The sequence below is a fragment of the Harpia harpyja genome, chromosome 2, assembly GCF_026419915.1.
Source record: "Harpia harpyja isolate bHarHar1 chromosome 2, bHarHar1 primary haplotype, whole genome shotgun sequence".
Lineage (NCBI taxonomy): Eukaryota > Metazoa > Chordata > Aves > Accipitriformes > Accipitridae > Harpia > Harpia harpyja.
This window is the reverse complement of record NC_068941.1, coordinates 62,775,624-62,904,456: the sequence shown is the minus strand read 5'-3', so window position 1 is coordinate 62,904,456 and position 128,833 is coordinate 62,775,624. Positions and strand designations below refer to the sequence as shown.

General features: G+C 39.5%; 2 protein-coding genes and 1 long non-coding RNA gene across 3 annotated transcripts in view; 1 reads left to right on the top strand and 2 right to left on the bottom strand.

Moving 5' to 3' along the window:
- Positions 1 to 28,287: 28,287 nt before the first annotated feature.
- GRXCR1 (glutaredoxin and cysteine rich domain containing 1) lies at positions 28,288 to 69,122 on the top strand. The gene is made up of 4 exons (XM_052810968.1): positions 28,288 to 28,768; positions 57,748 to 57,987; positions 65,537 to 65,602; positions 68,872 to 69,122. Exons 1-4 carry the CDS (start codon positions 28,322 to 28,324, stop codon positions 69,049 to 69,051), a joined length of 933 nt encoding a protein of 310 aa, XP_052666928.1. The 5' UTR covers positions 28,288 to 28,321; the 3' UTR covers positions 69,052 to 69,122.
- On the bottom strand, positions 29,734 to 52,581 carry LOC128152582 (uncharacterized). The gene is made up of 3 exons (XR_008238701.1): positions 52,512 to 52,581; positions 51,675 to 51,754; positions 29,734 to 30,457 (listed from the first exon to the last, which is right to left on the bottom strand). It is a non-coding gene; the product is annotated as an uncharacterized LOC128152582 (long non-coding RNA).
- Positions 69,123 to 128,618: 59,496 nt separating the features above from the next.
- Positions 128,619 to 128,833, bottom strand: part of LOC128139080 (uncharacterized) — an 8,289-nt gene continuing 8,074 nt past the window's right edge. The window contains exon 2 of the mRNA XM_052781017.1: positions 128,619 to 128,833. This exon is cut by the window's right edge and continues 825 nt beyond it. Within this exon, the coding sequence (XP_052636977.1) occupies positions 128,619 to 128,833 (215 nt within the window).

The window sequence follows — 128,833 nt, the reverse complement described above, 5'->3', positions numbered from 1 at the left end:
GTAACTTAGATACACATTTTTAACTTGAAAGTAACATTTAGATTGGCTGTTTCAATATACAGAATATGAATTAAACCCAGAAAAGATACTCAGTCATTTGTGGACTCATAGAGCTGAACAAGTATTGAAGGACACAGTAAAAAATTCTGGTAAACATTATAACCCTATAGTCTATAAAGGTATTGCTCATAAAACCAGAGGTGGCCTCTGTACACCAGTTCCCATCCTGCAGTCTGCCAGCCCTGCCAGTGGAACATCAACTGTCATATTAATGTTCTCAGACAAGAAGATTTACATTAGAAATGATTGCATGATTCACAAATCCCATGGTAATGGGGTTTACTTAGAAGAAGCAGGGGTCCATCTTGTTAAAACAAGAGGGAGACCTTGTGCCGTGGCTGGCTTGCTGCTTAGCATTGTGGCAGATCCCATCTTCATCAGCTCATTTGTTAAACACCTTATTTGTGGATATGTGGAAGTTTTAATTCATTTGCCTGCTAGACCTTCCTCCGTGCCTCCTTCAGCAATAAGAGCCGTACTCTTGTGTGGGTCTATTCAGCATATCCTCTGGAAACCCTACTGTACTTTGGAATATGCACGGGATTTTTGTGCTCCTTTTACGCCATTTATAAAACACCTGCTGATGAGAGAAAGGCTCTGTAAAGACTGCCGGGTAGACCACAGCTCACTTGGCTGTCATCAGTAGGGGACTCTTCTCTCCATGGCCAGGTGACAAGAGTACGATCTGACTGAAATGCCATAGGGCACACGCAGCCTCTTCAGCTCCATCATACTGATGTTACTCTGCCTTCTCCTAATGGAGACATTTTGAAAAAACTACGGTGGAATCTCTCAAGGGAAAAATGATACATTTTAGACAGTAAACTAATGTCAGGAGAACTAAACTAGGATTAATCTGGCTGGTATTGAAGATGATGGCATTCAATATTTGTTGAATAGTGAATGTAATATTCAATACACTGTAACATTATTGAATCAGTGAGGTGCTTTCCATTGACTGCCGTGGATTTGGCTCAGAGCTTTGTTATCTCTTTTTGCTGGATCATTCCACTTGGCCTCAAAACAGGCAGAACAGTTTTTATCAAGTAAAACAGAGAAAAGTATTAAAACACTGCTTTATCCATTTTCCCTGGACTTATTTTCTGCTTCTTGGGAAATAGATTGTTTTTCAATGAAGAAAACGTTATTAAGGAATACATGGACTTTGATATTTTTGTTCATATTACTAAAAAAATGTCACTATTGGTATTTTTTTTTTGTCAAGATGAAGGAAAATAAGAGAGTTCCACCTTGAGCTATGCCCAGGTATTGCGGATAACTGATAGCCTCCTTAATGCTGTGTGAGCACATTTGAAAATTAAAAAACCCTATTTCTAAGTTTGTGTTTGTGTGTAACTAGAGATGGCAAGGTATATACTCGCTGAAAGGGAAGGAAAGAAAGGTACAATATTTATTGCAATTTCATGCCAGAGAAGTGTGCTGCATGATTTATCATTTCTTCCAGCTGCCATATAAATCTTTTTTCTTCTACATCAACGGGAACTTCCAGCCTTGATTCTACAAAGACAGATGCAAATGTCATTAGCTTTCTTGCAGACCAACATTATGCTTGTACTTACAGGTCTGAGCAAGTAGGCACTTGTATGCTATCGAGGTTTTTATTTTCTGCTCCAGATAAAAAGATATGTTTCTGACAATACATACAATTCACAGTAGTGAAAAAACATAACTATGGGGTGATCAGTGTCTCCTATGGCAGTGGCTACTGCAGTGCTGTGAAAATACAAAATAGGCAAATATCCTGTTGGAAGAATGTTGTCATAAAATCTGAGACTTTTGTTTACAGGTTTGATTTTTTTTAAATTTTACTTGTGTTCCCATTTTTCAAGTTCTGGTTTCTTGGTAGGCATCTATTCAAATTCCTGTTAATTTAAATATTGCTATCATCAAAAATTGAAAACTTATAAAAAATAGGAAAAATGTTGAGGAATTACTTCTCCTATAGTTGCATTACTACCTTCATATTTTTTTTTTATGGGCATTGGTTTTACATGTTTTTTTCTTCACAGACTTGGCAATTTAATTTTTTTTGAATCATCCTTAATGTTCTTGATGCATTTTTTTGAAATTACTTCTTACATTTGCTGCTATTGCCTTTTGTAATTAGGGTTTTTCTCTAAAAATTATATTATGTAGTCTGACTTATACTTTCTCCATTTTATTCACATTGGATGTAACAGTGAAAACCTGCTTTTATTATCTCATATCCCAAGCACATTAAGACCTGGATCCTTAACTAAATTCTAAATGTCTAAGCTACTGCAAAAGTTGCTGTCTCTCATGGCTTTATATGGAGTCTCAGGATACTTGGAGAATCTCAATAAAGCTTTCCTTCCTGGAGTTAGGTTATTATTCCCTTTCTGGAAAAAAAAAAAGTAAAATTGTCACTATGAAAACAGCAGAATTCACAAGTCAAAGACAAAAACTTCAGCAGCATTCTAACTCATAAATCTTAAGCCAGCCTGTCTAAAGGCTCAGCATTTATCAAAGAGATAGTGGCCCAGCCACTGCTCCTCCATGCGTTATCTCCTCGCCTGTAACATTGCCAGAATTCTTTGTGTGTTCTGGTTCCCTCTCTTGTGCAGGGTGTGAGCACTTGGGTTTAAGGAGAACTTTGTCCAGTTGACATAGATAATGGGGATATATATATTTAGGCTTTGAGTTAATATGGATCCTATGTTAATATTTATAGTTTCTTTCATTATGGTTCTATATGTAATCACAACCATATTTATTACATTGATTTTGCCATTAGTTTTCAAATATGCATAAATTTTTTCAGAATTTACTAACAGAGCCTGAACAATTCAGGGGTATCTGATGCCAGAATTAGGTATAATGTGCCACCTTATTAATCCAAAAGTTTGAATTATATGCAGTAGGTGTCATGACAGTCCAGAGAACGTAAAGCTCTCCAAAATAGACTTTCTGTGTCTACTATCTTTGGCTCAGCACTTTCTAGAAAAATTTTCCTCATCACTTTTCTTAATAGAGAAAGCCAGCGACATTCTGTCTATAGCCTATCTTTCTTCTTCTTTTCCTTATTCTTCCTACTGTTGTACTTACTGCTTCACTCCTATTTTTCAAATAATGCTGCAGTAAGAATGAGTCATTGGCCAAGGACAACTACCGCCTAATATTGCAAGAGCAAATAAGGAAAACAAAGGCAGAGGAGAAATTTTCCAATTTGTTTCTTAGCAGTGACACAAATCTTTAATAATGTTTTCATTGATTACACTCTCTTGCTCAGCATTTACGCTAACAGGAAAATTATTACAGTCTGTAATGTGCAGGGCTCAAGCACTGATGAATGATTTACTGTGTCTATCAGCTACTTAATTAGAATTAATTATTCATAGACTTCCCTGATGAAAGACCTCATTATTACAATAATCATATAATGTAGGTTGTCAGTGTTTCCTGAACTACCTTGCCTAATGGGGTTATGGAAATTGCTTGTGATTTTAGTCTAGCAAAACCAAAGATTAGAACGAAGCCCTGAAATGTGGTCTGACAGAACCTTCTCGTTGCTCTACATGAAGGCAATCCAGCAGATTGCACAGCCCGGTGCCTGGCCCAGACCAACCCCTCCACAGGAGCACGGGGCAAGGACATGCTGTTGTCCAAGTAGGCTGTGAGAGATGCAGTATGCTCCTGGGGAGGCTGTGGCAGGACCTCAGCAAGCGCGAAGCAGGACTGAAATCTGGCGAGGATGGAAGCAGGTCAGCGGCGGTTCTGTCTGCAGGCAGACCTCTGCAGACTGCTGAGGTGCTGGGCTGAAACTTTTCAAGAAGCTACTGCTTCTCTAGAGAATGTCAGCTATTGCTAACTGGCGTTAACTAATGCTAGCAGATGTTAGCTTGTGGGAGGCAGGAGGAGGAGAGCAAGGGTAGCACGTTCTTTGGGGGAGCTGGAGAGCCAAGGCTGTCTCGAGCGTGAGAGTCCTCAGGGTGAAAGCTGTGAAAATTCCTGGCACTGTATACTTCCCTTGCAGATCCAGATGAGACGTTGTCTTTGTCAGAACACCTCTGCCTTAATCATCCCTGAACATCTTTCCCTTTTTGAGGTGTTCCTTAGAGTTTTCGGTTAACTTTGAAGAGCACCCACTCATTTTAGGGTTGAGTTCCTTCTATTCCAGATGAGAAGAAATGGCAGAAACATGGTAGGACAAAGTTAAGCTCACTTGAAAGGAGTATTTTCTCTACCATGTGCTGCCTTTGTCTTCATCAACTACATTGTAGCATGACAGCAGCCCCGAGAAGAGGTCAATGCTTAGCAAATGAAATGCATGGCACAGAGAACACCAAGTTGTAACAGCTACACGGCTGCATATATCATAGGAATTCCAGGGCCATTAGTTTTAATTCAGTAATTTATTAAAAAGATATTGTTCACATAACATATTCAAGCCTTTACTCTCCGATTACTGGGAGGACACTAAATTAGCAAAGGTTGTATAAATGAGGCTTGAGGGCTTTCACTTTGGCAGTGTGCTTATACCCAAACGGGAGGGAAAATGACCTGTTTACAACTAGAAATGAAATTATTGATATGTCATTGCTTTCTTGCTCATGGCATAAACTGTAGTTCCTTATATTTACTTTGTGACCAACAAAAAGCTTTCGAAATTCCTCTTTTGCATCTTTTAGATAGCATTTCCCAATGGCGCTAGCTATGGTATCTCGTGTGTCATAGGAGAAAGAAGCAAACAGGATTAGTTTGTTAGTGTTTTATCTAGATCAGAAAGAGAGAGAGAGAATGAAAGCAGCCTGGGAATGTGGCATGTGAATTTCTGCCATGAAGCATAAGGTCTAACACCTTATTCTATCTTGATGGTCTTTGGGCAGCAGTGTCTGTGGTGGGAGATTTCCCAACAAAATTGGATCTGAAGTTTTAGATATTCTAGATCTATTTTTAAGTTGCCTGGAAAGATATCTAAACCAGGGCAACTAGCATCTATCCATCTATTCTTGGAAATGAGGCTAAGTTTACCTAAGTGACGCTGTGGATTTAGAGTCATGGAGGAAGATCTCAACCTGTCTAAGCAGTAAACGATGTGAACTGCTTTCTGTATTGTGATTGATGATGGCTGTCAACACAAGCTGCTGAAGTATCTCACTTAGGCTTATTAGTAGGGGTGAGATCCATTGAATTGTTCAGGCTGGGTTTCATCTGGAACAAACTTTTAGTGTTCAGCACATATCCATAAATGTCTAGTAAGGACAAAGCCCCAGCTGACTGCTCTGGTGATCGCTAGATAGCTGGCTATTAGCTTAGTGCTATTGAGGTTGTGAAGCTAAGAGTTACTTCTAACATGAAAATGCAAGTTGCAGAAACGTGGGGAAGGAGGAAGGAAAGGAGAAGGTTGGGAAAGAAGGGGAAAGGAAGGGAAATGGAGCAATCCCCTCCTTCTGCAAAGAACATGAGATACTTTGTGCAGTTAGTATTGCTCATCTGACAAAAGGCATTTAAACAATTTTGAACTTTCTGTGAAGTTAGTATAAAATAGCAGTGCTTAGAATAGCACACCGTTATTAATTCTGAAATTGTTTCAAAGTCCCCCTTTTCCTCCCACTCCACACATTACATAGACACTGTTACTGTTATTTTTATGCTTAACTCTCAGTATATCTGAAAATGAACGATGAATTATGCTCATATCATGGAACCAGGAAAAAATACATACATCATTGAATTCTGCCTCAGTTACACAGGCTTATAGCATGTATGGGGAAGCCTGTTCCTCAGCTCTGAGCTGAAACTGGTTCAACTGAAGGTAATAGTAGCCCTTTAGCTTTTTCAGTATTTGAAAAGATAGAAATCAATTTAACAAATTTCTATTGACTTGCTTGCATGAAATTATTACACTATCATCTGCTTTTCACAGAAGTAGATGTAAAGCTATAGATTTTTGTCTGAGCCTGTCAAATAATTGTGGTCATCTTGTAAGTGGCGAAAAGTTGTTTTTGCCCAAGATTTCTTGCTGTGATGTTGCTGTGTGTCCTGCTGACACAGAGCTGGCGGGAGTGAGATATTGCTGCCCTCAGAAAATACCCCAGGCTCGTAGTGCCATCCAGTTTCTTCTGGTCAGGGCAAGGTATAAATGATGGAGTAGCCACTTCGGTGTGTTTATTTACTGGGACGCATACCCTCCTGTGGCAGACTGCATGTATTGCATCGACGCGCAAAAGGAGAGGCTTGGAAATCTTCAAAAGACCTTTGCCACCACTGTGGCAAAAATCAACATAAATAGATGTTATGACATATATCTAAAGGAAGGCTCGGCTGCCAGAGAAAGGGAAGAAACTGCTCAATCACTTTCCTGTTTCTTTCTGTGAGCCTGAATGGGCATGAGTTCAGCAGAATTAGGCCTCGTGGGATTTTGTTTTTCCCTAGATATTTGGGAATGGCCATCTGGGACAGTACTAACAATGAGTCAAAACAACTCTTAGCTTCCCACAGGAAAAAGTATTTGCACTTATGCCTGTGACTCAAATTAATTTCACTTACTGTATGAGTCAAATATGAATCATGATGGGTAGAAGCATAATTCCTGAATGTTTTGTGATTATTTGCTCTTTCTGAAAGCCCTGTGTATATGTTTGGCTAAATTTTTTTTTGTGGTGTATCAATATATTTTAACCTGTCATCACATTTTTGAACCACAAATATTTTTCTTTACTGTATATGATAGTATCTTCAATATCTTTGTTTTACAGCTGTTCATAACTCACCATTTATACTGCCATAAAATCACGCTAGATCTATTGTGAGGGATCGAGGCACAGTTTAGGCCTAAGCTAGCATGGGACTGGGCATTGTAATAATAAGGTTATAAAATATTTCCGTCACCACTTTGAATACAAGTGTATTTACTCGCACTGGATTTCATAATGTGCATTCTTTCTTAGGGAGCTGGGAAAACAACACAGTCATATCTGCATTAGGAAAAAAAAGTGGGTCAAAACTAACATGACCGACAGGCCTGGGGAGAGGATAAGAGAAGTATAAACATGATGTTTTGTGCCGATGTTTTACAAAATGAATATGGTTGTCACTAAGGAGAGATTTGTCTTGCCATTCTTAATGCATGGCAATGGCACTCTTACTTAACTCTTACTAAACAGTGTTCTGTTGGATAAATTTCTCTTTTTTCCTATACAAATTTCAGAATTCAGTTTGCTATTATTGATGAATCTGGGTTTTACTGGAGCTATTTTGCTGACAAATACCTGATTTTAAAATATGTCTGACTAATTAAATTCAGACTCAACGAAAACACAATATTTACTAATTTTGTACTGTGCCAGGACTGGATCATCACACTGCTGGTTTTCCACAGTGTAACAGTGTCATGGTGGTAATCACAGACTGGGAATGGGGTGACTGTATATTTTTATGAAATCATAGGTTCATCTTCACTGATTGGGGCCATGTGATCATTTCTTGTAACATCCTCAATGTATCACAGGCCACTGTATTTCTTCTATCTACTCCTGGATTGAGCCCAGTCCCTTGGGTGTTCCTGAAAGGTATTCTACTTGAATTGAGGACATTAATGTGCATTTGGCTTCAGTTTCTCATATTCCGTGGTGTCTGAATGGAGTTGGACACAAACTCAGCAGAGTATTGCCACGTCTAGATAACGTGATGCTGTACTTGGTTAGAGATCCCTGGGCTAGTTTTGAGCAAGCTGGCATGTGTTCACAATGTAGGGCAGCCTTATGCTGAAGTACTAGCACAAATTGTGGAAGCAATCGAGGAGGAGATGACACTAGGCTTGTTTGCACTGCACTGCTGTGGCTGTACGACATTCCGCTGCTAGCTTGACAAACAGTATCTTGGCCAGTGCTGCAGCATGTCCACATTTTTATGCTCTAGAGTACTTCCTCCAATCTTGAATAATTTCTTTCACTCTTGCCTGCACTGCATGCAAGCATGCACCCGAACTTTATTACCATATTCTGACACTGGGTTTATCAATACTGGTTCCAATAGCTTGTATTCTTTTTCCAACATTCTAGATGAATTTCTGAATCTAGTGTTACTTAGAGATATTTTTCAGATTCACTACTTTTCTGATTCATTTGTTTTGGCTGTATAGCTTTTATTCATTGTTTCTAGATGTAAAAACCTACATTTTGCTGAGTTGAACTGTGGTTTTGAGGTTTAGCTTTCCCCTCTCTGATTTGTTAGCTGTTTCTTTATCTTTTTTAACATGCACTTTATTGATACTGTGTAACACTGATTTGTAGTCATGTTGCAGTACATCAAATACTTCACAGAGATGTGTGGATTACATCTGCTTAGTTATTTTAAAACAACAAAACTTATGCTCTTAAAGAATGCAATTAGATTTGTTTGACAAAATGGATCTATTTCCCATAAAACCATGTTGACTGACATTAATTATATTGCTGCAATTGTTAATCAATTAAATCACGTACCAGCTTCTCCTTGCTTTTATCCAGGACTGATGTCATGCAAAATTATGCTCTTTTTGAATCCTTTTCTTTTTCTGTTTTGCAAACACTTCTTACCAAGAAACCCATAATAGACAGTGCATTTGTATACAGCAGCTGGGCAGTTGAGAATGCATTAATTAGTATATTACAGCAGTGGCACTTATTATTTATTATGCCATCATCAGAGAACACAATTAAGTTATTGTAGAGTTGCTATGGTTTCCAAAGGAGGTACAGTGCAGACTAATTACCTCAAGGTGCCAGATGGTGCTGAATAATTCCTGAGCAAATGCCCCATCACCTCTGCGTCTCCTACGTTTGTATAGTAAACAAAACATTGATAAAATGGAGGCTGAGAATGTAGTGATTTCCCTTTATAGGTCTCCACAGGTTTCTGTTTGCCCTGAGCATATTTACATTCTTCAGACTTTATTGTTTAATTTTCTGCCATCTGTGCAAAGGTCCTCATGAATGAACTGCAAACAAGCATGTAAGAAAACTCTGCTGCTGGACATCTTGACTGCAAATGCTTCATCTGCACTATACCAGCAATTTTTGTATCATCTGTCATGGCTATCCTGAGGATATGTTGGGTGGAAAGATGCCTGATCCTGTCCATAGGACAAGGAAGCTGTAAGAGACACTTTAAACGCCGTCTATACCCAAGATTTCCCTTTAGCCTGAAAACTCACCAGTTTGCGGATCATGGGGACATCCTACAGTGCAGCAATGTAAAGGAACATCTATTTGGACTTCAAGTTTGACGTATAGTATGCTCCACATAGCAGTGTACATGCAATCACTGGGATTTTAAAAAATTGCAAAGCTTAAAGACGGTGAAGTTTGAGGCCACTCAGTCTTAGAGAAAAGGCTTTCTTGTAGATCTGTGCCTGATCTCATGGCTGCTTTCTCCTTCTTCTCTTTTAGTGGTCAATAGGTTAGTTGGGTGTCTGCAAAATCTTCCATTATACAGCCTGAGAGGCAAATAAATAGATGAACTCCAGGTCTGCACATGTAGTAAGTACCAAACTATAACTTTACCATCAGGGGATACAACAAAGTATGAGGCCACAAAGAAAAGTCTTTGTGATGGTGTGTCACAGAGATGCATGCTGTAGTCCAAAAATTCTGACTGTCCTGAGTGTCAGTCCACAACCAGATAACCTGCAGCATCAGGTCAATACAAGTAGGTCAGGCTTTGGGCAAGGGCTTTTGTGCCCTACTTCTGCTACCAGTATCATAGGATTGCCAACAGACTGCCCTAAGAAACAGCCTTTTAATTTAGTATATCCCCCATTCACAGTTTAAATTCAGATTTGCATTGTGGTTGGTCTAGGAAAACAACCATGAAAAACCAGAACAGCAAATGTTTCCCCTCCGAATTCAGAGCTTGCCTATACAGAGATTGCTTAGGCTTTTCCAGGTGTTTGGGGTTATCTAACTGATATCTCCCTTCTACGCAACTTCAGGGGGCTTGCTTATCTCTGAGCTGGTCCAAGCTGGTGGGGGTCCAGTTTTTTTTACCTTCTCTGTGGTGTTTCAGTAATTCCTGTTATGGGGACCCTCATGAGCACAGCTAACCGAGGCAGCCACAGATGGAACAGTTTGTGTGTCACTCTCTGGGTTCTGCTTCGGGAGCTTCTGGACCTTCTGGGGACAAAGTCCAGTATCACTGGCAAATGCCTGGGAAACCTCTGAGAAACCTAAGGGTGCCTGCTACTCCTGGGTAAGGACAAGGTAAGGGGAGATACAAGGGTGCAATCCCAAGGAAGCTCTAGCAGCTTCTAACAAGCATGATCAGCTACTCTTGACTCAAATTGAGTGAAGCCTTTGTGGCAGCTGCCCCCAGTTAGGAAGGATCAAACACCTTTTTAGCCAGTGCTTGGGACGGGCTTATGTCAGAGCTGGGCGCTTAGTTGTAGTGGTGATACGTGGTAGGGCAGTTTCTCCAGGAGGTGTTTGGGCAGCTGTCCCTGCTAGGGCAGAGGCTTTGGCACAGACTGATCTTCAGATGGCAGATGCAGTCCTACAACTCCCAAACTGCAGGAGTGCCTGGAGCCTCTCTCTGATGCCAGGAGAGGTGGCCTTTTGTCCTGCAGGAGCTGTGTCACCTTGGAGGAGATGTGCCACCAAGTGGAAGAGTTAAAGAAGGAAGAGAGCAGGCTCTGCAGTACTGGAAAAGATGGGATCTTCTCTGAGATGCAGCAGCTTGAATAGCCCTGGACCCTAACTGCAGTAGAGAACTAGGCAGTGTCCGCACCTAGTTTTATGGTAAGTGCAACCTCTGGAGAAGAGGAAGGATGGAAGCTGGTGACTCCTAGCACCAAGAGGAAGGAACCTGCCCCATCGAAGGACTTACAAGTACAAAATAGGTCCACTACACTCAAAGGTGAGGAGGATCCAGATATGTCTTCAAGCAAAGGATCTGGTCCACCTCTGGCCCATAGGAAGAGTTTGGTCAGAGGAAAGGAGGTGCAAGAATGGCAAAAAGGTGGCTCTGGAAATTCAGTAATTTGGAATAAGGTATAAAATCAGGTAAGGAACACAGGAGGGGGTGAATCTTCTGATGCTTGGAGCACATGTCTTTACAAACACTAGTGAAGGTGACCTGTGGACTGGGATGCTGGCCCATCTTCTGGGATGCTGGAGGGAGCTCTCGTAGACAACCCACTGAATTTTCCATCAGCTCTATGTCTGAAAGACTTGGTGTGGGGTATGGTAAAGGCAGATGGATTTGCAGCCAAGTACTAAGTGGTGGGGGGAGGAAAGGGTGATAGAGTTGTAATTCAGTAGTAGTTGTGTGTGTTTCATAATACTTGAGTGATAATAGCTTTATAATGGTACGCAATAATTATGCAAAATGATATAACTAAATCAGTAGTAGTGACATGCTTATTATTTAATTATATTATTAGGCAATTACTTTGTTAGTAGCGCACTGCTTAATTGGTAAATGCTTAATCATTGTAGTCTCTTACATCAGTAATATTTCAAGCCTGCAGGTTAGAGGGTGTAAGTTAGACCCATGAAGCAACAATGTCCAAAAAAGAATATACTTAAACCAGCAAAGATGTAAATACCAACTCTTATTTTGCAGTGTTGGACCTTAGGTACAAAAATGGCTGTCTGCCTTGTCAGACTGTTTAAATATTTAAACAAGAAATCAGTTTAATCAATGGGAATTACAGTAATTGCCTCAGTTCAAGCTCCATTTGAAAAGATCTTTTAATTTCTTATTCCTACGTAAATTCTGGTTCTTTCTTGTTTCCAGCAAAGGAAATAATAATTGAAATGCCCAGATCAAATGAAATACTACACTTCTTCCCTTAAAGCACTAGCTTCTTAGAAACATTGAAGACGGATTGCTTTCTCAGGCCAACAAGTTGGAAAAGAAAGCACTGTTAAAGCATCAGCCAGTTCACTCTGGGGATATGTATGTTTCCCGAGATAACACATTCAGCTGTACAGTTAGTTTGAGGATAATACATATAATTCTGGTATAATAAAATTATTTCATTACAGGAGCCAGAGAGGTATGAAATTACTTCTTGCATTACACCATCTATTGATCATGAAACAGCAGATTCCATAGTTTGATAATTTGTTGGGAAATGACTTGGCTGTAATCTATCTTGTTCCGGTCAGAGGAACTATGTATTTCTTGTATATAGCTAATAAACCAGGACTTTACTGAATACAAATACTTATACTCCTGAAAGTTTACAAGCTAGACATTCTAAATAATAATTTTATTTTACTGTGAAAAGTAGTGTAGAGATTTAACTCCTCCAAGGAAAGTTCCAAGAAGGAGGTCAGACATAGAAGGCAGGCAAAGTGGTGAGGCTGAGGGATGGGGGAAGCAGACTGAGCAGGGGATCAGAGCAATGGAGAAAATAAAAACCGGGACTGTGGAAGCTTTGCTCAATATGCAAACATTTCTGCTCTGACTACTCTATTTGCCATGAATTTTGAATTTGATTAAAAGGCTTTCAAAAAATTGGTCATAACAAAATATTTGCTCATAATGAAATCATTACATATGAAACTAAATGAAATTATTATACAAACTAATATCTTTCTCAATTATTGTGTTAATCTTTTCCACTCTGCTTTATTTTCTAGTTAATGGTGCCTGAAAGTTAGAGGAAAATGTTTGAAGTTGGGAGAAGTTTGGACAGAGAAAGGGAGGTACAAGGACAGCAAATATGACACTGGAACAGGAGCACTAACATGTGTACAAATAGTGTGTCAAACTGAACAACATATGCCGAAGAAATTGTGATATACACATGAAATACATCAATAAGTGTTTTTTAAAAAAGAAAGGTCACCAGCATTTTTAATTTACTCTGAGGTAAAGTGAGACTCTTCTGACTCCAGCTGCTGACACCAAATTCAATTACTGTGCACCAAGGAAACCTACCAGCTCTTGAAATCAGTTATCTCATGTATGATGGCTAGTGCGGTCTTAAGAAATAAATAAAGGTTACAACTACGCACCGACAGGGAGGAAGCGATTTTCCTTTTCTTCCAAAAAGGAGAATAACAAGACACATTCAGGCGTTTCATTCCAGTGAGTGTGCATGTGTGTACATCTACGCCAGCTGTAGTCATGGACAACAAAAACTTGGACTTAAACTTCAGGTTTGTCCTAATCAAGTATTTATCAGTATATGTACTGTAAAATTACCGCTTTATATGTTTTCAGTAATACAATCATGGTATTCTTGTAAGCTATATCATCACACTATATGCCTACTTTTATACCTCGTTGAGCATTTTTTCAGACCCATGAACCACGATAAGTAATGTCATAAGTAACAAATATAGTAATCAAAGGTGTACAAATTTCTTATTTTTTCAGCTACAGTATTTGCTTAAAGTATTCTCTGTATAATTGTGGGCACCATCTACATGAAAAATGATATCCTTGGGTCTCAGAAAAATAATCAATCTGTATTACATGGACAAATAATGGTAATACAGAGCTTGTAAAAACATGGAAAGGCATTCTGTGAGAATTTCTTCATTTTTGCTCCAAACTTGACAAATTAATGTTTTTTAAAAAGCAGTATTTTAATGTTACCTTTACGCAAATACAGTGTTAAAGCTGTAGCTGAGTTTCCAAAGTGAAAAAACACTGCCCTTAGTGTTCCTGAAGTGAACTTTATCCTATTTGCTTATGTGAATGATAACTCTGTTCCCTGCTGCACTCTGTGTTGCCCTCCACTGTCAAGCTGCCTGAGGGAGAGAGCAGAAAAAGCCCCCGCTTTAGCACTTGACCCTCTCTTGTTTCAGTGTGGCTTTAACCTTGTGGCTTACTGCGTGCTTCTGATATTTTTAAAGGAAAGAAGGACTGAAACAACAAAAATAAAATTTGACAGGTGGTCTAGAGTTCAATTTTTTCACCAAGAAAGACTGGGACAGCCATTTGAGTGCTAACAGTGGGCCAGTTCAGGTCAATGCTGTAGGTTACCGCACTTGCTGTGTAATCTGTCTTTGAGCTGCTCAGAAACTCTAGCTCCTATTCTGAGTCTTAGGTCTGTCCAGTAGGAGTGAAGTGCCTAAATATTATTGAGAGTCTGGGTAATGGCATGACATATATGGTTACTTTGAAGATCAGAGTGCGGCTGCTATTAGCTGCTGGCATCCCTATTCTGTTTACACCAACCTTTGTAAGTCTCAACTGCCCTTGTAGCAGGCAACATGGGCAACCCTCTGGGAAAGGTCTGTATTGACCTGGTCTGTAATGAAATATCAAAATGCTATCACTAAAATGCCAGGAAGGACAACTAAGGCCATGTGAACTATAGATGGTGCTGTATCCAGCATCTCTAAAGAAGTTCACCCCTGAGGTCACTCTAGATCACAAGTCCTCCCACAGCAAGGGGTGATGACTTGCTTCCCAGCTGTTCCCAGGTTAAGCAATGTGGATGACTGATGAATGCTTTTGCACCTCATTGTGAAGATACTCCGCAAAAAGCTTAGGTGCTTACACACTGCAGTAATTGGGACCTGGTAAGAGCTGCCGGTAGAAATCTACGTAAGCAGGTGGCTGGTGGATTAGCAGATGGCAGGTTTTGAGGTGGTCTCTTGCTGAAGAGAATAACTTTTGATGTGTGACTTAATGACTGAATATTTTGCTAGCCTATACCTTACACGATAGACTGTACTGAGGATATTCAAGAGAGATGCAAGGTGCTGTATGCACCCTGTTGCACCTCACCCTGAGAGACTAAATTTGGCAATCCTTACAATTTTGCTGTGAGTTTCACAATAACTGGTGATCTTTAGCAAAAGAGTGAAAAATGTGGAGATACTTAAGACCTGACTGGACATGGTCCTGGGCAAGTGCATAACTACTGATGATGACTACTAAGGATTGCATGAAGATCTCGGCTTCCATGAAAAATGTGATTGCTCTGTATGTTGTTACAGGGGAAGGTTTGAAAATATAAAAGGAGTGCAATAACAGGATCAAAATCAAAGAGAAAAGAAATATGCACATTTTAAAATTGTACAATGTTTACCCAGTCTGAAGATTTTAGGGGACCTGACTCATGATTTTTGAACATTTAGGAAATATCATTGGTGACTAAGATTCATTCAGGTCACTCGCTGGGATATCCTTATATAATCTGATATCTGTGCTAGAGCTAAACAACCAAAATGCTTCACCTATTTAAAAGGAGTCTTCACCTGCCCAGCTGATTTAGCTTTCATCTGGGTTTTTGTTGCTGAAAATAAATGAAGCCTGCTGCAGAAAAATGAGAATCTGCCCCACAAAATGTAAGATGCAGAAAAATTTGTGAGGGAAACATCACAAATTACTTGGCCTGGAACTGAAACGCCAGCAGAAGGGAGATTTTGAGTCCAATAAATGGTCCAAGTCTTTGGAGACCACAAAAAAATGGGATTCTAGTGACAGTGCATGTCTATGAAAATTCACTGCAGTATCAGATATCCCAGGTGCCTATTTTATCAGGAATCATTATGCTGCTCTGTTTCAGGAACAGTTTTGGACAATGAAATAGCTTTTGCATTCAAAGAGGTGACATTTAGTTATCAGGCATTTAGCTGCTGGGCATAAAGGCCACTGCTTGTGAAAAGGGTTTGTTTGAAGGAAGAGAGTGCATGTGTGTATTATTAACTGGAGACTAAAGGTAAACTTTTAAATTAAATGTGCTGCAGCTCAGTCAATATCTTGGGCTCAGTAACATTGATGGGGGGTGATGGAGAGGTCTGAGCTCCTGCTGAGCTTACTTAAGAGTTAGGACTGCCACTGAACCTTGCCAAAGATGTGGTTTGAAATCTTGCCTTTGTGAATACATATTTCAAATGTAAGAATAATAAAATGAGAGCATACATTTGAATTTGCCTCTCATGAATATGCACCACAGAGGAAATAGTCATTTATATCCGAGCCTTCAGCTGAAAGGTTGCATCCTCTGGGAACTGATGTAATTCAACAGTCTCCTCAGCTCCAGGGAGCAAAGAAATAAGAAATAGAAAGCAAACAGTTACAGTAAAACTAATCAAACCAAACCAAATCAATACAAAACAAAAAGCCCCTCCAAAAGGTGTTCTTAGCAGAAAACCATTTTATAAATTAAGGAATCTTGCATTCATGGGATGAATCTTTTAACTTAAAGGTGGAGTTAGCACATGGTCAGTAGTAACGTTATGGCGCTGGGTGCACTGAAAAGCTCTGACAGGCAGGCTCAGGGCACAGCCCTCAGACATGCCTTCTGGAAACAGCGTTGAATACTGTTACTGTCCCTCAGCTGTGACAGAGGTAGAGCTAGAAAGAGATACAGAGAGAGAAAGAAATATTTCTTTTGTTTTGAAACAGCTTTAAGATGAATCAGAAAAAAAACGTGATTTACCATAAAAGCCTGTTGGCAAGTCAGTCATTATTTGTAAAGGTTTGACCAGGAAGCTTATAGAGAAATTCACACACAATTGAATATTTACTGGAGGAAAAAACATTACAATTTTCCTTTCAGTTTCTTTGCCACTTTCTTTACCTATTGGATCCTATTTTGAATCGCAGGTATGAGAAAACAGACTGATGCTGCACCAGGAGCTCCAGAGGTTTTAAAACCCAGGGACTATTCTGACATTGATGATTCCTGTGGAGACACAGTGTCTTCCCCTTTCATTTGCAGCCTGGTTAATGAGCCTGTAAATTGAATTAGCTGAGTCTAAGTGCTCAAAATCCAAGCTGAAATGAAAAGAAAACAAGGTTAGAATAGTGTATGGAGGCTATACTTGTTTTGGTGCCTTTGGTTTCCTGAGGAATGCAGTAAGACTGAAATAATAACAACAACAACAACAACAAAAGAATATGTGACTGAAGACATATGATTCATTATAAAGTACAAACCAACCTATTAAACAGTGTTCAAATATCAGAGTGCTGGGCACTCAGCCGGTGAGTCAGTGTTTCCTGGTTCTAAAGAGATTAAGGGTAGCTAAAGGAGAAGGCATCGTATTTTTCTTTTTTTCCCCAGTGCTATGGTATGTGCATATCCTTCTGGACAATGTTTGGCATCTCTTTTTTTAAACAGCTGATGAGTGGCCCAGGGAAGTGACTGCAAATTGGAGTCATGAATAACTGGATTTATGATAACAACAGTGCACTGAAATGCGGGGAAAAAGCTGGGCAGCACTGCACCATTTGTTCCCAATGATTTTGAAGCAATAGGTGTTAAAAGAAGAAAGCATAATCTGTTCTCCCAAGCTTTTCCTTCCTCTGTAGATCAAAAAGTACCTGTTTTTCTGTTAGCAAACAGAAAAGGAAGGCCTCTCTCCTCTGTTGGTGGTGCCTCTCCAGCCCCCTCTGCACCTGCCTGTGGCTCCTGTGTGCCAGCCTTACCCAGAGACCGGCTGGACAGGACCTGACATCCCTGTGCCAACGGGTGCATCACCAGTCCAGGCTCCTCTGTTTGCACTGACTAGGCTCTGAATTTCTGTTGGTATAAGGCAGCAATTTCATCCAGCGTCAGCGTGGTTTCATCAGTCAGGCCAAACAAGCATTTGCTGACATTATTTCTCTGCTCATAGTAAGGATTTGTCTAAATCAAACTGAGTGAGGCGATTCCTGGATTGGTGGCTGAGAACCACAGAGCCTAAATGACTTAATGATTTATCCCTCTTGCAATTAGCTCAGCCATTAAACAGACCAATACCCTAATTCCCTGCCCTCCACCTGGTCTTTCTCTGTTCACTTCTAGACTTGGTTATGGGTTACTGTCATGCGGAAAAGTCAAACCAGTCTCATCTCTTCTGTGTCCACGGATGGATGGCTCTTCTGCCTCCAGGTCTCATAAAGATTTACCTTTGGGAAGTGTATTGGCTTTGTATGGCAAGGTTTTGGTAGTGGAGGGGGGGGGTTACAGGGGTGGCTTCTGTGAGAAGCTGCTGGAAGCTTCCCCTGTGTCCGACAGAGCCAGTGCCAGCCGGCTCTAAGATGGACCTGCCGCCGGCCAAGGCCGAGCCAATCAGCGATAGTGGTAACGCCTCTGGGATAACAGATTTAAGAAGGAAAAAAAGTTGCGGGGACAGACAGAAAGGGCAGCCGGAGAGAGGAGTGAGAACGTGTAAGAGAAACCACTCTGCAGCCCCCAAGGTCAGTGAAGCAGGAGGGGGAGGAGGTGCTCCAGGCGTCGGAGCAGAGATTCCCCTGCAGCCCGTGGTGAAGACCATGGTGAGGCAGGCTGTCGCCCTGCAGCCCATGGAGGTCCTTGGTGGAGCAGATATCCACCTGCAGCCCATGGAGGACCCCACGCCGGAGCAGGTGGGTGCCCAAAGGAGGCTGTGACCCCATGGGAAGCCCACGCTGGAGCAGGCTCCTGGCAGGACCTGTGACCCCGTGGGGGACCCACGCTGGAGTAGAGTGCTCCTGAAGGACTGCACGCTGTGGAAGGGACCCACGCTGGAGCAGTTTGTGAAGAACTGCAGCCCGTGGGAAGGACCCACGATGGAGAAGTTCATGGAAGACTGTTTCCTGTGGGAGGGACCCCACCCTGGAGCAGGGGAAGAGTGTGATGGGTCCTGCCCCTGAGGAGGATGAAGCGGCAGAAATAACGTGTGATGAACTGACCATAAACCCCATTCCCCGTCCCCCTGCGCCACTGGGGGGGGTAGGTAGAGAATCCGGGAGTGAAGTTGTGCCCGGGAAGAAGGGAGGGATGGAGGGAAGGTGTTCTGAGATTTGGTTTTACTTCTCATTACCCTACTCTGGTTGATTTGTAATAAATTGAGTTAATTTTCCCCAAGTTGAGTCTGTTTTGCCTGTGACAGTAATTGGTGAGTGATCTCTTCTGTCCTTATCTTGACCCACGAGCCCTTTGTTATATTTTCTCTCCCCTGTCCAGCTGAGGAGGGGGAGTGATAGAATGGCTTTGGTGGGCACCTAGCGTTCAGCCAGGGTCAACCCACCACAGGGAAGTCATGGCTATTAAAGTCTCCTCAGGGGCACACAAGACAAAGCTGATATGTTTCTGTTATCCTGCACGCTGTATGAAATGCTATCTTTCCCTTTCAATCTAGGATTTAATACATTTGTATATACACAAATATTTCCTTCACCAAAACTGATATCCGCCCTGTCTTAAATTAAAAATAGCACAACAATCCAGGGATTGGATGACTTTTCTTATCAGCTAGTGGCCATATGGGAAATCACAGTATATGCAGATCATCTTCCTCATACAGGAGTCAGTCTGCTGTTACATACATGAACAGCTGTTGGAAAAAACCCAACAAGATTTTGGAGTCTTTCTTTTCTCAGCAATGATCTGAAGACATGGAGAACAAAGAGCATCTAAGGATTTTTCAAGTTTTGAATAAAAGAAACCCACAGAAAGAATACTAGTGGTAACATTAGCCAGTAACAATGGAACTAAATGAAAGTCCTTTATCTTATATTTTCATCACTTTTATTCCCATGTCTGAAATGAGAGCTAAGCTGCATTATTATATGTTATTGTCTCTAGAGTATCTACTGTCTACAATAATGATGTGGTTTTCTAAGGAGAAAAAAAATGATAGGAAGAAAACACTGAATATGATTTTCTTCTGTGAAAGCCAGAGATGCAAAAAAAAAAAAATTTCTATATCACTAGTAGTCATATTTTTGGCTCAAAAATATATGTCAAAAATACTACATAGTGGAAAGTTTGAGAGATGCATGCAAGATCTGTGCTTCAAGTCAGATATAGGGTTTTGGTAGACATTTGCATGCTCAGCAGCAGAATATCCATATAGTCTGCAAGCAGTAACTTGTATGTACTCCCACAAAAGAATAAATCTGACCAAAAAAGGGCTGCTTACATGTTGTTAGCATTGATTCCCTCAGAGCTAAAGTCCCAAAATAAATATCACCCATTCAAACCCCCAGGTTGGATATAAACAGACCTGAAAAACATTTTCATAATCTGAGAATAAAATTTAAAAAACATAAGCCTACTCACAGTACTTATAAATTCTTTCTGTTTCTTTATAAGAGTCTCAGAGTAATTCCAGTAAAACTATATAATTAAATCTTTCTTGTCTCCAAGGAACATTTAAGAGATGTGTTTAAATAAGGTCACTTGCTAATGAAGTGTTGACAGCTCAGAAGTAGGACTCAGCAGCTGTTTAACAGAACATAGCAACGTGAGGGGAAGACCACCACATCCAAAATTTAACAATGCAGCATTCAATGATCTAGTTGGAATTTGTCCAAAATATTGAAAGCAACGTGCAGGCCTAACATACCTACCTTTTAAAAAGGGCTGTCAGGATTGTGTGTCTGGTATACATATGAATATATGTGTTTATGAGTCAGAAGATGACAGTAGTTTGATAGAATTTGTTTTAAACTTTATTTAGCTGATACTATCCAGAGATGCTATCCGTGAACATGGATTGGCTTGAAAGTGTACTTGGGGTACTTAACAAATCGTAATGAATCACATGAGGAAGAGCAGTACTAAAGTGAATTTCACTAGAGTGTTAGCTATTTCCACCCATTTTATTCCAATGTAACTGAATGCCAGATCCTTTTAATCCCTATACTTGTGTTATTTTCATTTTTCAACAACAGGCCTGTCGTGGTTTAACCCCAGCCAGCAACTAAGCACCACGCAGCCGCTCACTCACTCCCCCCCCACCCAGTGGGATGGGGGAGAAAATCGGGAAAAGAAGCAAAACCCGTGGGTTGAGATAAGAACGGTTTAATAGAACAGAAAAGAAGAAACTAATAATGATAATGATAACACTAATAAAATGACAACAGTAATAATGAAAGGATTGGAATGTACAAATGATGCGCAGTGCAATTGCTCACCACCCGCCGACCGACACCCAGCCAGTCCCCTGAGCGGTGATTCCCCGCCCCCACTCCCCAGTTCCTATACTAGATGGGACGTCACATGGTATGGAATACCCCGTTGGCCAGTTTGGGTCAGGTGCCCTGGCTGTGTCCTGTGCCAACTTCTTGTGCCCCTCCAGCTTTCTCGCTGGCTGGGCATGAGAAGCTGAAAAATCCTTGACTTTAGTCTAAACACTACTGAGCAACAACTGAAAACATCAGTGTGTTATCAACATTCTTCGCATACTGAACTCAAAACATAGCACTGTACCAGCTACTAGGAAGACAGTTAACTCTATCCCAGCTGAAACCAAGACAAGGCCCAACACAGAAAGATGGCCTGTGTGTCTAGTGGGAGCTAAGAGAAATAGATGCATGAGGAATCTCAGGACAGGGTTCAGGTATCGCTGCTGCTGCTGAGGCTGTTCCATGTGGAACTCTGAGAATGGAAATGACTTTCCGAAACTTTCATGTTGATTTTGTTATCTTTATTCACAGTGAAGAGGGACTGTTTGCAGTCCCTGAAAATTAGCCTTGAAAACTATCATGAGTCTAAGTATCATTTTTCTTTCCAAGTAAAGAACAAATCTCTTTTAAAAGTTCCTGGTTGTTCCTTTGTCACTGAAACAATGATAAATGAAGTATGGGTACAGGAAAGGATATTTTTCCTAGTGAATCAATGCTTACTGTAGCAGGTTCTTTTTCCAAATCTTCGGTAATATTTGGATTGTGACATTTGATGGAGAAGGACTATCAGATTTTAGACCAGATTTCAAACAAAGGTGTTACAAACCACACCAAAAAAGATGGGAGCACATTTTCACATTTAGGAAGTTTAAGCAGAACTTACAAGAAATGTGTACAAATATTTTCCTCTACCATTAATGTCTTCTAATCTCCAGTTTTCTCTTTAGCAACACGGCCTCACATAGAGTTTCCAGTATTAATGACAGTAAACCCGATCTGAGATGGGCTCAAGCAGAGCCATTGTGGAATCATCAGACAGAAAACAACATTTTTGTCATATTTTTTCATGGTTTCTCCACAGTGTAGCAGCCCTTTAGTTGACAGTGACCCTCAAATGTGTTCTATGCTAGATTCTGGCATCCAGACCTCCTTCCCTGGCACTTGTTTGTCGTGTTCAGTTGGGAGGTGGCTTGGTGAAGAGGTGCACACTCTGTTCTTAATCCTACACCAAGTAGGACATGTCTGGACTGTATATGTGGCTCCCCAAACTGGTAGGTTCACAATTCACTGTGGTGTTACTTGGGTAGAGAGAACTTAATGTCTAGCTTAATATCTAGCCAGTACATTAAATGAGGGAACACTCTGGCTGAGCAACTACCTCTTATGACATGCTGCTTTGTTCTCTGCTGAATTTGAGATTTTTTTTTTCCTGATGCATAGTATCTATAAAACAATTTTTTTTCATAACACAGTTGTTCTTTCCTCTACAAATTGCTGCTATAATGGCAATATTTTTCTCTCACTACTTTTACCTGTTAAACTAGAACATGGGAGAAAATATACCAAAGCTCTTAATGGAGATCAGCATATAAATTCAATCCTATTCTGGACTCTAAAATTTGTAGCCACCACAAATTTTGGTGGCCAACTACCACCTAAATCTTCTGTAGAGACAGCTAACACACACATCCTATGATGACCACCTACATGACTAGAAAAATTGGAGCTACAGAGAATGAATTTTGAGACTGGCTATGTAAGAGACGAAATAAACAATTATGCCTGTTATCAGCCATCTGACATGGATCAAAGTTTCCAGCCACTATTCTTACTACTGTAGTCAGTAGGCTAGAAGTATTTGACAGGCTCTTCTGAAGAAGGAAAACTCGTCTGTGCCTCGTGTAACTCAGATATTTAACACATTTAAGAGCTGACCTTTTACTTTGTTGAGAGTAAATAAACAAAATAAGTTTTCAGCAGAGGCTGAACTACCACATAAAGACAGAAGCTCTTCATGAACCACTGCTTCTGTGTTCAGCTCAGCAGCTTGGCTCCTACAGAAACCTACTGTGAAAAAGCAGAAATGAAAGAACTATGCTGAAATGGCTGTGAATTTCAAGTTAAAGATAATCGTTGACTACCTTTCCAGATACAGTGTAGAGCATTTCTCCCTGAAGAGTTTGGAAATGGAGGCTTTCTGCTACCCCTGGCAAAAAGGGTAGCAGAAAGATCCCATATGTCCTCTTACCTCCTTGTGCGCTTGTGTGCATGGCCTAGATACATGTGTTGATTTCCTCATTCATTTACCCCCTTCATTAAATAAATTGAAGAAACAATGCATTCAACTCACTAATGTAAGCAGAAACATAGGCACAGAAACCCTGCCATTCTGTCTAACAGTTGTTTAACAGAAGTTAAATGAAATCTACAAATGAAATGAAATGGCAGTGTCAAGCACTTGTCATATGAATAATTAGACATTATAATAGCAACAGTATACTCGGTCTGTTCTCATCTGTAGTGTTTCTGTTTAGCAGCTGCTATGCCTGACAAACAACTGCCAGATGCAAGAGTTCCCTGATGGGTACCTGAACATGTTCTGGGTGTCCTCCTGAACTTCACTACAGTTAAAATGTTATTCTGGACCTGCAGAAAAGTAGATAGATGTTTTGCCAGCTTAGCAAATGGGAACATTCCTTCTCTGAGGAAGTGAGAAATGCACTAAATCTGTCTCAGCTAGAAGCAATTTTAGCATTTGCTGTTCAAATCATCTGCTTTTGTAATCTCTAAAGCATAGAGCATGCTGTTCACAAACTTTACTTACTTGTAACAGAATAAACAAACTCAACTTTCCACATGTGCCTTTACAAACCAAAGTACTTGCTTCCCAACAACAGATGGGAAATCTAGGGCTCTTGAATATCTGGGTCCTGATGATTGCTCTGCTAATTGTGCATTAACAATTAGAGATTACAGAATATGCTTCTGATTACTACAAGTGTAATAAAGTCAGAGGCAGTTGCACACAGACTTTGTAGAGTGAAGGAAATTAGTATCACAAGACATGTCACTGTGAATTCATGCCATTCGTCTAATGATCAATGACACCAGTGTGAATGGTTTCAAGTCAACCTACAGATTTGCTATATATACTTAGTAACCTGCAAATACGTAAGGCAGAATGGCTCCACTTACACTGTGCATCAAAACAGAGAGTAACACTTCGTCATAGGGTAAACTGCTCTATTAAAATTATCACATGTTCAGAAATGAACAAGGCAGTTGTTGGTTTCAACCTAGTTTATTTCTTTTTTGGACATCTATTTTCTTCCAAAAGTCTCATTTTCATGATTCAGGTTTCATTTCACTGCTACTTTAATACTACCAATTCTAACAGTTTTTTATACCTTTTATTCTCAGATCAATGGGAATGTCATGAGGTCCATTTTTACAGTAGTTTCAAATAGCCCACTCTACATTTCTTCAGCAAAATGCAAACAATCTTTGCTGCTTAATACACATGGGTAGATACTCTTTCAAGCATTTTGCTACAGTTTAATATTATTGATTTGTAGTCCTTTCCCAAGGTGAAGACGGTAGTGCTCCAAACTTACAGAAATGGAGTGCCTAGGACGGATTCTCTACTTGTATAAGCTGCTGAAATTGAAGCATATATAGGTTTATATATATATATATGATGAACTCTGACAGCTAGATCTCACCTACATATTAAAGAAATTGTGTCAGGGTTATAAATGAGACTAGAATTTCCTTCTATTCTCTACTACTCTTTATTCTCTATAGCTTTGATACGGCTATAAAGGTCTCACTTGGCATAATGTGATTGCTACTTTAGCTTAGTTCAAACTTTTAATCTTAAAAGTATTAAAGAGTTTGACTCACCTGACCTAATTTCAGTCATTTAAAAGGTAAATATTCAGACTAAGCTTATTAGTTAGTCTTTCCCTGCTTTCTCTGTCATGGAAGAAAGATGTGATGAATTGCCCTCTGCAGGCACCTTCTTGCATTGAGTGTGGAAAATTCTCAGATGTCTGTCTCAGAGCAGATGTTTGTCTTTCAGGCTGCACTGTACATACAGCATCTGTCCCCTGGGCTTCATCCAGTACTGTTATCTTGACTCTGTGTCAAGAAGAAGCATTAGAAGTCAAAAACTAGCAGAAGCATCATCTTCTTTGTTCCTTTCAACTTAGTGGTAAATTTGAACATGACAAAATGTGACGATTTTACTGGAAACCATATTATTTAGCTCAACATCAAGGTAATGGGTTGGTCCAGTTCCTTGTGAGATGAGACAGAGTCAAAGAAGAGGCAATGGATGTAATATCTTCTTTCCAGGTGTTTTTTACAGAATGCTTCTCTATTCAGGAGAGATCTCTGCAGCGACAACTTTTTTCTCTGTGTGCTTCAACTTTATGCTTGATGGACCCCCTGGCCTTGAGTTAATCAATGACAGAACATTAGAACCAAACTAAGCAGAAACAAAAATTAACAACAGCCAAACAATTCAGGAAGAGTCATAATTACAGGTAAGAAATAGCTCATTAGTGCAAAACCCCACCACATTATGTTTTAATGGTTACTGCTCATTAAATGAAATAACCCTCTGAATGAAAACAAGTTTGTTTAGAGAAGTTAGAAAATGATAAACACAAATATAACAGCTGACAGGGTGCAGCATCAAACTGGGTAAGTGGAGTTAGTGTCAACATTTACTACAGATTTTATTCTACAGGAGGGACAGAGATGTTTAGTCAAGTTCCATCCTTTCTGCCTTTCTTGAGAACATGCACCCAGCAGATGGTACAAATATGTGCATTTCAGGTCTTTGAATTCTCAAATGTCTTATGTCATGAATACAACCAGTTTAGAGTCTGTAATCTGCTTCCTGCTGGCTATGTGCACTTGCCCCCAAAGTCACATGTTTGCTCAGAGAAGGTCCACAGCTGGAACATCAAGATGAAATCTTATGCGTGTAAATGCCTCTGTAAAGGGGCATGCTCCACTGTGCTTAACTATTTTTCTGCAGAGAAAACTGTGCATACAGTTTCTTACTTCTCATAACCAGACATAAAAATATTTCCCAGTGAATAATGGAATTGCCATGAAACTACACGATGAGCTAATTTCCTACTAACCGAGAACAAGATGCTAACAGTATTTGGAGTGTTTTTAAAATGTGGTACTGATTAATTCGGCATTTATTCAATGCTACATTAACTTTTTAAATCACTCGGTTTCATATCCTTTGCACTACAGGCAATACAAGCTTTCCCATTGTCTGCAATAGGAGTAAAATGCTTTGTATGTTAAAGAATATATAGCATCAATTGGAGGAGACAAAAATATTATGAAAGTGTTGTGAAAAATATTTCTGTTATAGAAGCTCAGATTTTTTGATTTGTGGCAATTAATTGCAGAGCACTTAGGTTTTATTATTTAATTAAAAAAAGAATATGAACAAAGTTAATTACTGCAGGTTTCTAAGAGGAGATCACTCAGATAATCATGGAAACACTATGATACTGTTAACTTTGGAGTAGGTAACAGGCTAAATGATTTCGCCAGGTATCTTGCAGCCCTGTTTGGACAATTCCATAAAAGATATTTTGAAATATTCATACTGCTACAGAATGTTCTTAGTTCTAAGTCAGTTTTTAGTAATAATGAACTATATTTGTTATCAAAGCTTCTGTGGACAGGTGGCTATATCATAATCAGTGTGGTCCAACCCCCCCCCCGCCCCAGTTGAATTTCACAAGGTGTCTTATAACTGTATTCAATATTAGTACAGACTTTGATACGAGCTGTTTTTCTTCTCTGAAAGGTGAGAAGCAATGCATTTTAACTCTTGTAACTTCTTATTTTTACCTATTTTTTTTCTGTGTGAGTAATAGTAGTTGATAATACAGCAAATCACCTCATTTTAGAAAGAAGTGTGGCAACCACTAGCGCTATGAAATGCCACTAATCATTTGTGTTTCTGTTTTGTAGATGGAAAATAACTAATTTTAGAGTTTAGTCACAAGAATTGTGATTTTACTTGGGCTGCAGAGCAGTATTTTCATGCCTGTTGTTCAAAAGAAAGTTGCAATAACCCCCACCTAATTCCTGAAAGATTTGAGCCTGCGTTTCCAATATCTTGGCCAGAAAGCCTCCTCAGATGCTTGAAGCTCTGCAGCTGCTTGTGACCGCAGGCATTACCATTCTGGTTTGGCTGAGCATCTAGGGACTCATTTCATGCCTACACCTGTTGGGGGGTCACAGGCTTCAGGAATAAATTCAGTATTGATGAGTCTAAGAGAGAAAATGAAGCTGTGGAGAGTGTATAGGGAGTGTTTGCTGGCAAAGTGAGACGGGGATGGAGTTCTCGATGCTGCTCTAAGGGATGCTTTGCATTTTACCGTAAATGAAGAAAATGCAGAAATAGCACTGTAAGTAGGGATCATCATGCAAACTCAGAACCAGCTTGGGGGTCTAAGGTGCTACTACATGATATTGAGTAGACACAGCCAGAAACCTCAAGTGTGGGTTTGTTACTTTTACATCTAGAGCCGGGTGCCTAACACCTCTACTTGTGATTTGCTGGGCTAGGGGAATTTGCTTCCCCTGCAGTTGAATCCACCTTACCCTACTTTTCTTTGTTTGATCCTTGTTGACCCAATTAATTAGCTCTCTCCTATTCCTTGTTCAGATTCCCTTGGCCCAGTCCTTGAATAATTGACAAAACAGAACAGAGGCTGTGGTTACTGTGTGGTACTAGCTATGGCTCCATTTTATTTAATAACACTGTGTTACTCTGTGCAACAAATTGTGACTAATTGCTTCTCCACTGCTCTGCCAGTCTGTGAAAAGGCCAGCATTGCAAAACACCAAGTCAGATCTCCCTGCCAAATCTCTGTAAGATTATATAAAAAGCAAACTTTGGTGAATGAGGTCTGACTGGTAAGGGAATGAAGTGTTTTGATGGAAGAAACATGCCCGTCATTGACTCCTCTTCAGTGCTGAAGTTTGCGATTTTCCCCTCAGGTGTAATGTACATAAACAGTTTTGATTTGCAGATCTTGTGAAAAACTCTTCCTCTTTGTCTTTCTCAGCAAACAAAAACTGCATTCATACAAACTCGTGTAATTTCTGTTATTGGGTTTATCATGTGTGGGTTTGAATTTTTATTTTAGTCAATGAATTTAATTTCTCCCTTTCTTGCTTTCTTCCTTAGTGCTAAAAAGTACACAATGGCTTTTTAATATTTAATTAATGAGATCGTTTTACGGGTTTTAGTTTAAAGGTAACCATAGCACAAATGCATCCATTATTAACTGCAGGACGGCAGTGTAGCTTCTTGGGAACCCTCTTTAGTTTAATATGAGAACCCCTGTGAACATAAAACAGCGCTGATATTGTTGTTAAGTGTGACAAACTGGCAAATGCAATGGGCACCACCCTGGAACAATGCAAACTGCTTATATCAATGGAAGAGGCGATGTTTAAAAGTGAGATAAAGACGGACAGCGAGAGGCTGTCAAGGAAGGTTCGATTCCGTGTTGCGTCCTCGCACAGCGGGAGGGTGCTGAAGGAGGTGTACACCGACGGGGAGGCTGCTGACTCTCTGGACTCCGAGTACGCCAGTAGCTCGGAGACCGACCAAACCAGCCGGCTGAGCGAAGTGGAGGGGCAGCAGAATGGACATGTAGGGTCCGAGTGCGACGAAAATGAGAACGAGCAGGACGACTTGCTCATTTTAGTCAGAGCCACTAAAGAGAGGGGGTTTGGTACAAAGCGAGTCAACATCCTCAGCAAAAATGGCACAGTCAGGGGAGTCAAGCATAAAGTCAGCGCTGGTCAAGCCCTCTTTGACAATTTGGCAAAAGTATTTCAGGTAGGTGATGCAGCTTTGCCGGCTCTAAGCCCCGTGTCTGTCCCTTTTAACTCCCCATGTTATTCTTCCCCTTGTCCAAACCTCTCTCATTTATGATGTCTCAATGTTCTGCCTCATTCCCATTGCTGTCCACTTGCTGTTGTTGCACAGGAGGGGCTTATTGCTCTTTCTGGTATACAACAGCTCCACACTCCAAATTGACTGAACTTTTTCTTTCAAAATTGACCTAATGTTTGCTGAGTAGAAATGTGTATGTTGTATATGGACCAGGAAAGACATGTAACAGAGGAATTAACTGGGGCTTTATTGGAGATCTATACAGATCCACTGGACACGGACGTGTCATGTTTCCACTCCTATTATATTAGTTCTAATGAGTTTATGATGTTATCTGCTGTCCCCTATATGTAAATATGTATACTTGCAAATTCCATTGTGTTTAATCTGCAAAGTAGATCAAATTAGGTGCAGGATGGCAGCCATGGTGGTTTTCCCACATGAAAATTTCAGAGGAATGAAATCGTAGTCGGAGGTCTCTTTTATTAAGGTCTGTTTTCCATTTATTTTGTAGAAGGAGCAGAATATCTGTATTTGAAACAGTATATGCCACACTGATGCCTAAGGCAGAGAAACACAGTCCTCATAAAAATCAAGATAAAAGTTCTAAAAAATTTATCTCATATATATAATTTACCAATATGTTATTCAAGCCTTCAAATCATTAATATTCAAACAGAATAGCAACAAGTATGCAACCAAACTCTTTCTAAAGGTTGTTATAACCCATAATTATGATGGTTACTTAAATTAACCTAAAATTAGCTTCAGTGCATTGTTTCAAAAGCATTTATGCAGTCTTAAAGCATGGGGAATTTGATATTAGTAACGACTGTGGTTGTGTATTGAAATGAAACCTTTTAAAGTTCTTTCTTTGAAACTAGTCATTTAGAAATGGCTATAGATTAACATTCTTTTGCTTCTGAACATGAAATTATCCCCTATGTTGTACCTAAATTATAACAATCTTTTTGTCAATACTGATGTTTCTGTGAAAGTTGGATGTTTCAAAGATGAATTAGCTGTTCATTTTTGTTCATTACATTACATAGCACTCAAGTAGCTTGCTTCCTTTCTTTCAAGCCACCCACTGAAGAGTTTGTCCTTGAGTTCCCTACTCTGATAAACTTGTAACAAACTCGCTTTTTCTAAGTAGATATGAGTTAGGAAGTGTGAATTGGGGCATGTCTGGGTTCTTCTCCAACCTCGATTCCAAATACTGTTCAGTGTTGTTTCACTGCATGGACTACACCATTTCACCTCACTAGCCTCATTCCCTTCTAAAAGCTTTCTTCCACTGCATCAGTGACACCGAGCTAAGAAATTTGAGTCGGCTAAATAAATGGACCCATTTGAAGACATATGTACCTTAATTAGTGTCCCTGTCATCTTGCTGTTTCTATCTCCAGTTTTAGGTTGGAAGTTCTTCAGGAAAGGTTTGTGGACTGAAATCAACGCACTTCAATTGCAGTGAAGTTTCTTTTATTCCTAGCAGAGTTACATCTAGGACCAGCATTACTTCCATGAAGTGTTTTGCTGGAAGAAAGTAATGCTTGAGAGGAGGCATATCCATCTGATAACTTCAGAAAATAATATGTAGCCAAGTCTACCACAGAAGTCCATATTTAAAACCTGTAAAATAATGAATGGTTTAAAATGTGATAAGGATCTTGTATTGACTATATTTTACAGCAGAAGAAAGTGGAAAATTTAAATTATCAGGTGAAAACAAACCAAACAGTTTTTCATACAGCACATAATTAAATTTAAGAACTCTCTGCTATGGGCATTGTAAAGGCCAAAAGAATAAGCAGGTTTTGAAAGTAGGTGAGGAAAATATATGGGGAACTGAGCAGCTTCTGCTTAAGGAGGTCTAGATGACTAATTTCCAGAAATAACTGTATATTCTTACCTTAAGCATCTACTGGATCAAAGACATATATTCAATAATACAGAGAACACCATGATTTGAGGTTTCTACACAAACAAGTTCCCATTTCCCCAGGGATAAAGTTTGAAGACTAGTGAAGAAGAATGATGGTTTGCATATCTTTTATGTCATACTGTGAGCTGATTTTCTATGCCACATGGTGAACACAGAGGAGAGCAAAGCACAAAGGTTGGCTTTGAGACTGATTTGGAACTGCTTGATCCCAATGTGAAATATGATTGAAATCCATCCATTTGCAAATGAAGTAATGTCCTTTAGGATGAGATTAGAGGATGATTCCTAGTTTTCTGTAAGTATGTTCCAGACAATGAATTGTGCAGTAATACCACATAGAGAACAACAAGAGTTCTTCATTCAAAGATATAAGATAGAAATACATCTCTATTAGAAGATATAACTCAAAATCTCTTGATCTGGCCATTTTTGTAAGTTCCCCCCATGATTATGCGAGGTCATCTGCAGTTACATGTTTTGCTTCTCTTAGATAAGCAACAGCAGCTGTATAACAATAGTTAAAATGTATACAAAGTCCCTTATCCCTGAGGAGAGCCCTTCTCTGCCCCTTGGATGATTCAGCAGCAGATGACCTCATTGTATATTTCTCAGAGTCAGTGTCAAAGCAGGTATTTGTGATCTCAGAGTCTGCACATGAACTCTTGACAGTCCTAAATCATGAGCAGTGACAAATTCTTGAATGCAAACACTTCTTATTTAGTATTTGATGTATCACTTATTAACTGAAATGTGTATGCAAGAAGCCAAATACTGAGTATGTGTCAGTGTCCTGTGACCCTGAAACTACTTTTTTTTTTTTGAGATTTTCTGCAGTGTCAGCATTCTGATTCTTCAGGCTACATCTGCAAACTCCTCTACTATGCTCTTACCCCAAATCCCCAGACGCTCCCTGTGACAGAGGAGAGATCCTTTAAAACAAATCACTTTGCTCAGATATTCTAGGGATAAGCAGAGATTCATTAACTGGGCTATGTTAAATCATGCAGTTAAGACCTTTGATGTTTTCTGTTCAAATACCTGTGCTAAAAGCACTCCTATGTATTTTAATGTTCCATGGAATATTTGGGTTTTTGAATATTTTTTCTGCATTTTCAAACTACAGCCTTTCTGCAGAATTGGTTCAGTCAGTTCCTTCCCACAACAGACTCATCTGAAAAAAAATCACACCACCTGGAGTTTTTGGGGAATTGTAAAAGAGTGATGTAATACAGGAAGTATTTCTAGATGAAAAGGTGGTTTTGGTTGTCGTTGTTATATGATACAAGCCCGGCCTGAGAATGTATATCTACTCCCAAGTAGACGTGCGTCCCCTGCTACATCTTCCCACATCCATGCACCGAGCACTTCCATCACCAGCACAACCAGCGACTTCCCGTTTCCACTGTTCTTTGAGAAGAGAAACTGAGTCCCCCGCGTGTCTGTCCGACGACCGTCTGTGTCCCCGGACGTGAGCTGTTCCAGTGCTGTGACAGCCAAAGATCTCCCATCGGGTCGGGCCTGCACGGCTGGTGAAGCTGCCACGAGCCCGGTGGGAGCGGCGGTGTCCATCTGGGGCCGGCATGGCCCTGGGGATGGGGTGGGACAGAGCAGGACATGTCCGGGGCTTATCTCAGCTTCATGGCGGGACATTTTGGGGGCAGAAAGGCAGGGAAGAGACCAGCCCTACTGATGCTTCAGGGGAGCACGGTTTCCGTGGCAACCCTTCCAGCCTTCCCCTCCCAGGGGTGGATGCCACAAGGAGAGCGTTGACATAGCAACCGCATCCTGGGGGGGGAGGGGAGGGGGTGAGAGGGCGTTGCCATGGCAACGCCTCCCCAACCCCTGCTTGGCGGGAAAAGCGGTCGGCAGTCACCGGTCACCGGCGGAGGGCAGGGATGGTCACGCGTGTCTGCCCGGCCCTCCACGCACACCTAACCTGGGAGCCGAGGGGTGGCCTTCCACGGGGCTGGCGATACAGCCGTTGAACGGTCCGGAACATTTTATTCGTGAGAAACATACGCTACTGAGTATAAGTGAAATTATCTCCTGCTGAAGCACTAAAACTGATGGTGTTGACAGCTCCAGAGCTGGGGACATGACCTGCTAATTGCACCAGAAGCATAAGCCCCTTCTCTGCATATCCAAAGTAATTGTGGTCTTATTTCAGTACATTACTAGAATTTTTGTTTTCTAATACTTAGAATACTGTTCAAATGCCAATGGGAATGAATATTTCCTATATTTTCCCATAGAAAGTAGTAGAGAAATGGTTCGTGTTACTTTGAAATAAATGTAATTCTCTTCATGACCAATTTTTATGACCAGGCCACCCCTATGATGGCTTCCAGGTGACACAGAGCAAAAATCCTTGGGTTGCCTGGTATATTACAAACTAGTGCAACAATCGTTTCATGCCAGGCCGGGTTTCCATCCCAACGTGCAACGTAATAGAGCTCAGCCAAAGGTTTTACACAGGTCTCCCCTCATTTCCACTGTTTCAGCATGGGTCCTTTCCTCCATTTCCATACTTACACACTTCACTGGCCTTCCAGCCTCCTCTGAAAGGTCACCTTCTGCACAATTAGCTACAGATCTCATTCTCAGGCAGGGCCTGCTGACGCCTATTACGAAAGGGCAGGCCTGGTTAACAAACCTGATTAATGCCTTTGTGAACATTGCATCAGAGGGGATACGGGTGAAGAGTCAGACATAATGTACTTGGTCTTCATGATATTTTCCAGCACGGTGTCTCAGGTAGAGCTAACATTTGAGGTTGCAAAGTGCAAGTCAATATTTAGCCCAGTAAAGAATTAGCTTATTAATGTTTAGAGAGAGAGGTGGGAAATAGTTAAGAATCAGGTGGAAGTTTGTTAAGAGAAGGAGAGCTTCTGGGGTGGTTAGGTTCACTTTCATCTTTCTTTACTTGTAGGTGACCTGGAAAAGTGAATACACAGCAGGACATGCACAGCTAACAAACCAGTAGGGCTAGCTAATACCGTAGAGAAGATAAGATAAAATGAAAGACAGCAGCAAAAACAACTGTCTTCCGAAGAAGGCTGTTAAGGAAAGTTTCTGGTGCAATAGTACAAGCAAAAGTTTTAGGGGGGGTGGCATGTTGTATACCACTGCAGCCCCTGGAAAATGTATCACTACAATCCCCAAAACTCTGGGGATAAGATAGAGCGAGCTCTGCACTTTCACGGGAGAAGTCATGATGTTTTCCTCCTCACTTCTTTGGCAGATGATCAGTGCTGACACTCCAGCATCATTGGACTCTTTGAACCCAAAGACCACTGCTAGGACTGGACTAAGATTGTAAAAAGTTTCCTGAACTTTACTTCATATTCTTATCCATACACACTGCCCTGTGACTCCCAAATGGGCACACCTTGCAAAATGAAAAGACGTGCTGGATTGCTTGTACTTAATAGTAGCAATGTTAGGGAAACCTGCTGATAAGCAAGCTAAAGCCATGGCATTTGCTGTAGTAATGCCACTTAAATGGATGAAGATAAATCCCAGTGAGCTGTAGGTACCTCCTCCAGGTATAAAGGTCCCATTTATGTTCCTAGTGTTAGCAAGTCTGGAAAACTAATTATTGAACAGCATCACACTGAAATCCACTGAAGAATAGGAAAAATTGTAATGACACAGAGGATCAAGTGATTATGAAAAGTAGGTTTCTGTTTGTTACAGAAACTTCAGTGTTAGAGGGACAACTGGATCACCACTGGAACGGGCATAGTGTCCCTTCACCACTTCCTTTGTACCTTCCTAAGTGCTTTGATCTGTGATCACAGTGCATGGGACAGTGATTCAGCTGATTAAGTCACAGTTAAAACAGATACTTTCCAGAGCTGGTGGCTGAATAGCCTCAGTGATTTAAAAAGGAAGAAGTTCAGGTCTGTGAGCTTTTAACTGGAGCCTGGGGTTCATCAGTACTTAGGATATTGGTATTTATTGTTCTCATGTTCTCGTATAAATCAGCTGCAAAGCACTGAGCTCAGACAAGTCTATTATTAGACTGTTCATGATATTTTAGGGTTTGCTGCTACTGGGCTTGACATACGTATTTGACATAGACTTGAAATGATCAGTAAATAGACTTTAAACTACCTAAACCTCTGAAAGTAATGTACAAGCTTTGAGTTAAAAAAGACTTTACTGTCTCATTTTTTAGAAATGTAGGTAAGGGATGTCTTGACTTTTCAAAACCCTCAGCATTGGGAAGCTTAGCAACAAAAACATGGTTACATTTGTCACTTCTTCAAGACTGAATCAATAATTGAAGAAAAAAAAATTGTTAGACTTTTATGCAGCCAGTCTGATCAGCATCTACTGGACACCTGTCCAACCTTCCAGATCACCACATGGCCTTAAAATTATCCTTGTTCTGATGTGTTTTGATCCTTCTAAAGGATCCATAAATGAGGACACTCTTTGTGAGACACTCAGGTGCACGTACGGGGTTAAGCAGAGGCAAGTCCTGGGACAGTAAACATTTCTGTTTGTGTTTACATGTGTTTCTGCTTCAGAGTATATAATAAGCAGGTACTTTGACTGCTTCTTGAATCACACCTACATGCAGGTGAGTGAAAATCGTTATGACACTGAATTAATATTTCCCCACTGGCTGCAATATTTTTATCTGTTTAGCATAGGTAATGACTACATAAAATGCAAGAGAGCTGAGAACTAACTTTTACACATTTTGCAGTAGAGGTCAGGCATTAGTGGCATGAGTGGTGTGGTTTTGAATCTGTGTACACCAGCCTTCCCTGAGACAGAGACTGAACTAACACACTTCCTAGCAAGAGTCTGTGAAACACACTGGAGTCTCATATATAACCAAACTCTGGTAGATGCAGGATGGAAGCAGCAGTGAGGAAAAGATAATCTTGCACTTCATTAGCACCTTCTCTCTTCTGTTGATAGAAAACAACTTCTAACAACTGACTGGTACTGAACAGAGTTGTCTCAGGCTTACCCCAGCTAGGGTCTAAGTGCCTGTGGTCCAAGCAGATTGTGCAGCCTGTAGGCAGAAGTAGAGCTGCTGCCCTGGGTTGTGAGGGAGAACAGAATTAAATTGTTCCCTATGTGAAGTCTGTGCTGTATGGCTGCTTTCCCAGGGTGGTTTATTAATAAGCCTCATCCCCTGGCCTTATCCTTTGCATGACAAAGGGCATAGCAAAGAAGCTATGGTAATACTGCAGTAAACGTGTCTATACAGCGTATGTAGCACTAAAGTAAATCAAGACTTCAGGTATAGATTCAAAAACCCCATAGGCTTCTGAAGAAGGACTTGGACATCAAGCTCCAAAACTGTGACCCTCCAAACCTCTCTTTGGTGCCACCTTGTCTCAAAGGCAGCAAAAGCCTTTTATTAATGAAAATTTGACTAATGATCTGCCTTGGCCATGTGCCTCAGCACCTCAGTATTGACAGGCCATGACAGTTACCTCCTACTCACGTCCTATGGGAACCACAAAATAAGTGTTCCTTTGCCTGTCTCACCTGTGGGGTTTGATGTAGTAGGTGTCCTCTGAGCATGCCTACTGGATCAGATCCTACACAAACTGTACATAAGCAGATGCTGCTTTGTTACAAATCGTGTCTGCAGGAGGCAGTGGTGGGAGTTGTACTTTGAATTAGACAGTCACAAGACAGCATGAATAAGTTGCTGGAGCAGGAGTGGAACGCAGGCTTGCTGATTCTCAACTTGCCATACCAAATACTACTATGCTTCAGCATCACGCTTGACTTCCATTTCTTTCTTTCTGACTCTTAAGCATTATAGTGATGGCATTGCTTTAGCATGGAGGTGTCCTAGAAAAGCTTGTAGCCTGTGACTTGCTTGTTAGGGACAAGAGGTAGAGAGGAGACTGAATCCAGGTAGTCAAGACATGAGAGATTGCAAATAACCATGTTCTGCCACCTTGTTTCATCCTCTCTCTTTAAATCTAAAGATACATTTGCTTTATTTTTGAAAGAAACAACCGGTGTACTTGTTCTCAGGCAATGAACGTGAATGCCAAATGGAAAAAGATGCCTCCTGGTTGTACTAACTGGGATTCCTAAATCATATTGGCCTCAGGAAATTCTCTGAGCTGAAAATAGTCATAAAATGAGAGTATTAGGAGGAAATACTATATGTGCTTGACATCCTCTTATTTTTAATCATCTGTATGGTAGATGACCTGGAATACTAAATGAACTCTGGGTCTGAGCCTATGTGCTGCTCTGGGACTCATATAATGTTCCTTTGTGAACTGCTCAATAAGATGCTCAGCCTTTGAATTAACATCGCAAATGCTTCATCTTACTTCAAACTGACTTGAAAAAGAGTAATGGTACGTAAACAGCCTACCAAAAAAATCTTAGGATGCTACTGCAGAAAGTTTTTCTACTTATTCTAACAGTAGGAAATGATTTTTTTTTTTTTCTGAATTGGCCTCTTACAACAGAGATGAAAAAGATGAACTGATTAGTCTTAATCATTAATTAGTAGCAATAACTCTTCACTTTTTCTAGCTGTGGAGCTTAACTCAGTAACTTAGCAGGACAATTAGGAGAAAATGTCTTTTGAAGTATTCTTAATACTAAGACTATCAAGAAAAGTTGGGGCTATTCCCTTTTCTTTGACATGGTACAACAGGCTGCCTGCTAGCTCATTTGGTGGGTCCTCTTGCCTCTGAATATCTGCATGCCTTTGATAAAGCAAACACAAATTTTGTGGAACACATAAAGCTGAAATTAATTGCCTACAAATAGGAACCATCCTATATGCTTAATTACTAGCATCACTCTTGGTCATTGACCCCCAATTTTGTGTACAAATAAATTACTCTGCAACTGAATATTTAAGTGTCTTCATTGCACCTCAGTGTCTTAGGTGAGGTATGTTTTAGTTTAATTTACAAACATGGAAGCAAATATTTGGCTACACTGGGCCAATTTGTCACCAGATTGCACAGCTGGGCAGTTGTGCAATTGCAAAAATATGGTAATAATGAGGTTAAAACAGAGCCCCTTTCTTAAAAAAAAAGAACAAAAAAGTGACGAATTATCTTTACCTTAGTGGTATGATTCTCCAGGCATGTACTAATGCTTTTGATTTCACGCCATAGCAGGCATTATTAGCAAAAATACTTTCTAACAAGTTAATTACATTACAATTCCATTCAGTTTACAGATCTCAGAACTGTTTCAGTTCTGAACTAGGATTTGCAAATACTTACACTAGTAAGATTACACAAGCTAGACAAATATAAATGCCATACAGGTATTGTGTTACAATGACCCAGGAAAACTGTATTTTAGCAGCTGACCAAAACCGCATTTCAGGATTCACCTGATGCCAATTTAATTGGCCTGTGGGTGTCATTGAGGACTATTTTCTTCCCTAAGAAAGAAGAAATAAAGTCATGCTTTATTTGCAGATAATGCTTGCTATTTTGCTCTGGTCTGTCAGCAGCCTGCTCTGACATTTGTCTACTAGTGTTGGCAGTTTATTACACACTACACCAACTCAAGGTACATGATTAACAGCTTAAAAGAAAGAAATGTCAAAGAGATACTGCTTTTTGGGGCTGGAGCTTTAACCTGTGACTGCAACATTTGGCAGCATCATAAGTTTGTAGCTTAAGTGCAATAAAACATGCTTCAGAGTGGAATTTGCAGCCAGAGAGAAAAGGGTGAGACTTCAATGCATTAAAACCTCCTTCATTGCTGCAATATCCCATACTAGGTAGTACATACAAAGCATGAAACTCAAATCTCACTGAATTTTTTCAAAACTTGTAAGATAAATAGTAATTAGGATAGCATCCCCAGCCTGTTGATTTTGAAAAGGAGATGGAAAAATACAGCTCCCCATCCAAACAGGTGATCTTGTGGTTTTGCTTGACGGAGTAGTTATGTTGTGGAGAGGCTGTCACAGCACAACTCTTTACAGCCTCCATCATACAAAGCAACAAAAATGGTCACAGGCGAGCAGCTGGAGTCAGTGAGGTAGAGACTCATTTCACACATGGCAAGAAAGAAGACAGAAAAACCATCACTCATTGCTAGTATGAATTGTGGAAAGCATTTTAACAACCTTAGTACAATTTTGCTTTGGAACTGTATCTAAAGACACCATCCATCAATAATGTCAGAGGAGTATGTCTTCTATACCACAGAAATACCACACACAGACAAGTTCTTTCTGCACTTCTCACAAAGAAGTATGGAAAAACTTACTAGCCAATATTTGCACATGTTTATAACGACTTGCGCTGTTATGTTCTGCGTTGACAAATCAGCCAATGCTGGTGCAAAGGCAAAGAAATTTTTCTTTGGGATTGACTCCCAGTAGCCTTGTTTGGAATACTACTGATTGCTAATTATCTATCAAGTCTTAAAAATATTAAGAATTGACAGCAGGCATACAGTATTATTTAAGAAAAATCTATTTCCCCATGCAACTTCTGTAAGACAGAAAGCAGTCAGTTTCTAAACCTGCAATTGAAGTTACATCTTTTTAAAGAAAATGTGATCTTTCCCTGCCCAGCTGCTCATGTCCTGCTCCTGGTTTACTACCTCTAACTGCAAAGGACTCTCCCTCCTAGCCCCACAGGCAACTGTGAAGCACTTCATTGCTGTTCAAGTGGAGAATGTCATAAGAGAAAGACACAGTGAAAAATGAGACCTTTAAGCATTATCACTAGAGTTCCTTCCACCTATCACAGGTCTTACTCTGCATTTTGAGAACTTCCCTTTCCAGGTGTTGGCTGATGCTTTCAATTAGATTCCCAAACATGCAGTGGGTAAGTCCAGTTGTTCTTCCAAATCCCACCATGATCCAAAACCAGAACCACCTACTCAGTCCCTCCAAGTCCAAACTTAAGATGTCATGAAGATTTAAAAGAGGCAGCAGTTTCTAAATGACTTGTTCAGGAAATAGATTCTCTTCGTTTAAATCTGTCTGCAAAATTTTGCCATGGCAGCTATTGGTTTTGTATCTGCTGGGTGGTCAGGCCTTGTGCAAACCTATCTGTCTGCTTGGTGCATGATGTTCTCATGGATCCTCATGCGAGAGACTGGGGTGGAAGGGCACTTTTACAGGCCAATATTTGCAGCTGGATACAGGTGACTAATACTATCTTTTTTTCTGCTGCCACTGACTGGGAGGAGCCTTGAACCATGTAGTTCCTTCAGCCAGGTAGTTTTATTCTCAGCTGCTCCAGCAGTTCTCTTTTGAAGTCACAACAGATAAGGGCAAGAGTTGTCAAAAAAGGAGAGATGTCTAGTGAACTTTCTGACCTGTCTTTCATGCTGTCTCAATTCTCATTTTGGCAGAAGGTTACACGACTGGCAGAAATGTAATCAGTATGGAGTTTCAGCATTGTTTGAAGACATGATATGATATTAGACTAAATGTTGTTATTGATTTTTCTTGCTACAGGGGATTAAAGGATATCTATGCAAAGGAGCCACTGAAACGTTGCTCCAAAAGAAAAGCAGGTAGCCAATTTAATCACCTCAGTATCTGCATTTGTAGTCATATTCCTTGACCAGAACACATTTAACTCTATGACATGATATCGATTCTAGCCCTATTATAAGAACATTATTATATGAAAAGTATGATTATAAGAATAACAATTTCTGTTTTCTTTAACAAATACACATCTCTGGACCAAATCCCGAATCAGACTAGAGCTTAAAGCTGTTCACACTGAACTTGCTAAAAAATTACTCCAACCACAGATGTGATATATAAGGAATAATTAACTTGGCAGCTATTTTGACTAACAGGTTTAGGAACTTGTATAAATCATACAACCTGCTACGTTCTGATTTTCAGATATTTTACCTGTTTCGTTAAAAAAGCCAAAAAAAGCTTACAACTCAGATTTTTTCAGCAACAAAGTCTATAACTTTGCTCCACAGAGATGTATGCTATTTTGCTCACACAGAAATGGTGGATGAGTCATCTGTCCCGTTTTGTACATCAAGGCTAACAGCCACAGTATAGGCTATTGTAGGGCAGAGCCGGTTTATGTATGCTGTCTAGGAGTTGCATCCTCTGTGTCTGCATAAAAATCTCAAGCTCTCTGCCTTTGGTTTTGGAATCTATTGCATAAGAAAAGGAATGAAGCACTGTATGTGTGCAATGCAGATGGATCTTTAATTTAAAGAAATGGAGATTGAGTGTATAACTAGTAATTAACTACTTGGGGTTTGAAGATGAAGGTACCAAAGTTCTAGGTATTATTAAGTAATGAGATAGCTGAGAGCATAGTTCCAATTAGGTTAAGTAATGTAGCAGGGAAACAAAGTCCTTCATCACTCAGTGCTAATACAGAACAAAGTAGTGCTATAACTACAAGAGATTCCTTTTTATCATTTCCGTATATTGAGTGATAAGGTGCTCTCTCATTGAGGAGTAAGGACTGAATCAGCACTTCATCAGCACTTTGTTGCACTAAGCATAGCTTAACTTTGCTCTTTGCCTCATTCAAAGACTTGTGCAAAATTCATTACCGGTTGCAGAGTGCTTTGTGACTCTATGCGAGAGAATGCTCTGTGTCCACCTGAAAAATGGTTGGCCTTTTCCTTAACTGTGCAGTACAAATGACAACTTCAACTTTTTACAGAATAGCCTGTTTTTATCTCAGCCCAGATGAGTAACATTTTCAGGTAGATTTTAAATTGTATAGAGTGGCAGGAAAGAAAAAGTACATCATTTGCCAGATGTCTGGAAATTAAACCCAAACATACTGGGAGGCTGATGGTTTCCCAGTTGTATTCAACACTCCTTGGGAGTTTCAGGATCTCATTCCAGCTTCCATTCACAGGAATACAGTAAAAGATAAAATAACTTTTGACAGAAAGCTTGTTATCTGCCAAACATGAAAACTCCAGGGTGTATCCCAAATCAAAACCAGACTTCATTTAATTCTTTCCCCTGATTTTATTGCTTAGGAAGGTAAATTGTGAAGTTCGCAATTTTGAATTTTCTCTGCTACTGATTGCAGTTGAGAATGGCACCTTATTTCATTTATGCTATCACCTTCTTTAGTTGTTTTCTGAGTGAGCAGAAGTAGTTCTGTTGTATAAGACAGACTGACTCTAGGGTGTAATTAATCCATGATGAAAGGCTGAAACATCTGCCAATGAAAATGCAGTAAATTTTCAACTGAGCTAAGTCTAACTGATAAGAGCTTTCCTGAATACCAGTTTTTACTTGCTGATTGTCTTTAACACTAGGAAAATCACCAGTTGCAGCACTGGTGTAAATAAGAAACAAGTCATGGACTATTGTGCTGTTTCCTATGATATTCTGGTATATTGAAGGTAAGTCTTAGGAAAACAGATCCATTCACCACACAAAGCATAGCCTGGCAAAGAAGGAAGATCCATGTAATATCACAAGCAGGATCTCACCAGCTAACCATTTTATTCTCCAGTCAGAAATATGGTGAATCACATTTGTAAGAAGCTCAACAGTCTAGAATTCATTTTCATAGACCACTAATGCCTTTTAATCAATCAAATTGTAATTGACATTTGTGAACTATAAAGGGGATCACTGCATGAGTAAACTGTAAAATGACTGAGATCCATGTATGTATGTATGTATGTATTATTATCATGTTATTATTAGCATCTATCAGTCTTTCTAGAAGTCTAAGGATACAAAGGGAATATTTTAGAAAGGATGAGTAAGGGACTGGTGAAAGAGAGGTCAAAAGAGAAAAAGGGAAGGGATAGCAACCTTCTTTCTTTTTTTTTAAACTTCATCTGCCTGCCAGAGAACAGTAAACAGAGTTTTCCAAAGCTGGTGCCAAGTTAAAAAGAAATGGGCCAGACATAGTAATTTTCATGACAGCCGTTTGCTGCTGATCAACACAAGTCTGTTTCTCTGCAGTATGAAATGTTCTACTGAGTGAAGCAGCAGTGATTACAGACAGATGGGGCCAGCATGCTCAAACCAGGACTCACTCAGAGCCATGCTGTTTGCTAACTTTTCCACATGATCTGAGATATCAAACACCTTCATGTTTATCTGCCCACCCTCAGCAAGTCCTGCTCTAGTTCACTTCTGGCTAAAGCCATCCTTACTTACAGAATATTCTCGAATAGGACACGAGCTGCCCAGTGATCCTCCCTGGACAGGCAACTAAAGATTCAAACATCTTGAACAGTGTGATAAATAACAAGTAAAAGAAAAAGCTGCTTATGACAAGAGAAAATAGGATTTGGGCCCCACAACTAAGGGTGCTGTTTAAGACAAATGTACTGTGGATTTTTTTTAATAATTCAGGGTGACATCATGGGAAATGGTACATAAGTAAATGGTAGAATTACGACCAAAGTGTGAGTAAGTAGCAAGACAAAACATTCCTTGACAAGACAATAAAGCATATTTGAAAAATCCTACTCATATTATTAAAAAGCAAGCCCCAAAGTAACTTAAAATGTGAACTGACAGTAAGAAAAATAACTACACAAGAAAATAACTTGTCATTTATTCAAGTATTTCATACATACAAACAAATATAGGCAAGTCGATATATTTAAAAGTTCTTTTTGGGCAAGTGACCAAACATGAAGTGCTAGTCAGAACTCTTTCAAGTGGACCTACATGCTCTCTTCCTTTATTTCCAGCCCTTCTTCTTGTTTTGAGTAGAACCAGAAAACAGAAAAGCCCAGAAAAAATGAATGTAAAAATTGAATGTTTTTTAAACTTGAGAAAAAGTTCACTTATATTGAAATTTGATTCTCATTTTATGGTCTATTTCTCCCAGTTGCTAGCAATAAAGAGGTAGAAGTGAAATAAACACTGATCAAGTGTTGAATAATAATTATTTTTCATGCTCCTACATATAACTGTTATCACCAAGTAGTAACTCCTAACTGTTAAGCAACAGGAAATTAAATGATGTAATCTAGGACAAATCTTCTTCTAAGAATAGATTTAGTCTCAGATTTCCAGGCTTGCACATTGATTAGAATTATATAATTAATATTAACATTCTTTTCATGACCCATCTGTGGTCCATTGTTTCAGTTCTCTGGTCTTCCACACTATTTACAGATGTAGCTTTAGGCAGGCAGATGCTATGCAGCTCAAGCCATACATTTTTAATTTACTGATGGCAGCATTTCTTTAGGTGACATGTAGCAGACTTTTTTTTTTCTCTCTTACATTAATTAGTTTCTGTTTGCAAGGTATGTTGGAGATGTAACAGTGACCTTCCAATTTGCAATAAACTGTGAATATACCATTTTTATTTTCACATTTTGAGTTCCCAATTTTCCAAACATTTTAAAATGCCTGTATCTTTCTCATGTCAAAGTCACATTGCATAAACTGTTATGCTGCTGTTCTGTGAGCAGAGTCTTAGAAAACTGTCTCCAGGTAAACAACTGCAAACAGCCAAAGTAGAAATTCAGCTCTTTTCCTTTTTTTTCTCATTGATGTAACACAATCATAAACCCTCACTGGGATAACTTAAAAGCTATGTCCCCTTAGTTTTGCATAGATCAGACAAGCTGGAGCCAAAATAAGTCCAATATGCAATGAAAGTTCAGGCCAAAATTTAGACCTGAATTAAAAGACCTCCAAATGGTCACACAATTCATGCAACGACATAATGTACGTTTCTGTAGACATCACAACTGTATTCAGACCTGTCACAACACAAGCCATATCTGCCAGAAATAATATTCTTCTTGCAGAAGTGGGAAGTTTCAGTTTGACCACTGATATGCCACTATGCTTTATAGCTGCCATGTTTTCTGTGGACTGGGTGTGAATTTTAGTGCAAATTATTTACACATAGTCAAATACCTCATTACTTTAGTAAATACTTAGTAAATCTGATGATTTTTAAAGGAATTCAACTTACATCAAGCAGTGCAGGAGGTGAGACAGAAAACTATGATTAGATACTCGGAGTAAATGGGTAAAACACAAGAGGTTATTAGTGGGTGAAGCAAAGGTCCTTCTCTTCTCTGGATGATAAAGGTAACTGAAGAGTCTTTGGAGAAACCTCTCTGATGAAATTATGTAGCATCCTTGCCAAGCTATTCTGTAGAGGTAATGGAAAAGATGAGGCTAACCAAGAGCCAGAAGAACTAGCGGAAACCAAGATCATGGCAAATGAGACTGGCCGGGTTGTAGATACTGAGATAAAGTAATTAGTTTGAAGAAAATCTCAGGTGGTAGTTATGCAAGGTCTGTGACTGTGAATATATGGGATAGGCTGGAGAGGAATAAAAGAGGAACATTGATATTGTAGATGGAATTCAGGAGATAAATCAAATACTTGTGAAGAAAAACTGAGTTTATCCATAGGATGCCTGAGAAAGCTTCCTGCTATCTGGATTCACAGAGACATCTTGGAGGGAAATGGAAGAGTTGTGATTGTCAGTGTTTGGAATGTTGTTTGGGAGCCTGAAAAGCTGGTGTGATGTCTGTGGACATGTTCTGCAATGTTTTTAAGTACCCTGTGTTTTCAGTTTTTGTTAAGATGATTAGGTAAATATGTTCACTTGGATTCACAGAATTCCTCAACAAACCTATGAGAGAGGGGAGCGATGCTTTCAATTAATCACATTTCAGGCACAAACTGCAACCAATACAAAGCTTTGAAGGTTTTGGCTCAGTCTTTTCCTGGCTTAGCTTGTGGCACTAGTTTGCACCAGAAAGGCAGAGTTCATCTGAAACAGTGGCATTATACGTGCTCCATGGCAATGCATGGCGATGATCTTCGTGTGAAAGAATAAGATATACGTGACACTTTCAGTGAGTAAGACATGTCCAGACACCTGGAAACTGTGTTCACTGCAGATGCTCCTAGGTTTGATTTGGGGACGTCTATCTGCTTAGTGGTGTGAGTCCTCTCTGGTGGGCTTCTGTCCCATTTTGGCTGATTCATTATATGTTCAGCCCTACTGAAACGTAACAAGGAGGCACTGGCTACTTCTGAGCTGGTACCATGGAAATCTCTAGTTCCCAGCCATTCTTGCAGCCTGCCTGCAGCACAGGCTTGTAATTTTGACCGTACGTAATTCTTATGAAAAGATATGGGCTGCACTTAAATCAGTCCCTCAATAGCTGCCAGAAATGTCAAGTGTGGCAGTGAAGTACTCTGTCTTGTGAGAATAAAGCAGAAAGAGAGAGGCTGGGGAAGAAAGGCTTCTGCATGCTGACAGTGTTGGAGGAAGTACAAATCTCTTCTGGGGGCCTGGGGAGAACTGGATGTTAAAGTCCTGAGAGATGACTTTGACCTGGAAGAGAGATGAAGAGCAATCAGGCTTGCTGGAGGGGAAGGGAAGCTTAGTCTGCAATCTGGTCAGTTCTCTGAAGTGAAAAGAAAGAAAAAAGCACTATGGAAATGTGAGTTTTCAATTATAGCTTGAATTCAGAAGGTTTGGCAAAGCCAGATGTATGGGAGGACATGTGTACTGCAACAACACCTGTTGGTGACCAATATTAAGAATAATCCTTTTGTTCATTCTTTTGATTACAACTTAAAAATACCTATATTTTAGCCACATCTATCGTGAATTTTCTTCTTAACTTTGTTTTAGCCAGAAGAACAAACTGTAGCATAATTTTCCACCAGAACTTCAGTCCTGACCACAAGGGAATTTGAAATTTTGCAAATTTTTTGCAGTTTTTACCATTGAATTTTCCTGAATTTAGCTCCTCATGTGTATCTGACTGGCACAGCTTACTTCTTAAGAAGTGGTATTAAAATTTAATAAGCATTTCTAATTAGCTTTTTTTTTATGCAGAGCCAAGCAGCAAATCAGAGAGCTTATATCTCCTGTAACACAATTTTGCAGAAGTATAGGTTTCAATTTCCTGATCCAGCAATTACATCAAACAAAGAGAAATTGTTTATGTCGCCACTCAGATTGTTCAGCTGAAAGCCATTTATCAAACATAGCAGATAATCAAACATTAGTAAAACGAGCTTACAAGTCTCCTACTAACACTGCACCTGTAGAAAACAATTATTTCCCTGGTTGGATGCCAGGTTACAGCACACTACGATCAGTCTTTTGACACAGAGTAGGCACAGAGGAGAAATATGGAATAACCCATTGCCAAAGAAAATTCATTGTTAGGACAGGTGCTGGCTGGTTTGCATGATGTGTTCTGTATAGGTTAAGGTAGCTATTAAGCTTGTTCGTATTAAATACACTGTAAAACAGCTATGAAAAGTGAAAACTACCTATCAGAAACAGCAGCATTTCCCCACTGAAAAACTGAGTTTGTTTTGCTGGAAAGAAAGTCTTATAGATCAGTGTTGTTCATTGTCTCAAAAGAGCCATTTTGAAAATACTGTGTAAGTAAAGTAATCCCAGCACCTTTCCTCTTGTATCGGAAGTCTTGTTACTCTGAAATGAATTGATGAGGGAAGAGGAAGGTAATAGATGAACAGGCTGTTTGATGAGCAGCACCAGAGCAATTTTAAACTTTCTTTACTCTCCCCTTTACCAATCAGTTCATTTCAGAGCTGACATTACAGTTATCAAACTAACAGATGGAAGAACAAGGCTGGATTGTGCCGTGGCCCTGCCACTGAAGGCTGAGAAGCAATCAAGCTCTCAGTGAAGATGAAGATCAATATCAGAAAAAGCAAGTATACTTCCCATGTGGTTTGAGGCCACTTTGCTCACCTGACAAGCAAACACTGTATTTGGTAAAATGCATACACTGAGAAACTCCCACGGAACTTTAACAAGGTGAATTGCCACTGATGTGTGCTCAAGGGTTTGTGGTCTAAGAGCTAGGAAATCACTCAGTGAAATTTACTTCCAGTCAACCTTCTTAGTGACAAATATTTTCCCTTTACATAGTGTATTCTAGGAAATATTGCAGTTTCATTCACTTTCTATAGTGAATGGCTTGTGAATGGCAGAGCATTCCCTCCATCATGTTTACTTTTACAGGGCTGAATCTTGGTTATCTGTTTGAGCTGGCTAAAAACCTCCAAATGTATCTGTATCATTACTCAAACTAATTGTTATAAAATAATCATCCTAGAGTAATCCTTTCCATGCCTTATAATGATTGATATACTCAAAGAAACTAAAGCAATGGGACAACACCCAAATCCTGATTTTAAGTGCTACTTAATCCAGGAAATATCTGGCTCCAGAGTCCTATTTTGTAGGTGAGATCATAATAAGGCTGAAAGATAGTATATCAGGTTTCAACTATCTATTTTGCTGTAAGATCCCACAGCACTCTTTGCCAATGAAGAGGAAAGTTATCATATGCCTTGCTGAAACTTGGTTTAGATATTTCCCGACTGCTGCCTTAAAATTGCACTGAGAGTTTCCTGCTGTAAATGGCAAAGAACTGAATCTGTCTGTCCTAAAAAATAATTGTACATTATTTTTGCATGGTGATTGCGCTGGTTGATGATAATTTTCTAAAATCAGTATCTCTGGCTAGTGCTGTTAAGAAAATTGCACTGTCCTGAATTATGTGTCAGATTTTTCTGATACAGACGAAGTCATAAAGATTTTCTTTATACTGGTAGTGGAAGTTTCAAAGTTATTGGCAGTCCAAAGTTTATAGAAGCCAACTGTAAAAAGATTACCTGTGGGTCCATTTTTCTGGCTCTAATATTTTATCGCTATTTGCTTTGTGCTTCCTAACATTGTAGTTTTCTTGGTGTCTTTATAAGGCTGATGATAGGGGAGGAGGGTGCTAGCAAATTGAATCACAGAGATTGCTGCAACAATGAAGGGTTTTTAAATAATGAAAAAAAAAGAAATAAAGTCAATTAAGTAAGAAATATCCATGATTTGTTTCCTTCTACCATCACTGGATTATCTGAGAAAGATTTTTCAACTGCATTTTAAGGACAGTGTAACAACATGTTGTCAATTAACACTGTAATTATATCTCACTTATAAGCAACTTTTTAGGCAGTTACATTAATACATACATAAACAGTATCTGATGAGGAGTATATCATCTGAAGGTTTTTCACAACGCACCAGGATTATGTTTGAGGGCTTTGCATGGAAATTGAAAAAGGGAAACCACATTTTGGCAATTTTGCGATATCTGTTGTTTCCAGGACAATATTTTGGCCATTATTACTCCTTGCTGTAAGAATTTCTTCTGTTATTATCCATGAATAGATACAATTGGCTGCTTCAAAAAAGGGGATATGAGAGATAATACTTTGGTGAGATGTGGTTTGATCCTCTAAATGCTTACATTTTATCAGCCGTAAAATACATTACTGTGCTGGCTATGCAGCATAAGATACTTCAGGGATCAAAATACCCTACCATTCCTTTTAAGTCACTATATTTCCTTTGGAAAGAAAAAGAAAGATGAGATCTACTAATTTGATAAGGACTGTAAAATATAGAAGACAGAAACACTCAACTAGTGTAAACAGCTCAGCTATTACCTGTCTTAACCTATACCCATATGCCAGCCTACCACAAGTAGCTTCATTGATGTTACAGGACAGTCTAGGTACAACTTGTCTGGCTTCAGGCCTCTTCTGCTGAATACAGGAGTAGTTCAAAGACTGCAAGATGTGAAAGGGGATTGTTGGACACTCCTTTTTCAAACAGCTTCTAGTGCCTCATGTAAACTGCTGAGGACAAAACTATTTTCAGTATCTCTTCTTCTCTGTCAGTCTTCATGGGCAGTTTCCTTGTGCAACAAAGAAATCCTTCTCCTTTCTTACAAACCCATGTAACATTTGCAAGGGTCTTCCCAGAGACTCTCTCACTTCTTTTCTCTGCAAAAAATTTCTTGGAGATGTCAAATTGGTAAATATGAAGAGAGAGAAATAAGGAGTGAGCAAGCAAAAGAGAGAAACAAGCATTATATCACAGTCTTGTTTCTTCCTGGGAGAACTGCAGACGAGGTTAGAATTACTCACAGGATTATCTTTTGCTTCTGATTTTCAAAGGTTTCATTTATTCCTATCATATGCAGAATGGCATAAACAAACTAATAAAATACTGATAGACCTTCCAATGCTTGATAAATAAAAGCCAATTAGGCATGGACGATAAGGCTCTTCTTTCAACTAATTTGAACACTGTAATAAATTTTGCTCTGGCTGACTTCCACAGCACCGCTGTGCCTTGTTGAACAGGAGCTGCTTTTTTCCCCAGCGTCAGTGCCACACCTGTAGCAGGCAGTTTGACTTTAGAAAGCCTACAGAAGCAGAGGCATCAGGGTCTAGCAGAGACCATGAACCCTAGGGAGATAACCTGTTCTCTTATCTGAGCTCGGGTCACCTGAGAGCAGGCTGTAGCCTGCTTGTACGGGTGCATGCTGGATGAACCGTAATAAGGACATTGGGAGGTGAGCTCAGTTGTAGTCTTTGTACCTTCTGAACCTGCCGATACCTGAAGCATTACAAAGAGCAGGGAGAAGCAGGGTCATGCCCTGTACTCCTTTGCTGTGGTATTGCAAGTATTTTTTCTGCTTTGAAATGAACACAGTTTGACATCCCCCGAAGAGCGGTCTGTGCCAGAAGATATGTGGGAAAGCCTGCAGTGGCAGGAAAAAAGGTATGATGTTATATTGTATTATTTGAAGAACAGAAGGGGCAACAACACACATATACATGGTGTCAGAGGATGGAAAACCCTCTTTTGTTTTTTTTAGTATTCAGTCAAGTGATTTTAGGATAAAAGGAACAGTATAAATGTCACATACAATATTATTTTTACTTTTGTTATTTTCATCTGACATCCCCCAAACTGATATACAGCCTGAAAAGTACAAATGAATTAGAGACATATATAAATATATTATACCAGTGTTTTAGATATAATGACATCCTATATCTATATTACACTGCAGTGATGAACAATTTTGAGGATGCCAACCTTAAGGAGGTAAAACCATGCTATTTTACAATCAGCAGTATGTGGTGGGTGTGTAGATAAGAGAGACAACAGTTGCCCAGGAGTTAGAAGATCAAAGAATTCAGGTTCTTGCTGGATCACAGCCCTTCTCTATAACTGTGACCAGCTCCTCAGAGTTATCTAGCCCTATGAAACTGAAACAGGACAAAATGAGGTGTTTCATGCCCTGTGTTGGGACACTCAATCAGGCAGAGGAGCCTGTGCTCCTATACAGCTTGTGGAAATGGATATATTCCTAGGGCTGCTGTTTGTGGGGGAAGCGAGTGCCAGAATACAGGCAGACAAAAGACACACAAGTATTTGTGCTATTTTAAAAGCTGAGAAAAACAGTGACCTGACCACTTTCTTGGGGAAAGCAAAACTAGTATCTGTATTTGGGACTGTCCCAGACTCTCTGGCTACCTTGTTTAGGAGTGCAGCTCTTGATATCCTCACTTGTAAATTGGTATTGATAGTCCTTCCCAGCTTGCTGGTGGTTATGAGGATGATGATAACTGGTGATATCATTCCACTGTCCCACAGGGTCACATACTCCAAATCCTACAGTTATAGTCCCTGTAATTACCAAAACTGGATAAGAAAAAGTGTAGCGTTTTTGAAGTGATGTATTTAAGAGAAGGTCAGTACATACTTTGACTTGAGTATATGACTTGCACTGTTGCAGAAATTTAGTCTTTATTCTACTGAGCTTTACTAAAATGCACAGTTTTCTGAATTTAATAAAGTTCAAGTTCTGAATTTGCCCAAATATTGATATAGTGCCAGGTCCTTGAAGGCAGTGCAAACAGGACTACAGCCTTAATGTAATAAAACACTTAAGAGAGTGCTTAAATTTAAATTTAAGAAGTATGCACTGTGCTTTGCTGTGTGAGAGCCAATGGAACTTCTATGAAGTGGAGGGGAATGTAATTTCGTACCAAGAGTGCACATGGCAGCCAGGGACCGCTTGCAATTCTTCCTGTATGTGTAAATAGATCTCACCTGCCAAAGAAAAACAGTTTACTTTGGTCGATGAGGTCTGTTTGTTGGAAGAGGTCTTCTGGCCAGTGAATCAATTCTTCCTGAAAAATACCATTAAATTGTTAATTTGAACCAGGCAACCAACAATGACAGTCAGAAGGGACTGGTTCACAACTCCATTAGCATTGTACTATGCTGTCGTGATGGCAAATATTGTAGTTTTCACTAGAACACAGACCTTCAATCTCCAGCCATCTCATTCAAAGGATGTTGCACATTTTCATCTAAACAGTGACGTGATGAAAAGTATGTTTTTCATTTAATGCTATACATTTTGGAAAACATGTATGTTCTGATGAAGTGTCATGTAGAAAAAAATTGAAACATTTTGGTGATAGCTTTTTACTTTAAAATAATCTTTCAGAAAGTATTCATTAGTTTTAGTATACATTTTGAAAGCCTTTTAAAATTCAAAAGCTAGTAAAAGCTTTTCAGTCTTGCAGAAATGAAATGTTTAAATTGATTTTTTTTTTTCTGCAGCACTTCTTCAACAAGAAAGTCGTAGCTGTTTTCTTCCCTTCTGTTTCTGAGTGGAAAATAAAAACAAAAAGTCCAAAACAGATTGTGATCAGCAAATTAGTGTTAGACCATAATTCTTCTTGCCACTCAGTTATTGATACTAATTCAAGCTATAAGCTATGCAATACCAATTATGAAGTGAGCAGCTTAATTCAAAACTTCTAGATATGCAAGCATACATGAAAATATATACATATTCACATATATGCATACATATATATATATTCATTTTCTCTTGCTCAACATTTTCTTTAGATCATGAATGCTGCATTTACTCACTGAAGCATCTCTGGTGCAGGGTTTGTAATGTGCTCTAGATTCCTGCCTCAGCTGACTTAGTGGACAGCAGATACTTCTGCCAGTCTGATAGTATCTAATTACAGAGCCGAGGGGTGCGTATTTCAGGAGAACACTCTGAGATGTTGAAAGATGATATTCTGAGACAGAGAAGGGCATATCAGCCATTGATTTAGGTCACAGAAGCAATTCACTACCGCATGAATAACATTAGTTGAATGTTATATCTGAACATAGTGAAAACCTTTAAAAATCTCATACATGATAAAGGTTGGCATTAACATTTCAGCTTTTGCCAAAGTACTATACCAGCCCATTAATCTTAGCAGAAAAATATTCTGCTTTTGCTAGAATACAGTTGCTCATATAATGCATATAATGCAAAGTATAGAGTGGGTTTGTTGAGGGTTTTTTTGTATTTGTTACTTGGTACTTTAAAGGAAGCAAGTGTAAATTTGTGGGTGATGCAACCATTGAAATAAATTATATATGGATATGAATGTCAATAGTTATTCTTTTCACACCAATGAGGTTAAACCCCATGTTTATGTCTTCCGTCCAGAGAGGATTAAAAAAAAAAAAAATCCCATGACTGCTTTTTTAGTGTTTCTGTCACAGTTTTCATTTGCAAACAAATAAAAATGAGGTTAATGTCATGAGTATTCCTCTTACTGCTGGGTTTGCCTGTTTACTTGCTTGCAGACATGGTCATATACAAAGGTTTTCAGAAAGAAAATGTTATTACTGTTTTACAAGCAATCACTTTGTGCTCCAAGGTGCAGCAGTGGTCCTCACACCACAAGTAGAAAAGCATTGCCTTGGACCACTTCCTCTGCTCTGAATTTGGCCAGTTCTTAGCTGTGCTGCAAAAACATCCATGTTGTAAGTTTTGGTCCAAAGATAAAGAGCCACTCAAAGTCAGCAAAGCAGACATACAAAATGTCCTAAAAGATATTAAAGAAAATCTATAGCCTTGGGACAGCAATTCATGACAAATATGCTGAAGAAATAATCTAGTATTTTTATTCGGTAATCATTTTATAAATTCCCCTCACAAATAAGTGTATGAGTGATATCTGCGCAGACTGGGAGGACTGGTCAGGGCCAGGGTAGCTATGGAACCAGGAGAGAAACATGGACACTTTCTGCTGCTACTTCAGTTGCAGCTGGATCCAGAAGCCAGGGATAAGATACAGCGGGGAAGGTCTGAACCCAGAGACGTCCATGGGAGTTTTATGGCATACATATTTAACTGGCTTTCAGAAGCACCATGGAAACTTCTGACTGTTATACTATATTTTCAGAGCTATTGAGAAGTATGTTGTTATTATTGTCATGGCAGCTGTTATACAGAAAAGGTAAATTCTCAAACATATATTTTAAGAGTATGATTCCCAAATATTTCATATTTCTGCAGCTCCAGTAATATGCAAAGTTTAAAAAAAAACCCCACAAAAATATTGAAACAACCTGGAGATTCACATATTCTGTAAAACATTTGTCGTTGTACACTTACACTGGCTACCAGGATTTCTTCTAAAAAGGTTCAGGATGTCATATTTCAGTGACCTTCTCTCTGTCTTTTCATTTACTTTGTTTTGTTTCACTGTCTGTCTCTTTTTTGTCATATTTTTCATGTTTTCATTTCTACATTTAGTTTGTACTACTCTTCCTTTGTCAGTATCCTGACATTTTGGTTTTGGGGTTATTATTTATTTTTGGTTATTTCTGTCTTTTCAGCCCTTTTTCAGTGACCTGCATCCCTCTGTTTTGTTGCTCATCTGCTTGCTCTATTAAGCCTTCTCTTTATCAGCAATTTCTTCCTCTGTCCTGTGGTCTCTCTTGATGCTAAGCTCACATATTTAGCCTCATGGGATGACATCCGTCATGCTGTTTGCAGAAGACTTGCTCAGTTAGTGATTACATTTAGTTGCAACCATGTCAAATGGATGCCAGTGGGATGGCAGAGGGGTAGGTTTCCCCTGGCTGTACACCAAAGTGTAACTAACTCCTCATTTGCAAAAGCCTGAGCCATCTGGTAGAGAAGTCTGGGAAAAGACTGAGTCAGGCACAACATAAGAAAGATCTTTTGTTTTTCTCGTGTTCAACCATGAACAGGATTGAACTGGTGCAACTATTACTTTTTCTCTCTAGACTGAGAAAAAAAGGGCAGCTGTTCCTGACTCACTGGGAGTGGCGTCTGTGCCATGAAGTGATGCAGGTCAGGCTACTGTTGTTGCTACCTGCTTGAAGCTCCCAAGCAAAATGCAAGTTCTTCAGGTTGATGCAGTAAAACAGATACTGCCTTTGGACCTTGGGGAGATGGTAGCACTGTGCTGTTAAACTAAGAGCTGTAAATGATGTAAAGGATTGTTACCAAAGCAACTTTATTTCCCTCTGAAACCTTAAATCCCTTCCTTGGCAGTCTTTCTATGTGGACACTTTCTCTCAAGCACACTCTTGGCCCATGTGCATGGGGTTTTCTGAATCTGACACAAAAGTTGCCCCTCAGGCCAAAAGATTTCCATAAGCTTCAGGTTTCAATGAGAATCCCACTCACAGGAAGTGTGAGAAAGTGGTCAATGTAGGTTGCTCCAAATCTTTTGGTTTGTTCATCTGTCGAACTTCCACAGCCTGAGTAAAGTTTTGTCATGCCCATTAACCAGAGAATTACCTTCTGTTTAAGTTTAGCTAAAATTTTATGTGCATTTGTGAGTTATATGAGATGATTCTAATTTGAAGTTTGTTACGTAAAATTGTAAGAGTTCATTTTCGAAAATGTCTTTCTATTCATTGGTTTACATTGCTTGTCATTTATTATGTTTTTTGCCACAGTTCCAACCTAGGAAGGAAAAGCAATTCAAACATTATTCTTCTGGTTTACTTCAAGAGCGTATTCTAGTCACTGAATATTACAGGCTGTAGCCATTGAATGGGTAGCAAAATAAGAATTAGCACAGATTCTCATTAAGAAAAACCCTGTAAATCTCTCTGTCTTCACTCCTATTTTTAATAACCAGCGTGGTTCCAGGCAGGTGACAGGAAGGATTTTCCTGGTATGATGAAGTCCTGCCAAGGACAACTTCTGTGTGTTTGTAGCACAGAAAACAAGGTGTTTACTAAAATTTCCCTAAAGAATTATTTAGTTAATGCCCTTAATACTTCTTTGCAGGGCAAACAGGGGTATTTCTTCACTGCCACATTAGGAAAATATGAAGGAATAAACATAAAAGTGACTCTGCGTACACACCTTCCACTTGATATCTTTCCAGATCACTTTACAACTTTCCATTTTTCCGTCTCTTCAGCTGCTTATTTGTATGCTGTAGGGACACCACAGCCCTGATGCTTCACTAGATAATGACTGTCTGTGTCTATACTGCCAGCCTCTGGTGTCTGGGAACAAACAGCATTAGAGATTAGAGCTATGAAGGAACAAGAATTTTCATCCTGTTGAATAGTTTTGCACTTCAAAATGTATTTTCACTCTAAAGACAAGGAAATAATGAGTATGTGAAATTGCCTTTTTAAGGAATATTTTAAGAACTCCTTTTGGTTACTTCTGAAAAGGATGAACTCCTCTTCCTTCCAGCAACCCATGTGCAGTTATTAAAATATTTGGCAGTGTTTATGTAGAGTACTTGTCTTTTAAGCAGAGGATGAGCTAATCCTCTCACTTGGAATGTGTGAACAATGTGCTGGAGAAGAGTCAATGCTGCAGTAGCAGTAAAACAGATTTTCAACCTAGAAAACAGGCTGGAGAAAAGTAGCCACTATTTATAACATGTGTTCCTAAAATTGAATTTCTGACATCCATTCAAAGAGGAATAAATACTGACCTATCACAACATGTTTCCTTCCCACAATGGGAGATGGAAAATGGTTACATTACATATGTTTGCAATTACACTTCCAGTGATCTATAAGTGATCTGTAAAACCCAAGTGTTTTCCCGAGAACCTTCATGGTACATTGAACCTTGTAAACACCTTTCTAAGCAGAATATGCTTTTTGCAATGACTTTTTTGCATTTACGTAGTAAGATAAACCATGACTTCATCATGTGGCAAAATCTGCAAAGGCATCTGCCCAATTTTACAACTGTGTCTTTACAATTATTGCATGACATACATAGTTAAAAAATTATCTATTCACCCATCAAGGTTCATTTTCCATAGATTGCTACAGTGCATTACAGGCATCCTTGCTTTTTATTTTCTCACTTGTTTTTTTACTCCTGGAATACTGCTGAAATAATTAAATATCATTTGCTGAATATAATGGATAGTTTGAAAAGTTTGGAAATGCCTTACCACCTTTTTAAAAAAGCTAGGACTTTAGTTATTTATCTTTGTTTAGAGCAATGATTATCAGGCTTTTTGAAAATGTACAACTCTCTCTTGGGCAAACATCCCTGTAGTATTTACACTCCCTAATTGTTTTCATCCCAGAAAGGAAAGATGTGGCATAAACTTTTACGTACAAAGAAGTGGGGTAAAAAGTCAAATCTGAATTGTAATATGAAACTTTTTACAGCCAGGGAAACTGCCTCCCCTAGCTGCAGTGGGCTTTGAATTGGACACTGAATACATACAAAATGTACTTTTTTATTGTTGGTTGGATGTTAGGGTAATATGACATGATTCCACCCTAAATATTAGGGATACATCTGTCCCCTCTATAGTCATAATCTAGTTCAGTGTGGAGAGACCTAAAGTATTCTAAGTTAATGTCGGCTCATGGATGTGATGAAGCTTAGCTTAGACTCCCATCCTTGCTTAAAGGAGGCTGTCAGCAACACCTGGGCTAGCAAGTTTAGACTTAGTCTAGGTACAACCACACTCTGTTTGTGTAAACATGAGTCACTGTTATAACAAAGACATCAACAAAACAGTGATGATTTATTCAAATTTGGAAGTCCACCAGGATCTAAAATATATCTGTTTCTTGAAAATGTTTAACTTGATTCAGCATCTCTAAAACCTTCCAGAAAAAGTGAAATTGCACTTAGATAAACAGCTTAAATTGCCTTAAGTTGGTGCTTGCAAGAACTTAATTTCCCCCCTTCCATCTTTAGATTTGAAAAAAGTAAAATGTTGGATTGTGTTTTCAAGGTAATTTTTTTTTCTCAAATAATATTTTTAATGAAATTACTCAATACTTGGAAATTATTAACACCTTACTTAATTTAATAGGAACTATTTTTTTTTTTTTCCAGGTATCAACAGTGCTGGAGTTTGGCCGCATAGTAATTTATACTACTAGCCTTCGTGTGGTAAGAACCACTTTTGAAAGATGTGAACTGGTTAGAAAGATCTTTCAAAACCACAGAGTCAAATTTGAAGAAAAAAACATTGCTCTGAACAGTGATTATGGAAAAGAACTAGATGAAAGATGCAGGAGGGTCTGTGGAGTTCCCTCGCTCCCTGTTGTGTTTATCGATGGCCATTATCTTGGGGTAAGTAAAGCATGAGCCTGTGTTTTATTCTGCAGTCTGGAAGAACAGATGAAAATCTTGATGGATGAGAAGCGGGGTTTTTAGAAAATTGCTTGCAATGTTGGAATGATGGGAACAATCAAAGACAGAGATTCCTTTGTGGTATGTGCTGCACAGATCCACACTGATAGGTTTGATCTGAAGATGCAAAAGATAACCAGGGAGAGGCTATCAGGAGGGGAATAAGAGGCAGTAATACAATCTAAGCTATCCCTCATTTCTTAAAAAATAGCTTATATTTGTAGCTGAAACCATGAAAATCTAGAGAAATGGATTTTTTTTCCTCATGGGAACCTGTATGTATGATTGACACAGGAAGATGAACGCACATAGCATAAACCTGTCATTTAGTAATATTTGTGTTGAATATGAAACTAACAGCTTGGGGTATCAGACCTTAAACAGGCATTGAATTTTATATGATGTAGTTTGTACCAGGATCTGCAATCAACTGAACATTGTTTTAGGCACAGAATTGCTTAATACTTAATTTTGGAAAAGTCTATCAGTAAAAGAGAAAGAAAAACAGCCCAACTCTGCCCTGTTGCAAGACATAAACTCCAAATGGAAAACTACAATCCAAATTTGTACTCTGGTAGTCTGGGTCTAAAAGCTTGTTGATATTTGAAATCACCTTTTCATTAAGGCCAGCCTGTACTTTCGAAATGTATTTTTCAGAAACTGAAAAAATAAGAGTTTAAGAGAATAAGAATCTGGAAAGTGGCACAAAGAAAACAGCTTGAGAGCTCAGAGAAGGTATTTGTCTCAAGCGGTAAAGAGCTAGCAATTAGCACCAACAGTGAGACTGTGATTTGTGAAGGCAAACTATATTTAAACACAGTGGGGTTATTGTGTTTGTATTGCTTAACACTTTCATTTTCACAAAAGATTTAAGTAACAAAATCAAATGTAATCAACAATCAGGCATACTTGATACTGGGCCTGTATAAACACTTGAATACCCTTTCTCCCCATCCCCTTCCTAGCTCTCTGTGTGCCCTGCACGAGGCAGCCTTCCCCAAGCCCCATAACAAATGCATTTGCTGGCACAGGGCTCACCAGACCACTACAGCAACTGCAAAATTGCCTGCGTGCAGAATATTAGCAGACAATGATTTTTACTTCATAGTAAAAATCAGCGTAGAAGGTGCTTTTATCAAAAACTTGAGTCTGAGAGTTCTCCAGCCAGCCAGGAGCAGATGTGCTTCATTCAAAAGCAGCTTAAAATTCAACAGGATTCAGACTAAGTTTCGCTCACCTAATTATCATGTTAAAAGTAGTGAGTTATGACCGACTCCAAGAAAATCTCAGTCCGTGTGTGATCAATTTGTCAAAAGAATTCAGTTAAAATACTGAAATGGACTGAATAAATTATTTGCTCAGCTGTAGGCGAAGTCTGGTTGCAGTAATTTTGGTATGATGGATGGCCCATTAATTCACTGCTGCTTCTTTTTTTTGGAAGATCATGGGAAACATGTCTTTTAACAGAGGAGCAACAGTGTAACAAGCAATACAATCTCATTAAAACTATTTAAGTATTGTCTGAGATACTTTGGAGAGGTATAGAAAAGAAGGCAAGTGAATTATTAGGAAGCTAGCTGTCTGCGGGAGAGGCAAATCTAGCTGTCCAACTACCTGCTGACAGGTAGTCAGCAGGTTTTACCTCCTGTAGGTAAAAAAATGAAGATGGAATTTGGTGTTCTGGTCTACAGACATTTATTACAGCATGGCAACTGCATTCACATTGTTTAACACAAGAAAACAGAAAGTATTGATCTGCTAAAAAGCAGAAAAAAATCAGACTTGGGGTATGTTTTCTTTCTTCTTTTTTTTTTTTTTTTAATTAAATTGATGAGGCACAACGTGGTTAAATGGAACAGACTTTAGCTCCAGGAGAGGATTAAAGTTATTCCACGTAAGAGCGATATTATTTGTGGACAATCTGCTTTGCAGATGCCTGCTCTGCTCATGGGGAGCATCGCGGCTGGCCAGGACTGGGGCAGCCCTTTGCTCTGCCAAAGTGGGTGCCCCTCACCTGCACTCACAGGCAAAGTTTCTGCCTTCCACTGCTCTCCACTAAAAACCATCATCTTGGGGGGCACTGCTGCTCGCTACAGAATCACTCTCCACTGTGCTTTAGTTGAAAGGAGAGCCCCAGGGCGATCCTGTCACTTGCGCTGGCAAGGGACCTGTGTCCACACACTCTCTTTGGTAAATGGGGCAAAACCTATTATTTTATGGCAGTTTTTATTCCTCTGTCTTAATATGGCTTCATAAGAGGGGTTGGCATTCATTGATTTACAAAGAGAAATAAGGAGGGGGGCACTTTGTATATTGAGAAGGTCTGGCAATGAAGTGTTCACCCCCCAGCTATATCAATGCCTGGTGGATGTGGCACCTCAAGAAGACAATGCATCAATGACTCCAAAGGCAGTAAGTTCGCTGGAACCTGTGCTGGGCTTATGTTTCATTAAAATGCGATTGAGAACTAATTACAGAATTTGGTCTCGTTGGTAACAGTGGACATTTCTATAATGCCTTTTATGATAATTATCTTCTGATATGCAAATGCAACATAGAAATCCAGAAGCCTGGTGTGTCAGTAAATTAATCATGCAATATTTTTTTTCTCCCTCTTTTTCTGTCTCTCTTTTTTTTAAATTTTGAATATTTATTTCCTGGCAAATCCCTCTGTGAAGGAGATTGCACGTAGCAATACAAAGGAGAATCTATATTGAGCCATGCACCTTTCAATGAGTCATAAGGAGGAAAAAACCCAACAACTCCTAATTAAAATGTGAACAGTTTTGAAAGGGGACAAGATTAGTTTTAATGAGATAAATGTAACAAAAGCACCAGAACACAGCATATGTGCATCTGATAAAGTGTATGGTATCCAAGCTGTTCAGAAGCACGGACAAGGTTGTTAGAGCACTGCAGGCTGTGTGGATAAATCTTCACAGCGCTGTGGAATTTATCATTGCCTGCACAGGGGGAATGACACAAACCCGCGACTTGGGCAGAAGCAATAGAAAAATCATATTTAGCCCCTGTCAAGCAAAGTCCTGTGTGCTGCAGTGCAGCAGGTTTTTTTAATCTCATTTTTTCACGATTGAATCATTGTATTTCTTGACACACGCTGTCTAAATATCAGTCTGTCAGGAAATTGCAGGTTCTTTCTGCAGCATGCTCTTTACCAGCTGATCTAATCCCTCTTTTTCACCTGAGGCTGCCTCCATCTGAAATGGAACTATGCCATCTGCTGGGACACCAAAGCAGAATAAAAAATGACTTCTAAAAAACAGAAAGCAACACAGAAGAAAAATTGGAGCATTCATTTACTCTTTTACAAAGGCACTCAGGGCCGTTAGAGGTTTATGTTATGCAAAGACCCACTCTGCTGGAAAAGGGATGCACATAAAAAAAGGCAAATAGAGTCATCCTTAGTAAACATGTTAGCTTGCTGCATAATAGTTTAAAAATACATTTATTTTATTTTTCACTTTAAATACGTGATTGAATTCCAGTATTGACTTGCCATACAAACCTACCTGAATCTTTTTCAAAGATGTGAATTTAATATTTTTTTCCTGAAGAAATTGTTTCCTGTTTAGTTTTCCCAGTTGTAATGAATCCACAACAGCATGAGATTTACAGTAAAATTTTTTTATTTGACTAATTGGTTATGATTATTTCCCAAGAATGTTGAGGCTATTTTTGTAACTGACTTTTAGAAAATACCTGTGTAACATATTCTTTTTGTTACACAAGAATTAACATTTGCTGCTTTCTTGTGGCCATATATGATTACTAGCTCTCAATTGCCTCCATGTTTTGTCAGAGTAAACACATTCTCCTGGCATTCACTTGATGGGGTGGATATGAATGGCTTTGTGGCAGTAAAACTATGATGCAATTATTGCATCAAGTCACCTAGCATTTTCCCACTTGTTTCCTCCATTTTGCAGTTTATAATATCAGGAACAGCAGGGTTCAATTAATCCGATAGCTCTTTACACGTCAACCTTTCAGTTCTTTGCGTATCAAATCCAGCATTTCTGGTGCTGGTACTACACTGCAGTGTCAGTTTTCTCAGTTTATGGGCAGATTTCCAGGCATTTAATCATACCCCATGCTTGTCTGCTGCCAAGGGGCGCCTCATTGTCAGAGGTGTAGTGTTGTAGGCTGAAGAGTGTGTGAGCTCTGACCAAAGACGGGTAAATACAGCCTGTCTCCTTGGTAAGCCACAGTGAAAAAACATGGCAGGTCCAGTAACAGTGGGGCTCGTGATTGCATTCTGCTGCCTCAGCAAGAGGCCTCACCTATATACTCAGCAAAATCAGTTTTTAAGGAAATAAGGGATGCAATTTATCTGCACAGCAAATGTGTTCACAAGAGAGACGTTGCAGTGCCATGCTAATTTTTCTCTGTACATAAGGAAGGATGTGGAAGAGAGGCTGCTTCCCAAAATCAGCAGGTATTGTAGTACAGCCAACTGCAGAGCCATATATCTATGTATATTCCTTTATGAATAATTACAGTGTGAAAATGGTAATGGGTTACATCCAAGATAGGTGAGCAATAGATGGGTTTAGTGAGAGGACAGAGCTGGGGCAGTAGGAAACAGTGGACCTTGGGTTTGTCCTAGTTCTGCAGTTAGTGGGACAATACCTGAAATACAGTGTTAATTTCTGGATGTTCTCAAGAGAAAATTGGGAAAATATTCTAAAGAATGAACATGGTCTAGAAAACCTGTCGAGTGATTTAGCCAAGTCTGTGGCATTTCCTTGCCAAAAGAAGGGCAAAGACCCGACTGCAGCCCCTGGGCTCTTCCACCAGAGTGGAGAGCTATTGAAGTCAGTAGATAAAGGATTCACAGGCTGGTGCTTTGAAATTTAACTGGTTAAAAAACTTGAAAACTGCCTTCTCCCAGCTGCTGCTTTAAACGCTATGGCCACTGTCCCTTGTGCTCCTTATGTGAGTCTTAGGAGGGACAGACTAATGTTTCACATCCCTTTGTGGGTAATTGTGAACTGAGCACAATCTAGGAAGAAGAAGAAAGGCATCACTTTCTGGTCAGAAAGCAGCTATTGGACTTATTTAACAGCTGCTTTAATTACTCTATTAATTACAGACTCTGCGTGTTAAGATTCACAGATCCAAAGGGAAGGTTAACCTCTGCAAAGTATCTTTTAGTCAAATTTCACTTGAGGCAGCCGTTAATCTGAAAAGACATGCTGAAACACTTAAAAATGTTGATAGCCATTTGGACGTTTGGTTTTTAATTTTAAAACCATAGTAATGAGGCTTTCCACTTTGAAAGCAACACAGCTGGCTGACTGAATGTCATCTGAAATATAAATCCTTTAAAATATGAATCTATAATGGGAAACCTGTCAGGCTTTTAATTATGCTGCTGTAAAAGCCAGTCAGCATTATCGTACAGCATCACTGTAACACGGACCAGAAGTCACAGGAAAGCTTTTGCCAACTGTTGCCACAGAGAAGAGATCCTTTCCTAAATGGGGGCAAATCAGGGCTTGTCTAGTGTAGGGAATTTGCAGTGCTGCAATTACATCAATAAAGCTGCAAATCCTTAACGTCTCTGCATCAGACGGGCAGCGCAAGCTTTGTCTTAAGCCGCTGCAGTGTATTCAGGCCCAGAGCTAATACTCCATGGGCCGCCTTGGCAAACCCTCGCTTTGTTGTGCCAATCACTCCTGTTGCCCGTTCTGTGTGAAAGCAGAGAAAGATGAGAGGGCAAGTGTGAAAGAGGCCGACAGGCTGCTAAGAGCTGCTCTGCTGGGGACACAGAGAGCCTAATGCATATGTTGAAGCTGGTACACTCTGTGCCCATGGTCTAGAACAGATTTCAATAGAAGAGTCAACACAAGTAAGGCTAGCTAATCTGAGTCTCCTGTCATCTTCTGTGACTAATTAATCACAACTAATTACCTTGTAGGTACTTCTTTTTTTAAAAAAAAAAAATCTCTTTGAAAGTGTAGCACTGTAAGTGTAGCGTTCACTGAAAAAGTGGCACTCACATCCACTAAAATATTAATATTTTGCTTTTTAACTGAAATGAAAATAATCAAACACAGAGTCAAAAGTCCTTCTTTTTTGTACAAAGCCAGAGCAAAAAGACTTTCTACAGAGAAACTAACCTTAGTAAGGTGTCATACAAAATCCTTTGCAATGTTTTGGTGGCCCTTATTTGGCTTTTGAGCTACACACTTGTAGCCTCTGCAGTCCCCAGCAAGGCACTGTGAATGGTTGGACACTAACATGTACATTAGTGACCTGTATGTGTTCCCTGTGCTCCCCAGCAGCCTTTCCTGTACCTCCCAGTAACAAGGAGAGCGATGCTGGTGGGGAGCTGGGGCTGAGAGCCCCTTCAGCTGACCGTGGGCAGCTCAAAGTAATGGCACATCCGAGCCATGTGCTGGCATCCCACCACACCTCAGCCCTGTGCCAGCAATCTACCACGCCTCAGCTCTGTACCAGCATCCCACTGCAGCTCCCAGCTCATGCCAGAAGCAAATCCAAAGATGAAATTTAACAGTCCGGGCATGCAGGAACTAGCAAACTGGCGCAGCGTGATGGCATGAACCCATCACCTGGTGCAGATGTGGCCCGTCGCCCTTAGCAGTGGGTAAGGGCTGTGCAGTTACCTCCGTCTGTGCCTCAGTTTCCTCACGTTTTATTGGTTTCTTGTGATCCACTGATTAAAAGTGTCTGTAAGTATTTGGTAATATTTAGTATTCAGTGAATTTGGTTACATAAGTGAAGTGTAAGCATTCAAACGTGGCCCTCTAATTAGAAGAAAGAGGAAAAAAAGTTTTACATCATCTTTGACACTTTAATTTTGTCTGCAATAATCTCTTAGCATTTATTTTCAGGAGGAAAAAAGAAAAAACACTTCAGCACTGCCTTGGTTCAGATCACAGAACCCCTCAGAGGCCTAATGTACTCAGACTAAATTATTATTATTCATTGTTGTGTCTGACTTTAATGTTGTTACAGTATTTTCATTACCCTTTTTCTCCTTGTGTTATACATTAGGCATATTATGTCTTAATTCAACGCTCAACTGCCAGAATATTTGAAATACAATTTCCTCCTCTCATTTTGCTGCATTCTCTGATGTGTTGTATATTTATATAATTGTAATTTTTGACACCCTAACTAGACATATTTTTTATTCTGTCAGGAAACATACCCTGTAAAATAAAGGGAACACAATCAGAATTTCCAAGCTGTGTCACCTTTTACAAAAAGGCAATGTGATATGACACCTGGTAACAAACTTCAGGTACTACTATCAGAACTGCGATTAGATTCTCCTCTCCTTCTAGCTTTCCTAAGGTTGACCTAATTACAAAATACCTAATGTGACTCAAATTTGTCCTCAGCCTGTTTAGATTTTCAAGACCAAATCTTCTAATAATCTGTGGTTTTTTTATGCTAAACTGGCTGACCTTTTTCTTCTTCTTCTTCTTCTTCCTAATAGGGTGCTGAGAAAATTTTACTAATGAATGAATCTGGGGAACTGCAGGATCTCTTAACCAAAATTGAGGTAATGGTATTTCTGCAGATAAATATAAGGAACGTACATTGCATATTTGTAATTGAGTAGACTTTTTTTTTTTTTGCCAGTTCCTTTTCTTCTGTTGTAATACTGATCATCCCAAATGCTTTTTTTGTTTTTCTCTTTGAATGAATGATATCTAGTGTCAGAGCCCATTAAGTTTGAGAAACCGTGAATGGCTATAACATCAAACCAAAACGTCCATCTCTATTTTCACTTGATTTTGCCACAGCAGGAAAGACAAGTCATTTTCCCTTTCCCATAACTTTTGACATCATCTTTGGTATTTAACCTTCACCATGCCCTGGGGGAGTCAGGCCTCTTGCATGGAAGGTGCACCGCTTCCCTGTGTACTGCAGTGAACATACTGGGAACGTGCACATCTGCATTCTGGCTAGACCTAAAGCTGGACTTCTACAAAATCTGGACAGATGCTGGAAGTTTCCAATTACACCAATTTGCACAAATTTCAAACTACAGGTTATCATGCCTTTCTCCAGCTCTCAGTTTGCCTTGTCCATTGAAGTTCTGTGGTGCAAGTTTGCCTTTTATTGTGAACAGTGGATGCACGCTTCCTGAGGACACTTGAAATGTGGGTCTGCTCCCACAGCTTTGCTGTAAGCTGAGATCTCTGCTGGGCATCACTTTTCTGCTGGTCTTGTGCTATTGGCTGCTCAAGGCATTTTCTGTTTTCCTTTGGATAGCCTGCAACAAAGGACATTTTGGGGAGACCTATGTCATAATGTCTGGGTTACATGGATAGCTGTGTCCTTAGAAAAGGAGTGTATTGCTATTAATTATCTTATTAGTTTGAAATTACCCCTAACCAAATTAAGAAAACACATAGACTTCAGAAGTATGTAACATCAACTTTAAAAATAGATAATGAGGATATGATATTTGTAAAAGACACTGATGAAAGAGCAGAAGAAAGCTACATCTAGTTGATTTAACCCCAAGGTTTTTCTTTCCCTGCATTTAGTCAAACTACAGCATATGCTTTCCTAACACGCTCTCAGCAACTCTTTGTATACTATACATCTTTGAGTTTATCACAAAATGAGTATCTCTTTTTGTGAAGCATGTTGGCTTCTTATAGCTAGTGTCCTTCTTAAACTCCTCCAAAAGTTCCAGTCAGGCTGAGCCTGAGGGTTGTTCACCTCTATCTTATTCAGGAGGTAGATTCAACACTACCAGTAAATCATGAACTGCCTTGTCCCTTTGCAGTGCAGGTGGTGCCTTCTGCATTTGTCTGGCCTGTTCCTTAACTCAGCAAAACTTTCCTTGCCTCGTGACTCAGTGTATGTATTTCTGTATAAAATGTTTGCCATATTGAACCACATTGAATAGCTAACCATAAACTATTAAACAAAAGCGTACATATGATTAAAGCATGCAACATTTTTGTTGTCTGACTAGAAAGGTTAGCTAATACACCCCCTTAACATTTTTCATTACTTTGGAATGAAATGTCCCCAGATCCTGCTTGGGGGGTTCCTATGATGTTATTCCCTAGCCCAATGTGTGTCCTAATCTTGGGACAGAAAGTACATCTATAAGACAAACAATGCCAGACTACAGCAGACTGATAACCGCTTACTGAATACAATCACTGCTTCGCTGCCTTTTGGTGGTTTGGTTTTTGTTTGTTTTTTTGGTTTTGTTTTTTTTTTCAAAAATGGATTTGCTACAGTTGCAAGGGGAAGTCAGGTTTCTTCATTACTGAAGATGCAGAAAATGGTTACACAAACTGTCATCTGTTCAAGAAGGAAATGGCCATTGTTCAAGGAACTGAGCTAAAGCAATTTTGCATTTGTTTTTTGTTAGTTATCTTAACTACATGGAAAGATAGTTATTTACAAGTCTACCAAGCAATAATGAATGTAAAGATTAAAAATATTATTCTCTTAAAATTTTGAGATTATTTGCAATAATGTTCAATGAAGTAAACTGCCATTGTAAATTATGAAAGATGTGGCCACTCCCAAGATAAAAAGAATGCTAATTTTACATTAAATACTTCCAAATATTGTCCCTGGAGAAGTTAATGGTAATAGGAGTTGTTTGCCAAGTGAAGAAAAACAGCAAGTTTATGAGCTACAGGACAAAAAGAAAAAGTGCCTTTGTTGCATTTTCATCTGAGTTGTCAATAGATGAATGCTATTATTAATGGTTTTGCAGAAACGTCTTCAGTTTTCTCGACGAAGCTACAAGAACTACTACATTATCTGTACATATTTTAGTATATTCTGGTAATAATTTATGACTAATTTTTTGGTGGCGTATAACTCCGCAGACTAACGCTAGCAGGAATTGCATGGATTTTTGTTCTTCCTTTGTAAATAAATCTGTAAAGTCTTTACTCAACAGTGAGATGTTAAAGCCACATATCTGTGCTGTGGTAAGTACCCAACATGGTATACCTTTCATTTCTCTGATATAGAAGTTTAAGGCAATCATTCAACAAACTAGAAACATTTTCAGCAAGTGAAACTTAAAAATGTCTTTGAAATCTCTTTTTGTGTTCTCCATTGTCTTTAATTCAATACAAAATAGAGTAAAATTATTGTTTTACTCAGAAATTAGGACAATTGAGGGAGCCCAAGCCTTGCTTGCAGCAATTTTCTTCAGGTATAACCATTGAATATTGATGATCTTTCTTCTTTACACTTAAAGCTTCAGCATTCTACATCCATAAATTTGAATATACCACTTATTTCCTCAAGCAATACTTGTCAGAAGCTATGAATTGCTTTTTGATATGATCAACTCTAACTGTAATAGGAACAATATGTTCAATGTGAGCATGCAAATGCTAAAAGTCATAATAACTTAACATACAGCATAGAAAATATAGCATTAACATAAACTGCCTGGAGTTTAGATTTAATCAATTGCAATATCTTCTAGAATTGATCTAGACCTAAACTACATCAGAGTAATGTATGCAAGCTATCCTTTAGGTAGCTATTTTGACAAGTATAAACACAGGCTACTAAGGTATAGTATGTATGTATATATATATGTGACTGATGAATCTGCCGTGAGCCTCTGACCATTGCATGTGGATCTGACCAAAGGAAAAGGCAGATGTACGGGTCTTCAATGGGGGTATACCTTGGGATAGGGTGCTGGGTATTGCTCAAGATGGGAAACAGAATGTGTATTCTCAGCTGTCCTGGAGCCCTCCTTGTCCTAGAGCTTATGGTGGTTGGTGAGGTAACATTTTTGTCTTTCTCTCATTCTTCTTTGAGCAGAGAGTCCAGCATCCCCACGAGTGCCCCTCTTGTGGGGGCTTTGGTTTCCTGCCGTGCTCAGCGTGCCATGGGAGCAAGATGTCTGTGTTTCGGAACTGCTTTACGGACTCATTCAAAGCCCTCAAGTGTACCGCTTGCAATGAGAATGGGCTACAGCGCTGCAGGAGCTGTGCAGGCTAAGAATGGCATCTCCACATGTACAAAACTGATTTTATGGTACTGCACCAGTTTGTAATATGATTTTTTAAAATTAATCCATTTATCCAATTCAGTCAATAAAAATCCATTTGTAGTATACTTCTGCTGGTTTGATCATTTGAGCTGTTTAAACTTAGGTCGCTGACCATATCATGAACTCTGAAATATATTTTTCTACTTTCTTTATAGAGAGATTTGTAGTCTGCAAAACTTGTACCATTAGTCCTTTGGATGTGAAGTCTTCCCTTTTTCTATAGGGGATCATCAGCAATAGTAGGTGTTTCTGAATCATGCCCTCAAGATTACAGCAAAATGAAACTTAACCTTCAGATTATTGAGTAGCTGCTGCTTTCAAGATCAGTGAGAATAAAGGTTTTGTGATGTGGACTAGCCCAAGACCACTCCACTTAGCACTTCCCTGAAAAGTCACTATGGCTGAATTCTGGCCTGAATTCTAAGTGGCAACAGAAGAACAGAAACATTTCTTAAAAGTCTCATGAATCAGCTTTGTCTTTTAGTACTGCTTTGCATTTGGTACTAAATTAATGTTGTTAGACAAAGTAACATAAACATTTAACAGAGTAGATCTTGATAACTATTGTTGGACTATCTCAGAGCTTTATGATGCTATATATCACAGCAGAACTTATAGTGATCAAGTGAGAACACCAGATAGCTTTATAAATTGCATATAAAGTAATTGAGGATGAGATTTCTGCTTTTTCAGCTTAGTAAGTGTTGTGATTTGACAACTAGCCTGGCGTGAGTGTTTTAGGGTATCTGCTCTCTCCAGGAGGGCCACTGGTCTATGCCCAGACAACTCCAGCACTGTATATACCTTTGTCATTTTTGGTGGGTTTCCCCAACACAAGCACAAGAGAATTAGTCAGTAATTAGTCTGAATGGACTGTGGGCTCTCCACTTTGAATATATTCCAGTTTGGAACTGCATTAGCATTGCAATGCATTAGCATTGATGCACTTCCACAGAGTATTTTTAACAGGGTACTTTAGTGCACCACCACCTTCTGCTTACGTTGAGATTGCACATCTGCTCCTGCTGTCAGTCTGTACTAACACAAGCAATACAGAGGTTTAGCAGCTTGTTGAAATTGGTGTTGGCTAGAAAAGGCTTCCATGGTAGGCATTTCATCCTGCCCAAACTGCTTTAACAAATGTTAAGCCATGTCACTTTTTGCCCTTTGCCTCATTCCTTGTAAAGCTGTGCTGACTGGGGTTGGGTGAAGGCAGTTGGCTTTACTAGACACTGCTTACTCTGGTGGGGGACGCCATTTCCCTTCCCGCTTCCCCATACAACCTTCCTTTATCTGTCTGTGATGAAAAACTCAGCTTTCCTTTCAGTGTTTTGGGCACAGCACAGCTGTGGTATAAAGCAGGATAGCTACAGCTGCAGAAAACGTGGCTTGCAAAAAAGCTCCTTCTGACAACATTTGTGTTTCCTCATGCCTTATTTCCCTCACCTGAATCAACAGACAACAACCTTTCCTCCACCTCCATTCCACTTGCTATGTCTAGAGGTGGCAGCTGGTGCTGAAGAGTTGGACGAGTTGGGCTAATTTATCTTTTTGAACATTTGAATCTAAGGGATTTATGCATATTCTATGAGATATTGAATGCGCAGGCTTGAACGTGCTTCTAAGCTGCCACTGCTCCTACAGCTTCCACAGTGAGGCTCAGAGGGAGTGTCTGGATTTTCTGCATAACATAAGAGAGATTAAATTTTCTACAGAGGCCATCCACAATGCTTAGCAGCACCCCAGCTGTAAAACTTTGAATTGCAGATGTGCTTAACATTACTGCATGGGCAAGAAGAAAAGAAAGAAAATACAGTTCCCTTCTTTCATTTAATACAGTCATGTAATCTCCATTTCTGTCTAATATTGCAGTCCAGACTGGTATGATAGGGATTGAAATGTAGCATAAAGCAGAATACCGGTGCTTGGAATGTCATCATTTCTGATGCATGAAAACTTACTTTTTAGTTGTTAACATGCTATGGAACTAGGGGGTGAGCACATTGTAGTGGGTTGACCCTGGCTGGATGCCAGGTGCCCACCAAAGCCGCTCTATCACTCCCCCTTCTTAACTGGACAGGGGGAAGAAAATATAACCAAAGGCTCGTGGGTCAAGATAAGGACAGTTTAATAAACCGAAAGCCAAGGTCGCGCGCGAAAGCAAAGAAAAACAAATGATATTATTCTCTACTTCCCATCAGCAGGCGATGTCTAGCCACTTCCTGGGAAGCAGGGCTTCAGTACGCGTAGTGGTTGCTCCTGAAGACAAAAAATGCCCCCCTTCCGTCTCCCTTTACTTAGCTTTTATATCTGAGCTGACGTCATATGGTATGGAATATCTGTTTGGTTAGTTTAGGTCAGCTGTCCTGGTTATGTCCCCTCCCAAGATCTCGCCCTGCCCCAGCCTGCCGTTGAGGGGGGGCAAAAATGTTGGAGAGACAGCCTTGATGCTGTGCCAGCACTGCTCAGCAGTAGCCAAAACACTGGTGTGTTATCAACACCTTTCTAGCTACTGATGCAGAGCACAGTGCTATGAGGGCTGCTATGGGGAGTATTAACTCCATCTCAGCCAGACCCAATACACACATTCACAGTAGTGAATACTGCAGTTAAGATGGCATAAGCAAATTTGTCCTTGAGGGAAATTACTATTGAAGAAAATGCCAATGTATTTGTGATAGTGTAATTCCACAGTCTTCACCCCCCCCAAGGACATTTTGCTTGATGAGATAGTCCATATCACCATTCTTCCACTGAAGCACCGTGTGGCCAAAGAACTATAACTCATCAAAGTATGTTAAACATTTTCAGTGAAACTGAAAATGTTCTTCATTGATCTGGAATAAGAGTTTGAAGCTGGTTTTCCCACCTCTCAGGCAATCAGAAAATTACTTCTCTTCAGAGTGAGACAAATATACTAAATCCAGTTTCTTTCCTGATTTATCTCCAGGGGCCATGCAAGAAACCTAGAGAGACTGTCCTAGCCAAGGCACTACCCTTCTAACACAGGCACTGAACTCCTACAAGCAAAGATGAGGCAAAACCTCCTTAGTTTTCTTTTTAGAAGGAGAAAGGATGAAAGCAAAAGGTCACGTTTTGTAGAATCTTTTTATCAGAGGGTTTTTATGGGAGACTAGAAGATAACGAAATAAAACAAAACACAAGACACATAACGCTCACAAATAGAGCATTCTCCAGGCACTATAAATTTTTCAAGAATTCTATGACAAATTTCCAGTACTGGAAAAGTTCTTTTCTCCTCTGTCATCAACTGAATTACCAGCTTTTGCTCTCCAGCTATATTTTCCTTCTAACAGCCTGCATGAAAAACAAAAACAAAACCAATTTTTTTTGCAGGAATATGTTTTTACTGCATGGTTTACCACCTTTGCCAGGGTTTTGGGTCTGGCTTCTCAGATCACTCCAACCATCCTAGAAGCACTGCAGGTGACAGAATGACAGTATTACTAATGCAAACCCAGGAGCCAGTTCAGGGATATGACACTTTCTGATATAAGAGATATATCAGGCAGCTAGCAATACAACTTTTAAGCCAGTCTGAGAACAGACAAGGAATACAGCTCTGTTCTGATTTACACCAGTATTGCATCTTTACTTCCAAGGAGTTGGCAGTGATCTCCTCTGATATGACAAATAAGACTCATTCAGCTGCATCTTTGTACAGGAAATTTTCTATTTCTAAATGCATCAAGCTCTGCTCCTCTTGTTTCTAGCCCTCATCACTACACTGAAGTAAGGATCCAAGTAGATGTTCTCTGGCTGACAGCTCAGCATATTAACATATATAAGAGCACGTATCAGAGAGCAAAGTAATCCTTAGGCTGTCTGCTTTGCAAAATAATCTTTTTGATCCTGAGAAAGAGAATGGCTTGGAATTCTCAGTCCTGTAGCTCGCCGCATGCTTTCCAGTGGGCTATGTATTCCCCATACTGATATGCTACAGCCATCGGGTGACTTGGCTTTACCAGGATTCATGTCCTAGGACATGCCATGATGCAACTCATTCTCTGATTTTTCTATAAATTTAATTTTTCATGGGCTGTAGCTACTGCTTACTTTCATGAAAAAGAACTGAAAAGTAGAAACTGAAATGTTGCAGGGAACTGGCTTCCACATCAGGGCCATCTGAGGTCTCGCATACTTGAAACTTCATGGATAAAGGCAGGCCCTCCCGTGGCAAAGGCTCCTACTGACTGACAAATAAAGGAATCTTTTCAGGTATAAGCCACAAAGACTCTGTGACTATTGCTCTGGGGATTGTATATATCACCCTAACTGACTGGCTAGACAAATATGATGTTGCGGTATATAATGACCTGCAGAATACACATGCTTTAGTGACTTCATGACAATTTTGAAAGGAGAAAACTTTTGAACTAATCTTGCCTACCTGGAGACACTTAAGAAGAAATAAAAAGAGTGTTTAGAATGGAGGGGGAAATGAAGCAGAGTAAGACAGAAAATACTAGACTGCTATGGATAACTTTTTCTGGCTAATTTTTGGAAAGGGAACAACTGCCCGTTGTGAGGCAGAGGAAGATGTATATGAGTTACTTTCTAAAACAAAATCAAATGCCAACGCAGTAGGGACTAGCAACCGAATTCACACCTGGCCCGAGACCTCTGCAGAAGTCAGATGCCTGTTCAGCATCTACACACATTCACTCATGTGAGTTCAGACCCATCTGAGATGAACAAGTACTCTGAGAAGTTGTGCATGCAAATTTTCAGTGACCAGATGGTGATTAGGAGCTTTTGAGCTTTCTTTTCTGCCTTCTTGCCTGAAGTTTGGCTTCAAGGCTGCAATATCAGGTTTTCCTCTACAAGTTTTGACCTAAAACCTTCTTCTTTTCCTGTTATCAATATTGACCTGATGAGTTTTAAGAAAGTGATGAATGTCCTTAAAACATTCGGCCCTTCTTTCCAAGTAAAAAGCCATGTCATACTGAAGAAACTAATCATATATTAAATTTCAACAGATGATCACACATTGACAAACCTACTTGTACTTTCATTTTATGTAGTCTCAGGTTGGCATCTGAGCAAATGACCGGTCTTCTACTCCATAGAGGATTTGATTGTTCATGAGAGTAAAGTGTAAGAAAATTCGTTACTCTAAATAGGGAGGACAACTTTAAGCAGGGTGTTCATCCTCCTCACTTTGTTTTCTTTGTAATAACATTGGGGTATTTCAGAGTAATGTGTTTCTCACTTGCACTGTTTAAGAGCCTAGGGATTGTTAACTTTATTTAATATTACACTATTTCATATACATTTTTGGTTTTGCTCTGTTAGGGAGTAGCTTGGTCTTTTAACACACCAATGGGCATTCATTTGCTGTGGGTGAAATCCGGCCATTTTCAGTAAGAAATAGTGTGTCTGGGAGTTGATTTCCCTTCAACCTCTGGTTGCTTCCTTGGTGTACTATTTCTAAAGATACATGAAACAGATAGACTGTCTTACCTGTCAGCAGCCTACTGTAATAAAATATTTTATATTAATTTAGAATAATGAGAGTTTCTGCAGGCAATGCTCTATGATTCATATCTAAAACCTATATCAGACATACAGCTTACTGACCTCTGTACCTAATTCTAAAGTTTGCCGATCTCAAACACAGTCCTCTTAAATCAATGAGAACAATTCTAGTGATTTAAATTCTTGGTTGATTGGGTCTAGCCTATCTTACCTTTACAAATGAAGCAAATGAGTACAGAGTTATGTAATTAATGCTATATATGGTATAGTATAAATGCCACTTTTAAAATAAGAATGCAGTGTGGCTTGAAGCCCTCCAAGATGTTCACTCACTCTGTGAGTTAATTTGTCACACCTGGGAACCCATAATGATGAATGAATAGAACTTAATATGTCTTGAAAGAAGAGAAGTTAATTCTGCTGGAAGTAAACACTTATTAGAAGAAAAGTTACTACTTTTGACTACAGTGTCTCGTGCAAAAAGTAACAAAAAATTCTTGAGAGTTTTGGGGTTTTATTAATAAAAGTAAGAAATTAACTTTAGTGAGCTGAGTTTTACAATTTGCATGAGTAAATACATAATGAAAGACCCGTCAGGTACTTTTCCTAGCTATTGCCTTTGTATTATTGCATTAAAATTAATTTTATTCACTTAGCCTGATATACATTATTTGACCACAAAAGCATTCAACAGGAAACATTTATGCCCTAAATAATTTAGTAAGGAGAAGAATTTAGATTGCTTGGCTTACTTTAAATAATTTAGAGATGATAGTAAAGGACATTGTAATCCAACAATAATTGAAAAGTAAAAATTATTAGAAATAAATCTTTATATTTAATCCTATTTTTCTTTCTTCTTGCATTAATTTGCTTAGGGGTGATGAATCAGGAAATAATTGCATTAGAAGGAAATGGCTGTGAAAAAAACTTGCAGTTTAAGCTTCTTCTAGCTTATCAGCTCTGCTTTGAAAAATTGGTTTCAAATGAGTTAAAAGATTTATGAAATCCAATAAGTTTTCTGCTCAAGAATAGCCACACTGCAATAAGACATATACTGCCTGTCTCTCTTTGAGGCACTTTTTTCCACTGGTGGAAGTATCATCTTACTGAAAACAAAGTTTTATTTAAAAGCACCCCCCCCCCCCCCCACCCCAATCAGATATGAAGTTCAACAAAAATAATTATCCTTTATTGACCTGAATTTTGAAACTATATAAAAGAAATACGCTGCAGAGTAATGGCCTCTGGTAGCTGACAGAGTTACATTTCGATCTGGAGGAAAAAGCCTGTTGTGACTACACAAAACAAGGAAGGGTTATATGACCAGTCCAATGGGTTAACTACAAGTTGTTATTTTTATTATCGATCATGATCTGTTCAAAGTAGGCAAATAATGATCAATAGAAAGTCATCAAATGTCATCATTTAAATGTGAACGCTCATCAAATTACCACTTGAAAGTGGCTATTTTACTTTATAAGTATTAAATCTGGTGGAGGGATTCTTGTCTGTCAGATATGGGAGAAATTCCTCTCTGATCTCAAGTCAGGTAAATTATAAATGAGTGAGGATGACAAAACTACGAAGCATCATCTAAATAGGAGTACTGTCTGAGGTAACTCCCAGTAACAACTTTATACTGTTTCTGTTTGGGGATCTGCCCCTGATTTGACCCAATGTCTGAGACTTTGAAGAACATCTAGACTCTGTCTTACCCCCAAAATTCATTTGCATTTTGATTTTCTCCATCATATGACACGTGGAAGTAGCACACAGCAGGACAGAGGTGGTGTACTCCAGCAAAAAGCCTCCAAACCTCTGGGATGACATATTTATGTTAAACCTTATGCATCAGTAGAGCTGCACTGGCAATGAGTGCTTTATAGTGCCTCAGGGATCTAATCAGACAGACAGGACATAAGATCAATACCTCAGTCTGCAAAATCAAAGGACTTAGTAAAAACTTGTCATTTTTTTGTTAAATATAAGCACAAAAATAATAAACAGTCATCATCATTACTCATATATTTGAGGTATTACAATCATTGCTTTTAGTATTATAGGAAAATCAAGCTTCCTCTCATTACAGCTTGATGGTAATAGCTGATGCTGATAAGTTTTCCTTTTCATCATAAACACAGAATAAAATCTACTAGACTACTATCAAGCAACAGAACTGTACTTTTAAACATAAGTAGAATATTATTATCATTATTATTCCCTCCATCAGTTAGGAACTCAGGAGAAGCAAGAATAACTAAAGCAAGATTAACAGACAAACCTATCACAAAGTTTATTCTGTAATCCTCTTCCTCAGTGTTTTAGAGAAACCCATTAACATGCTTTCTGCGGGATGTAGATTTTCACAATAGGGCTCCTTGCAATTTGGTGTCGTATTCTTGCAGTGCTGCTGGCAGTGCACACAGTGCACCAAGACGACTGGTGCTGCGCTGCCTTTTTCCACATCCCACGTTCTTTTACCAGTTTGGGACATAATGATCCTAAATTTGTCAGCCTTTTCTCACATTCTTAATCAAATATTCACATCCCATATCAAAGAAAAGTTAACAATAAAATCCTCTCCTCTTTTTATAGCTACCATATCTGATCTTCCAGGACATACTTCATAAGCAATATAGTTCGAAAAAAACGTATAATATTTTTCCGCATTTATTCTCCACTCCTTTATCAGGTCTATGATGGCAATAAGTCTTTCCTATTGCAGCCTATACTTCTTGCAGAGCACCTAATGCTCAATAATGCCAAATATGTCATGCCACCCTTTATGCTTACCTTCAGCCAACTTGGTATATCTACTTATTGCAGGATTTATAGCCTCAGGACCTAGCCACAAATCCTATTGTCCTGTCTTGGAGATTTCCTACCATCTATCTTTGCTGTATTGTAACTTGTGGTCCAGAATACCTTGCTATACCATAACCTGGTTTTAGAATTTGATCCCGGATTCACTCATTTCATCTTCTTTCCCTCACAGAGTTTATCTGCCCTGCTTAATAGAGGTAGTTTATTCCACCCTGCTCTCCTAAATCCTCAGCTGGTGTCAGCCTGTGTCCTCCACTCCTCCTGACAGCCAGCTTGAGTGGGGCTATTAACCTCCTGTAATGAACTGTCTTCATCCAATGTACACCTGCAGAGAAACAGCATAAAGCCAAAGTAGTCTATATATATATATTTTTTTTTTTTGACTTAGATACATAGCGAGCTTCATTTTCAAGAGTTTTACTAAATCCTCAAAGCACTTTTTCCCCAACATGACATTTCATATTGATAATAACAGTAATAATTACAAACTGATAAAGGACTTCTTGGCTGTGAATCTGAAAGTATTTCATAAACAGTGAAGATCAGCACAGCAATTCTGAATGGTAAGCCAGATTTAACATCGCTGTTTTAACATTGCTGCTTGCCTCTGAGGCACAGAAGGAGAGAAAATTAATCCAAACCTCCAGACAAAAACAATCTTTGCTGATGCCTGGATTCCTGTAGATGTTATCAGGGAGAAATTGAAATACACTAAGTCTTACCCCCTAAAAAAAAAAAAAAAAAATTTGAAGTATTTCCCCCCTTTTTTTAAGTATAAAGTTTTTCCTTTATATCTGAAAAACTAGCAATTTCTGGCTTTCCTTCTTTCCTTCTTCAGTTGATGTTATTAGATACCTAGAAATAATTAAATGGTTAAACATAGCTATAACATGTCTGTTTTAACTTTTAAAATCTGATTGTGTCTAAAAATCCAATATGTTTTAAAGTAAATTGAAAATTTGAACTTCCTGTTGTAAATTTGCTACCCAACACTGAGCAGTATATTCACCGTGTCATCACCGTTCATGAGAGATAGATGTCAATAGTGACATGGTGGTAGCAAGTTTGGTAACATTTTTTTTAATCTTTATCAGCATTTGATTCTCTGACATTAAAATACTATTAATATTTTCAGCAGTCATTACATTCTGAGTGTTTTTTACATGACAGCTCAAAAGGATCATATCATGTCTGCAGAAGCAAAGATTTATGTTTCATACTAAGAGAGGTTGTCACAAGTTTTTGGAAAACTTTTTCAGTTTTGAGCATTTGTGCTTAGTGATACTTTTTTCTCCTGTAAGATGCAGTTGGAACTGGCTGCAAGTATTTCGTCATTTCACACAAGGATATAAGAATTTTAAAGTGCTGTTTCTATTGACCAAATACTGGGAAATGTCTTATCCATGAAGGACCACTATTACCTTAATTGCAAGAGAAAGACCTTAATGATGACATATGCATTAGCTGGATACTTTGTCTAATTGAAGGAAAAATAACAACCACCCTTCATGGATGAAATAGTTTATGTATTTTGCTATTAAATGAAATCAACCAAATTAAGATTATTAACTAACTACATTTTACCTTCCTACTCTCACGCACTTTTGTTCTAGAGTTTGATATGTGTGCAGTCTGTTCAGAATGTTTTCTTTCATCTGAAGGGAGATTATGAAAAAACAGAAGTATTATTTATCACAAGTGACATCAGTTATTGGCTAAAAACCCACATAGCTAAAAACAAAGCGTGGAATAATAAAGCCCCATTTTCCTTCATTTGTTTCTGAAGAAAATAATAGAAATGCTTGTCCCATCATCCTCAGCAATCTGATTTGCTAGTCTCACAGTGCCATCTGGCATTCTTATTTTTATTGCAAAATTCTCAGAGGTGGGCCCAAAGCTCTGTTTGGAAGGACGCTTTCCTGGCACAATACTTATGACTTGCTCTAGACTTTACCGGACCAGACCAGTTTACATTCTTCATTAGCACTTTCAGTCCTGCATGAGACATCGTGCAAGACTGCAGCACTTCAGCAGAGGCTTTGGATATTGTGTTATGCCCCACATATGACCATGCCTTCTCCAGCCCGCTTGCAGGACGACACAGTGAGTTAGTGTCTTTGATGTTGTAGCACCTATTGCTACAAATCCTCGTGTACCTCCATGAATTGGCCAAAATCTGTGCCATAACTAGGAAAACACATCAGATCTTAGATAATGCTTCTGTGTTTCACAAAATAAACAACTACCTGTCATATTACTCATGATTACCATGATTTTTTGTTACAGTTTTGAAGTAACTTTTAGCATTTTACTTTATATGATCTGTTTAAATCTTAGAAATTCTTACTGGTAAGACCTACAGCTTATACAAAGTATTTCAAATAAGATACAAACATTTCTGTTCACAGCTAAAAATACAAAGGAAATTTATAAGTATTCTGTGTAGAATGAGAGACTGGATGTCTTCAGTTACATTTTCTCGGTAACAACTTCTTTATTTCAGAAAAAACTGAGCTGAAGAACTTTGTCGTCTATACAAAATATACATTTAATCAGTAGCAGTGTTTATATTTAGTAATTAACAGATGTCTAGTATGCTGGAGAGAGAAGTCTCTGTCAGTATAGTTCAGTGTGCAATAAAAAAAGCTAAGGTGGACTTGTTTAAGTTATTCTAATACCTAAATGATCAATAGCATAGCAAGTGCAGATAAATTAATTCTATTAACTTAGGTCATATAGTATAGAACGTAATCTAGTATTCATGCCTCTGTAGAGTTGTGTGTGTGTGTATATATATATATCTCTTTAATTTTATTCAAATAACAGTTATGTTGTTCTCTGACTCCTGCTCCAACAATTTTAGATGCCATAACCAGAAATAACACCTGAATTTGAAAACTCCTTTCACTTCTGGGAAAATTCCTCTACTTCAGACCCCAGATCCCAGTAGAGCAGCTGGATAAACCTCAGATTTCTTATTCTTTTGTTCTCCTATGCTAAGAGCTGTTCAGGGACTGCTGATTTTTAATGACTTATCTACTTATTGAAAGACGCTGAGTGCCTCCTCATCATCTCTTCGGCAAAGATGTACGTGGCAGAACATTATGAGCGTGTCTAGCCTGATTTTTGGGGATCTCTCCAAAGCTGCCCTCAACATCAGACACAAGCTCTGTCCTGACAGTGGTCTGAAAGTGTGACCCCATGCAGGGGTGGAGACTGTCCTCTAAGACGCGGTTTGTCATATGCCTGAGACATGCTTGTTGTCAGTATAGCCTTAGTGTAATGAACACATGTTCTGCTGTATGATCTAAAGATATAAGCAACAGAAGCCTGGAGGGAGAGTTTGCATTTTTTATATAACTTGTATCTCATAAAAAGAGGTAGGTTTTCAATACGCAGCTCCTTCTTTAGGTCTGAAAAAAAGTGCAACCAATTTCAGAGCTAAATATGAGTTGAAACCAATTGATTCAGGTTTATTTAGATATGCCTCAGACCAGAGGTATCTGGTTTCTGAGGAGTGGAGCCAGTATCAGGAGGTGAAAGTGTGGGAACAGGAAAGGGTGAGATGATAAAGGTAGTTATCCCTCAGGGGTAAGAGGGACACAAGTAGCACATAGCCTGTTATGGACACAGACGGATAGGAACAAGGATAATATAATGTGCCATCAAAACAGTACCACTTTCGACTTGATGGTTTTGGTGTCCAGTAGAATTAAGAATTTTAAATTACAAGTTTGTCTTTGCATGGTGTTTTACAGATTTTTCTTGAGGATCAGGATACAACCAATCCTCCATTGCAATTGAATTGTTTAGCTTCTCTTTTTGTCTCAAAAAGCAATGAGGTAAACTGGAAAACTTGTATTCTTGCAGTGCTTGAACACAGCAAGCACAGTCAGGGTGAGTTATCCTGGACCATATACGTTCATGGAGATTGTAGGACAATCCTTCTCACAAGGTCCCATGTTCAGCCACTTACTCACCTCTAGTGCTCTCCAATAACACTTCATCTAGTGAATGTCTTAATGCCAATTCTTATACATGAGAAAGATTATACCAATTTAGCACTTAAATTAGTGAAATCTAGCATGTTAAGTAATATTTTAACAGGAAACAGTGCTTGCCCATAACAAGCAGAAGCTGTGTATTCAGTTATCTGTCAGACGTCTTTAAAATAACCACAAATAAAAATCCCTCCACAAATGAGTATGTTCACATCAGTCATTTAATTTTAGGTTTTTTGCTATATCCAAAGCAAGTTTGAAAGAACCAATAAATTATTGTCCTAAATCATGCTGTTTCAAACATTTCCCATATATTTAGCTGGATGCTTTATAGCCTTTCAGTCACTGCACAAAGGACAGACCCTTCACCGCTTTTCTTCTCTTTTGCCCATATTTCTCTCATCTCAAGGACAATGGGAGTTTGCAAACTGTGTTCTCTTTCAGTGTGTTCTCAGAAGCACAACCTAAGAGTGTCCTACATAGACCTCACGTCTTCCTCTCTACAACTCTGGAAGGCTGCTTGCTACATTTTACTGTGTCTGCTAACTTCTCAGATTTTCTTTCTATTATGGAAATTCTTCAGTCATTTTCTTTCTTTTGTACTAAAGAACCTTGAGTTGTTCACAAAGATCTGGGTTCTCCCTTATTGAAAGAAAATAAAAAGCAACAGCCACCTTTCTGGTCTGAGCCACGGCAGAGTAACTTCAGACAGACTCATTACTCCTTGGATAGGGAATTACATGAAATTTTGAGATCACGTCTAATTTGTTGTTTGCTGGACATTTCTGTGTTCTGGAAGGCAACTGCTCATCTTGCTATGCTGAACAGTGTCCCTCTGAAGTACACGATGAAAGTTAAATCTTATTCCTTGGGTTCTTGACCAAGATACCTTTTAGGTATCCTTGATTCATCTCTAATTTCTACTGTGTCAGTAATCCAGCTAAGATAATTAAATAAGCAAAATTTGTGCATCCTGTATAGAAGTTATATTATGTAACAGTTAAATTCCTAATGATTTGAATAGTGAAAAAGTATTTTGGCACAAAATATTACTGGAATCACAGTCTCCTAGTGTAAGTGAGGAGGGATTTTTTCTTTCTTTTAGAATTAATTGATTTTTTTTAATAGCAGAGAAAATTAACCTGATTAAATCTATCAGAGCCTTAGAACAAATGGAAATTGCTGTCTCAGTCCGAAGTCAATGATCATATTAAATACACATTGAAACTAAGAGCAATCCCAAAAATGGTATTTAAGTAGTGCTGATGTGTAACTTCACTAAAGAAGTCAGATAGTTCTCTGATGACACTGTGGTCTTATGTTGCCTGTAATAAAGAAACAATGAGTTGATTTGCATTCTAGCATTAACTGTGAATGTCCTTGCTGTGAAATTATTATGTTCCTGGTTTTAAATTTTTTTTTCTGTCCTATGATATTGGAACAAATTACCATCCGGTACAAAGAAATTCGTAATAGCTACACAAAAGCCACGTCCTCCCTTCTTAATATAACATAAATTTATGCATAAATTTTATTTCTGAGAAGCAAAAGGACAAAGCAGAATAGCCCCAACCAAGAAGTAGTCTGTTAGGCAAACCAGATTAGACAGTGAGACTGTGAGAACTGTAAAGGGAAAAAATAACGATACATAATACTGTAGTTTCTTTTACTTATGCCATGTGGCCTTTTATGGATTTTCTAGCAAGTTTAGGATTTTTAGCACTGTACCTTCTGCTGCAAACTCGTCTTTGTATTACTGAAGGAGATCCTCTACAGCAATTGAACTCAATGCATTTTTAGGATAGATTTTTGGCAGCAGTGGTTTCTTTAAAAAAAGAAAGTATTTGAGATTTGTACGCAGTAAGAGCTGTAGATAAGACAGAGAGTGGGGAGAAATGTTGCCTAGATGTATTCAAAGTTATTTGATCTGGAGGTAGTAATTTGTTGTTCTATTTTTACTTCATTGGGAAAGGTCATGGAATCCTGAAAAATATTTCCGGAAAATGACAGACTGCCTGTAGTAATCATGCAAAGAGGACATGTCTTCCTGACTGAATGCAACAGAAATTGTGGCACAGCAGAAGGGATGTTGAAGGATTTTTAGAGCAATCCTAAAGTAATTGGTATTAGAAACAGAGGGGCAGAAGTATTATTTAATTCTAGGGAATGTAGAGATACCTTTGAGAAATGAAGATCAGTCAAGAGTTGTCATTGCTTCTCTCTAACCTTGCTTAATGATGTATCAATATAAATGATCTAAGTAAGATGGAAATTGTTGTAAATGAAAAGTATGATGAGCAGGACTGAACAAGCAGCGAAACCACTCCTGTTTTGAAAGAGTTGTTGATTTCCTTTGGATTTGAAGTTCCTGCTGAAAAATAGATGCTCGTTGTTAATCTACCTCTCTTACTCCAGGGGTTTACTCAATCTAATTTAAGCTGCTCTAAGCTCATGACTTAAGTGCATATCATATATCACAAGAGATCAGTTAGATGAGTTGGCTGAATTTTAATGATGTGGTGGAAGAAATCTCCTTTGTGAGGGTGCCTGGTGACCCAGTGCAATAGCTCAGATGCCAAAGCTGTGCAAATATTCTTTAGCATCACTTGGCCCTAAATCCATCTACTTGGAAGAAAATACTTTCTCCTTAGATCTGTCACACCTAATGTCACATGTGTCCATAGTATCTGCAGTGAGAACAGGCCCTGGCCTATTATGTTACCCAGTATATCAATCTGAAATTTGACACAAGGGAACTATGTAACCTCTGCAATATGACACACATTGGAACCATTACCTCAGCAACTCATGATCTCTGTGGAAGGTGAATAAAATATTGACTGTCAAAAAAAAATTGCTGATGCCGATCTCAGTTTGGAAGGTACCTTAACAACTTTAGCACACATTTATTATAGACCTGGAAGTCAACAAGACCATTTTAGCGTATATTGGGGATTTGGCTAGTTTTCCATCCTCAGAGATAAGATGATATCAGTGAGGGAATGAAGATAAATAATTTGTCTATTGCTAAATCCTTGAAAAATTGTGAAAGAACCAGGTTTTCAAAGTAAAGTCTACTTCTTCCCATTTTGAACTGAGGAATAATAACAAACAAATAGATAGGATTTTACTAGTAGGGCAATACAAGATATTGGCTGCTCACAGGAAAAAGGAAAGCGTATATATTCTGCCACTAATTCCAAAAGATCAGATTTCATTTTGGAATTAAAATGTTCATTTGCAATATACCGCCTAAGTTAACAGGCTTGAAGAAAGTGAGAAATAAAGAAAATACCTAAGAAACTCCAAACGCCCAAAGCTGGGGCTGCTATTTCCTTCTCACTTCTTCAGTCTCCTTTGACAAAGCCAGGCCTACCAGCAGAGCTGCTGAGTGCCTTTAGCTCGAGCACCTCGTGAAGGACCTCTTGAAGCACCTCCCAGAAGAGGTCCAAAGTGAGGGCGTAAGAGAGCTGAAGTGCTTTGCTATCTTACCGCTGTACTGAATCATGGTTAAGGTGGACAGAAGACAGGAAAGAACCTGCCTTTGGCAGGACGGAGCCTAATGCCTCTGTTAGATCTGCACCGTTCCTTACGAGTGCCGCGTGCTTGGTGTTCCTCACTGAGAAAGCACGCAGTCATGCGTAGGTGGAGTTACAGTCAAAACCTGCTACGTATGGTTTGTGCTCTGAACTTCCAGAACACAATGACAGCCATTTCTGGAAGTATGAAATACACTGTTTGTAATACTGGCAATGAACTGCAGGGATTAGAAGAAATATCGCCAATGATATACTAGAAAACAGTGATATCACAACTTTGATGAAAATGATGGAAACAGCGTCTGGAGCACAGCAGAGGAAAATGCTCTTCCTAATACTGTTGTAAATAAGAACCCAGCAGAATAGGTAGAAGTCTGTGTGGGTTATGCTGTATATTATCAGTGAACTTTTGTCCTGAAAGCATTTTATTGTCAGCAGTTTGACAAGATACCAGAAGTAATTCAAAACAGTTAGGAAGCTCCTTAATGACCATATTGTTCATGTGTTGGGCAAAATTTGTAGTCACACTGAGACAGCTAGTGATACCATGGACGTGGCATTACACAGTGTTAAAATACACTTTCGTCATATTGTTGCCTTTTCTGATAATAAAAAAATGCACAAGAACAAAAGAAACCCAAGAAGCTGGCTGAACTTGCTGGTTGGTTGGGAGTGTTTTCAGCAGTCCCAGTTGTTTCTGTCCCAGGGAATGCAGCTCTGCAAGCTCAGCCTCAAGCCCTCTTTTATCACAATGGCATAAGTCTCACTGCTTTTCCCAGAGCTGCTCTTGCTTCTTGAGGGCTCACAGCTAATGTTGTGTACCACGATGTAAGAGGGAAGGATCTGTTTACTTGCCTGCTGTTTTCTCTGCTGGCAGCACAATTTCCTGTTTCCTTATTCTGTTGCTCAGAAAGCGTGTGTTGCTTTGATCAAAAATGAATTGTAAGAAAAAGACACAGTAATATCAGAGAAACAATTTCTGTTTGAATAAGAAACAGAATCACTATAGTTCCTGAAATCTTCAGGATAGTGTAAGGTTAAAAGCGAAGGACAAAGCCTCCAGCTCTGGAACAGTGGGTTTATGTTGTCACAAGAATAATTAGTTGCCTGTGGAAAAGGGCTGCTTTTTTTCATAGGAAATACATTGCACAGAGACAATCCAAACCACACTACTGGTGGACAAGGAGATGTCTGGTGAGCACCAGCAGAAGCTGAGGGCCTTCATTCACAAGCGGTTACAAAGAGGCACCCCAGGCAGAGATTAAAGGGACAAATAGTGAACTAACACAAAAGGGAGCCACTTATTTTGCTCTAATGTCTCCAGATCATAGCTTAAAAGAATCTTCTTCAAAGAAATAGCCTTCTTCAGCAAGTCAGTCTTTTCCAACCCAGAGGAACAAACAAATAGATAGTTGCTGTGGTGTTTTCTGACCCATGCAAATACTACGGCATTTAAGCCAGCAAAAATATATTAAAACACATTTTTAAAATGCTCGTGATTATTTGGATGATATAAACAGGTTTGAAAACGTAAGAGTGGATCCATAGTGTTTGGACAACTGTAAATATATGTGGATAATCTCTTCCGAAATGAAACCATGCCTCAGAGTATTTTAAGTAGGTCATGGGCATGTTAATTATACACAAATATGTATATATATAGCATATACTATAGATATAGCATCTATATGTATATTCACATATATAAACAATAATGTTTACACCATGAGCAACCATATGGGCCTCTTTAAGCCTTCCCTTTCATGCTTTGATATGCATCATCGACTCTTCATCATCCTAGTATTTAGAGTGCACGCTTTTCAGGACACTGAATCATCCTTTATGCTTTCTGTGAAATATGTTTATTGAGGAAAATGCAATAAATAACAAGCGTGTTTACAAATAACATGATTTTTATATGAGCTTATCAATTTTCTGAGGTCTTCCAGCACCTCCCAGAGTTCAATAAGCAAGACTGATCATGATTTAGTAAGACAGAGATTATTTTCCCTCCAGACTTGGCTCTGAAACACAACCAAACTAAAACATTATCTTTACAGGGCATTTCTGCACTCTGGCAAGAGATGGCAGATTATAAAGCTGTTGATGAGTTCATGTAGGAAGTTATGAAGGTAGAACTGTTTCTATATGAAGAATAATTCTTGTCATACAGAGAAAGCATGAAAATGTATTGATCACTGATGATGTTATGAACGGTGGATGAAAAGGTAAAATAAAGTGTGCTTGTATGGAATAAAAAAGAATTTACAGTAATTTATATTTTTCCCCTGTAAAAACAAATCCTGCTACTACAGTTTTCGTTTGGCAAGATGATAAATTCGTATCAGATAAATGTTCTAATAGTAATTACTCATCTTGGGGGTATATAAAGATTTTAGGCTGGGTTATACAGAGGCAAAAAGCTTTCAGTTCCTAATTTCAAAACAATGTTGTTTCTCATGTTCCTTTTCTTTCCTTCCTCCATCCCCTAACCCGACACTGACTAGGCACAGCACTTCAAATCTGAGATAAAAAGTATTGTACGGCATCTTGGGGTCCTGTAATTCCCACTGAAACACCATTAAGTAAAGGAGAGCTGTTGGGTATAAAACCTGCTGATCCTTAGGGATGACTTGGAGGACATTTTGCCTTTAATAGCTTCATCCCTTGCCAGACTATAATTCACTTATATTTCTGTCAACAGCCTCATCAATGTATGTCTATGACTTTCATGAAAATTACAGTACTATAAAACTTCCTTTACTGTGTGATCTTAATTGATTGATGCACAGGAGCAGAAAGACAACAGAACAATGATACCATATTATTTTGCCCTCTGCTCTCAATAACTCTGTCCGCTAGGAAATAAAATGACAGGCAGCACCTTTGCAAATGATTTTTACATGCCTTTGAAAAGACGATAAGCCAAAGGGCAAGTGACCTTAGCCAGCAGAAATCTACAAAGAGATCTTAGAAAGGCACCCTAAGTGAAATGTGTTGGTCGGGCTGGGGCTGATCAGTCAGTCCAGCCCTTGCTCTTGTGAGTAGGAGGGTTCATATGCCAGGGACTGCTTTAAAAAATAGGGCTTTGCAGGCTCTGAGCACTGGGAAAGCCTAGCATTTACTGGGGGACACTGACACCAATATGACAACCATAACTGTAACACAGGAAGAACCAGGTATTTTTGGCTGTGTACATGAGGTTACCTGGATCACACAGTAAAACACAAAGGAAGACCAAAGACATTTTGAGGATGGCTTTGGCCTTACCCTGAAGGTAATGGCATTTTGGTGAAGGAAGCCCTTGGGACCAAGACTGAGGCTGCCATGCGCAAGTTGTGCAACAGAGGTGGAAATGAAAGCTGCCTTGCCCCAGTGTGGAAAGCTCAGCTTGCATTGACTGAGTCAGTGTGTGGTCACATTGGGACCAGCTGGTTATGAGGGAATTTAATTGGCTTCGGCAAAATTTGGGAAAAGACAGATGTTGCAGGGCTGGCTGTGTTCCTGCAACGTGATTGTCATAGTGTAATTTCCCGCTAGTGTGTTTCGCATCCTCGGAAGCCCAATTAACCAACTAAGCTTTGCTTGCAGCAAGCAGAACTAGGAATGCACTGGTTTTCCCTAGGGCAGCTACTTTCTTGTTTTCTGCATGCAAGAAAAATTAAAAAGTTGTCTTTTTTAGTTAACTGAACCAGAGCACCAGAACTTTATACTAGCAAGGCTTTAAAAAGAGAAAAGCCTTTCTGTATCATTCTGTATATTCACAATGTCTTACATCTCCAGTGCACTCTAACACTTTCCTTTCAAAATGACACACTCGGGATTTTTCGTCCTTTTTGCTGGGCAGCACATAGCTTTATATCTGACTCAATTCACCCCACCCCCCCAAGCCATTTCCAAAACACAGTTTCTTTAGCTGTACAGCAGTATGATCACCCTTTTCAGGACCTTAGACCGCTCATCTAGGTGATTCTGCTTACTTGTCTTCCCTGAATTCTTCTATTCCCCTTATATCTACCAAGATCAGCTGTACTACAGCCAACTCCACATACACAGCATTCTTTCAATTCTTTAAAGAGTTCAGGGAAGACACCAGAGGTGCTCTGCCCTACACAAGCCGGTCTGTGTACTCTACCTCTTTCACATGGACAGAAATGCATTGAACGCTGCGTCTATTAAAGAACAAATCTGACAGTAGCAGATTTAGATTCTTCCTCTTATTGTCAAAAAAACGGTCTCCTAGTTTTCTCCTACCTTTCTCTAAGACAAGCTGTGTAGTTGAATTTTTTGCCAATGGTGGTCTAAAGGAAGGTGATGGTTCTCATTTGTATCAGCTACATCATATTTAGTCCAGCCATCAGCATTTCTTTTCTATGATGTAAGCCTTGTGCATTGCCAAAGATACTGCAAAGATACTTCTCATTCAAGTGACTGGAGTGTTTTAGAGAATGCTGTCCCTTAACACAGCATCCAGGATCCATACTGGAAATGAATTTAATAACCCTTATTCTATGGTAACAAGATGTGAAGATCGGCATTTGCAGACTGATTACCAACACACAGTCAACATCAAGAGTTTCCAGTGGAGCTCTGGATGACTTGAAAATGCATATGAGTAGCACCAACTTCTTCATCTGCAGAATCCAGATGTCTCAAGGGAGCAGAATGGTTCCTGGTCTTTGCAGCAACCCTAGAGCAAGGCTCCACTGTGAAACAGAAGAAATGCGTACACATAAAAATGAAAGTTGTAAGGGACGGTTGCTAACTCTCTGTAAAATTCATGTAGCCAGGAAAGAAGGCATTTTATTTTTGATGATTTATCACCATCTGTTGAAGTTCAAGGCTTACTAAAACTCCAAACTGAAAGTTTGTTATATATTAACTTAAAACAAAGTTCTAGTATGATAAGCAGTGAGAGTTGGAGACTCACAAATGCAAGAGGGGACTTCGCTCTAATACGAAATGTAACATTGGTACTATATGTGAATTGTTAGCATTGCCAGGTGTTCTTGGACATCCCCAAAGAAGCATGAATATAGCCATATACATCTTTTCACGTAGGTTAATAGGTTCAGGGAAGAAAACAGTTACTTTTGCAATGCATAAAGAACTCTTCTTTGTGCCTTAGAGACATTGCACAGGTCTTGCCCTGGTGTATAGATCTGCAGGATTTATAGACATTACGGGATCTTGAATAATTTTCTTTCACCTAGTTAACACCAAACAGGTTGCATTTAACAAATGTGTATCTCCAGGAGAGACATTTAATCTTGATACAAAGACATGAAACAATTACAAATTCACCATTTCCCTTAGGATTTCCCTATAATGATTAATCATCTGCATTGCTGGAAAAATGTCATGCCAGAAATGTCTGGCATTACTTTCTGTCCATATGTTCTTATTATGACTCTACTATATTAAATATCCCCTTAATACATAATTTATTGCTGTGAAGGCACTTGCAAGCAGTAATCAAGCCACCTCTCAAGCCCCTGTTTTTGGGCTGAACAGATTGGGCTCTCAAACTCTCACTGCAAGGCAATTTCTCCAGCCTTTAAATTGTTTATGTGGCTTTCATTTAGAGATTTCCTAGCTACCTTTTTACTATGCAGACACTTAAAGTGTACACAGTTTCATATTAGTGTCAGTCTCAGCATAGCTAAAAATTAATAAATTTCTTTTCTCATACACCTGTTACTAATTTAAGTATCACATGACTGCCACCCCATTTTAGTGCTGCATGATATGGGAGTTGTTTTTTTTATTAGGAACGAGATACCAGGTCCTTTATTCCTTTGAAGCCTGCACTTGGTTTCTAGCAGTAAAACCTTGCTTAGATGTTTTATTGGAGTGTTGACTCAAATACTAATCTAGTTTGCTCATCCTGCTAATCTATTCAGCTTTTTTGTCATTGTCCCTGTGCTCCCCATAGTTTTACTTAACTATTCTATTCACTGTGGAAAAATATTTTAACACTTTTGCTGATTGTTAATGGATGAAAGCACTCTATGATGCTTGGGGTAGAAGCATAAAATACTATCATGGGAGAAAAATAGAAATATTAAAGAAACAAAACCAGATTATTTGTGAATATGTTTGCACTTCCCACATCCTGACTGGCTGTGCTGTCTTTTTCTTAAGTTTCTAGCACTCTTTTTCTTCATTCTTAGCATAATTCTAAACTCCTTTTAATAAACCTCAGTTCTCTTTGGGATAAAGATAGATTTTTTTTTTTATCAAGATCTTTAGCTTTGGTTATTCAGTCACAGCAAATTGATTGCTCATAAGCAAATTGATTGCTCATTGATTCCATGTTTATTTCCTCCCTTCCACATGTATTTGCCACATACTGATTTCCCACCCCTTCCAAATGGCTGCCTTGACTTCAGTGTTGAACCAAGTAGTCTTCTAAAGAAGACTTTCCTCCATCTTGGAAATGTAATTCTTAAGACAGACCCATTTTTAATGGGATTTTAACAACATTCTAGGAAAAGGGTCATCATTTTGTTTCCTGCAGAATTTTTACTTTTTTGTCTCAGTCATAATTTTAATCAGTTTGGGGAGACAGAATCAGACTGACTAGATCTTGCCTGTCCTTCCTTAAAAAGCTACGTCTTTAGTTATTATTACTGCAGAAATTCTACCAATTGTACAAAAATCTTCAAGAACATAAAAGCCACACAAATGCCTGACAAGGCCTAAGCTATAAGCGTGCACAATAAAGAAACATAAAAGAAAGCTCAAGGTAAAACACAAAATGAACAGCTAGACTACACTGCTTGGACAGGTTTATTTTTACCTGACTAAAAGCTTGTTCTACTTAAATAAGCAGACCACACAAACCAGTTACAGCCTGGAAACCCACACATAGCTTGAACACTATTGAAAACAAGCAGAGGTGAAAGCAAAATAGATCACTCCTCTGCCTTAACAGAGCCTACCTAATGCTCTAATTAATTAATTAATTAATTAATTCCTTCCCTCCTTCCCTCCTTCCCTTTTATTTAAAAAAGGTTTTCAGCTTAAATATATTCAGCTGCAACCAGTTACTTCCCAGTTGGAATAGTGCCAAGCCTCAATGCTGATTTAACTCATTCGGTACCTACTCACAATCTGACAAAGAAAGGTCATTCCCCCAGGAGAAGGGCTGTGTTGCTGAGAGCTGCTAAATCCACATGTATCTTCCCATGAGTGGTACAGGAATAAAACTGCTTTCTCACCCCTCAGCTAGCTTGCTGTTCTGCTGGTCTGTGGTGCTGTGGGATGAATGTAGCCTTTGCAGTCTGTGGACTATGGCAAGGTAAGTTCATTGTGCCTTTGCAATTCCTTAAAGCTTAGAACCCGTTTCTGGGGTGAAATCAGACCCTTTGGTAATGTTGTGGTATCGTTATTACCTTTGCAATCATGGCAGATGGGGCAGCCTTTGGATTTCCTATGTGAATCTTAGAAAACTCCAGTTGTAGAAGGAATATTTAAAGTACTTACTATACTGTGTTCTTTTTTATGTTTGATTGATACTTTTTTTTTATCCTTTTCATTTCCTTTTTCTTTCTGTCCCCTTACCTCCACTGCAGCCCAAGGGACCTGTATTGTGTTTTCAGGAGAGGCTGTCTCTCCTGCTGTGTGGAATCATGTTCTATCTTAAATAGGAGATATTCATGAAAGGAAACACCCAGAGGTTACTGAGAAGCTTCACCATGACCTCAGATGCAGCTTTCTTGGTATTAGAATTAGCACAATGGCTAAGTAAAATATGCTAAGTAACTGTGTAATTGAATGCCCTAGATTTTCCACCAGATTAACAGCTAGGGTGTGACAAGTATACATGTATTCCCAGAGATGGTGAAGTCAGTATCCAAAAAAAAGCTTTTTCTAGACTTTGTCTTCACAGAATAGCAAACATTTCACTAGAATACACTTCAAAAAAAGAAAAAAAAATTTTTTTCTTGTCTTACAAACTGATAATTAACACTTGGTTGAGAAGATCAAGCACAGGAAAAAGTTCCTCATCACTCCTTGTGGGACACAACCCTCACAGCTAACAGAAAAGACACCAAGTAGGGATGTTGATAATTAGAAGCCTGAGCAAGTACAGCAGGAACTAATAAGCCAATAAGCTACATGCAGGGTCTGTTTAATATTAATAGCCTCTGTGTGTCCACAGATATACCAGTGGATGATGCTGGAACAAAGCACTTCACGTATCCTTAGCAAGGGTAAAGCTTTGGGAACCTGCATCAAAAGAATCTGTTGTTAAGACTGTACTGCTCAGAAATAGTACAAAACTTTGTTACTCAGTTTTTGTGCTCATGCTGTTTTCTTTGCCTTTGTGGTTGTCGCATTTATTTTTTTTTCTGTGGGTCCACACCTCTTTTGATCTTTCTTGCTGCCCTTGAGGGCAGCAGTCAGATGGGACTTGTGTAGAGGACACCCACAGCAGGGACCAGGACTGATTTGTGCCATCCAGTAACCTCCTGGTCTGGACAACTGCATGTTTTGCCACACCTGAAATAGATCTTGCAGCCTTCTGTTAAAGTTAAACTCCATAGAAAGACTAGCACAAGGTTTGTTTCATTAACAATTGCATGTAAAAACAATATGTTAATAGGCTTGTTTTGTTTCACCTGACCGAGGCATCTTCCAGTTGATTCATGCTATGATTTAGAGGCACTTAGAAGCCTTACTTTAGGATTTAATCTATTCTCTTTTTCTGTCTGGCCTCTTAAAGTTTAATAGTGGAGAAACAATCATTGTTTAACATGTCTGCAAACTGTCAGGACTTATCAGTCAGAAAAAAACTTGCCCTGTCTCTGGTGTTCTAAGTCTTGAACTGGATTCAGTGTCAGATGAGTTAGTGGCTACATACCAACCTGAGGTCTCCTAAGAAGGAATTCTTTCATCTGTTGTGTTTACTTTGCATTTTTCTTTATTTTCTTGGCTGTTTTTTTGTTTGTTTGTTGTTGTTTGTTTTTCCCCCAAATCTTCTTGATGGAAGCTGTAAAATACAAGTTTCAGTGATTTCTATGCAAAAGTCCCATCCTGGCAGTACTTCAGTTCGTTTGGTGGGGGTAGGAGGTGAAAATTGTCAGTTACTTTTTCTTGATGATTGATTTACAAATTTTTCATGAGTAACAAGAAAACATTCATTTTGACAAAAAAACTATTTCACACAGAAAAGACACAATCTTCTGAATTAAAAGTTTAATTCAGCATTTCTTAACTGCCCCTACATGATCCTCTTAGCTTTAGAGCTATCAGAACATAAAGGTTATTTTTGTGACGAAAATCTTTTAAATCTGGTAAAAAAAAAAAAAAAATCACAGTAATGATAGGAGTGTTAAAATAAATGGAGGTCAGCAAAAAATAGGAAATACTTAGAAAGACTAGTGATTAATTTTTGTAATGAAGCTATTTATTCTTACTGTGAAGGACAACACATTTGTACAAAGCAGATTTTGAAACAACATTGTTAATATATATGTTTTTATTGAGTCAGCTTTGACAAAGGGACTTTCATTGCAATCTTATCTGCTTTCAGTACTCATCTCTCAATATCAACTGGCTGATGCAAATAAATCTTATCTAACAGTGGTATTTCGGTAAAGCTCTGCAGAAACAGTTTCAGCAGATGGAGCTAGTGTGCTTCCAAGCTCTGACAGCTGTGCTTACCATGGAAAAATGAGCAGAAAAGTGTACAGGACTGTGGATGGGGATATGTCAGGGTCAGTGGTGAAGATTTTCTTTTGGCTTAGCGGAAAAGTAGCAAGCATAAGTGGGAATTAACTATCCTTTATCAAGTACTGGTGGATAAGAGGAGTGCAGCTTTGTGATTCGGATACCGGTGATGTACCGTAACGTGGAAAAAAACCTGAGAAGAATATTGAATATTGCAGTTGTCTCCAAATTTTTTATGATATCTTGCTGTTTTGCACTGTTACTTTCACACAGTAATACATTGTGCTCATAAAGTGCCATAAAATATTAAAGTATTCAGAAAACGTGTGGCCAGTTGTTTGGGTCTTATGGGACCCGTTGGTCATATTGGACTACAGTAAGCAAGGAGTTGCCTCTATGAAGCTGAAGCCACTTAATTCAAGCCAGTATTGACCTGAAGAATGTACTTTGGTTGTGTTTTGTGACAAGGGACTTGTACAGCCATTGATATTTACTGAGATTTTAAAGTAGGGAGATGCTAGAAGCACCCCTCTTCACAGCAGAGTAGTCCAAGTCTCCCAGCTCCAGAGGCACCTCCAACCTCCCCAGCAGTCAGGGTACAGGTTGCAGTGAGAGCTCATCGACAGTTCATATTCATACCAAGGTTTTCTCGTTTTTATCTCTAAGCTAATTTAAAGGGTCCTTTCCTACAGAGGGTGTTCTGCAACAGCAGCTCTTACTGCATGAAGGCCCGTAGCTGTCCAAAGGTCAGAAGTTTAGGAGACAAGGACAGGTTCTTGGATATAGCAGACAGGTACGTAGCGCCTATAATCCATGTAGAGCTCGATGACTGTACCTGGCACTGCTTCCTGTGCAGAAGGCCACGAGCTACACTGAGGAGCGTATGTGAGGGAGACAGAGACCTTGTACCTACACCAGCAGACCTGTCTTTACCGTGGCAGTTGCGCTGGGTTCAGTTCTCAAGTTCAGTGGTTATAATTCAATATACTAAGAAGCGCAGGAGGTGGGAGCTTCTCACAAATCCCTGCCATAATACAGTGCTGGAGGCTAACAGCAGATAAAAGAAAATGCTCAGAGCTGTCAGCCAATTTCTGGAGTTGTCCTGCCTTGGGTAGACCACCTGAGTGACTTGGAATTCCATTTGCATATCCGTACACGCAGCCAGGGAAGGGGTAGGAAGACAAGAAAGCAGAACGGTTCAGGAAACTTTCCAGTCTGCACAAAGCTTCAGGATTTTCAGTTTGTGACATTAACTTTCTAGCGGCAAAACATGCAGATGTTGGTGGCAGCGAGTGGCTGCACTCTGTCCTCCTGGGGGGCAAGGATTCACCCTGTTCAGACTCCTGACAACTTTATTTCAGCGTGCTGAGAAGAGGAGAGTTATGTGCTATTTCAGAAGTTTATATGCGGTATCGGTGCTATCACGTTGTACCTTCTCTGCAGTTCTTCAGTTCTTACATTGTGATTTAGTGTAGCACATTATAAGAGCAGTGTGTGAAAGTTTCAAAGCCATCATTGGTCATTGTTACAGCAGCATAACACTGACAAGCAACTGATGGAAAGAAAGGTTTTATAGCTGTACTGTTCTCTCCTCCTTGCCTATTTAGGTCTTCAGCTTCTGTACTATAGTAACTCCATACGCTACTGAATTCTTGCACAAAGTTTCAGTGGGTATAAAGTAAGGCATTATTTTGTTATCTGCATGTCTGATACTGAAAGGACAATTTTACTTTACTGTAAATTGCCTACTGCAGCAACAAACTGAGCCATGGTTTTGCACATGCATATGTAAAAAATGTTCTGGTTTTGAATTCACATTGTTTTGATTTCATGATCTAATTTGAATTTAGTTGACTTTAAAAGATCTCTTGTGCAAATTGTCATCTGTTGTTAGTATTTCAAGACTTTGTTCCATCAATCTGTACGATCTTGCCAATCCTGAACCCTTACTGGGGATTACTGCTCTCAGATACCAGGAATGTATATAAAAATGTAGGCAAAGGAATTCATCATATACCAGAATCTCCTCTGAGTTTTCATATGGCTGATATTAGTTACATAGAGCATACTCCATCACTAGTTATACTTGGAATGTAATTTCCTCTAAAGGAGTGAACACTGCAGTGTTGCTTAATTTTCCTTGTTACAATGAGTCATCTGAATAATGACAATAAATCCTGACTGGAAACCCAGAGATTTGGGCGTTGTCCCAGGTCTCTGACAATTTCTGAATGACTAGTGCTTCTATCGCTTGTGGTCTCAGTTTATAAAACAGTACTTGTGCTCATCTGTTTTTGTAAATTCCTTGAAATTAATGGATGAAGGGTGTTGTATAAAAATTGGGTTTAACATTACAGCTTTCCCTACCAAAAAAACACGTCCACAGTTTCCTTTTCTGCCATAAATGACTTGTCTGTGTGGAAAGCTGGTGCACAATACAGTGTGAATTTACAGTGTGTGATTTACTCTGCACTGGCTCCAGGTGAGGGCATTCTCAGCATAACTATCCATCTCACCTAGCTCCAGGTGTCCCCAGGCTTCTGCACTGCCAAGGGAGAGTCCCCTGCAAAGGGAGATTCAGGGCATGGAAGTTAGACATGTGCTGTGATCTCCACTCCAGAGAAACCTCTATCTCCTCTCACAGAGACTATAAGAGAGTCTAGGGAGATTAGCTTCCACTTCAAGTGATGGGATACCTTTCCCTCTTACCACTGCCTGTGAGACAAATTCTTCCACAATTAGTTTGGAATTGATTGTACGTGCTTTAAGGGGTAAACTCATGGGGCCCAGACTTCCTCTACAACCAGCAGAAAAAAGATAAGTTCATTTAGAAATTGATTCAGAGCAGGAGACTGACACAGGTATAGCAGAGATGCCTCTGCTTCTCTCTCTCACTCCCTATTAGAAGTGGTAAAAGACTATACTCCCAAGCATAAAGTTAGCCTTTGTGATGAGCAGATAAGGAGGTGGCACAAAGGAACTCATAATTCACACCCTCCCTAATTCACAGCACTCACTAACTTCTCCATGTTGCCAAGCCAAAGTGATATAGCTTAATAACAAATATGCTGTCTGTATAGAAACTCCCAGAAAGTGAATCAGGGTCCCAGGGGCAAAGACTCCATATCCACTCCTGGGAGTTGCTAGTATTCCAGGTATTGCCAGTGGAATACTTAAATAAGCAAAGTATGTGTCGTGGTTTCAGCCCAGCCGGTAACAAAGGACCACGCAGCCGCTCGCTCACTCCTCCCGCCCCCCTCCGGTGGGATAGGGAGGAGACGGAGGAGAGAAAAGAAAAAAAACCTGGAACCTCGAGGGTTGAGACAAGGGCAGTTTACTGGGACAACACAAAAAAAGGTTACAACAACAACAACGGTACTAATGAAAGAGTATACAAAAAGAGTGATGCACAGTGCAACTGCTCACCACCCGGAACCCGACACTCCGCCACCGAAAGTCGAGAGCCCTCCCCCCGGCCCGCTCCCCATTTATATACTGAGCATGATGTCACATGGTATGGAATAGCTCCTTGGCTAGCTCAGGTCGGCTGCCCCGGCTATGCCCCCCCACCTCCCAGGTTCCTGTAAAAATTAACTCTATCCATCCCAGCTGAACCCAGGACAGTATGGTATTATTTTCCCAGTGGTAATACTTGATGAAACTAAAAGTACTTTTGGTTCTTTACTACTGTGAAGCTAGGTACTGTGCATTTACAGCTGATATGACTATTGCAATGAAATATCATCATCTTACTGATGCCATGGTTTTAAACCCATGTGACCCACCAAAATTTCATTATGCAGAAAAATAACTTTGGAGGAAAAGGGGTCTTATAGCATGGCCAACAACAGCACATGAGAGGCAGAGCTGTGCAAGGGCTATTGTAGGAATTGCAGACTTTGGTAATAAATGCTTTCTGTCAGGTTCTTGGCAGGAAACAGATAGAAAAGCTGTAAATCTATTGCAAAGACAAGTAGAAGTGCTGTCTTTCTCAACACCAGATAAAGTCTGACTACCTACAGAAAAGATCTGAATTCTGGGCTGGCAAAGAAATCTCACCTTCTTGACAGTGTTGGTAAAGCACTCAAGGACTGGAGTACTGAAGGAGGTATGTGAAGGGAAAGAGCTTCTAAATTGCATCAGCTATGAACGCATCAATTAATGATTTTTGAACAAAATTTAGAACTTCATGCAATAACATTTTTCCTTTGAATGATCCCTGCACACAAGTTCATGAACAGAGTGATGAATGAGATCTTAAATAGTTCTGTAAAATAATAGGAAAGAGATCCACAGTAACTACAGAAGTCTTTCTAAAAGCAGTATGTTGGAGGGGGAAAAAAAAAAAAGAGGGAGCAAGAGATTTAGTTGTTGAAATAATTTTGGTTCTTCCTTAATAAGGAACCTACTCTTCTTTACGTGCTCTAGTAGTTGTGAATGACAAAGATTGATTGTTACAATGTGAAAGGATCTTTTTCTGTCCTGTGTATTCTAGGATCTAGCATAGTAGGATTTTGGTGTTAATTAGCTATGTTAATATAAACAATTATTAACAATGGAACTGAGAGATCAGTCTGTAGCAAGATAAATCCCCTAAGCCAAATACAATCTGAATTTTATGGATTGTTTCTTTTGAAGTTAGCTGAAAACTTTCCTGCAGTAATTTTTAAACCTTTTCTCCCCCAGTGTGGATGCTTTCATGTTTTTTCCTTTGCATACACTTGATTTCTTATCATTCTCTCCTTATCTTTGCTGATGTGAAAACAGTCAGGAGAAATGCTTTTTAACTTTTTCCTTTTGTACATAACTCAACAACTATGTGTGGAACAGATGGAAAGTGTCTTATGCAATACATTTCATCTGGATTCTTTCATCTGGTTGACTATTCATGGGGTGTATGTCTTGTTTAAAACTCTGGAGTTTTGTAAATGTCATAGGAGTTTGAGTCTTTTTTTCTTTTTTTTTTTTTTTTCTGGGATTAATTTTCAATTGCGTACTATTTTGTCTGGAGACTTATTTGGATTAACACACATACGCACACACATGCTTTTTTCTTAGGTCAAGGCTTACCAAATTGCAGCTCACAAGACATTTGTGACCCATTAAGCCTTTGTATGTGGTTCACAAATGACTTTTTTTCCTTTTGTCCACCCTTAATGGAACTAAATCATAGAATCACAGAAAGCTTGGTCTTGGAAGGGACCTCTGGATGTCATCTGGTCAAAACCCCTTGCTCAAGCAGGGTCACCTAGAGCAGGGTGCCCAGGACTTATGTCTAGATGACTTTTGAATGTCTCCAAGTATGGAAGCTGTGTAGCTACCCTGGGCAACCTGTGCCAGTGCTCAGTTACCCTCACAGTGGAAAGGTGTTTCCTGATGTTCAGAGGGAACCGCCTGTGTTTTGGTTTGTGCCCGTTGTCTCATGTCATGTCACTGGGCACCACTGAAAAGAGCCTGGCTCCTTCCTCTTTGCACCCTCCCTTCAGGTATTTATATACATTGATAAGACCACCCTTGCACCTTCTCTTTGTGAAGCTGAACAGTGATTTTTTTCTGAAGTACACATTTGAAAGTAAGGCAACGTGCATGCCATTAAATAAGCCAGAGCCAAGGAAATGGTTTTGACCATTACACTATGATCACATGCACTGTTTAGCTGTTAATATGGTTCATGACTTTCTTATGGCTTACTAGATTCTCCAGACAATGCCTGGGCAAGGTTTCAGATACCTTGCACCAAGGACTGTTCCCAAAAGGCAGGATGGATGAGACACCAGGTTTGGTTTCCTTCCTTCTCTGCAGTCCCCCAGGTCTGTGCCAGGAGACTTTGTACCATCAGACGTCCCTCATGCTCTGCTCTAGGGCTATTACACATACCTTCAGTCTCATACTGTGGAAAAGGCCTCTTTAGTTGTACAGACCTGTGTAATGTACAGAAACTCTACATCCCTCCCCCTCTGGTCAGTTTTACAGGACAGGGATGGAGATGTATAGGACTGCCCAGGTAGGTGGGGAGTGTAGAAAATAAAAAGCCTCTTATGTAGAAATTCAAGGCCATCCTTGCTGCCTTACATTTTGGGAAGTCAACCTTACAAAAACGTCACGCTGGATAGAAGGCATTGGCAATAATGTTGAGAAGCATGTTCAGCAGGAGAAAAGAAAGCACATTAAACTTTCCACGGTGCAGAAGAGTGTACTAATGACAGGAATGCTGTTTTCATCTGTGGAGTGACAGAAGAAGTCTCAGAGGCCCTTGTTGCTCTTTAGAGTCTCAAAGACGGCGTTGATTAAAAAAAATAACTATTCTGAGTGCCACACTATTGATGAAAACAACACATGGAAAGCTCATCTCTCACTTGTGTCACAGCAGATGGTGCCTCCTTTATGATGTGGAGAGAAAGGGGTGTTGTAGCACTTATGAACAAAAAAAGTTGTAGAGTCTGGAGATGAAGACACTGTTTTATTTATTAGCAAATCCTTATTGCACACCTCCTTAAAATGGAGTATGTCATAAACATTGATGTTAAATGTATGAATTTCTCCATATCCAAAAGTCTAGTCCTCTGTGGAAGACCATAAGGCTGAATTTAGAGATGATGTGTATTCACAGCTATTCAGTGCTGATTAGGGATGGAGACCTAAAGCACATTTGTTTTGTTTTGTTTTGTTTTGTTTTGTGGGAGGACATAGATGTATTTCTGCAAAAGAGGAATAAGGCTAAAAATATCTGTGAGGTACTGGCTGGGACTGCATGAGCCGTTTCAGGTCTTTTTTCATATCTCGGTGAAGTGAATCGGAAGCTATGCAGTGGCAGAAGTTCCCATCTGCCCTAATTGACTGTATGAAATCTTTGAAGGGAAATCTCAAAGTACTGCAGAAACATCAGAAGCATAGCAACACTGACAGGTTGCAGCAAAGGAGGAACTAGTGGAGAAAAAGCTTTTTCCTTCAGGATGTGAGAACCAGCAGTCTTTATCCAAGTCCTTAGAGATCCCAGAGCTCTTACAGGAGCTGTTCTTGGATCTACAAGCAAGCACTTGTTCCTCTCTCCTGTGACCCAAGAAATGCTCCAGAAGATGTGCAGGTACATCTTTTTGACCTGAAGTGGGCTGTGAAAACAAAGCTAACATAACATGAATGATGTCTGGCTGTTTTCTACAAAAACTTAAATTATGAGCCTTCCTAGCACTTGCTGGCACTCCTACAAGATTATGCTTTCTCTTCAAAGCGTACCCAGATGTGAGCAAATACTCTTAAATACAAGTATTAATAAATCTAATTTGTGATCATGACAGAGCAATCATCACTTTATATCAGTCCTCTTCATTACACCAAATTTTAAACTCATGTCACCACTAATAATCAGCAATAAAAATCTGCCGTGGAAGTCCCAGTCAACCATAAACTGAATAATGACACTGAATTCCCCTTATAGAAACTGTGTATGTATCATACTACATCCATGAAATTTTCTGAAGTCTTGTATTGCAGGTGGGACATTTTCCTATGACTTGGAGCCTGATACCCATTCAGTATATCTCTTCTGAATAAATTTGCAGGGGGAACACCTGAAATAGATGCTTCCAGGGTAGCAGCAGATTTTATATAAGACCAGTGATTCTGGATCCTTCCTCTTTTCTGAGTGCCCCAGATAAGAAAAAAAATAAATGGATTTGAATAACAGAGAGTGAGTGATCATCAGGGATTCGTCTCATCTTCCCCTGGAACCTATTTCTTACAGCAGTGATTCTACAATTGATTAGCTACTCTAAGGACAAAGCAAGCTGTATCAAAATAGGAAAAGCCTGTCATAATTTCCCTAAAAGCATCCTGGAGGTAAGCCCCATGATTTTCAGCACACGGTTACTGACTCTCCAGAAAGACTTTATAGCTTTTTATTAAGGGTAAAAATTAATGTTTGCTACAAAAAATGCCACTTCTAGGCATAAATGAATGCAGGTGGTCCTACAAAAGCTATAGTACATGTTATTCAGCACTGCCAACACTGTGCAGGACTTTCTGAAATCATCTATTTCAAATCTGGAGAATTGTCTACAGGTCATTATCTTCCCAGCCCCTGCCAGTGTCTCTCCTCCACCTGCAAGTGGAAGAAAGACCTTTGCTGGAGTCAGGTCTTCAAAAAAAATTTTCCCTTTATTTTTCTGAGGTAATACATTAAGGAAGGAACTTGTCCTTTGTCTTCCACCATTCAGTGCTGCTCTTTGTTTACATGTCTTTTTGTCCTCCTTCTGTCAATGGAGACCGACAGTTTTCTGGCTAGCTTCTTATCTGGAGTTCAAGGAGCTTTTTACCTTGCCTGCCACAGTTTCAGTTGGCTCAGTTAGGATATATCCATCTTTCACCTTTTCAGAATTGCTGGCTTCACAGTTTATTTCCTTTATCCAGCAAAGCTGTTGTGGTGGATTGCTGTCCATGCCTTCTCCTGGTTTTTTATCGTGGTTGTTTTCAGTTTAACAGTGCGGTCTGGGAGCAGGGATTGTATGATACCTGTTTGCCTTTTTAAAAATGTCTTTCCATCTTGCTGTTTCCTTTTGCTTTACAGTTAGGTAAGATATAAGGCAGATGGATAGCTCTGAATTTTGCAGATTCTGGAAACTTCAGATTCCTTAATAGTGAATAAAATCCACCGTCTGTAAACACAGTCTCTGGAAAGCTGTGCCAGGCAAGCTGAAGTGTACAGGTCGGGGAAAGCAGGTATCATTTTATGTCTAACACATCTTTTTGCTAGTCATCCCAGCAGTCATGACCAAACACAAGTTTTTCCTTATATACATTGAGAAAAAATGCACATGTGTATGTATGTAGATATTATATTTGCAAACCATATATATACGTATTCCTAGTTTACTCAGGTATTTTACCCACTGAATCAAGACTAGATCCCTTTGTCAGTTTGATAGACAGACAGCTAGATGTTTTTGGGTTAAGGATTCAAGAACCTCGCCACTTACATTTGTTCTGCAAAGAGCATAATGAGTCTTGATCGTGCCTCCATCCTGGAAAATACTAAAAGCAGCAACAACTCTAAGTCACATAGTCCTTCCTGAAAAATAAATTAACAATGGAACAAGTCCAAGTTGTGATGTTAGTTTTGGCTCTAGGAAATGGCTTTACAGTATTTTATAACAAATACATATATGAAGAGTGAGTCCTCGGGGCATATTTCTTTAGGTATTATGACTCTAAAGGGGTTGCTTTAAAAGACAGTTTATTTTTTAGTTTCAGTTTTGGTTTTGTTTGTTTTGTTTTGTTTTTCTTTCAGAAAAGGCACCTCTTCTTTCTTGTCTTGTCATCCTAAAATAATGATATTTTTTGAAGCCTGAGTTTTCTCAAAAGTGGGAAGAGCAAGCAGGCAGCATTTAAAACTGCAGTATGCAGTACCTGTTGTTTTGTGCAAATGTGGCTGCAGGGCCAAGAGCATCTCTGGACTGAAGAGACAACTAATTAAACTACACAGCAAGTTCCAGCTTCCCTGCCTTAGAGTTATGCACCTTTTAGAGTAAACGGTGTATTTGCTAAATATAACCTGTTACTGCTTTACTGGAGTTTGTGACATACTGAAGCAAAAGCTAGAGGGTAAATGGAACAAATTTGCACCTGTTTGGTCCTTGGATATAATGAGTTTACATACTTTTGGAGGATAACAGGGAATAATGTCCCTGCAGGATATTGCCTGAGTACCTGTTATGCTGGTAAAGGAGCTGAGATCCAGGTTTCTCAGGGCTACTCCTTGTTGGGAAATTTGCAACTACCTTATTTGTCTCAGCTTCAGTCCAAACAAACCTTGAGGGTCAGTGGAATAAAGTCAGAGGTCCATTTGAACAAAGGGGTGATTCATGATCTAATGTCAAATATTCACATCTGTCACTGAATCAAGTGTCTCATGAGGTGAGCTGTCCTACTTGAACATTTACTCTTTCTGAAGCAAATACAAACCCCCAGTAATTAAATGAAAACCAAACCAACCAACCAACCAAACAAAACCAACAAAAAACCCCCAAACCCCAAAGAAAGATACCTAAGGAAATCAAGTTTAAATATATTGAACAGCTGCAGTGTTTTTCATATGTTTCTATAAAATAATAGGATGCTGTCTCTATGGGGTCTGATTGATGCTAGTATGTGGAGCTAGAAAGGGGACAGACTGGTGCCACTTTGCTCCGGCCAATTGTGTGACCCAGGGAGATTGTGCTGGCAGCACATTTTACCCAGGGAGAGGTGCAGAGGAAAGAGCAGGGCTGGTTGCCTTAGATCTTCTTCAGCACGTCTCAAGTCCTCTAAGATGCAGTGAGTCTTCCCTCTTGGAGTCTGGTAAGAGTACCCCTCTCCAAGGCCAGAGATCTTGTAATGCTCAACATCAAGGAGTAAAACGTTCAGCACAGTCAATGCAAAAAATTTTATGCTATCTGATGTGTCATGCTTCTTGCAAAACAATGTAGTTCTGAAAGACTTAAAAGGGCTTTATTTTGTATTTATTTAATAAATAATCACAAGAAAGAAACACTGTTATTAACTGATGATGCTCCATATATCCATTTTTTCAGACCTCTAATTTACAGCTTCAGCCACCTTGACTCAATTTTCTATAGTTGCAGAAACAAAGTAACAAGGTAGATGAAAACAAATGACACACAGCTTTAAAGTAAAGGCTCTAAAATACTTTAAAACTAATCTCTTTTTTTCTTTTTCTTATTGAGTCAGATGACAAATCCTTACTTGGTAACTGCTACATTTTAGTTCTCAGATTTCTCTTTTAAATCTCATTAAGCATTATCAGATCCTTGAAAGATTCAGTATTTCACTTCTCACTCTTTTCTGTGATTAAGGAGATTACCAGCTCCTTCACAACTCAAAACAGAGTCCTTCTCTTTCACAGTAATTAATACCTGACTAAATTTTTGCTCTCATCTGTTTTCTTTGCTAATCTCAAAATGGGTATTTTTGGTATTTACATAATCTCCATATAGAGACTTTTTAAGCATCTGTACAGAGAAATTCAAATGCTTTGAAAATTAAGGTAAGAGATAGGAATGTGAAGAATATGAATTGCATTTGAATATTGGGTGTTGGAACTTTTAAGAGGTGATGTAAATGGACAGCTTTTTCTCTGGCCAAAACCAGGACAGGGCTAGCTACAGCCACAGCATGGTGATGAGGTGCTCTCCCCTGTTACATCCCAAGGTCTGCGAGGTGCTCAGGTCACAGGCTCTTTAAACCCTACTGTTTTCCTGTGGAAAATCCAGACCCTCGCTGCCTGTTATCTTAGTTCAGATCTCGATAACGACATCAGTAACCCCTCTACAATGATCGGTGTCACCTACTAACTCCCATGCCATTCTCCTCCAGGATTTTGAATCTCAAGCATTCAGAAGTCATAAACCAGGCTCATAATGTATCTGAGTAATTAAAAAAAAAAAAAAAGCATTTAAATCAGTAAGTTTGGGAGCACTCTCTATTTCCTTTTAGTGCTGATATATTTAGGATTCATGTTTCTGATCTCCAGAATGAAGCTTTTTTTCATATTTAATGTAAACTGAGATTACAAGTAATACCATGATTCTGATATTCGGGACGAGTAGCTATGGTGAGACTCACTGAAGAGCTGGATATATTGGAGTAAATGTGATAGGAGTAAAGCAGAAGAAATGGTTATGCAGCTTCCTGAATACTATTTTTCTTGGAAGAGGTTGCTGTTATTTTGGTGCTTGCCCTAAATGTAGTAGAAAGGTTGGAATAAGGTAGCAGGGTAACAGCAGGTATTAGAAATAAATTAAGTTATTTAATGTTTTATACATCTGCATTAGAGTTTCCTGTAGTGCTTATTACTATAATGCCTAAGCGTTCCCTAAGTAATTTAGATCTGCTCTGTGGAGGTGTTAATGCACTTCAGTTGAATCATCTGCTCTTCTTTTCCCAGTAGAGAGCCAAAGCTCAGGATCCCCCTCTCTTCATTTTTTTCTTTCTTGCTAGGTCTTCCTCATGCTGTTTATAGTGGAAAAGCTTTCTTGGAGAATATAATTTTGCATGCGTTCTGATGGTGGTCAGATATTACTGAAAGCTGATTGCATTACTACTAACACTTTCTAACTGAATGCTTTCTGTTTCTGGCCTTCATGCCCTTCACCCTTTGTGAACTGCCTAGCTGCTGCATAGCTGGGCATGGCCAGAGATGCATTCACTTGGGGTCCCAGGTGACTTCTAAGCGTAGAACTTACATTCTTGAAAAAGTAACAAAAATACCCTGGAACTGAGAGAAATGGAGCACAAGCATCATGTGTTTTCAGTCACAACACTAGTAAGGAGGCAGCACTCCACAGCCAGCAGAAGCCTCTCAAATCTCTGGAGCAGTGACTTACTCTAAAACTGTGTGGAATAATGCAAGAAAACAGTAACGCTGCCAGACCTACTCCAACCAGTTATTTCATTTACTTTAATACAAACCGTGTGTATGGAGTGCAAGGATTCTGCATGAGAACTGTGCTGTTTTAGTACCTATAAAGGCTGCAATAGGAGGCTCAGTGCCTAATTGCCATTGAAGTGCAAGGCTTCTGAAAATCTCATGAGGCATCTGCCCAACTCTCCTAATGCCTAATTATTTCTATGTATGCCCTTACTAAAAGGCTATGCTTTCTCAGTAGTGCACTTTTCTGCTATTCCAATACATCAGTCTTTAGTCCAGTCTGTCAACAAAACCATCCAGGAACGGCATTTCCTGTAGTTAGTGCTGTTCCTAAATACTAATTTTATTTGCAGAGTATTGCTTGGAAGACATACATGTTCACTTCTTTCTTCAGTGTTTTTACGATGATAAATGTTACTTGGTTCTACCTGTATCACACTGTATCTGTCCATAGTATTCTCACTAATACTTTTTCAGTAAGGTGTATGAAAACCCACCAATTGGTATGTGGTAATACATATTTTCCCATGGGAAGATGTGTAAAATGTAGATGTATTTGATTGCACTCCTTCCCTTCTGCCTTTTTATGTCAACTTTCTTCTTAGGGCAACAGTCTCAACCTTTGACAAACTGAGACCATAAGTTGAAACCATACAAGCCTCAATCCATATTCCTCTCAGGCATAATGAAACTGAAGGGGATTATAGCTTTTTGAAAATTGCTTTTGGTTTGCTGAGCTATGACCCTATGACTGAGTCCAGTTGCTCTCAATTAGGAGCAACTCTGAGAAAGTGATATGTGTATACATGTATTCATAGAGCTGATGCCATGGATGTTCATCTCTGTACAGCAGAGATACTTCGGAAAATACGTTCCTGCAAAGAATATACAATAACAGTTATTATCTGCTAGGGTTTCTTCCTACACAGTCTTCCTTTCCACTTTTCTATGTTCAACATAACATAGTTTGGGAGGGGTTTTTTTATTCTTATTGAATCTAACAGAAATGCTGAAGCCAAAGGCAGTGATGGACTTTTGTGAGCTGTTAAACCATTATTCTGACTCTTCTTCGGTCATTTATTCTTGATACTTCTGTCTTCTCTTCAAGATGTGCAATGTGACACTCATTTAATGAACAGCATTAACTGGAAGATTCTTAAAAACAATTGTTGAGGGGATGGTATAAGAACTTGGCTTGCCTGGAGAAACTTTAATACAGCTCAGGACCATTTCAGAAGAAAGGTAAGCGTAATTTCTAGACCTGACAGACATCATCAGCTTCATGTCTCTAGGTGTTGTTTTAAGGAGCCTAATTATTGACAAATCTGTAAGAAGGACATGCCTGTAATACCCTGAACATATTCTGCTACTGATCTGGGATAAACTATCTGAAAAGTCAGGATGGCATTTGGTGCTCTGAATGACGTGGGTTCCAGTCTAATCCTGCCACCAGACCTGAAATCTAGGATATTCAGCTCAATCCAGAGCTGCGAGAACTTCAGTGTTTTTTTAGCTCAGAAGCTGGTAGTGGAAGATATAACACTGGAAAACAGGCCTGTTTGAATAGGATCCATGCAGCTCCAGTAGTTACCTTCATGAGCTCTTCTGAAATCTGATTTTCTGCTCTGCAAACAATACACAAAAATACTAGATATCTTTCAAAAGTTGCCTTACAGTAAGATTCTGTATTTCTGGGATGTGTGCTGGCTGCTATTTTACCAGAAATCTTTGTATATGGAAAGCAGAAAACATCACTGGAGTTGCTGGAGAATAAAACTTGTCAGCAGTATTTAGTTTTTGCAAGAAGACACTAGAGATAAACCATGGGAATTTGTTGCTGTGCTAAGCAACACAGTAAGTCTGAGTAGCTCAATTTCAGTCCACTAGAGGTCTGTGAAATCATTTCCCAGGTATGTTTTTAATCTTGTTTTGAAGCAACTTTGCTGAGTCTGATACAGTTAAAAGAAACTTTTGATCCAGTTCCTATTGTTCTCAAACAAAAGACTACAGCTATACAGAGATCTATTTAATAGACATGGCTGAGTTAGAAAACAGTCCTAGCTGATTCTTTATTCTTGCATCAGCACAGGGAATTGGTCTAACTACTGATTGACTAATATTTTGGGTAAAAAAAATTGGCTTTCCTTACAAATGGTCATTTTTTTTCTAATAGGAAGAGAGTACCATGTGGTGCAGAGAGTTCATTAGCATGAAATACCCACCCTGTCGTGGTTCTTCATAGTCCTAAATTTACTTAAGTGGTAAAGGAGCCAAGATCCATGGCCTGACATGGCTAATGAGGCCTTCCAGAGCACTGGAAGGACACAGGTGGTTATCTATTAGCATCTAGCTCAGACTGTTTGACTTGCTTTCAAATAGCTTGTTAAGCCTCTGTCCTGGTTTCAGCTGGGTTTCACGACAGCCTCAAAGCTCAAGGTTCCAGATACATCTGGGGTAATAGTTTTTTGTGGGTGGGGTTTTTTTTTTTGTGTGCGCTATACTAACTCATTTCCTTTAATTTCTATCCTAATTACACTTATATTAGAGCATATTTTATCCCTAATTTTATGCTGCATGTGTAGCCAGTTCAACTCGGCACATAAAAACAGCTGAAATAATGTTCTAAAAGGCACTAGTAAATTTGTGACTTTCATAATAAAACCTGTGCCTGGTGTTAGCATTCAAGAGCAGGAACACAGCATTACAAATCGTAAGATAATTGTGGCTATTCAGAAAGATTCAGGTAGGCTCCATACATCCTAATCTTTAATCCCAGTTGCTGCAGTTCAAAGAGAGTGATTGTTGAGAGCATAAGCTGTAGTAAAAATGATGGTATTCAAAATTGCCTGAATTAATTTGAATGTATTATTTTCATCTCTGCTCAGGATTCAGTATTTTACTTGGTTTCAGTTAAATTCTTTGTATTTGGTTCATATTCAGTATGTGGTTCATTTGTGCATCACTAAGAGTGCTACTGCACAATGATTTTTATATGCCTTGAAATATAATTAATGTAAAGCTGAATATCATTGATAAATGGAGGCTACTTATCAGTATTTAGCATATAGGGAAATATGAAAGGGAATAATGTAATTTGTCTGAAGCAATTAATTGTCTAAATTGGAGATAAAGGATTAAGGATGAGACATTTAAAGAGCCTAACAGAATAAATATATTGAATGTTCAAAAGTACAAACATGACACTTTCAAGTTGGTAGTGCCTTGTGAAATGATGAATGTCTTTGTACGTTCTATGGACAAACAGAGAGTGCACAGTATTAAATGATGCCTCGATGCGATATGCATAATCACCTTGGAAAGTAGTAGATAGGAAAGGCTGCAATGCATTAGTCTCGAAACATGCTCATTGGGGCATGTTTCCACTAAAATGAGTGGGGACCACTGGCATAATGAAGTGATGGAGAGCCAAATCCTTCATTTGAAGAGACAGAAAATAGTTAGTACATTAAACAGCTTACAACAATGTTACTTTTGTTGTTTGAAATACATTGTACTGCCTGTTAGACTGGAACGCACTTGCTGCCAGGAATCTGATTTACTGAGATTTTTGGAGGACTATAGGATGAAGTCTGACCACTGACTAATGCTGGGCTCTGTCCTATTGCCTGGATGCGAGTAACAGCAAATATCAAATGAGGCAGGAAACTATGTCAAGTATCTTTGGGCATTAGTGACATTTAAAATATATATTAAAAATGCAGTTTCCCTTTTTCTTCACTCCTGTGATTCCAAAGGTGATCCAGCACAGATGTAACATCATCTGCATATTGATCCACCTGGTACCTTGGAAGCCTAGCTTATCATCCCTTGTACCATAAACCAGAAAGATAAATTTTTGTGGCTCTTCTTCCTCAAGAGCAGGAGAAGAGAAACTCACAAGAGAGCCTGAGTTATTTAGATGTTTGTAAGCAAACTCGCATCCTATTTAGTGGGTGTTCCACAAGAGACAGAGAAGACAAGAAGCTCTGTGTGAATGTTCAAATACCTAGGGGCTATCTTCCTAAAAGAAACTCCAAGGTTACCAATAAAGAGTTCCTGCAGGGCGGGAAGTCTTTTCCTGGGCTTTTAAAGTATATCAAGAGTTTCAGTATTTGGATAACAGAGCAAACATGACCTTTATTTGAATAAAATATACTGGTCTATTATGGAGCTTGAGAAGCAAGTACAAGAGAACAACCCTGCTCCAAAGGGCAGAATCAATTACAAAACAAGGACCTTCACTGAAACAAGAATCCAACTCATTTTCCTCATTTCTGTGAAACACGGGATGGTATAGTCATCATCGCTACTATCATGAATAGGCTGTGGTATGGTAATGAAATGGAAGTACCTTTGAAATAATTATTTATGTATAACTTTTAGAATAGAACATAGAAGGTATTGGGATGACTTTGTAAATTTATTTTATGGGCAATTTCACAGCCTTTCTCTCCCGTTGAGAATTTGATAATTGATATTGATTGTCTCTAAAGTGAGTGCAGGAATGTGTGTAATGGTATTGCTATGGTCTATTTGCTTTACATGCATTGTAGCTGAGAAAATAAATAAGAGTCCCCATGTTAAAAATTATGTCACAGAGAAGATCACTTTTGCCTTTCTGGATCATGGGAATATATTACTAAGCAGAGATGAACCCTCAGTGTAACATATAAAGTGTCTACTCCCACTTGAATGTCTGCTTTCAGACCCAGAGTTCAAGACCTCAGACGGACCTATTCTAATCTGTGATTCTGAAAGGCAAAAAACAAACTGTAATGCCCCTGGAATGGTCTTTAGAGGAAATCTTGATCCCCTTTTGTAACAGGAAATAAACACACTGTATTTAGTGTAGACCTACTGTATTGCATGCTATCAGTGTGTTTTGGCTGGCTGCTATGGCTATCAAGCCACTGAAATGGAAGAGAATCCAAGTGAAGAGTTATTTTCTTCTGTCCTGCAAAATAGAGATGTGAAGGTCAGCAAAAGACCAGGAATGACTTCATGCCACTCTATTCACTTGTGCACTGTGGAGATTTAATGCCAATGAGCAGAAAGAAAGAGCAGATACACCTCCATCCAGCAGTACACTATGGTCTGTATGTGGAAGTTACAGCGGCTTCTAGCTGAGCGCTGGTTTCATCAGGAATGTGGGCAGATTAGAGTCCTGAATTCACACTGCCTGTGTGTCAACAGTAGATGGGACTTGCAACCAGACTAGGAGCATGTTCCTATCACATTGCATATGAACATTCAGCACATTAGCTACAGCTAATCTGTTTTGTGTAAGTTACACTGCTTGCTCCTGATTGTATTAGAAGGTGGAGAGCTGAGAAGAAAAGACTGAAGATTTTTTTTTTTTTAACATTTTCTTAGATGGTGTGTCCTGGCTTCAGCTGGGATAGAGTTAATTGTCTTCCTAGTAGCTGGTACAGTGCTATGTTTTGAGTTCAGTATGCAGAAGAATGTTGATAACACACTGATGTTTTCAGTCGTTGCTCAGTAGTGCTTAGACTAAGTCAAGGATTTTTCAGCTTCTCATGTCCAGCCAGCAAGAAGGCTGGAGGGGCACAAGAAGTTGGGAGGGGACACAGCCAGGGCAGCTGACCCAAACTGGCCAAAGGAGTATTCCATACCATGTGATGTCACATCTAGTATATAAACTGGGGGGAGTGGGGGCGGGGGGAATCGCCACTCAGGGACTAACTGGGCATCGATCGGCAGGTGGTGACCAATTGTATTGTGCATCATTTGTATATTCCAATCCTTTTATTATTACTGTTGTCATTTTATTAGTGTTATCATTATCATTATTAGTTTCTTCTTTTCTGTTCTATTAAACCATTCTTCTCTCAACCCACGAGTTTTACTACTTTTCCTGATTTTCTCCCCCATCCCACTGGGTGGGGGGGGAGTGAGTGAGCGGCTGCGTGGTGCTTAGTTGCTGGCTGGGGTTAAAGCATGACACGGTGTTATTAGCATCTGCATCTCTGATCAGTTTGACTATTTTTATTTGAAGTTTTAGAGAACTGAAAGCATTTCCACAAAGAGATATGTACTATTGTCAGAGTCCAATACCCTCTGACCAGCTTATTTTAGATTTTCCATATGTGGAGGGTGTAATGTTTAATATCATATTTACTTATTTGAAGACATTTGACATTACACAGGATTTCTGATTTAGCAAAGTGATACAAAATATACTGAAAACACAATACAGATGTAAGTTACGTTTAGCAAAATATAGTAATTGTACTGGGCATCCCCAGTCACCAGGAAGGAATACATGGGTTGAAGCCAGCTCAAGGTTATTGCTCTCTTCAAAATATCTTTGCTAGTTGTCTAGATTTATACTCGATGTTGGGCTGAACCACTTAATCACTCCATTCCCCTGCCCCCATGCTGGCCTGGCTAACTCAGGGAGACATTCACACTCTTTCACTAACTCAGGGAAAAACATTTACACCACCAGTTGATCCACTCAACTGTTGGTAGCTGTTTATCTAAAACAAAGGTCCCCTTCTAGTCCCCTTTGTGTTGAGACAAAGTCAGCTTCTTTGCAACAGCTTCGGTCAGTCACAGCCAGTGTTATTCCCTGAGTTTCACAGGCACATCCCCCTTGCCCATCTCCTCTGAGCCTTCTTCCATTGTGGGGTTTTATTGGTCAGTCACAAGTATGCAAAGCAATACTTTTTTGCTTTTTCTTCCAAATAATGAAATTACATGATGCATAAGTGTACCAGGTACCAAAGTGTACCAAAGATAGTAGTGCAATTCTCCAGGTTCTTCAAAGTACCCTTGGCTTTTCTATACCTGCCTCTTTTTAGAGGATGAACACAGGTAGTGTTCTAATTGAATGTCTGAACAAATTTCTGTTTATATTGATACAGAGTTCCCAATAGTATACCCCTAATGGTGTCCTCTAAGAAGCACCTATTTAACAAAGGCATGTAGCAGCTCACTACTGTAATGATCCCTCAAGAGGAATTTAATTTTTAATTAAGTGAAGCAGTGTGTTTACTCTTGCTATATAGCTGATTAATCAGGGCTTTGTTAGCTGTGTAGAGGAAAGAGGCTAAATTAAATACACCTTTAATGAGATGATAGGGAGTTGACCTTTGCTGTCATCTGGAGGGCAGTATATAAACACAACCATTGAGGGATTGTTCCAGGGAGGTTAGATAACATCCGTTAAAAGGCATCCTAAGTAGTGGCAGATTGGTGGTAAGAAACCTAACCCACATGACTGAATGAGTTTCATGGAAACTGTTGAAGCTACCTCTAGATTATTAATGATAAGGTCTGATGAAAAATCTAATGTAGCACAGTTTACCCCTTCAGAAAAATGAAATGATCTTCAGGTCCCCTGATGTTAAAGTCCTTAGTAAAATACATGGTTTATCGAAAGATCACTGTTATTTTCCTGAATATCTTAGTCGGGAACTTTGGCAATGAAGGAGAGTGACTTAGTAGAAATAGCACTAAGATTTCTAGTAAAATTTCACCGCAGTGAAGTCAGTAGCAAAACTACCAATTATTTCTGCAGGACAGAAATTTCATACAAGATCTTCCTGCTCTATCCCTACTGTAGTATAATCTTTATGTCAGTGCTTCTTTTGGACAGGTAACAACCATTAGTTTGTCAGTAAAGTCCTTTTACTGGGATAAATAGATCTGAGCGTACATGTCTGGCAAGTAAGAGGCTAGGGAATGAATTGACTCCATCAGTGTGCTGGTGACTCAAGCCAGGATGTATCCTGGCACATCCACACTTGGTATTCCTGTAGCAGCAACAAAATTATAACCTGACATGAGTTTTTGACCCCCTTTATCTCTGAAAAAAGTACTTTGTGGGATGGCTGTCCTGGTTTCAGCTGGGATAGAGTTAACTGTCTTCCTAGTAGCTGGTATGGTGCTATGTTTTGAGTTCAGTATGTGAAGAATGTTGATAACACTGATGTTTTCAGTTGTTGCTAAGTAGTGTTTAGTCTAAAGTCAAGGATTTTTTCAGCTTCTTATGCCCAGCCAGTGAGAAGCCTGGAGGGGCGCAAGAAGTTGGCACAGGACAGAGCCAGGGCACCTGACCCAAACTGGCCAAAGGGGTATTCCATACCATGTGATGTCACATCTAGTATAGAAACTGGGGTGGGTGGGGGCTATTACATATAATACTTTAAGATCACATTTTACAATATGAGGTTATATTGCTAAAAACACTTAAAAAGTATTCAGCTGCTAAGAAATAGAAAAACTATGAACTTTACTCATTGAGAGAATTGAAGAAAATACTGCATAAAAGCAATTTTAATAAATTCTTTCTCTACCATTCAATCAGTAGAAAGAATATTACTTCAGCCGTTATATTATCTTTTCTCTTCTCTGGCCGTTTTGATTAAATGAGTATGTGGTCCCTGTTCTTGGGACACCAAGGGGAATTAACCTCAGTGATTTTTTTCAGGTGACTCTGCCCTCATTTATGCCTTAGGCACCACTCCAGGGATACAACTAGAAGGTAATTATCTAGACACTAGGGAAGGGAAGTTAATGAATTGGAAAGCTGTATTGAAATGTAGCCTTTACTAACTAACATACACATTTACCTGCTCTATGAAATAATGTCCTTGGAAAGGCAGCTGCAGTAATGGCAGAGTTTCAGTGGAAGCCCTTTAGATATTTCCTTAGGTCTTTTATATATGCAATTGCATACTGACCTGCAGATGTGGACTCATGAAATCATACAAAGTGACATTCTAGAGCAACCTTCCAGTACTCCTTGTAGGGCTGAAAGTCAAATTGATTTTAAGGTGGATACTAATTAGTTTATGAAAGAGCTTATGTGTTTGATAACTAGTGATTGGACTGGACCAGATCAGTCTCCTTTGGTCAGTTGCTTTGACTCTCTATGCTACCTTGGGGGTGATCACCAAGCCTTTCAGGTTCCCATATCTTTTGAGCAAATTGCTCATGACTCTTTCACAATCATTTGTTTTCTTCCCGAGGAAACAGAATCAAGGATCTTTCAAAACCACAACAGATACTTAGAGGGAGAACAGGAGAATACAAGATACCTTTCTGCCTGATGCCCATAGCTAAGTTGCTCTCCTCTGTTTTCTGCTAAGAAATGCACCTGGCATATTGGATAGAGGTGGAGATGAGTGACTCGTGCTTTGCATACATGGTGTATGAAGAAGTCATGATTCCGCTTAGGAATACCAAGAGATGCAAATCATGCAGGCATGCAGCTGCAGAAGCTGAACCTGCATAAAGCTACCTCTGTAGCCCTGTCTCACCATTGCCAGTGTATAGGTAGGAGGAGGATGCTTCTCTGTTTCTTCCTCTTCCAGGCACTACATGCCCAGAGGCTGAGAATGCACCCAGTGAGTGAAGCGTCTCTGGTCTATGCCTACTGTCAGAAATGAGCAGCTTACCTGCTAGAAGAAGAGGAGGACCTAATTCCTAAGTAAGATGTCTCCCTTTCCCCTTGTTGGAGGAAGCTGCTGAGAACTTTGCTTTCCCTGGTACCAGCACATAGCCACATGTGTTCTGTCACCAGTTTGCCCTTGTAAGTCTCTGATTTGTGAGCTGGGTATCTTGAGATGCCAGGGTCAGGCTGTTTGCCAAGTTCCATTTCAGGTCTTGTTCCCATGTGGCTAATTACAGCAGGTATATTCATCTTCCATCTGGCATGAGGTTTAAATTGCACTGTTGCAACTTCAGGAGGTTCCAGCATAGGTGGTGAGATAAAAGGCTCTGCTGGGAGGGCTCAGAGTTGTTTGTCTGTTCTGGACCTACTTGTTCATATGAAGGTGTTAACACACCTGGAGTCTCTGTGCTTAACCCTAGAGTCTTTTTACATCCATGACCAGTTTGATGCATGAGTTTCACTCCAGTGCTTCTGACTTGTTCTGCATTGATCTGGGATCATAAGGCATGTCTTCTGTACAGAAGAAGACATAATCTTTCTTTCCATTCTGTAAAAGAAGATGGCTGTATTGTTGATTTGTCTTACATGGTAACTCTGGGAATGTAAGCCTCTGGGCAAAGAGGGGATTTTCTTTATGCTTTATTTCTTCCTCTTTCATCCTCAGCAAGCACAGACATAATTTGATCTAAAGCAAACCCACACTCTGAGCAATTACATATTTTTGACCCATTATTACTATATGTAATGGGTGCACCTCATGGACAAGCAGAATTTCTGAGTTTGCTTTAGTGACTGCATCCTGCCAACAGATTGGTTCCTATTCTGGGAGGTGTTTTTCCACTTTAGTTCCTTCTGTTCACAGATTTTCATAAATAACAATTTAGGATGTGATTTATTGCTCCAATGTATTGTCTCTACCATATCAATTAAATAAATACACATTAAGCATAATGATAATTGGCTGATGTTCCTCAGGGTTCACTCCCTGGCCTTCTGTTCTGTGCAGTTCACACAATTCATATCTGTAGATTATGATGATGAACAATCAGGGTTGTAGAAGAAATATATTTTGCTTACTAACAACAATTTTCAGCCTCTATTAGTGACAGTGTTTTGCTGAACTGACGAACTGAATGTCCATAAACCACCTGTGCTTTAGGGGAGTTTGGATTTAGTGTTTGAAATGGTTAGCTGAGTAACTACTGTCAAGAACTTAAAGACTCTGCCTTTGATTGACACATTTTGTAGTAAAGATACTATTTGTCATTCCCATAGCAGAAAGTATTTATTTCTCTTTTTGTTTCTAAGACAAAGAATAGAAAAAAAATGAAGCTTTTCCTATGCTTTTCAATCAATCTCTTTTGCATAGTGATGCATACAATGCATGAAATGCATTTTTTCACATGTTGCTTATTATCAGGAACTAATAACAGAAATTCTAATTAGTCTTATGGATGGCTTATATATTCCACTCTTTTAAACTAATCTGTATTCTATGCATTTCTAATTGAAGTGCAATAATACTTTGAGAAGTTACTCCTAAAGTGGCTGGGAGGAGACAATCACAATTATTGTTTTTATTTTATTTCCTGGCTTTTTAATGAATTCTGTATAAACCATATCAGGAAAATTGAGTTTTAAAATATCCAACTATGGAAGTTGGATAATATCCAGATATGGAAGTCAACGGGAACATTTTACATTTTTCAACATATTATCTGTAGTAGGTTTTTTTGAGCTTTTGTGAATAAATCCATTGATGCTGCATGAGCCAGAAAATAATCCACGTCTTTTACACGCGTATGCTATTTTTATTTTATCTGTTGTGATTAAAAGGGGTAAAATACTTTTTTTTTTTCCACACAAATTCTTAGAGGATAAAAGTACAGTTCACAAATGCACCATAATGTGCTTTACAACAAACAAATTTATGTGTTTGGCAGGCTGTACCTTTGTGTGCTTGTTCTAGTATGGATGTTTGCCTTTTTGCAACGAGTGACAACATTGGCTCATGTTCCTCTTGTAATCCATTATAAACTGCATATCTTTTCTGCAGAACTGCTGTCTAGGCAATCTTTCCTGATCCTGTGTCATGCAATTGATTATTCTTGGCTCTACATGTTCACTCTTCCCTGCTGAACTGTATTACTTTTTTCAGTCTGTTTCCCTATTTGTCAAGATGGTATTATATCTGAATGCTGCTCTCTAATGTAGCAGTGGTATATTCCACGGTGATATCACCTACTGATTTAGTGAGAATAATCTCTCTTCTACCATTCAGGTCTTTAATAAATATATTAAATACCACCACTATATTAATTAAGACAAAATAAAGAACCCTACAAAACCACATTTAATATTTCTTTCCATTTTGACCATGAACTAGTGATATTCACTCTCTGCTAACAGTTTTCCAGCCAGTCTTGCAATCTGTAATAGTTTTGTCTGGTCCAGGCTTCCCTAGCCTGTTTGTAAGAATGTCATGTGAGAAAGTGTTAAAATCTTACTAGTTTTGGGAGAGAAGATTTACTACTGGCGAAAAAGGTAACTGGGAAAATTGATTTGACATGTTTTATTTCTGGCAAACCCATCTGCACTCTTCTTCCTCTCTTTGTCCTCTTCACAACTCTTTCAGCTGGTTTGGCTGTCCATTCCTGGACTGAGGTTATATACTGGTTGATGGTTTCTCAGCTCCCACCCCACAATTCTGTGTAGAGAGAAGTCTGTCATCTGGTACCTCACCCTCTTCAAGCTCTGCAAAATAACTGCTAATGGATCTGGGATTGCCTGACTCCATTTCTTAAATTTATATTGTGAAATTCTTCAGGTTTAGCCATTCAAACCCAACTACGCTATATAAATATCCTGTAGCCTGTTGCTACCCTACTTTTTTTTTTTCTCCCTGCTACTACTTCCCCCCACCCCCAAGGAAAAAAAAACAGTACATGGAAATGCATATACGTTTAGAGCAAAAAGAAGACCAGACATTCTATACGTTGCATTTCTATTGCTTCTTGAAACTTGGAGCCTTTGTTATTACTAGGCTATATTAGTAATTGAAGATAATTTCCAGATATAAAACATGAGGCAAAATAGCTGTGAAATGATGTGCTCTCCTGGGAAATTGTTTCATTTCACACTCAGGAATGCATTCATCTTATCACGACAAGAGGGCAGCACTGCTGAGCTGAAATATTGTTTTAGTGTTGATAAGGTTCAGCCTTATCCTATTAATCCATTTCCAGTTATCTTGTAGATAGAAGGTATTACACAGGAGCCTCAAAGATGGATGGAGAGCAATATTATTGCCACACACTTGCCAAGGAAAAAACTGCAAAAGGCTTTGAATATGTAAAAGACTGTATAAATGTTAAGGGTTATCACTGTAATCCAAGTATAGGATCTGTGTAAATTGATGATGTTCGAGGGGCTAATAAGATACAGTCTTTCATGACTGCTGAGAGTCTAGTACCTAACTTTCACCTTGTTTCAAAGATGATTTCAGGGTCAGGACTTGTATTGGGACCTTCAGGATCAGCATTATTTCTGCAAAAACTTGGGTATTCTTACAGCATCACTTACCAATCTCAGAAACTTTTTAGACAATGTCAAAGATGACATTTGCAATGCTGATATATAGTAACCACTTCACGAATATTTTATGAGGATATTATCAAGATTTTATTAAGACCAGGATCATCCATTTACCATTTCCTCTGAAATGTGAAACATCTGCAATTGTCATTATATCCCTACGTGTCCTATTAGCCCGTTGTTTATGCTGTAAAACAAAAGATTGTGGGGTTTGTCCCCCCCCCGAAAACTCCCACAAACACAAACTTTCTGCTTGCCACTTTGTGTTCTTAGCCTTTTTTCCAAAGGAAAAGTGCTTATAGAACCATGGTATCGGTTTGCCCCCGCATCCCTTAGTCTGGTGGACGACTTAACCTCCTTGGAAAGAAGGCTGGAGGGCTTGGGGGTTTATGTCTCACATCCTAAATGTTCCCCTTGAACATTTGTCCACTTGCTGGTGCCAGCAGGTGCTGGGTGACGCTGCAGGAGGGAGGAGGTGCCTGGCAGGCTGGCAGGGCACCTACAGCCCTGGGCTACGTGGGCTTTTTGCCCAGCCAAGGAGTGAGACAGGTAGGGGACGTGGGTGGGAGCTGGGAACAGCAGTGGTGTAAAGCTGGTGGTGCTGAGGTCTGTCTGCCTATGGATCATAAAGCCATAGGTTTTGCTAGCTTTTCTACTCACAAGACTAATTGTTGGAATAGTAGTTTATTGTCTTTATTAATAATACAGAACTATGTTAGAGGATTAAACTGTTGGGTTTTGCCCTATCAGATGTTTAATCTGCTCGTTATTTTTATATATGCATTAAAACAGAGATCTCTGTGATGTTACAAGTTTCTCTTAAGAGAAAAGGCACCATTTTTGGTTTTTTTTGAAGAAAATAATAATTTTGGTGTTGCTTTTTTTACCCTTTTACCCTCTTTTGGTCCCAGCTGTTTATTAATCTAAAGGAATATAGGGATTATCTTCTCCATATTACTGATGTGCCGATTCTGGTGTGTCTAGAGGCAACACTTGAGTGACATAATTGAACTTGGTGCTGAGACTGTTTTAATTACATTAATTTTAATTATATGCAGTACATTTTAATTACATAGACTGAGACAGAGGGGTTCCCATCTATTAAGATCCTCTGCAATGCATTTGCATAATGGGACCCTATTTCTGTGTGCAGTGTTACACTTCTTGATGGCTTCATTATTGGTGGAAGGTGGATTTTTTTTTTCATTTAATTTACATTTGTGTTTTTAGCAAGCATATTTGAAAGCCACCTGACAGCCTTCATTCCGCTGCACTGAAAAGATGCATTTTAAACCAAATATTAAAATTAGAGGAAAAATTAAAGCAGCTTCTTGCTCGTATGTTACTCAGTGCCTGTGTCAGACTGGGCTTCCAAGGACTCAACTGAGAAACCAATTTAAGAGTTTTTGTGACAGTTGGGGAAGCACTCGTGTAATAGAGGAGTAATGCCCTAACAGATGAATAATGCCCTACCTCTCCGTTCACCACAAAAACTGCATGGCTATGATCAAATGTGTGTTGACAAGGGACATATATTTGCTGGTAAATATCGATTTCCCAAAGGGGGCTTTCACCTCTGCTACCCTTCTTAGACCCCATTTTTATGTCCCTGCTGGGGCCCAGGCCACACGTACCTTCTTGTGTGCAATGTGGTAGCTTCCCTGGAGTCCCTGAAAAGGTCTCAGTCTGCAGCCATGTCCTGTCCCATCCTCTCCCTTGGCACCCAAACCATCCAAGGTAATTAATTTCCCTTCACAGGAGTATTATGATGAATGGCTGGCACAGGCCTGGCTTGGTTCTCCCATTAACCCCGCGGCCACTGGTGACCCCAAATACTGGGCTCAAAATCATGGGTCTCAAACACAGGAGACGTGCTGTTTGGTTGGCCATATTGAAACATTATTTGGTTACAGTGACCCTGTCCCTTTGCATTTTGTGGTGTGCTTTGGATATAGATAGTGCCTTTAATTTCTGAAAATGTTAACAGGAGCAGTCTGCTGTCCGATACATTCACAGCTGCCATTTACTTGGGCTGTCTTTAAGTGCTTCCTAAACAGTCACTCTGATACTACATTAATTCACTGAGCCTAACTTCAACATCTTTTTCTGTCACAGAGCAGTATTTCTTTACTTGAAATTCCTTTCTTATGGGATTTGGGGGATTTTTTTTTTTTTCTCTTTTCTACTTAAAGACTTTCACTCTCAAGTGAGACACAATACTAAATACAGCAAGGAACAAATTTGTAATTTGTTTGGGAATAGCAATCCCTAAACTAAATGAATGTCTGACTCTGGGGTTTTATTTTTGGATGCCTCTAATCAGCAGTCTGGAATTTGGACCATAAGTACACATCCAAATATACCTGAGTGATTCAGTAATTTATGTTTGGCCTTTGAAATGGAATGCAGCATTTGATGAGGTTTGGGGCACTATCAGATGGACTAACCCATCTAATCTGATTAACTACCCCCATACATCACGCTCTTTTCTATTTTCTCCTTCCAAGTGGACATTTCCCCCTCTCAGTTCAGATGACTGCTTCCTCCATTTATCTTTGACCTAAATCATTTTGCAGAACTGGTAAGATAGCAGTCACACAGGTAAACTGGCATGTGTGTGGGGGAAGGAGGTACAATTTCAGTATAGGGATAGTGATAGTGATAGGCAGCTGGAGATAGTAATGACTAACCTTGAATCAGAAACAGATATGGTAGTTTAGCCTGTATGCTTTCATTAGCACACCAAATTATGAGAGCTGGTCAGATGTTTTCTAGTGACATTTTATTGACAGGAAATGATTCATGGAAAAATCAATTCTTTGCATCTCTGGAAAATCTTGATTTTGGCACTTCCTAGTATTTAAGAATTAATTAAATATTTAATAAATTCAGTATTTATTTTAATTAATTCAGTATTTAATAAGAAAATGTACACTGGGTCTGGTTCAATCTGAAGCAAAATTAATCTTTTCCCTGAAACAACATAAAATATTTGAATTCAAATTGGTTTAAGAAAATATTCATAGGCAATTTTCTTTAGTTCATTGCTGACTTAGTTGTAGTTTGGGTCCCTTTCTCTCTTATCAGCCACGCTCCCTGAAGCGCTATATTCTGCATTATGCAGTGTGTTTTTGCTCTGACCAAGCTATGCATTGTGAATCAGAAGACTCACATCATTACTGTCGATGCATTTCAGGAGAGAGAATTTCACCATATAGCCTGGCCCAGACAGAAAAGAGGCCTCACAGGACACCCATACAAGGGTGTCCTCATATCAGAAACACAGCTAATGCTGTCCTTGTTTAGAAAACCTGCTTGTAGGAATCTTGAATTTAATTGAATTTTGGAACTTCCACCCTGTAAAATGTATTTGTATTCCGAAATGATGTCACAATCTGGGAGAGTCAAGCTGTTGATGCAACACAACTTTCTTTGCAATAGAGTCAGTCACAAATCATCAGAATATGCTATTAAAATTTTGTTAGTTATTCCTTTGGATCCAATACTGAACAGTTCCAACATTGTTATTAGGGCTTTTTTGTCTTTTTGCTCTGATCATTAATTAATACTACTAACACTAAATTTCATCTTCCATTTTTATCACTCAGCTATTCAATAACATGCTTTAATTTTGAATGACCTGAATACATTACTGTGGTGGCTTGGCCCTGGCTAGAAGCCAAGCTCCCACCCAGCCGCTTGCTCACTCCTCCCCACTTAGCAGGGGGACTGAAAGGGGGTGAGAAAATAGGAAAAAAACCAGAGGCAAGATAAACTGTCATGGTTTAAGCCCAGCTGGCAACAAAGCACCACGAAGCCACTTGCTCGCTCCTCTCCTCCCCAGTGGGATGAGGAAGAGAAAATATAAAGAAAAGCTCGTGGGTCAAGACAAGGACAGGGAGGGATCACTCACCAATCATAGTCATGGGCAAAAACCGGACTCAACTTGGGGAAAAAAAATCAATTTAATTTAATACCAATCAAAACAAGGATAATGAGAAGTAAAACCAAATCTTAAAACACCTTCCCCCACCCCTCCCTCCTTCCTGGCTTAACTCCACTCCTGTTTTTATCTACCTCCTCCTACCAGCAGTGCAGGGGGATGGGGAATGGGGGTTGGGGTCAGTTCATCACACCTTGTCTCTGCTGCTCCTTCCTCCTCTAGAGGAGGACTCCTTACTCTTCCCTTGGTCCAGCGTGGGTCCCTCCCATGGACTGCAGTCCTTCAGTCACAGGCTGCTCCAGCGCGGGCTTTCCCATGGAGTCACGGCCATCTTGAGGGGGCATCGCCCTGCTCCGGTGTGGGCTCCTCCCCAGGCTGCAGGTGGGCATCTGCTCTCCTGCTCCCCTCCACGGGCTGGGGGGGGACAGCCTGCCGTCTCACCACGGGCTGCAGGGGCATCCCCTCCTCCGGCGCACCTCCCCCTCCTTCACTGACCTTGGTATCTGCAGAGGTGTTCCTCTCACATCCCACTCCCCTCCCCTGTTGCAGGTTCCCCTTCTTAAATACATTCTCCCAGAGGTGCTACTGCTGTCGCCGATGGGCTCAGCCTTGGCCAGAGGCGGGTCTGACTTGGAGCTGGGGAAGCTTCCAGCAGCTTCTCACAGGAGCCGCCCCTGCAGCCCCTCCCCTGCTACCAGAACCCCACCGCACAAACACAAAACATAAAGACAGGGAGATCCTTTACCAATTAACATACTGGGTAAAAAAAAGACTTGATCTGGGGAAAGTTAGCTTAATTTATTGCCATTTAAAATAAGTATTTGATTACTGATTTAGGTAGTGGGAAACAGACAGACATTAAACCAACACCTCTCCTCCCCCCTTCCCAGGCTTAACTCCACTCCTTCACTCCAGACTCCTCTCCTTCCCCCTTGCTGTCACTGCAGGTCACATTCAGCCCCTTCAGTGAGGCAAGGAGTGGTGCAGGGTGGTGGTCCATCAGGACAGGGTGGTTTCTTTCTGCTGCTCCTTCCTCCTCACACTTTTCTTCTGCTCTGGCATGGACTCTCCACAGGCTACAGAGAGTACCAGCTCCACCATGCAAGGAATGGCCCCATACTCCCACTTCATGTACTGCAAGGGTATTTCACACTTGCGTTTAGCTGGAAGCGTGCACTTCTGTAGCCTGTACAGCACTACCCCTCCTGCATTCTGCATCAGAAAATTGTGCCGGCTCACCTGGCAAAATCAGTACAATTATCAAAGGGTATGGATTTTTATAAAATTAAACCAAGAGACTGGCTTGTGAATTTAAACTTAGCAGTTGGATCTGTAGAGATGTAAGTGCATGTAATATATTTGTTAGAAGAAAATGCTCTATAAACGTCCTTCACGCATGCTGTCCTTGAATGCAGTGCTGCAGCTCTGTCTTAAATCCTACAGGATGCTGCTTTGCTCAGTATTTTTGAGTGTACTTCATGAACGATATGAAGTCAAAAGGAATCTTTCTTTCACTGTCAACAGGTCCTGATCACTAGTCAAGAGCAGCATTTGGTTCAGGTTGTGGCAAGTAGGTGATACAACATGAAAAATGTGTGCAAAAACTTCACACAGCAGAAAGGATACATAGGGACAAAGGAAAAAATTGCATGGAGGGCAAGGAGGGCTGGATGGACTGAGACCCACAGGGCACAGAAAAAAAAAAAAAATCAGAAACAGAGCGAGTCAGAGGCAAGAAGAATTAAGTAATTTCATTAAACAGGAAAGACTCCTTGTCCTTATCTGAGGAGATTCAAACCCAGACTGGAGCATGACAAAACCCAGGTTTTTCAGATGAGGTCTGTTGTTTCAGAAGACTGGGAAACTGGGCCTTCCCTCCTTCAAGGAGTGCCACAAGCCCCAACTGCACATTCAGCCCTCCTGCCAGCCAAAACTGGTGTGCCAGCGCAGGTGATGTTACTTAACTATCTCACAAAAGGGAAGTTAAAACTTTATTATTACCCTGTTTTCTTAATACTGGAACTGCTTCCACAATTATACTATTAGCTTGAATGAAGACAAAAGCGTTCATCCATTTACTGTTGTCCTCAAGAGGGAGAGGGACTTTGAAACAACTTTATACCAGCACAAGGGCTAATGAAGGCTAATGCTCCACGCTGCTTGCCTCTTGCTAAATACATATTTCTGTAACATTTGCACCAAATTATATCTACATATTCCTGTGTTGGACTCTGGAAATCAATTCTAACTTGATTTCAGGATATCAGTCATAGGTTGGACTGTGGCAGCATTTAATCTGCTGCTCTAGCCACCTCAGAAATAAAGTTGGAAAGATTTTGTTTTCACCTTGACTTTGTTTTGTTTTCTTCTTCCAGATACATTTTGTTCTTGCCTATATTACAGCCTGAATAGGAAGTAAGCACATGAGTTAGCTCATTTTGCAGCACTGTGAATTTGATTTTTTTCTTTGTTGTTTTGCATTTGCTTATACCATTTATAAGACTGATAGCTCTGATCGCTGAAGTGCTCTGAACTCTGAGCAGACAATCAAATCTGCAACTTTCATTTTACAATCTCAATTAGAACTCAGTATTACCAATCAATTAAAGAATAAATAGAGATGTGCTGACTCATTTTGAAAATTAATGGTGTTGGCAGTGAGGGAGAGTGGACAGAGCAGGTGTTTGATGTCTGCCCTTGAGTAACTAAACCACTCAAGCTGGGATTGGATTTGAGACCAGGTATAATGTCTGAAACAAAAACATTTTCTGGTACACTGGCTCACATCAGTCATATTCCAGCACTCACTTGGTTTCAAGCCACAGTGCCATAACAATATTTTTCCAGGTGGGGAATGCCTAGGCTGATTATTTTGGAAAACAACTTGCCTGAGGATATTTTCTCATTGTTTGCATACATGGAGGAACATTATGTATGATTTATGTCATGAAAAATGATACTTGCCCAGCCATAAATGGATATTAAAAAAGGGAACAGTTCTCTTCAGCAGTATTTTTCTCTTTTTCAAATATCAAAATAGTGATGTATTTCTGACAGAAGGCCAAATTCTCAGGCCACACTTTGATTAGTCCTACTAGAAATCAGCTCAATAAGATTTGACAAGACTTAGGCAGGAAACGACTTCCATGAAACGTAAGAAATTAAAAAAACAAAACCCCCCAACCAACCAACCCCCCAACCCCCAACAGTTCTGAATTGGGGTAAGACAGTCTTTTTCATACATTAATCCAAAAGATGTAGGAACAGGAAACATTTCACTGTGCTCCCAAAGAGCCTGAAGGTGAAGACAGTCCTCAGGTTATAGGAGACCTGAAATAAACTCCAGATCCAGCAGTTACTTTGGTTATTTATACAAAGTGAAATATCTGTAGGATTATATAATCGTTGCAGCCCAGAGATAAGGTTTGCCTGTCACATCTTAGGAAGTGTCCACAGCTACTCACTCTCTCTGGCCCAGCAGCTGAAGGCCCTCAGATGTGAGGGATTTGGAAAGACCCCCTCCATGCAGCCAAGCTGCTGCTGGGTGTCGCATCCCAAGGTTGGAGTGACCCAGGTTCGTGGATATCCTTTGTCAGAACTGAGGTGAAATGACACCAGGGGAGTTCAAACAACAATCAACATTTATTCAACCAAGCTAACCTTGCCAAAGTACAAGTGAACTTATCAATATGAACCCTGCATCACGTCATTAAGCCACCATTTGAATGGAGAAGGGAGGTACAGAAAAAGAAACGGAAAAAGGAACATGGAACTATGTCAGTAAACTGTACAACATGTGCTAACCATATGTAAGCCTTACTTATTTGGGGATCAATTCAGAGACGAAAATAAGGAGACCCCTCCCGTTGAGTCACGAGGTTCAGAGTAGACCCCGTTGCTTTCTAGACTCCTTCTCAAAGAGGAGCCCAGGGGCAGCTAGATCCACTCCTAGTCCCAGACTTGGTCAACAGTTTATGTTTAAAGGGATGAAGTATAGGGACTGGGGAAAGGGGAGAGAGAGAGGGGGAAAAAAAGACACAGAGAGAGAAAGGAAGAAAGAGAGAAGAAAAGGATTTCACCAGTCTTGGGTCCAGCATTGGTGCAGCCAGTCTAGAGATCCAGTTCCGGAGGGCGTGCCGAGAACTCATCCTCCCTTCTTTTATACCTAAAGGGTCCACCCCTGTAGGTGGGGATTTGCCATCACTGAGCAAGTGCAGTGTGAGCTCAGGAATGTTCCAGAAATGAGTTGGTGGTCTTGACACGCGCAGTTCACATTCCTGGGATTCTATGGAAATGGGCTGGTGGGCTTGGGGGGTCACTGGGGAGTTGCTTCTCCATCCCTGCAGGCATGACCACTGTCTGACCTTTCCTTCTGGCCCATTTGTTGTGCTTCTTCTCATGGTTGCTTAACATAAGGAAGTGTGGCTTTGGAGAAGCATGGTCCCACCCCCTGTGGGGCCTTCTCCTCCAGCCACATTTTCCCGTTCACACAGCTCCAGTACTTTTACAGAGACTGTCTTCTCCACCAAAGTTCTTTAATGAATGTTTGAGATATTGGCCATAATTTGTCAGACCGTCACACCACCCCATGACTCAAACAGTCGCTGGACTTCGATTCTTGTTCATATCATCTTCATCTGTGGTGATTTTAATATAGCGGACAGTAGGAGAAGAAAGAGAGCTAGCTGAGGATAGTAAGCGGCTAATCATACATCTTACTATGGCAAGGCCTACTATTAAACATATAAATCCAATTAATATCGTAAGCCCAATATTTACAAGCCATTTTCCCCATCCCGTCAGTCCCA

Coding starts and splice junctions, on each gene's coding strand:
- GRXCR1 (XM_052810968.1), top strand. CDS start 28,322: ATGGGCACCACCCTGGAACAATGCAAACTGCTTATATCAATGGAAGAG. Junction 28,769..57,747: donor ATTTGGCAAAAGTATTTCAG/GTAGGTGATGCA, acceptor TTTTTTTTCCAG/GTATCAACAGTGCTGGAGTT. Junction 57,988..65,536: donor TCGATGGCCATTATCTTGGG/GTAAGTAAAGCA, acceptor TCTTCCTAATAG/GGTGCTGAGAAAATTTTACT.